This window comes from Mytilus edulis, chromosome 4 (genome assembly GCF_963676685.1).
Source record: "Mytilus edulis chromosome 4, xbMytEdul2.2, whole genome shotgun sequence".
Classification (NCBI taxonomy): domain Eukaryota; kingdom Metazoa; phylum Mollusca; class Bivalvia; order Mytilida; family Mytilidae; genus Mytilus; species Mytilus edulis.
Window position 1 is genome coordinate 44,051,443 of NC_092347.1, and position 144,179 is coordinate 44,195,621.

At 32.0% G+C, this 144,179-nt stretch overlaps 4 protein-coding genes across 9 annotated transcripts in view; 1 reads left to right on the top strand and 3 right to left on the bottom strand.

Moving 5' to 3' along the window:
* LOC139519741 (rRNA-processing protein UTP23 homolog) overlaps positions 1-8,467 on the bottom strand; it is a 61,270-nt gene extending 52,803 nt beyond the window's left edge. The window contains exon 1 of the mRNA XM_071311987.1: positions 8,389-8,467. The gene's annotated coding sequence lies outside the window, so the exon portion shown is untranslated. The remainder of the gene's footprint in view (positions 1-8,388) is intronic.
* A 13,156-nt stretch (positions 8,468-21,623) lies between these two features.
* LOC139519744 (peroxisomal membrane protein 11B-like) lies at positions 21,624-28,005 on the bottom strand. Its single transcript, XM_071311994.1, has 3 exons — positions 27,836-28,005; positions 26,038-26,153; positions 21,624-22,995 (listed from the first exon to the last, which is right to left on the bottom strand). Exons 1-3 carry the CDS (start codon positions 27,910-27,912, stop codon positions 22,433-22,435), a joined length of 756 nt encoding a protein of 251 aa, XP_071168095.1. The 5' UTR covers positions 27,913-28,005; the 3' UTR covers positions 21,624-22,432.
* Positions 28,006-28,063: 58 nt separating this feature from the next.
* Positions 28,064-74,670, top strand: LOC139519743 (WD repeat-containing protein 93-like). Of its 6 annotated transcripts, XM_071311990.1 has the most exons (20): positions 28,064-28,479; positions 31,677-31,878; positions 32,354-32,421; positions 37,059-37,134; positions 39,453-39,562; positions 41,258-41,365; positions 44,002-44,080; positions 44,583-44,597; positions 47,402-47,582; positions 51,065-51,135; positions 52,024-52,104; positions 52,730-52,858; positions 54,994-55,210; positions 57,072-57,132; positions 59,808-59,964; positions 60,815-61,004; positions 62,611-62,737; positions 68,433-68,465; positions 70,509-70,527; positions 74,507-74,670. In XM_071311990.1, the coding sequence occupies exons 1-19, from the start codon at positions 28,222-28,224 to the stop codon at positions 70,512-70,514; spliced, it is 2,169 nt and encodes a 722-aa protein (XP_071168091.1). In that variant the 5' UTR covers positions 28,064-28,221; the 3' UTR covers positions 70,515-70,527; positions 74,507-74,670. The 6 variants fall into 6 exon arrangements, with proteins under 6 accessions (XP_071168091.1, XP_071168093.1, XP_071168089.1 ...); XM_071311992.1 differs by lacking the exon at positions 44,583-44,597; XM_071311988.1 differs by lacking the exon at positions 70,509-70,527 and having other exon boundaries at positions 28,075-28,479.
* A 6,682-nt stretch (positions 74,671-81,352) lies between these two features.
* Positions 81,353-83,041, bottom strand: LOC139521403 (protein wech-like). Its single transcript, XM_071314881.1, has one exon. The coding sequence runs from the start codon at positions 83,039-83,041 to the stop codon at positions 81,353-81,355; it is 1,689 nt and encodes a 562-aa protein (XP_071170982.1).
* Positions 83,042-144,179: the final 61,138 nt, after the last annotated feature.

A 144,179-nucleotide genomic window follows, 5' to 3' on the forward strand; every position in this document is an offset into this window, starting at 1 on the left:
GTGTGAGCTAAGGCTCCGTGTTGAAGGCCGTACTTTAACCTATAATGGTTTACTTTTTAAATTGTTATTTGTATGGAGAGTTGTCTCATTGGCACTCACACCACATCTTCCTATATCTAATTACATGTGGATTTTATTATATTACAGGAACTGTAGGAAGTTTTCTAAGAGTCTGATTGCTAAGTATGCATTACAGGATTTTTATCATTGGAGCAACATCTTAGGAGGATAATTTAAACTTGTGCAAGCAGCAAACGTATGAAGGAATCCTTGAAATATACAAATAGCAATTATATGCAGAAGAGGACTCTTAAACATTATAAACAGACATGAAGTAATAGTAGTGGTGTATTCAAGAAGTGTATAAACCACCTGGAATAGACTATTGTGTATATTTATTCAACCACAAGTACTTTCAGAATATTATGTACAATTCAAATTCAAATTATTGTGTCAACTGAGACAAGTTATGTTAAAAAAATGAAAAAGCATGTTGTTTTAAAATGAAATTTGTATATACATGTATAAAAAAACGAAATAACAAAATTTTGTAGCTTATTGCATATTGTGCATCCAAAATTTGAAATCCTTTATAATGGTATTATGCTTGTTGTTTTGTCAACATTTTCCCTAAATCTTAAGATCAGTGTTAAAATGAGAAAAACTATTTTTGCATATATGAAAGAAGAAGTAAATGGTTGTAAATTACAGAGAGACTTTCAATCTGGTACATTTGTATATCATCTTTATTTCACAGAACTTTCTATTTTAGTGTATTAGTACAATGAGATATGAGGTATACACCAATCAGACAGCAATAAAACAACAAAAACACATGAAAGGCATTTAGGCGCTAACATGCAGTCCTTAACAAAAGACAGGTGTATAAAAGATATGCCATGATCTATTTAATTGATCAGAGGCTATAAACAATTACAATATGAATCAAGAATAGCCATCAACTGAACACTGAATTCTTTGAATATTTTTTTTAATTAAGATGAAATTTTGGACAATCAATGAAAAAGTTTCTGGCTTTAAACGGGACATGAATATGTGGCGAGGTAAACTACTGTAGTTCTTTTCTCCAAAATCTTCTTTAAAAATTAAGAATTAGCATCTTTTGCAAGTAGGTATTTTTCATAATGTGATTGGTTTGTGTTTAAATTGATGACCACACAATATAACTTGTACATACATAATAAAAATCAATTCAGATGAAATATACATCATTGCAAACATCTTCTATAGTTAGTCCATAAATCATTTACAAAAAAGGATTGATACTTGAACTCAATCCAAAAAGTTCTAGGAGTGAACTGAGGTGCCCTGGATATTATTCATAACCTGGGATGGATTTTCTTGCCTTCTTTATTTTAAGACCAAAAAATTTTGGATAGTAAGAAATAGAAATAGAATGGAAGTATGAACACATTTTCATAGAATATTTTTCATGCTTATACAGAATTTGTACTAGATTATGAATAAGCTCAAATCCTGTAAAATTTGTGTGATTGGGGGCTAATTCACTATTATTTCATTTAAAAAAAAGAAGCTTGATTCAACGCAAATTTCACATGCAATCTCATGTGAATTTCTCATCAGATACACGTGAAATTCCCATGAAAATATCATGCGAGTTTTATGTATGAAGCTTGTTTGAGGCGAATCTCACGTGAAATTTACATGAACAAAATTTGCCTGTATAACTCTGTAAAATTAGCTGAACGTTTAAAACACAATCTATTATTAAGGAAATATTAATTATTTAAGCTTCTCAATGATCAAAATTGGTGTTTTCCAAATTGCTATGTATCCAATGAAATTTTTCAGACAAAGTGTGACTGGTTCAAGTTTTTTGAAATATTTATATTTTTGTCAAATGGTCAAAGTAAATATTTTGTCAAAATTGTATTAAATTTTAACAAGCCAAATTAGTTTTAGTCAAGGTACCACCTTAAATTTAAATGTTTAATGTTTGCTACTATAAAAGTTCATCTTCATATTTTCTTCTGTGACCTTAGAAGTAAATCAGATGTTTATATAGACAGTTCAGAATATTTTTAGTCCTTTTCCACTCCTTTCTTTGTATTCAATCTTTCAATTTTTCCCTAATGACCATGTACTGAATCATAAAGTGAAGTATTGTTTTTATGATGATAAGAGTGGTGTTTACTTGGAAAAGGGAGATAACCTCACATTCATTTGGAATGGCAATTTTATCATGTATGTAAAATTTCAAAGTTTTAGCTTTATAGCTTCTACGCTTGTCTGACACTCAATGAATGATAAATGTGATGTCGTTAACACCTTAAAAATCAAAATTAGTATATATCAAGATGGCTTTCTTTTTCATTCAAAAATTTAAATAAAAAACAAGTATTTTCTGCATACACAAATATCTGTCTAATTTAAAAGAAAAAGTGGAACTCAAATATTTAATATAATCTTATTTTTATATTTTTCAACATTACTTAATTACTATGAATAGTTAACAAATAAGGTACATTATTCAATATATTATTTTAGTTCTGTTACATGCAAACCACATATATATTGCTACTTTGTTCAATAAAAACATTCAAAGATAATTCTGTAAGACAAATATTCATATTTTAAATCCTGCTATTTTTTTTCCAATTGCCGTAATTTCACAATTGTTTTTAATGCTGTTATTCATTTTCCATTTACTGTAAATTAACCCCAAAAAAATTATTTGTAAGACCAAACTAGGGGCATTATGTTTTTCTGTCTGTTTGTTCATTTGTCTTTTCATTCATTCGTATGTCCATCCGTCTGTCCCCTTCCAGGTTAAGGTTTTTGGTTGAAATTTTTGGACAGTAGTTTTTGATGACGTTGAAGTCCAATCGTTCTTATTTTGATGTCAAAGTAGCGTTTTGACCCCAATTTTACGGTCCACTGAACAAAGCAAATGATAGTGCAAGTTTGTTGTGTTATCTATTGAAAATCCCCCCCCCCCTCCCTTTTATAAGCTATAAGGCTACATTTTCTTTTTTCCATTTTTACAACAGCAAATTAAGCAGGGCCGTAACTAGGGTACGAATTCAGGGGAGGCAGGGGTTTGAGGGCCCCCGAATGAGGCCCCTAAAAGAGGGGTTGGGGCTGTGCAGATTTTTTCCTCTCATTTAAATGGCTAAAAACATGGAAAACAACACATTTAATAAGTTATTGCGTCCGAAGCGCTTTTCTGGATTTACCTTCATCAGGACCCTTTTTCATTCGATTTCCTTACTTTAATAAACATCAGTATTGGTTGAACCTGGAAGCAATTTTATGCAAAAACAAGCTGAGATTACTGTTCGAGGTGAGCCAATGTTCCGTCTTGAAGGCCGTACTTTGACCTTTAATTATTAACATTAAATACATTGTGACCGTGGATGTTCTTCTCAATAAAATCTGACCCGTTTTGCTTCGATTTCCTTTCTTTAAGAAACATCAGTATTGCTGGATCCTGGAAGCAATTTTTATGCAAACCATTCTTATTTGTATTTAAAAATCTTTTTGTTAGAAATCAAACTGGTAAGTTAAAAAAACATATAAAGCAAGATCATAGAACGCAAGATATATATTTTTCTTATCGAGGACCTTGAATTTCAATATTTTAGAAAGCTGAACAAACATGTATATAACTACAACCAGGGAATTTCTATACTAAGTATATAAAGTATATACAACGAATGGGAGTGTTTAACTACTAAGGCATTGACCATATTCCCGTAAGATCGGGAAACGTTAAAAAAATGATCCAACTGCTGATTCAGCTGGTGACGAATTTCCAATATTATTAAAGATTCACAATACAAAGGGAACTTCCTATGCTTCATTGAGTCCCTTAATAAATGCGAACAGATATGTTTTATTCTAAATTATCGAGAAGCAAAGTTTAATATGTGTTCTCGTACGAATACTGAATAACAGATGGACGGCCAAACGAACAAAAAAAAAAACCCAAACAAATACTGAAACGTTGCACTATCGAACAAAAATCGAAAGTGACATATATCACGTATCATGATAACACTGTTAAAACTGTAAACTTGTGTTGTTTATACTATAAATTCAAATTCTTCATGGACATATTGTCAATATTTTATTACTTCAAAAAAAAAATTGGTGTAGAAAATTTAGGGGAGGCAGTTGCCTCCCCTGCCTCATAGGTAGTTACGGCCCTGTTAAGGGATATCCCTCATTTAGGGGGTGGGGTCCCAAGCTGTTATTTAGTTGTAAATCAAGCCATTACTTTTCTCGATTGAATTATTACATGCTTTTCATGTCAGGGAGCTGTTTTCAGTCAAGAAGGCTTTTCCTCATTTTTGAAGGCTGTATGGTTTCCTAAAACTGCTTACACCCATGTACTTAATTTAATCTTTGTTGAATACTTATTATTTATATAAATAAATCCCATGTCAATTTTACATGTACAACATATTAACAATACTGCTATTGCTTAATGTTTGGCTCAGGTTAGCTGTTAAAAACACAATTTACTATAGAACCCTATGGAGAAAAACAGAACTCCTTTTGTCAGAAAACACTGTCATCCACACTTGTATTGAAAAAAAAAATCATACAGAAATTAACCTTATGTTTTCCTCCCCATGCTATGAAGAATTAAATATGTGGAACATAATTTATCATAATCAAATAAAAGCAATTAATGTCTCCTCCATGACAGTCTTGAAATAAACTAAATATTGAATAAATAATACTGCAATTGCTTATTGTTTGGCTCAGGTTAGCTGTCAAGCAACATAGTTTACTATAGAACCCTATGGAGAAAAACAGAACTCCCTTTGTCAGAAAACACTGACATCCAAACCTACTTTCCACACTGATCTGTGTCCACACAGGTATTGAAAAAAACAAAAATCATGCAGAAATGAACCTTATTTTTTCCTCTGCATGCTATTCAAAATCAAAGATTTGGAATATAATTTATCATAATCAAATAAATGCAATTAATGTCTCCTCCATGACAGTCTTTAAATAAATAAATATTGAATATACAATACTGCTTATGGTTAATTTTTGGCTTAGCTGTTAAGAAACAGTTTAATATAGAACTCTTTGGGGGAAAACAGAACTCCTTTTGTCAGAAAACATGGTCAAACATACTATCCACATTGATCTGTGTCCACACTTTTATTGAAAAAACAAAAATCATGCAAACATGAACTTTTTTATATAGATTAGACCATTGGTTTTCCAGTTTGAATGGTTTTACATTAGTAGTTGTTGGGTCCCTTTATAGTTTGCTTCTCGGTGTGAGCCTAGGATCCTTGTTGAAGGCTGTACATTGACCTTAAATGGTTTACTTTTATAAATTGTGACTTGGATGGAGAGTTGTGTCATTGGCATTCTTACCACATCTTCCTATATCTTGTTATGTTTTCCATGCTATTCAAAATCAAAGATGTGGTACATAATTTATCATAATGAATTGGTTGATTGGTTGATAGTTGCTCAACGTCCAGTGGCAAATATTTCATGCATGTTCAGGACGAGAACAAATTAACAAAACATACAATAGGTAGGTCTTGTCATAACAGAGGCCATTCGTGATTATGGTAGGGGAAATTTGGACTGCCACTGGAAAATGAGGGTATACTGGATAGGAACAGAAATTTTGTCTTGCAACAGGCCGACTACGGACCCCTCAAACAGTTTTTGCAAGGGTTCTTAACGTGCAAAGAGTGTGGCACTCCTTTAACACGGGGCATTGGATTTAACGTCCCCATTCTGACCGGACTTGACTGCGAATTTGATACATCCCACACAGCCAAACGGACGCCCCACTTCGGCAAGCGTTTAACTGCTTGTCGCCGACAATGTCGGGAGAGGCCAAGTGACCATATTTTGTTTCCTTAGTCGACCTTGGGGGTTATCATAATCAAATAAATGCAATTAATGTCTCCTCCATAACAGTTTTGAAAATAAACTAAATATTGAATAAACAATACTGCTTATAGTTAATGTTTGGCTCGGGTTGGCTGTCAAGCAACAAAGTTCAATATAGAATCCTATGGGAAAAACAGAACTCCTTTTATCAGATTACACTGACGAACATCAAAACATACTATCCACACTGATCTGTGTCCACACTTGTATTGAAAAAAACAAAAATCATGCAGAAATGAACCTTATGTTTTCCTCCGCATGAAATTCAAAATAAAAGATGTGGAACATAATTTATCATAATCAAATAAATGCAATTATGTCTCCTCTATGACAATCTTGAAATAAACAAAATATTGAATAAACAATACTGCTTATGGGTAATGTTTGGCTTAGGTTAGCTGTTAAGAAACACAGTTTAATATAGAACCCTTTGGGCAAAAACAGAACTCCTTTGGTCAGAAAACACGGTCAAACATACTATCCACATTGATATGTGTCCACACTTGTATTGAAAAAAACAAAAATCATGCAGAAATGAACTTTTGTCATATAAATTAGACCGTTGGTTTTCCAGTTTGAATGGTTTTACACTAGTAATTTTTGGGGCCCTTTATAGTTTGCTGTTCGGTGTGAGCCTAGGCTAATTGTGTTTTCCTCTCCATGCTATTCAAAATCGAAGATGTGGTACATAATTTATCATAATCAATTGATTGATTAATGGTTACTTAATGTCCAGTGGCAAATATTTCATGCATGTTTAGGACGAGAACAAATTAACAATAGATACAATAGGTATATATGTCTTGTCATAATAGAGGCCATTCAGGATTATGGTCGGGGAGTCTGGACTGCCACTGGAAAATGAGGGTCAGAACAGAAACTTTGCCTTGCAACAGGCCGCCAACGGACCCCTCAAAGAGTTTTTGCAAGGGTTTTTAACGTGCAAAGAGTGTGACACTCTCTTAACACGAGGCATCGGATTTAACGTCCCAAACCTGACCGGACGTGACTGCGAACTTGATACATCCCGCACAGCCAAACGGATGCCCCACTTCGGCAAGCGTTTTACTGCCGGTCGGGAGAAGACCAAGTGACCAAATTTCGTTTCCCCAGTCGCCCTTGGGGATTATATTAATCTAATAAATGCAGTAAATAATTTTTCCCCCATGACACTCTTGAAAAGAAACTAAATATTGAATAAACAACATTGCTAATGGTTAATGTTTGGTTCAGGTTAGATGTCAAGCAACACAGTTTAATATTTAACCCTTTGGGGGAAACAGAACTCCTTTTGTCATTAAACACTGTCAAACATCCAAACATACTATCCACACTGATCTGTGTCCACACTTGTATTGAAAAAACGGACGAAAATTCTTATATTTTCTCGAGGTAGACTTTCAGAAAAATAATAATTTTGTAATAGAGAAATAGAAATTGTCAAAGACAACAAGTATCTTGTTGTATTTTTTGCTACAATTGGGTAGTTTTACCAAAAAAATATTTAAGAGACCAGGGAACAAATAGCAGTGTATAGTTTATTTAAAAAAAATGTTGAATGTCAATTAGATATGTTTGATAAAGCCATTTTACCAGCTAGTGTTACTTTCCAATTCGGAATAGTGGGCTGTCGGAGTAATGGGCTGTCGGAAAAGTGGGCTGTCGGAGTAATGGACTGTCGGAATAGTGGGCTGTCGGAGTAATGGGCTGTCGGAAAAGTGGGCTGTCGGAGTAATGGACTGTCGGAATAGTGGGTTGTCGGAGTAATGGGCTGTCGGAAAAGTGGGCTGTCGGAAAAGTGGGCTGTCGGAGTAATTGGCTGCATGTCGGAATAATGGTTGTCCGACTAATGGGATGTCACCGTCCATGCAGCATATAGGGTTATATAATGACCAGTGTAAAACAATTCAAAAGAGAAAGACTACGACTTGGTATATAAATGAAACAAACAAAAATGTAGTAGGAACTTAGCAATAAATGAAAACCATTGCCTGAAACATATCCCCGTTTCGCCATCGGAAGTTAGCGTGTCATATCCGATGATCGGACTTAAAAAGCATACAACCATCGCACTTTCAGGGGCGGATCAAGCCATTTTAAAAAGAGAGATCCTAACACATGATAAAGGGGGAGGGGTGTTCCAACCACATGTCCCCATTCAAATGCATTGATCGTCCAAAAAAGGGGGGTTCCAACCTCTGGACCCCCTCCTGGATCATCCAATGACTTTAGTGTCCGACACCATCGCACTTTAGCGTAGCCGTAGACCATCTTACTAAGCGAAGCCATCACACTTTAGAGTACTTTCCCACTTTAGAGTCCTACAAATATTTTTTTTTCAAAAGGACATTGAAAAAGTCTCATCTGTCCTTAAGACCTCCGTATCTAATATGGTTCTATTTTTATATTGTATATGATGATGTATATTAGATTATGACACTATAATAAACTATCGATTTACTAACTTACCTTTCTGTAAATATATATATATAATATGGCGCAACACATCCAACGACTGAATACAAATATACAGGTATGAAAATATATTACAGGTAAGCAGGGATTTTTTTGGCGGTAACTAGAAAGCATGCAGGTAAAAAGGTGTGCTTGATTTTGAATTAGTCTGCATCTAGCATCAGTGTGATATGATGATGAATAATAATATAACATATGAAAAATACGTGTAAAGCATAGAAAAACATGAATTACATATATATGACCAATTTACTATTTTCTTTATAACGTCCATAGAGACGTTGGTCTTCAGAAGTGATTTTTTTTTGCACGGCGGGCTTTGGGAAGAATTGGCTTCCTTTTTTCAAGTCAGTCTGGTATTTTAAAAGCTCTTCATTCTTTTATTCTCTGGTTATCAGAGCTTTTTTTTAATAAATTTTAGGTTTCGAGCTTCACTTAAGACACACACACAGGAGACATAAAGTCCAGTGCTAAATATTTCACGCATTATTTGAATTAAGAATGAATACTGTAGATAGGTTATCGATTTTATCGGTTCTGTGTATTTTGGATCTAGTATCGTACCAAGAATGATGGATTGGACCTAATATTTTACGTTTATTAACGGGACTAACACTAGTTGGAGTTTTAATCTAACAAAAATTAAGAGCTCGTAAAGGCCGATTTTTTTTATATGACTTCAGTAAGAACTTCTTCAATCTCCATTTTTTTTATGTAATAGGGCCGTTTTAAATAAAAGTCGTTGAAATTTTAAAAACATGTTGCCTTCCGAAATACAAGGCACCTTGAAGGAGTGAAATGCTACAAATAGCTGAGCTTGACTGCTTACATTAACATCCAGCATAGCCGGAAGGACGCCTCAACACAATTTCTTAATTTGTTGACATATATTCTTCATTCTTTACATGAATTTCTAATTTTTTTTTAATTTGTGAAATGTAGGCTAGTTAATTTGTTTGAGTCGTAAATATAGCTCAACATGCAGACTTCTTATACGTTCAGGTAGTTCACATCCAATTTTTTATGGAAATATTCTTTATAAAGCACAAAGGTGTCAGTATTCACCTCAAAAACTAACAAAACCTTTGAATAGACTTATTTAGAAGGGATATAGTTACGATACTGTTGTCAGGTCATTAAAGATTGCATATTTTGGCGTTAATATTGATTCACTTATAGGGTCTTTGAATCGGGACTAAACACATTTATTCAAAAACCAGTTGTTGGCATGACACGGGTTATGTTCTTCTCATATATGTTATGATGGTATGATACTAAACCCCTAACGGGCAGGACTCCTGATTGATTTGTTTGAGTCACGTATGGTGAGATTGCGTCTGTATAATTGTCATCGATGCCAGTCAATTAGAAGTTCCGTTTCTAAAGAAAAACTACAAGTTAGAACACCCTCTTTTTTAGAAGTGACTGACTGACTCAATGCGGCTTGAAAGCTATACTATAAGATTATTGATTACGCTTTTCTTGTTTTCTCAAGAGGTTTGTCCACTCCAATCAATTTCATGCTAGACATCATGTGGCAAAATTTACAGATGTTTTACTATCAAGCTGCCCCCCCCCCCCCAAAAAAAAAATAGCCTTGCATGACGCCATAAGTACTCACTCCTCACCCTCCTGGATTTTCAGTAAAAAAATGAAATCCAGCCCCTCTATCCAGATGTTCAAAATGCATAACCAATGTCCTTCAGTTAACCCATTCAGGTCGTCACTCTTATTCCCGGGTCTTATTCTAACAACTTTTAGGGAAACAACTGTCCCAGATAAAAAAAAAAAAAAAAAAAAAAAAAAAAAGGATGAAGTTGAGCACTCGCATTTTATAACCGGCCACCCTAATCTTTACGTGCGGCTGTCCCAAGTCAAGATCCTATCTTAATCTTTGATATTAACCTGTTCTTGTCCTGAATATACATATTAAAATTTGTACGTAATAAATGTATTTACACTTTTGGTATTTAGATGAATTTTGTCTCCAAATGACCTGAGATAGAGGGAGGATAGGAGGGGGTTTTGATCCCGAAATCCCGGACTTAAAAAAAACGAAATCCCGAGGTCCCAAATTTAAATTTATAAAGCAAATCCCGACATCCCGAAATCCGAAAAAAAAAGGATTCCCGGATCCCGAAAGGGTCAATCCCGAAATCCCGAGCTTAAAAACACCCGATCCCGGAGTCCCGATAAAGGTCCTATCCCCCCTCTGAGATAGCCATCCATCATCATCATCTGACATCATCCCTTGTGGAAAAAAAAAGAAACGACGCGGTCTCAACTTATTACGATAGGCTATTATAGTAACAACCACTGTTAACAACAATGGGTTAATTTTAAGTCAGACTCACTCAAGGTCATACTATTAGAACCTGGCAGAAAAACATACCCTTTTCAGCTTGCGGCATGCACTTATCCGCTCGACATCATATGTTTCAGGTAAGACTTCTCTCCTTCCGACTGTCTCTGTCGCTGTACGGTCAGTGCCACTAAAGTTTCCGTCGGCAAGTCGCTTGAAATCATTTACCTTTTACGTGTGTTTCAGTGTTTGGCATGTGAGTTTTTTTTTTAGTTAAACAAGGGAGATAACTCGCACATAGGGGCGGATTTAGTATAGGTCACGTGATTTAGCTGATGAATAAAGTACCCGCAATTTTGCCGTATGTGAAGTCATTGCTGTTCATATTAGTTGTATTTCTTTTTCGTAAATTGAATTGTTTTGCTATAATAATAGTTTCTTATTTTTCATGTTGGGTCCCATAGGCGGATCCAGGGGATGCCTGGGCCACCCGGCCTTTTGTGGGAAAAAATTTGGTTGATTATATAATAGGGAATCACTGAATCATGACCCCCTCCCTAAATGAAAAGTTTTTGATCCGCCACTGGACCGTACTTTTATCATCTGACTAGTATACGGTATTGTTTTTTTTCTCATTGTTGAAGTCCGTACAGTTTCCTTTACTTGCTTTTTGTAAAAAAAAAAAAAAAAAAAAAAAAATGCCTACCCACTGTCTCAACCTCGGGTTTGGGCAAACCACAATATTTTTAAGTGTGGCCTAACGGGTCTTTGTTCTGTGTATTTTGGATCTATGTATCCGGGATCTAATTCATTTTGCCCGTTAATATTATTATAGGGAACTAGCTATTACATATTTCACCATATTTATAAGCTCACTACTGTCTATATACTAGTAAAGAAGTCCGTTTAATGTTCACATGTTTAATCAATTTTTATATTTATACATTTTCAGCAAAATATTATACAATCAAGTAAGAAAAAAAAGAAAATAAATAAATAAAGTTTGCCACATCTCTGGAGTAGCAACTCTCAAATACTTTTTTATTTAACAAATAATATCTGTATATAAAAAAGAAGATGTGGTATGATTGCCAATGAGACAACTATCCACAAAAGACCAAAATGACACAGACATTTTATTATTTATAATATTACTGTTGATGTAAATGTCTTTTGGTTTTACGAGTCTTTGTTTACTCCTTGGTTTTGATGGTTATTGTCATTGAACCAATCCATATTGAATTTTATGTTTAAATTTGTATAATTTGTGCTTGTATTGGAGTTTTTTTCTGCTCCTTTGGGGCGCTCATTCTAAATAAAATTATTTGTATTTGTATCTGTGTTTGTATTTGTACAGCTACTGTTTGAATATACATTTTAAAGCGTGACTAGGTTATTCATCACTTGGTAGAGCCGTAACTATAGCCTCTTTTAATAGTGAGGCCAAATATTTGGCGATGGGTCTTTGGGCCGCTCAAGGCCCCCAGAAGCTCTGAGAAAAATAACGCAAAATCGTGCATTCTGAGCGTTCCACAGACTCTTTCTTACATTGAAACGCAAATAATCTTTAGCTTTTTCATTGACAATATTCTGGTCTCAAAGTAAAAATATAGATTCATTGTAATTTAAGACTTTTAAGTTTTAGGGGCAACATTAAAAGACCTATATATTTAGGATAAAATAAAAATCGTACTTCTCATAATCATTAATACCGGGTCTGTCTGTCTGCTCTTGTCTTGTATTGTGCTGACTTTGGTGATTTTTTTTATGACTAGATTTAAATATAGTGACAGTGCAGTATTATACTTTCAGTACTAGTACTGCTTAAGTCGACACTAGGGACCATCTTGACCTTCTTTTACGGTATTAATGAATCTTTATTATTGAAGACCCTCCAGCAACTATCAAGAGGAAGAACAGGAATAAAAACTTTGACCAGTGATCATTTGTATTTTTTCTATGCATTGAATTTGTGTGCGATTAGGTCCTGTGCACATTTACTCCATATTCCTTTATTAGCTCACCTGGCCCAAAAGAGCCAAGTGAGCTTTTCTCATCACTTGGCGTCCGTCGTCCGTCGTCGTTAACTTTTACAAAAATCTTGTCCTCTGAAACTACTGGGCCAAATTTAATTAAACTTGGCCACAATCATTATTGGGGTATCCAGTTTAAAAAATGTGTCCGGCCAACCAACCAAGATGGCCGCCATGGCTAAAAATAGAACATAGGGGTAAAATGAAGTTTTTGGCTTATTTATAACTCAAAAACCAAGGCATTTAAAAGCAAATCTGACATGGGGGTAAAATTGTTTATCAGGTCAAGATCTATCTGCCCTGAAATTTTCAGATGACTCGGACAACCCGTTGTTAGGTTGCTGCCCCTGAATTGGTAACTTTAAGGAAATTTTGCCTTTTTTGTTATTATCTTGAATATTATTATTATAATTAGAGATAAACTGTAAACAGCAATAATGTTCAAGCAAAGGGTTCAAAGTCAATAGACCTTGACTGAGGGGGCAAGGCCAAATACTCTCCATGGAAATGAGATATGCCAATGCTTATACATCTGCATACCAATTATCATCAACCTACGACTTGTGGTTTCCCATAAACTGACCTAATCACAAACTATTACATTGAAACTAAGCAAAAGTTTCAAAGTCAATAGACCATAACTTAGGGGGCGGGGTCAAATAATCTCCATGGTAATGAGATGTGCCAATACTTACACAACTGCATACCAAATATCTTTGACTTACCACTAGTGGTTCACCATAAACTAGACCTTATCACAAACTAAAACATTGTTGACGCCGCCGCCACTGCCGAAAACAGCATACCAATGTCTCGCTTTTTGACTCCGTCAAGCGAGACAAAAACTGTTAAGGTAGACAAGGTACAAGGTAGACACATACTAAATATAGTTATCCTATTACTCATAATATGAAAGGAATAAACATTACAAAAATCTTTACTTTTTTTCAAGTAATCACTGAACCATGAAAATGATGTCAAGGACAAAGAACATATGACGGACAGAAACTTCATAACATAAGGCACCTATATACAAAGTATGAAGCATCCAGGTTTTCCACCTTCTAAAATTTATAGCTTATTTTTTTCAAGTTAGTCAATGCTTCCGCAGGATCACTATCCTTATGCTATGTCAAACGTTCTGTGACAAAAGATGCAGGTTCAACAATAACTCTATGTTTCATATAAAGTATAAACTATAAATATCAGGTCAATTTGTCAATCTATTTTGGAAAAACTGATGAAAACTTTCAAATCCAGATAATTTTAGAAATTGTAAGGTTTTATAACTCTTTAACAACATTAAACCAGATGCTCCGCAGGGCGCAGCTTTATACGACCGCAGAGGTCGAACCCTGAACAGTTGGGGCAAGTATTAAGGACACAACATTTATTTACTGAAAAAGTATTACATCAGGGTTTTCGATATTACAAACTAGTCAAAACATTTACTAAATTTTATCATCGGTATAAGGACATCATTCGTAAATATAGCTCAACATGCAGACTTCTTATACGTTCAGGTATTTCACATCCAATTTTTTATGGAAATATTCTTTATAAAGCACAAAGGTGTCAGTATTCACCTCAAAAACTAACAAAACCTTTGAATAGACTTATTTAGAAGGGATATAGTTACGATACTGTTGTCAGGTCATTAAAGATTGCATATTTTGGCGTTAATATTGATTCACTTATAGGGTCTTTGAATCGGGACTAAACACATTTATTCAAAAACCAGTTGTTGGCATGACACGGGTTATGTTCTTCTCATATATGTTATGATGGTATGATACTAAACCCCTAACGGGCAGGACTCCTGATTGTGCCTGATGTTCATATGATGAAATCATAATCTTTCAGTCAGTTTAATTGAAGTCTGGAGCTGGCATGTCAGTTAACTGCTAGTAGTCTGTTGGTATTTATGTATTATTGTCATTTTCTTTATTTTCTTTGGTTACATCTTCTGACACCAGACTCGGACTTCTCTTGAACTGAATTTTAATGTGCGTATATTTATGCGTTTACTTTTCTACATTGGCTAGAGGTATAGGGGGAGGGTTGAGATCTCACAAACATGTTTAACCCCGCCGCATTTTTGCGCCTGTCCCAAGTTAGGAGCCTTTGGCCTTTGTTAGTCTTGTATTATTTTATTTTTAGTTTCTTGTGTACAATTTGGAAATTAGTATGGCGTTCATTATCACTGGACTAGTATATATTTGTTTAGGGGCCAGCTGAAGGACGCCTCCGGGTGCGGGAATTTCTCGCTACATTGAAGATCATTGAAGACCTGTTGGTGACCTTCTGCTGTTGGTTTTTTTTCTATGGTCGGGTTGTTGTCTCTTTGGCACATTCCCCATTTCCATTCTCAATTTTATTTAAGCTTGATACAGGTCCAGGGCCGTAACTAGGGTACGAATTCAGGGGAGGCAGGGGTTTGAGGGCCCCCGAATGAGGCCCCTAAAAGAGGGGTTGGGGCTGTGCAGATTTTTTCCTCTCATTTAAATGGCTAAAAACATGGAAAACAACACATTTAATAAGTTATTGCGTCCGAAGCGCTTTTCTGGATTTACCTTCATCAGGACCCTTTTTCATTCGATTTCCTTACTTTAATAAACATCAGTATTGGTTGAACCTGGAAGCAATTTTATGCAAAAACAAGCTGAGATTACTGTTCGAGGTGAGCCAATGTTCCGTCTTGAAGGCCGTACTTTGACCTTTAATTATTAACATTAAATACATTGTGACCGTGGATGTTCTTCTCAATAAAATCTGACCCGTTTTGCTTCGATTTCCTTTCTTTAAGAAACATCAGTATTGCTGGATCCTGGAAGCAATTTTTATGCAAACCATTCTTATTTGTATTTAAAAATCTTTTTGTTAGAAATCAAACTGGTAAGTTAAAAAAACATATAAAGCAAGATCATAGAACGCAAGATATATATTTTTCTTATCGAGGACCTTGAATTTCAATATTTTAGAAAGCTGAACAAACATGTATATAACTACAACCAGGGAATTTCTATACTAAGTATATAAAGTATATACAACGAATGGGAGTGTTTAACTACTAAGGCATTGACCATATTCCCGTAAGATCGGGAAACGTTAAAAAAATGATCCAACTGCTGATTCAGCTGGTGACGAATTTCCAATATTATTAAAGATTCACAATACAAAGGGAACTTCCTATGCTTCATTGAGTCCCTTAATAAATGCGAACAGATATGTTTTATTCTAAATTATCGAGAAGCAAAGTTTAATATGTGTTCTCGTACGAATACTGAATAACAGATGGACGGCCAAACGAACAAAAAAAAAAACCCAAACAAATACTGAAACGTTGCACTATCGAACAAAAATCGAAAGTGACATATATCACGTATCATGATAACACTGTTAAAACTGTAAACTTGTGTTGTTTATACTATAAATTCAAATTCTTCATGGACATATTGTCAATATTTTATTACTTCAAAAAAAAAATTGGTGTAGAAAATTTAGGGGAGGCAGTTTGCCTCCCCTGCCTCATAGGTAGTTACGGCCCTGAGGTTTGAATTTGGATTGTGATTAAATAGTTGACATAGCATAGGTTTCTGACACAGAATGAATGTGGTCTAAGAACTTAAACTTAAAACATTTTAAATTGGACATTTACATATTATGGTCCAATATCCAAAATCTAAATACATGGTAGATTCAGCATATCATAGAAACCCAAGAATTCAATTTTTGATGAAATCAAATTATGTTCAATTTTAGACCCTTTAGGCCTCAATGTGGACCAATTCGATAACCGGGCCCAAATATTAAAAATTTAAATACATGGTTAGATTCAGCATATTGAAGAACCCCATATATTCAATTTTTGTTGAAATCAAACAAAGTTTAATTTTTGACCCTTTTGACCTTAATGTAGACCAATTTGAAAACGGGACAATACTGTGCAATTGAATATTTCTTGCTATTGCGCAAAACTGTGCAATTGAAAATTTCTTGCTATTGCGCAATATTGTGCAATTAGACATTTTTTGCTATTGCCCAATACTGTGCAATTGAAGATTTCATGCTATTGCACAATACTGTGCAATTCAAGATTTCTTGCTATTGCACAATACTGTGCAATTGAAAATTTCTTGCTATTGCACAATACTGTGCAATTGAAGATTTCTTGCTATTGCGGAATACTGTGCAATCGAAAATTTCTTGCTATTGCACAATACTAAATATAATAATTTTGTACCCCGATTTAGACCAACTAGAAAACTTGGGCCCATAATCAAAAATCTATAAGTACATGTATAGATTCAGCATATCAAAGAACCACAGGCACTTGTCTCTATTTTTTCCTATATACCTTATTATAACACATGCATAAGAAGAACAGATAGTAGTATTTTCCTTCAAGTTTTAATTTTTAAACGTTACGGTTTATATGTAAAAGACGTACGTTAAAGGGGAAATAACCAAATTATTACTATAACTATGACAATCCCAAACCGCATACAAAACCATTTTTTTGGCAACAAAAGTAGTTTAACAAAATAAGCAGTGTTATAATAAGGTATACAGGAAATTTTTTTCTGAGACAAGTGCCTGTGCAAAGAACCCCAAGAATTCAATTTTTGTTAAAATCAAGCTAAGTTTAATTTTGGACCCTTTGGACCTTAATGTAGACCAATTTAAAAACAGGACCATAAATTAAGAATCTGAATACACGGTTTAGATTTGGTATATCAAAGAACCCCAATACATTTTTGTAATTCATTTTTAGCTCACCTGGCCCGAAGGGCCAAGTGAGCTTTTCCCATCACTTTGCGTCTGTCGTCGTTAACTTTTACAAAAATCTTCTCCTTTAAAACTACTGAGCCAAATTTAACCAAACTTTGCCACAATCATCATTTAGGTATCAAGTTTAATAAATGTGTCCGGTGACGCGGCCAACCAACCAAGATGGCCACCATGTCTAAAAATAGAACATAGGAGTAAAATGCAGTTTTTGGCTTATAACTCAGAAACCAAAGCATTTAGAGCAAATCTGACATGGGGTAAAATTGTTAATCAGGTCAAGATCTATATGCCCTGAATGATGAATCGGACAACCCATTGTTGGGTTGCTGCCCCTGAATTGGTAATTTTAAGGAAATTTTGCTGTTTTTGGTTATTATCTTGAATACTATTATAGATAGAGATAAACTGTGAACAGCAATAATGTTCAGCAAAGTAAGATTTACAAATAAGTCAACATGACCGAAATGGTCAATTGACCCCCTAAGGAGTTATTGTCCTTTATAGCCAATTTTTAACAATTTTTATAAAATTTGTAAATTTTTCATTTTCCACTGAAACTACTGGGCCAAGTTCATTATAGATAAAGATAATTGTAAGCAGCAAGACTGTTTAGTAAAGTAAGATGTACAAACACATCACCATCACCAAAACACAATTTTGTCATGAATCCATCTGCTTCCTTTGTTTAATATGCACATAGACCAAGGTGAGCGACATAGGCTCTTTAGAATTTAATTTTGGACTCTTTTGGCCCATAATTTGTTGGGACCAAAACTCCCAAAATCAATCCAAACCTTCCTTTTGTGGTCAAAAACTTTGTGTTAAAATTTCATAGATTTCTATTAACTTACACTAAAGTTACTGTGCAAAAACCAAGAAAAATGCTTATTTTGGCCCCTTTTTGGCCCCTAATTTCTAAACTGTTGAGACCAAAACACCCCAAATTAATCCCAACCTTCCTTTTATGGTCATAAACCTTGTGTTTAAATTTTATAGATTTCTATTTACTTTTACTAAAGTAAGAGTGCGAAAACCAAATGTCTTCGGACGACGCCAACGTGATACCAATTTACGACCATAATATTTTCAATTTTTGCGGTCGTATAAAAATGTCTTGCCTGTTTCACTGACCACTGATTTTATGTTAACGGTAAAGGTTTCATTACACGTATCTCAAAAACTTATCAGTCTTTGAGATCCATGACAATGGGTCATAGTCAGATAAGTCCTGTCAAACAAACATGTACACCTCACAATTATTCCATACAACAATCATGCATGAACTTATTGTTTATGGTAATTGAAAAAGACAAAAATCCAAAAACTTAACATTGACCAATGAACTATGAAAATGAGGTTAATGTCAGATGATACCCAACAGACAGACATGTACACCTTTCATATATTCCATTCATCAAATATGACTGACCTATTGATATAGGTATATGAAAAGCAGACAATAAACAAAAATATCATAACATTGACATTGAACAAGTAAAAAGAGGTCAAGGTAAGACAGACAGTTACACTAATTTACAACCATTTCATATACCAAATATAATTGACCTATTGCTTCTATATTACATGTAATTGAAAAAACAGACCAAAACACAAAAGCTTAACATTAACCAAATGCAACGAAATGACCAAAATTATTTCTGTTAAAAAATAAAATTTGTCCTAAATCCCAATTCCACGTTTAGGACAAACACTTTCAGTTTAAGACAAAACTGACAAATATGACTGTGCCCAGACCCTTGTCAATGAACCATGAAAACGTGGCTGGAGTCAGATGAAACCTGCCATACTGGCATGTACCCCTACTTCTTATAGTATCTGAATTACATACCCAATCATGTAACTTTAACCTTGATCATTGATCCATGAAATGAAGTCTTGGTCAGGTGAGTTCTGTCTCACACAGAAATGAAGACATTGCAATGAATCGAAATATAAAATTACTAATAATAAAGAGAAATTGGCATGACAAAGGAAACCATAAGGTTTTTTCAAGCAGTCGCTGAACCATAAGAATAAGGTCAAAGACAATAGAAATATGACCGGCGGAAACCTTATAACATATGGTATCTGCATACAATGTATTCTACCTTCAGATATATAAAGCTTTGTACCAATAGTTTACAGTGTTGCCTGATAGAAATCCATATGTCTGGCAACAAAACGACAAAAAGCAAGACAAAAATCACTGAGTTTAAACAAAAGGTTGTCTATCTGAAAATAATCTCTATGATGTATAATTGCTAATCATATCTGTATAAATTTGATAATTAAAAATGTTTCAGTAAAATGTCTAGAAAAATCTTAGTGTGACCTACTTTCTTGTTGTCTAACAAGTTGGCTGACCAATGAATGTATGATGTGCAAACAAGAAAGCCTTGGTGATGGTGCGCACTAAAGAAAGTACCACATTAACCATGGAAACGTGAAAAAAATGTGGAACTATTGGAATTTTCTTAATTTTATTATTAATATGCTGCCATTCGTATAAAATTAAAAACATTCATATAAATTAAAATAATTATGGATAAGCATGAATGTGGCATAGATACATCATCATAAATCTGAATAAATATATTGAACTCAATTTAATAAATGAAAACAAATAATGGTATAGAATGTTTTCAGAGGTGATATATAACTCCAATTAATTTTCTTTTTTCAACCATGAAGGTTTTATTACTACAACAATTTTAACAGCATGCTTAACTTACAACAAAGATTTCAAATTATTTGTGGCCTGACTAAGCATAGTCAATAGTAATAGAAACATAAGTGTCACAAAAAAAATCCACTCAGTGCTGAAATCTTTTGATAAGCAATTAAGCATTTTTTTATTTATCAAAAGGAACTAATACTACTGAGGCCACTTTTTTGCCTTGGGCATACTTGAGGGTGTGTATTCTGTAATTCTAAAGGCCATTTTCTCTATCGTTCATGATTTATACTTATTGGACATTGTATGTTCTCTTCTCTTATATTAGGAACCAATTATTTTTATTCTTTATATTTTTGGTCCATTTTCTCCTTTCTTTATATTTTTTGCCCATAATTCTGTATTTTTAATATTTTTTGCCCATTATTCTCTAATCTGTAGACCACAATCCACAATGACATATATATGTACATCATGTAAAGATCTCATACTGTGGATTTATCCTATTTTTTGGATACCAATTTTGTTGAATTGAGGAAAACTTGTGTTTTCATGGATATTTGATTTCATGGACTTTCCAAAGTCTGTATTAAAGCCTTTAAAAAATGTGTACTTCATGAAAATAGGTATCCCAGAAAAAATAATACATCCATTATACATCATCCAAATGGCTGGTAACTTCATGGATACTGTTTTTAAAGACAGACTCAATTAAAAGGAAGGCTATACTTGGAAATAAACTCATCATAGATACCAGGACTAAATTTTATATATACGCCAGACGCGCGTTTCCGTCCAGAAAAGACTCATCAGTGACGCTCGAATTCCAAAAAGTTAAAAAGGCAAAATAAAGGAAACCATTTGTAGTTATAGATTAACCTCTTATGATATATATTGATTTGATGCAAAACAGAAATATATGACAAAAAAATCTGAGTAATAAAAAGTATATTGCGTGAAAGTGATTTTGTTATCTTATGATTATAAAGCTTAATTAGCTGATGAATGACATGCTTACATATATATATAGCACATGGATATTATGAATCTTGTATTGAACAATTTTGTAAAATATACAAAGCACATTGCATGATCAGGTGAAATAATACATTTGTACTGCAAATCACAAAAAATATCAAAATGGGAAAATGTATTTTTAACACTGTTTTTGACAAGCTTGCAAAAAACATGGTACTATTCTAACTGAATCTTCAAATCAAATTAATATTTCACATTGTAACATTAAAGAAAATTGTTAACAAATTGTGTTAAATATAATTACAAATATGAGATAAAAAAATCTGAAAAAGTGATTTTAAGGAAAGTTAAAACCTGAGGACAGAGAATGTTCAAATACTGTAATACCTAGCAGTTGTATATCTTTTAATTTCAACAAAAACAAAGGAGCAAGAAATGTCAAATGTAGTGGATTTCATTGGACACCATACATTGTATCATCACAATAACAAAATTATAAAAAAATAATCAGATAGTCTCATCTTTTTAACTAAGAATAGTACCCTGCAATTCAAAACAGATCCTCACTGGGAAGTTACATATCTAGTACAAAAAGATTCCCAACGAAATTCTATCAACATGTAAAATTTTACAATAGTCATCACATTAACATTTATGATTTTTAAAAGCAAACATGCTCATTTGTAAGATGGACACCTTTTCATAATTTGAGGAACTATACAATATTGTAATTTTCTAAAGTTTCTGCACCAGAATTGAAATGGGTGTTTTTCATTCTGTTGGGTATCTTTTATTAGGTTGTATTATGAAGAAGAATTTTCATCACAATTTCCACTCAATGAAAAAGTACTTGATTAATAATATTATTAATTATTATATTGATTGTCATTCATACTATGAGAATAAGAAAAAAAATACATCGCAACATTAGTTACTACATATACATGAACTGTCTAAACAATTTTTATACAAAAACATGTACATAAATCATATAAATCTTGATATACCTTGATTTCTTGACTATCATATAAGACAAATAATGTCTGGTTTTGGTAATCTTGGTATCTTTGTTATCCCATATTTACCTATTTTGTAATCATAAGATGACTTTGTGGTAATTTAAGGTTGAAAATATGATCATTAATCATAGTAATGAACAATAAACTTCAATTATTCAATCATTAACAAATAAAATTGACATTTGAAACATTTATATCACAGAAAACTTGAATAATAATATATCAACAATCCTTTAGATCTTTATGGCACCAATTTCAGTATGGGGCTCCAAACTGTGGCAATACCAATAGCTGATGATAGTAACCCTAAGGAGCCTTGAATACCACCTGAAACTTTAATTTTACCTAGAGAATTTAATGGAAGCACCAAATCTGACATATTTTTTACAAAGTCTAAAACAACAGGCTGGTTTTCATAGCAGCACTTCTTCAAAATCTGAACTCTTCCCATTGGTTTTCGAGATGTGACACTATGCTCAATTCCACCATTTACATACTGGCCTCTCCGCTGACGGTTTTCTTGAGCCTTGGCCTCATTCGAAATAATGGACAAAATGTCGTAAGAATTTCTGAGTAAGTTCAAGATTAAGCTAAATAACCAACACTGTGACGAATATCTGGACCACTTTTCTTTATCAGCTTTGATGATTCCTAAGTTGTGAGCAAATATGATGTGATCAAATATGAGGAACACTGATTGTGCAAGCTTTGACATTGTAATTGTTAATTTCAGCACAGGATCTGATAAATGGATTGTCTTTAAAGCTGCCAGAATGAAGTCTAAACTCTTCCCAAATCTCAGCACTGAAATGATATATATCTAATTAAACATTGATCATACATATCTACATGTACATGTATACTTGAAATTATTTTTAAAATAAACTATATCTACATGTATACTTGAAATTATTTTTAAAATAAACTATATCTACATGTATACTTGAAATTATTTTTAAAATAAACGGTAGAAATATGATCATCCAACATGTCCAAGTGAACTGTAAAGGTATTGAATCAGACAAAGTTTCATTTCTGTATCTTTAAAATTGTGTCTGACATTGTTCTCTATTCTTTATACTTTTTCAGTTATCACCCTATTACCCTCTAGATCTATTCACCAATGTCAGACTTTTTTCTCTACTTTGTCAACCCCAACAAAATCATCATTGTGCAACAAAAAAAAGTCATGTCAACACATGTACACAGAACTTCCTAGCTACAAACATGGCACTCGTTTCAATTTTAAAAAATATCTCAAATTGTCAATATGGTCAAGAGGAAACAAATAAATTAGTCTCAAACCACAAAAAATTTCAACCCATTTCAAACACAGCAACTATTGTTGTTTTTTCCATACATGTAATACAAAACAAATACAAAACAATCCACATGTCAGTTGTAAAAATATGGAACCAAAACTCAAAATAGCACATTATAAACATACATGTACAATGTAGTTTTCTCAATTGCCTTTCAGAGCCTTTTATAGCTAGTGATACAGCATGGGTTTTTCTTGTTGTTGGAGGCTGTTTTCAGAGCCTTTTATAGCCAGTGATACAGCGTGGGTTTTTCTTGTTGTTGGAGGCTGTTTTCAGAGCCTTTTATAGCCAGTGATATTGCATGGGTTTTTCTTGTTGTTGGAGGCTGTTTTCAGAGCCTTTTATAGCTAGTGATACAGCATGGGTTTTTCTTGTTGTTGGAGGCTGTTTTCATAGCCTTTTATAGCCAGTGATACAGCATGGGTTTTTCTTGTTGTTGAAGGTTGTATGGTTATCTGTCATTGCTCAGATCCAACTTTATTTGAACTAAGGAGAAATAGTTGTCTTATTGTCAATCATACCAGAATTTTTATCATTTTTATAGGAAAATTGGAAACACACACATGTTGGTTTCAGTGAGGTTTTTTTCAATATGCACATGTAGATGTAGCAAAAGAGAGTATGAAACTTTGTCATTGTGTCCTTTTTAAAATTTTGCTTACAATTGACAAATGTTTTAGCACACATATATACAGGGTTCAACATGATTCTTTTTTGTCTTTTAATTACAAATGAAATGCTTTTATTGTGTATGGGTTTGTTGAGTGTACTTCTACAATGTTACCATGGTTACGTATAGTTAGTTTTCTGGTTGTCATTTGTTGCTTAAATAGTTTAATTAATTCTATGATTGTTTTGTACAGTACAGTATAGTTTAACATCTATGTCATTTGGTCTCTGGTGCATAGCCGTCTTATTAGCAATCATACCACATCTTCTTATTTTGATATTCTATAATGCCTAGGACTGTTTCAGTGGATTAAAATATGGCTGATTTAAATATGTATTAAAACCAGATGCTCGGCAAGGTGCAGCTTTATACGACCTCAGAGTTCAAACCCTGAACAGTTGGGGCAAGTATGGACACAACATTTAAGCTTGATACAGCTCTGAATTTGGATTGTGATTAAATAGTTGACACCACATAGGTTTCTGACACAGAATGAATGTGGTCTAAAATAAGAACTTAAACTTAAAAACTTAAAATTTTTAAATTGGACATTTACCTATTATAGTATCCAAAATCTAAATACATGGTTAGATTCAGCTGCATATCAAAGAACCCCAAGAATTCAATTTTTGAATAAATCAAATAAAGTTCAATTTTGGATCCTTTAGACCTCAATGTGGACCAATTTGATAACCGGGCCCAAATATCAAAAATCTAAATACATTTGTACATGGTTAGATTCAGCATATATCAAATAACCCCATATATTCAATTTTTGTTGAAATCAAACAAGTTTAATTTTGGACCCCTGATTTGGACCAACTTGAAAACTAGGCCTATAATCAAAAATCTAAATACATGTTTAGATTCAGCATATCAAAGAATCTCAAGGATTCAATTTTTGTTGATATCAAACAAAGTTTAATTTTGGACCACGATTTGGATCAACTTGAAAACTGGCCCCATAAGCAAAAATCTTAATACATGTTTAGATTCAGCATATCAAAGAACCCCAACTTGGCCAAGAATTCAATTTTTGTAAAAATCAAACTAAGTTAAATTTTGGACCCTTTGGACCTTAATGTAGACCAATTTGAAAACGGGACCAAAAATAAAGAATCTACATACACAGTTAGATTCGGCATATCAAAGAACCCAAATTATTCAATTTTTGATGAAATCAAACAAAGTTTAATTTTGACCCTTTGGGCCCCTAATTCCTAAACCATTAGGACCAAAACTTCCAAAATCAATCCCAACCTTCCTTTTATGGTCATAAACCTTGTGTTTAAATTTCATAGATCTATATTAACTTATACATGTACTAAAGTTATGGTGCGAAAACCAAGGAAAATGCTTATTTGGGCCCCTTTTTGGCCCCTATTTCCTAAACTGTTATGACCAAAACTCCCAAAATCAATCCGATCCTTCCTTTTGTGTTCATAAACCTTGTGTTTAAATTTCATAGATTTCTATTCACTTATATTAAAGTAATTGTGCGAAAACCAAGAAAAATGCTTATTTAGGCCCTTTTTGGCCCCTTATTCCTAAACTGTTGAGACCAAAACTCCCAAAATCATTCCCAACCTTCTTTTTGTGGTCATAAATCTTGTGTTTAAATTTCATAGTTTTTTATTTACTTACACTAAAGTTATAGTGCGAAAACCAATGTGTCTTCATACGACAACGACGATGCCAACGTCATACCAATATACGACCGCAAAATTTATAAAGTTGTCATAATAGACATGATAGAAGTTATAACAAATTTAATTATTCATACAATTTCAACTTGTTGTTTTGTATTTTTTTTCGTCGTTCATCAAATATTTAACATGTGCATTGTAATCTTACATTTCCTGGTCATACTCATAGATGTTTCTAATTTTTTCAGCTTTTCCAAGAAATCCAGTTTTCCCTGGTCTGTTTGTAAGTACCAGGATATTAATTTACTTCCATACTGTAATAACCTGAAGAATTAAAAGTCAATAAATATACATGTATTAATGATACTGTAGTACTTTGGTAAATGTCTTGACTGCCAAATCACAATAATGACACAGACATGACATTTTTTTTTGGAACCAATTAGGGTGCCTATTTAACAATCATAATATAATATCTGATCATATTTAAGTGATTGATACAATATCATTAAAACAAGCTGAAAGATGTTTTAGTGTTAAAGATACCATGGATGATTGAAGTCAGGTTTTGGTACAGCTGTTTATTGGAGAAGAATCTTTGATTTGTGAAGTGGCATGCAGGAAATTAAAGTGTTTTACTTTTTTTGTCATATTAGTGTATAAATTTTTCACAGGTAGCCATTCTACAAATGTTCTAGTTTATTACTCAAGTTCCACAAAAGTTCAGAAAAGACATGGCTCAAATGATTCTGCAATGCTGTTCAAGTATTATACAAATGTATTATAATTATTGGGGTATCAATCTGAACATTTTTGTAATGTAACAATCCCATGTCAAATTCTACATGTCCTATATCATTGTTATATACAATTTATATGTAAATATATATATTTTTTTATATACATGAATACATGGACCTTTTTAGTGAAATGAATAAATAGGATTAGATTATCTTATATAATAATATGGTTTAAACCTTTCATATATCAACCAAGTCGACTCTAAATCATGCTACATCCATGTAGTATCTATTTATTCATTTATACAGTAAACTGTAGATACACTTGTACATATCTATTATGAAATAATGAGTAATGAATATTTTCATATATTTAAAATAAAACCACACACATTGTAATGCTGTATGTTTCTACATAATGTAAACATCTATATTTATTTTCTTGTTGCTAATTTATTCTTCTTATCGATAGTTTAAACATATTTATTTAGAGTGGATTGGGAAACAAGTTTTGCAACTTATATTAATCCCTTTCCACTTTGCAGGTGCGAGTGCTGCCTTGTAGCAGGATAAGCCTACTCTTTTTCGAAATCTACAAGGGTGTCTTTAACGTGCAAGAGATATGGCTCTCTCTTAACACGGGTCAGCCATTTATCGTCCCCTTCCGACGGACTACATATGTATCATTGCTTCCTCAAGACCATACTCGCAGATGGTGTCAAGGGAGAGCCGAAAATTGAGTTCCTGAAATTTTCATCTCAAACATGAATCGAACCAGGAACCTTTATGTTAGTAGTCAGATGCACTAACCACTACACCACGGCTCTCTTATTTTTCTTGTAGCTTATAATTGAGATCCTCAGCAAAGAGACAACTATCAGACTTCCCTTCAGTGCAATTCTTTTTGGGAAAGTGTACAAAATTTGTACATTTTCATTGTTGTTACACTTTTAACTTTATTCATGTTATTGAAGACTGAACGTATGAAAAGAAAAACAAATAATCAAGCAAAAAAAAAGTAACAACAAATAATTGATATCATTACAATATCTCATGTCTACTCTGGAATAGTATACTTTTGGTAGATTTTGAACAAGGTCAAATGTCCCAGAAAATGATAGTGACTGCAGATCCAGTTTCTAATATTCTACTTATTGAACTTTTCATAAAAATGTTCCACAACGTCCTACATATTGAACTTTAAGTTAAAATTCACTTATTGCCTTATCCCACTTATGTTTTATCCATTGCCATTAAAAAGCTCACCTGAATAACTTGTCCCTTCCATTCGTCTGCGCTCCAAATTTCACAATCTGTGTAGCTAAATCTGAGTGTGAAGACATGGTTAATGAAATTCACAACTACATGTAAATTGAAAGTTGCAGCAGGTTCCCTATATATCCAGCAAAAAGGGTCAAAGGTAACAACATCGGTACTTCTTGAGAGTCATGAATGAATTCTAACTAAAAGTCCGTTGGATTTGATTCCGAATGATGTTTGTTTTTATTTCCGGTAATATGGCCGACTTGGAAACAGAATAATATCCCACAGATTACTCAAATATGCACTGATGATAATTTAACATTACATATGCACATTTAATAACTTTTTTGTTTAAAGTTGGGTCCCAGAACTACAGTTTGTTAAAAAAAATGCCTGTTTACATTAGAAAAAATGTTAATTTTACACCACCATCTTTGGACAGAATTCCACTGGAAGATGAAGACGATTACATTACTGATCCTGACCAACTGAAAGACCCACTTCCACAACCGTATCGTATGATTGATAAGGTTCTTGGACAGTTAGTGGAGGAAGTATGGGATATAGTTGAGTCCAGAGAGAATGAAAGACTCGAGGAGGGCAGAAAAGTTCGACCACCCCGACATGAAAATACAAAAAGTTTAGAGGTAGAAACTAGCATTGACAAGCTTTAGTTAATGCATCTTAAAACAAACAATAATTTGCAGTTGTTACTTGTGAAGTGCATGATATTATAAATGAAATAACGAAAATCATGCACCATAACAGTTATCATGGTTATTGCAGTAAAAGTCTCTTAAATCAATTATGTATATAAAGATACAGTGACACATGACTCAACCAAATCCAGAATAAACCTAAACCTGTATAAACCAAACATGTTCTTAAACACTGTCAGTTCAAATTGTATGCGCTGTGAGCCTGATTAAACCGATCATTGTCCAAAACCAAACAAAATCTCAAGTCCTGAAGAGGTTCGGTTTAAGTACATGTAGGTATCACTGTAGAAAAATTTCAACAAAAGTTCATAAAGCTATAACCTAGAAATATGCAGAATCCATCAAATGATATGTTTTAAAAATTTAGCTTGACATCCATTTTCACTGAAGGAGTAATCATTATTGTTTATGGGCCGGCTGAAGTCCGCCTTAGGGTGTAGAATTTTCTTGCTTTGTTGAAGGTGACCCATGGTGGCCTTTGGCTGTTTTTACTCTTTGATTGGGTTGTTGTCTCTTTGACTCATTCCCCATTTCTATTCTCTATTTTATTTAAGAACTTATTTGTAAGAAACTTACAGAACTGGCAACTTATTTATTGTGAAGCTTTTACCATGAGTACTGAAATTAAATATATATAATAATTTGTACTAAATGCTCAAAGATACAATGCAAACCTACAAAATGTACATGTAGAGGAATCTCAGGATATGCATGTATGAATGCTAGTCAATTCGTTCCAAGTCCGATTCGTTCCAAGCCAGTTCGTTCCAGATTTGGACAATTCGTACAAAGTCAATTCTCAATTCGTTCCAACTGATTTTGTTTATTATTAATCAGACTAAGCAATTTGTTCTAACTGATTTATATCATTATTAATCAGACTGAACAATTTGTTCCAACTTTTTTTTTATAATGTAGACTATATGTCCGTATATCACTGTATTTGTGTGAATCAACCTACAGTACACGTCAAAAATCGACAATTCCTTGTCAATTTTTTTTATATATATTTCATATAAAAGATCGTTTTTCAATAATAACTTTGAAGGGTTTTATGGTTCGATTTTAACAAAAAATTGTGTTGAAAAACGCAGATTTATGTGTACAATATTTGTTTATTTAGTCATAATTTATTTGGCCGGGTTGTCTTTGTTTTGGTTTTTTTTCCTTTTTCCGGTCAACTTGTATCATATTTCGGGATAATCTAAATGTCTTATGCAATGAAAAATAAGTTTAAGGTTTGTATCCTTTAGTATTTATGAACAAAACGATGACACCAAAACACACGAAGATTCCATGATGGAATATAAAAATAATATATGGAATTAGGAATCTTTTAGAACATCTATGTTTCAAACTTGTTTTTCATTGGTTTGAAAGACGTTGACCTATCAAAAATATGTATCATAATTCCACACCTCCAAGCCCATACTTTTGTTTTTTTAGTTTTTTTGAAGTTACTTTTTTTCCTGACATATAATACATATTATATGTCTCTGATATTGTTTAATATTGTTCTTGAATAAGTTGGAACGAACTGACCAGTTTTTGAAATTTGGAACGAATTGACCAAGCAACTTGGCACGAATTTGTTGGGACGAATCGGAGTTGGAATGAATCATCCAGATACCGCATGTATAACTATAGTGTCCTCTGGAATCTGTCTGGTCATTTTCTGTTTCTTTGTTTAATTTAAATTACAAATGTATTCTCATAACATCATTTATCCTTTAGTATACATAATTATTCATACATCATGTATGTTTTATTACTTTTAGAGTAATGCAATTTTTCATGAAATACATGTATGATGAAAATTAAAAAGAAATTTTTATCATAGTGTATAGAGTTTGTGAAAAAACCCTCAAAACCAATTACATTATAAATGCAAGACAAATTAAGTAATCTACAAATGTATACTATTGAACAAGAAGACCTCATTTTGTGTGTCGCTTCTCTTTCTTCTGCAATAAATTAATCATCATGCCTTTGTGTCCTATGGGCAGGATGCATAGTCACATTTGTCATCCATCCTCATGATTATTCAGTTATGGCATGGTTATTTTGGGAATAAAAGGTAAAAAAAGTAGTCCACATATTGTTTCTGTTTTCGGATTGACTTTTAGTCATCGACTTCCTTTCTTTCAACAGGTATGAATTGCCGTTCTATATCGGCGCACTCCTACATAGTAGGTTGGCTAATGCACTATTTACAAATATACACCCGCATCCACTACAAACTCATACAAACAAACAATTAGGAGCGTACCACTAATCCACCAATTCTGCACTATATTCAAATATACACCTGCATCCACTAAAAACTCATACAAACAAACAATTAGGAATGTGCCACTAATCCACCAATTCTGCACTATAAACAAATATACACCCGCATCCACTAAAAACTCATATTAACAAACAAAGGAACGTGCCACTAATCCACCAATTCATGTATATATATATATATTTATGTACATGTATGTAGGCAAGTTTACCGGCTTTTTAAATTTTAATAATTATTTGCATAACTATTCGGGGACAGGACAATTATTTTAATGTTATGATTATACTCCCAATAATACATGTATATAGAGATTATCTATGATATAGCATTGAACGCTGTGGAGAAGCAACTTGAAGTTGATAGTTAATAGCAAATACATTTTATTTATAATATGCATATGTTCATGAAACGTGAAAATCATGGAAATTAATAGAAAACAAAACAACTGACTTTTGAAAAAAGGGGGAGGGCTTAACATAATTGTAGGTGTCTCCAAGTACAATGTACCCATGACTTTTCAATGAAGGATCCAGAATTTTTCATAAATGGGGCCCATTGACTGCCTAAGAGGGGACCAAGCACAAGTCATGCTTCCATGATTCCCTAAAAAATCAACCATTTTCTTTTCAGAAAAGGTGTGGGGCGGGCCCCCTGAAAAACCCTCTGCTGTTTTGTTACCTTTTCTGAAATTCTCCAGAAAATATTTTACAAAAATTCATTGTACAACACTTTGCATACTTTCAGCCATAGTATATTTTAGGTCAACATACATTTGTACATGTACAATGTACATGACATTTACACATTATATCTATTTTTCCTTAATTTTTTTGTACAGTACCTACGTAAATGTGGATGTATGACAGATAGTGGAGATGGTCTTTACATGTTTATAGGTCATTCTAAAGGAATTATTGTGATAGATGCTAATACTCAGGAGAAAGTGACCCTATGGGAAGAAGACAGAGTAGATCTCCAGTATATCAGGGCACATATAATTGCACCCAATGTATATCTTCTTGTATCTATTGATGATATGGGTAAGCTATGATGACTTATATTAATATTTATAAATTAGAATAAATTTCAAATAAAGAAAGAATTAAATAAAATTAAGAATGGAAATGCTTGTTTGCTGGAAGACATGCAAATTCATTTTGACACATTATTCTGACTGTGAGCAAACCACTGTTTGCTCTTGCTCTTACCACTGCCATGTACATGAATATGGTTAGTCAAGAATGCGTTGAACCTTTTAAAATATTTTTTTCTGGTTTTCATCACTCAGAGTTATCTTTCCATTAACCAGGATAACCATTAAAAAATTAAAACATTAAGGATACTTTTGTAAGATATTGTTTAAGACATCCAGATAATTGCTTTCAATGAATTCAGTCTTTTAAAAACTAATATTTTAACATTCACATATTATTGTTATATATCATGTATCAACATATGGAATTGAGTATTCAATTTACTGGTTATTTAAAATATTTAGTTCTTTTTTTTTTTTAGGGTTTTCAAGACTACATGCATTCTCTGGTGATAAACTGTATCTGCTGAAACATTTGAATGAACACCAGGTAATATACATAATAGATTTTATCTTCTTTACAGATTTTCTAGCAAAAAACACTTTTCCAAATTAAAGAGCTCTTTGATTTTATATCATGGAAAGAACACAACTAATTTAAGTACAAAAATTCATAATACTCAGGAAAAATCTACAAAAGATCATTTTTAAAAAGTACATATGCATGCATAAAATGAATTTTTGTGCTTATTTAATCATATGCATTTCTGTTAGTAGTTTATGGTTATTGTAAATTTGTATATTTTAACTAAAATGTAAATATTCTTGTATTCACTTAGATAAATTCAGGTTTCAAATGTATATTAATTCCAGAATGATTGTATTGAAATATTAGATACATCATTTTTAGACCATTCTGATCTCGATACAAGTAATGGGCAAGAAATTTCATGTGTTATTTTTACAGATGCAATGCACAATGGGAGATAACCCCTACTTTTCAAACAAAATAGAAAGTCTCTAAAAAAGCTCTTAAAAGTGTACAAGACGATCTAACACACTCATTTGAAAGATTGTTTAGGGATATATATCTAGATGTTTTATAACATGTTTCTGTCACATAACAAGTCATAGCATTTTTTATACATGCAATCATGATCAACCATTGTACAATCAATATTCTACCTTTTGTTTGAGACAATCTAACAGATAGACACTCAGTTGCCATTGACATAAAGCATATTTTTGTGACTAAACTCAAGGGTACAAGATAAGTTGTAAAATACATTTGATATTTGTAACATTAATGCAGATGCCTTTAAGTACACGTCAATCAAGTAGAACCTCTCTGCAGGTAAGTGTATGATATGACTTTAGGTAGGTCAGGGGGAGTGTATATAAAACTGTCTGTGTATTACTATCAAGGTGTTTATTGATTGATCAGATAAAGGGATAATATTTAATTTTGTATTTAAATAACAAAGTTTTGCCCTTGTAATATAATATTCTATTGAAACCTTCCCTTGCAACAACAAAAATGCACATCAAATCCAGGAGGAAAGATTGATCAGTATAGCTTTTTATAGTAATATAAATTGAAGATGGGGAAAAATTACCCTTATATTTAATCAGTTGGTGCAGCTTTTTTTTCTATTACATATCTTGAAAGTTTAATATAAGGAAATAATCCTTATATATTAATTGTCTGTCTCCCCTTTTAATTTTCTTTTTCATGTGCTGACAATGTTTTATTCTGTTGTATTTTATTGTTTAATTTCCATAAAAGAAAAATCATTGCAATCATTGTATGAAATTTAAAATCAGCAACGGTCTATAATTGGTCAAATAAAGAATTTCTGTTTCTATTTCTATCTCTTTTTAGGAATGGTTTAATGTAATTAAAATTAAAATGTATATCTTTGTTTCAAAGATGGGGCGGGGGGGGGGGGGGGGGGATAAAGTTTTTTCAAGGGTCTTAGCTATTGAAGTGTTTGCTACGGTATATATTCTTTACATTTTTAAGTTAATAGATAAGAATAATGCTGTTGAAATAAAGCCTAAATATGAATTTTTGAATTTTTGTCACTGTAAGGATAAATCTTGTAAAATATATAGTAATATGACATATTTTGGAACATTAATGCAGATGCCTTTAAGTACACGTCAGTCTAGTAGACTGTCTTTGCAGGTAAGTGTATGATGTGACTGTAGGTACGTGAGGAGGAGTGTAGATAAAATGTATTACTGTCAACCTAGATGTATAATATCTACATGTATATAACTAGATTTATTTCACTTGACTGGGTGGAGTTTAAGAAGTTTGCTTATTAAAGACAAGTCCATCTATAGACAGGAGTTTTGAGATAAACTCGTCAATGAAGTGTCCAGTTATTCACCCCAAATTATACATTCAGTTCTTTTGAATGTGCGTTTAGCGACACTGATAGGGGATTAATAATCAATAATAATTATTACGGCAATTATCCTTATCACACACATCTTCACATAGACTGTCCTTATGCAAATTAAAAAATAAGCTCCGCCCTATCAGTTGAAATAACATTGGTAATATTTCCTAAATCAAAAGGAAGGAATATCTTGTATACTGTCTTGTATCTGGAAAAAGGAGGAATTTTATTATTTTAGAAACTGAAAAATATTATTCATTTTACAAAGGTTTCATCATCATATTTATATTTTGTTGTTAGGAAATATAATTTGAGTTATGTGTATTTATAGTTAGAGAAAAAAATATGGCAACAAAATCTTAGCAATAAAGACTTTGGTTTATATATTTTTTCGGGAGAGATCCGTTTGCGCCAAAAATGCGTCCTTTTGCGCCACAACTTTTTTCTCTCCAATGCTACGTTTGCGCCACATGTTTTAAAATTACATGGTATCATTTGCGCCAAAAATAAAACATACGATTGCGCCAATTAGAAGAAAAATGACTTTCCTACTCCTTTATTTGGATTAGAACCGGCAGTTTACATGGCAAATATTTCCTTTTCTGGAACATATCTTCTTCTTACTGCTGATACATTGGTACTTACCAATTTAATGTATGTAGTAGCTTGTAACTTCAATTCATTGTCCAAAAACACAAACATTAAAGGATGATAAATGCATAAAACAATTAATAATAATAAAGCCCATAAGCATGGTGGGAACAAAGCACTAAGTCATCAACATATGTAGCTAAATCATAATCAGCAAAAGTTTCTATTTTCTTCTCTATTGGCATATCTTTACTTATATTCAGCAAAGCAATAAGTTTTATTCTCTCTCTGTACATTGACTGTCTAATGCTTTTTAAGTCATTACTCTACAAATGCTCATCTTCATGGTGAAATATCTCCAAACATATGATACTTTTTAAGACAAAAATAAGACTAAATATATATTAATCATTAATCTTTATAACAGATATGTGTACAGGTAAATTGGCGCAAATGAGTTCCGAATATTGGCGCAATTGATACATTTGGAAAACAAAATTTGGCGCAAATGATACCCCCGAAAAATAGTAATTGGCGCAAAAGGACTGCTGCCATTTTTTCTATGGAATGATTAAAAGCTTCGAATTATGACTTCAATATGTTTTCTGTGTTAAAAAATTGTAATAAAATTTGATGTTAATCTGTTGCACTCATGATGTTGGGTCATTGATGGTAAAATTTAAAAATTATAATAAAGTTTTATTTGATATAACAGGTATCAGGTTTTGCTTTAATAAATGGTCAAACACGAACTAATAGTTTTGTAATAATACTATTCTTTATACCTTAAAGATTGTTTAAAAGTAAAATATTTTACACAATTTGATATTAAAGGGAATTAATCTTGTTAAGAATCACATTAGTAATGCATGGAGTATGAATCTGTTAATCAAAAATAGGTCAAACAACAAAAATAATGTGCTATCATGAACAAAGGAAGATAACTACATCTTTTTTTTCAAAGCTAGTAAATACAATTCAATGTTTCATTTAGAAATTCACCAAATTGCAAATTGAAGACAGCTGAAGGACTCCTCCGTGTGAGGTAGTTTCTCACTGCATTGACGACTAATTGGTGACCTTTGGCTGTTGTCTGCTCTATGGTCGGGTTGTTGTCTCTTTTTAAACACATTCCCCATTTCCATTCTCAATTTTATTTTAACATTTAGCCTTCTGTGCGCACAAGCACTTTGATTACTCTATGTCTTCAGCTGAGCCCTAAAATTCTTTGGTGTAACCTGTGGACATAATATAAATGGTTACTACTGGTATGAACAATAAAAATACATCAAGTGTTGATTCCAAAATTGTTGAGTCAGAACTGAGGAAAATCATAGAAATAACCATTATCAAGGTTCGTCATCTAAAGTCATCTGTGAAATAGTATCTGTCATTTCTGATTTGGATCAAATGCAACTTTTTTTGGGCAATAGAGAACACAAGAATATGCAAAATACAACCACTAAAACATTTCAATGCGTTTTATTTGCATATAATGACATAACAATTCAGATACAAGAAGGAACAAATATACATGTAAAACATAACAACAATCATGTTTATGCTATGAAAATATGTTTCCTTCTGACCAACTGGTTTCTAAAGTCTAAAGAATAGAGTAGTTGTACATATTATCACTCCCCTTTTCAAAAATCTATATCAGGGAAAAACCAGTGTATTATACATATCAAAAGACAGTATAGTATTTTTTATAATGAACTAATTTTTCTCACTAGAAAACTGCAATCTTATCAAAATACTTACAATGATTTTGCTTTTTATACAAATGCTGATGAATTTTGTGCTAAAAGATGAATCATTTGATTATGTCAAATACTTTAGTTATAAAAAGTAGTGGTAGTAAGGTTTTGACCACAAAAATTTTGCAAATTACTGACACAATTTGGGGATTTGTGGATAGTAGCAATAGTGAGTATCAGTTGATTTTCTTCAAGGCCCACTAAGATTATCTTTTTAAATCAACACCCTTCTTAAACCTTATTCAGCTGGATGACATATTATAATTGATAACCTGTCCAATAATATTGCCTTCATCTAACTAGACAATTTCTGACAATGTTTTGTGTTTTATCTTCAAACTGTTGGCAGCATAAATATTTTGTTGTTGTTTAGAATTGTGGTATACTGAAAACTCTTGATAAACTAATTGAATATTGTTTTTTTTTAGGAAGGAACAGATAAAATGATCATCAACAAATGTAAAGCATCAAAGGAAGGAGATTACTTGGGTGTTGTTTTTGAAAGTAAGTTCTTAGTTGTTAAATATAAAATTGAGAATGGAAATGGGAAATGTGCCAAAGAGACAACAACCCGACCATAGAAAAAACAACAGCAGAAGGTCACCAACAGGTCTTCAATGTAGCGAGAAATTCCCACACCCGGAGGCCTCCTTCAGCTGGCCCCTAAACAAATATATACTAGTTCAGTGATAATGAATGCCATACTAATTTCCAAATTGTACACAAGAAACTAAAATTAAAATAATACAAGGCTTACAAAGGCCAGAGGCTCCTGACTTGGGACAGGCGCAAAAATGTGGCGGGGTTAAACATGTTTGTGAGATCTCAACCCTCCCCCTATACCTCTAGCCAATGTAGAAAAGTAAACGCATAACAATACGTCTTAGTTGTTAAAGTATTGTTACGGCCAGAAATCACCTTTAAATTGTAGCCAACAGAAGACACAAATCAATAATAAAATTTAACAATATTTATTATACAAAAGTTTACAAGAAGTATTACACGAATATTACTGTCAACTTCACTGTCAAAATAAGAGTCCAATCTTTTATTTTTATTTGTATCCAGAAATCTTCTCGGGAATCAAATCAGAATATTACGTCCACTACTTAGGTTACAATCTAGCATGATTTTGTTTGTAGGATAAAAGAGTCAATCCAAATGATGTGAATACTAATGTCTATCGATGTCTAAGTCTGAAAGTTTAACTTTAATGTCTGTATACATATAGTTGTCATGGAAATCTCTAGAACACTCTGGAAAAAGAATACCCTAAAAACTAGAATGGAAGATTCTAGAAACTTGTAGAAGTTTGAATAACGCATATTTTATTAAGATCATTCTGGAATCGTTATGTAAGTTAAATGGAAAGTTCCAATCATTCCATCAGTATCTGTGATTGTTCCAGTGATTTCTAAACTGTACACTTATATAAGATTATTTTGAAAACAACTATAAGGCCACACAACACAAATTAGGCCAACATAAATAAATATAATAATTACAATATCATAACAGTATCTTGATATTAAATGTTTAAAATAAGTATCCTGATATTAATATTTATTGAGTACCCAATGTGTAATATATGGTTCATAACAGCCAAAGAGACTCATAAAAACTGTAATAGTCAGTTGGTGATTGTAAGGTGTTATAAAATCCTAAGCATTGAAAACATAGAAAAGAGAAAATGACTAGTGACTCACACAACCAATATCATACAAAAAAGACACACAGCTATTGGGTGAATCGCATAAACAAGTCCTTATAAACAGAGAGACACTAGCAAAAAGGTCACAAAAAAGGTTGACTGATAATTCTTATGAATCAGTCTGTTGCAACTTTTACAAAAGTCTTAGGGCTCTGTTTATTCACAAATTGTCTAGATTCAGAAGAATAAGAACATGTTTATTCACAAATTGTCTATATTCAGAAGAATAAGAACATGATTTATTGCGCAGAAACATCCTCAGTCATGGTCAGTTGACTTTTAAAACAGTTGCTTTTTGTCGAGCCTTCGACTTTAGTCGAAAAAGCGAGACTAAGCAATCCTACATTCCGTCGTCTTCGGTGTCGTCGGCGGCGTCCACAAATATTCACTCTGTGGTTAAAGTTTATGAAATTTTAATAACTTTCTTAAACTATACTGGATTTCTACCAAACTTGGACAGAAGCTTGTTTATGATCATAAGATAGTATCCAGATGTAAATTTTGTAAAAATAAAATTCCATTTTTTCCATATTTTACTTATAAATGGACTTAGTTTTTTCTGCGGTGAAACATTACATTCACTCTGTGGTTAAAGTTTTTAAAGTTTTAATAACTTTCTTAAACTATCCTTGGTTTGTCATAAACTTGGACAGAAGCTTGTTTATGATCATAAGATAGTATCCAGAAGTAAATTTTGTAAAAAAATAAATCCATTTTTTCTGTATTTTACTTTTAAATGGACCAGTTAACATTACATACAGTCTGCAGTTAAAGTTTTCAAAACATTTATTAGATTCATTAACTATCCTAAATTTTTACCAAACTTGGACAGAAGCTTCTTACAATCATAAGATAGTATCAAGAGGAATATTTTTATTGATTTTTTTCCTCATTTTTGTTGAACCTGCGATTTACAGCAAAAGTAGGCGAGACACTGGGTTCCGCGGAACCCTTACAAATTTTTTTAAATGATAAAAAGCTATTTCTAACAATTCTTATATGGTAAGGGAACCAGTTATTTTCTAGTGTGGAAAACTTTTACAAAAATGTTATTTTGTTTCTTGTTAATGAAAGATATAAGTGATTTAATTCAATTTTTGTTCTTCAACAGATCCAGAATCAAGAGACATATGGTTGGAGATACATAAGTTACCAAGAGAAAGCTGGGTTACAGAACTAGATAATATCAAAGCAAAATTACAGAAGAAAGAAGAACCAAAGGTTTTTATCACAATATTTTCTAGTTCAGTCCATTTCCAGACATAAAATGCGATATTTCCTTTGTTTAAATGTTCTATTTGTACATTTCCTAAAGTATCAAGTTTTTGAATATGAGGTTTTTAAACAAAAATATACAAGACTTATAAGCATTAGTGGGCCACCAAACCAACTACATAAAGTTCATTTAATTTACTTCACTGATTGGAAGTGATCTCTTTCACAAATACTAATGAAATATTGTCACCTATTTAAACATTGAAAGAAAGGTAACTGTCTATCAAGGGAGATAAGTCGGTAATAATATTATTCACATAAAGGGCACCATATGATTGGACATGCTGTTTGTTTTATTGTTGCAAAAAATATCCTTAAAGGGGCACTAACTGCCAAATTCATGTTCACCGATTTATCTCAAATTCTCATATTTTATTTTATAACAATGTAAAACATTTTTCCAAACTATCAAAATTATAAAATTAACAATTTACAGGACATGGTCTCAATAAGATGTAGCTTTGTTTTGTGTGAATTTTATCCAAGACGCCATCTAATTTGCGTTATTCTACCTTTTTCTACGGGGTTAGATTGGAGTTCACATGAATACAGATTTAATGAGGTGGAATTATTCACTTGCAAGTGAATAATTCATTATCAATGTTTATTAGCTTAATTTGCCAAAATTGAACCATTTTAGCTTATAAAAGCAAATTATTATTTCACTATTTCACTTTCATTAATGATTGAACAAAAAAAAATCATACTTTTGATTTTTTATATATCTTGTAGCAGTGGCCCTTTAAAAAATAAAACAAAAATTTTTCCTGTTTTCTCATGATAATTTTTATACTCCTGCGGTAGTGAATGGGGCATTGAGTTTTACCGTTGTCCGTCTCTGTACATCCCAAAGGTGGCTTCTGTTCTCTTACTTGAGTTTGCCTCAACCAGATGTTATAAAGCTTGTACACAATGCTTATTTCCAAAAACCACGGATCAAGTTCAAATTGTGGTGGCATCTTTTTAAATGTTCTAGAGTTAGCCCTTCTACAAATGGAATAATTGCTGAATTTTTCGTTTACATACTCTAACTAAAGTTAGCTTCAACCAAAGTTATGCAATTTATACACAACACTTATTACCATAAAACTCAGATCAAGTACAAATTTTGGTATGCCACTTTTACCATTCTTCAGTTATGTCCCTTTATTACTTTAAATGATATGCAGTGGAGGCATCATATGTGTCCATGGTGTCCCATGGACACATTCCCCATTTTTTTAAGTTTACATATAGCAATCTAAAATACAATTACATGACTTTTATCAGCTCTTTACAAAATAAGAAAACTTTCTATACAAATTATACAAACTGTATAAAGCTTAGACTTTAAATGTCTACTATTGTTATGTGTCCCATGTTACTTTTAATGTATTGAGAGCATTTGTTAACTTTCTTTGTCTTTGACTCTTCTATACAAATAAGAAATGTGTGGAAAATTAGATGGCTAATAATAAATTGGCATCATAGAAACTACTTATAACTGTGAATTATTTTAGCCCCACTTTTGAGGTTGGTATATATTATACATTTTATTTAGATAGGTTCAGCTTTTTTAAGTGGAGTTCCCCTTAAAACATGTGATAACATAAATTTTATAAAAATGAAAACCAAATAATGATGAAGTCTTTGAACATATAGCAGGAAGTGAAAGAAGTTAAAGAGGAAGAGAGCACAGAAACAGCAGAACCTGTCGAGGGTACCGATGGAGAGAAAAGTGAAAGCCAATCACAGATTCAACAATCACAGGTATACAAATATTGACAAAACAAACATTGCTTGTTATTTCAAAACTCTATCTATACAGCTGTTTAACAAGAACTATGCTTTATATAAACAAGATCCCACAGCAAACCTTTATATCACTCAGTGACAGTTGATATATTATGTTGTTGGATTATTTTCTTTTTTTTTATTTTCAGCTCTTTTTTTGTACATTAACAACACTCATTTGAGAACTTTCAGAAATGACTATAAAAAAATCATTCTGTATGCCTGGTTTTATATGAAAATTTTACACCAATATATTTCATTCTCAAATATTCAATAATCTGCTTTTGTTTAACATTTTGTATGGCCATGCAACTGACAAGCTTTTTCTTTCTCTCATAACACAAAAATTATGACCTTTATTTCATATTTAACATAATTAAAAAAAAATCGTTGTACCCAAAAATGCACTTTTATATTTAGCACAATGCAAAAATCCTTTCTCCTCAACAATTTGTTTGTGCTTTTAACATGTGCTATTCATTTTGTTTTTAGTTGTCACAAAGTATACCTAATCTACCCACAAAGAGTTTTAAAAGAGTAAGATTGATGTGATGTTTGGAATTAGGTTGCACTTTTCATCACTGTGTTTTCCCTGTGTATAGGATATTGATGTTAACCAGAAACCAGTTGTTATTTTGTAGAATCACAGGGCAAGGATTCAGTTGACTTCTGGATCCGAGCTTAGTAATACTGTTGTTTGTGCTATTGGTCTATTGTGTGCTGGTTAACTGCAATATACTGCAGGCTATACGGGATGCACAGTGTTGATTCTAGAATTGAAACATATATAAATATTGTTTTACATAGTGCTATTGTGTGCTGTGCACAAATATTTATATAAAAAATGTGGTAATTTGTAAATTTTGCTAGTGTTTTGAAGTTTTATAGCCAGTGAACTATGTAGAAAACAAATACATGTAGCTTAATCTACAGTTGAATTTATTCCCAGACTGATGTATAATTTAATATGCACAGTAATTCCTTAATTGCAATATTTTAGACTATGTTTTCAAAAAAAGCCAAAGTTGCATATTCAACAAAAAATTTGCATATATAGAGATTTTTCTGAAATGTAAAATGTTTAATATGTTTAAATCAAAAGGTAAGCAACAGAAAATCTATTTAAATATATCTATTTTTTTTTAAAAGAAAGCTGATTTAATTTTTTTTTCATAAAAATCATGTTTGCTAACATAAAATCACTACTTGGATGCATTTGCATGTTGTAAAAGAAAGTACAAAATATATCTGTACCAGAAAGTACAAAATATATCTGTACCAGAAAGAGAACAGGATTATGTTTTTCCCCTGTTGTTAACAGCAACACATGTTTTTTTACAACCATTTACAGGATTTATGGTATTCTGTTGTCCGTCTGTGTCGGACAATAACGCAAATATCCTTTATGATTTTGCATGAAACTTTGGTGAATTGTTTGCATCTATTGACATGATGAGCTCCCTTTTTCATTTTTTTTTATTTTAGATTTTACGTTTTTTAATTTTTAATTTTTTTTTTAATTACAAAAAGCGGATTTTCCAGTTTTTGGACAATAACTCAAAAACAATCACATATTTGCAAGAACTTTTGGTGAATTTTTTGTATCTTTTAATGTGAACTCCATTTTGATAGTGGAATTAAATTACTGAGAAGCTAGCTAGAAAGGGTTAAATATGAAATTTATTATTCAGAAAATGAAATAGAGAATGACATGGGGAATGGGTCAGAATGAAAATTCGGTGACTGGTATATACCTATTAAAATAACCTCACTATAGGTTTATTTATGCCCCACCTATGATAGTAGAGGCGTATACTGTTTTCTGGTCTGTGCGTACGTTTGTTGGTCCATTAGTTCCTCCTTCTGTCTGTCCCGCTGCAGGTTAAAGTTTTTGGTTAAGTTAGTTTTTAATGAAGTTGAAGTCCAATCAACTTGAAACTTAGTACACATGTTCCCTATGATATCTTTCTAATTTTTATGCCAAATTAGATTTTTGACCCCATTTTCACAGTCCACTGAACATAGAAAATGATAGTGCGATTTTTCCCAATTTTGAAGACAAAATCTGTTTGAAAGGTTATTTTTTTCAAATTTTTCTTTTTTTGTTATTCTGATCTGTCTTTATGATAAAGTTTACAAATAGGTATATAATCCTGATCATTGTTATAATTAGCATAACATTTCTCATTTTACAGTAGTTTAGTTTGCTTATTTGCTAGGTGGAGCATAAAATAAAATTTGTAAAACAACATTTTGAAGGAGTAACAATAGTCATAACTTAGTATTGAAATTTCATATTGCTATAAATAAAAGAAATCAACAATATCTGACAAAAATATCACTGTCCAAAATGAACAAAAAACACTTTTAAAAAATATATGTCATCATATTCCCAAATGAAAAAAAGCATCTTTGTAACAATAGAAACCTCACCTTTTGCCAATTATAAAATTCAGGGAAAGAGCCACTGATATGATAAAAACTACAAAATCATAAAAGTCATACTAAGCATAGATTGTTTTAATATAGATTTGTCTACTATATTTTTGTTTTAATATGAATTTGTCTACTATATTTTTGTTTTAATATGAATTTGTCGACTATATTTTCAGAGTAATGAAGACACTGCAGGGGTCAAATTTTCACAGCCTTCATTAGTGTTTAAATTGAAACAACCCCCACAAGTTTCAGGTGAGAAACAATAACAGGAATAACTTTATTTAAATGATTATAATAGCAGTATTATCCAAGCTTTAAAAGGATCCCTCAAATAGAAAATATGTTTGAAATACAAATTATTTAATTTTAGATTTTCTCCCTTTAGTTATTTTAATTATTTTGTACAAATAGAAGTATTGTTTCCATTTTTTACACAGATTTTAATATAACCACCCTATAATGATTTTGAATAAATGTATTCAGTTATAAAATCAAAGTTATTTAGCAAGATGTTCATCTAAACCTACTACAAGAATTTTTGATTTGATTCCATAAAACCCATCTAGATATCATGACTTCTAAAAGATCCTTTATTTTTTATCCATCACTTTTTTTTGAGGATCTGTGTTTGTTGAACACACTGTCATTTTGTGAGAACATAAAAAACTCTCTAAGGGATAACCCTGGATTGTAATTCTATTTCAATTGTGATTATGTTCTGAAAATGTAAATTATGCAAAATATTTAATTTTAGCTTTGGAATCAAGAGGTAATAGAAGAATTAACAGGTTCCCATATTTAATCTGTATAGGCCTTTATCATATTCTCAGTATTGGTTAAAAGTATAACAATTATCTGGATGAAAAGATTAAAGTGAAAGTAGAACATCATTTTAGCAGCATCAGATAGAAATCGATCTTATGCAAATGAATATAAATTTATCTGTTAACCTATTTCAAATTAAAAAAAAAAACTTTATGCAAAATTAGTTACTAAAAAAATGTTTGAAAATTGAGTTGAGAAAAAGAACCTGAAAAAACTCCTAAATATTTCTCATATATTCGTAATTGAATCTTTCAAAATCAAGAAAAGTCTATTAAATGTACATGTATATGTGCAGTTGCATAAGGTCGATTTCTATCTGAGGTAGCTCCTTTGTTGACATCCAACAGTAGGCTAGGATCAACATACCCTTTAAGCCGCCAACAAAAAAAAAATCAATGTACTTACAGTGACCTATAGTTGTTAATTTCTGTGTCATTTTGGTCTCTTGTGGAGAGTTGTCTCATTGGCAATCATACCACATCTTCATTTTTATATTGTAATAACATAATATCTGGAATCATGTATGAGATATGATAAAGGTTTTCTATAGTTTCTTCCTTTTTACTACAACTGATTCACTCTGAAGTAACAGTGGAAATTTCCTATAATGTGGTTTTGACCTGTAATAACTGATTACCTGTCAGTAACAACCTTAGTTAAAAAGAGTAAAAGTTTCCTAATGTCCTAATTAAAAATGCATATATTAAAGAAAGAAAATCATATATTCCCGCTTTTTAACTTTTAGCTGAAAAATAAAATTTTCAGACAGAGAAATATTTTAAAAAGTTGGCAAAAAGACACTGTATTATTTTGAATAAAGATAAGTAAAAAAAGTCCTATTAAAGGTGATCTCATGACAATTTGAATTATAAGTCTTTTTACTTGCATTAATTGAAAGTTTATGGCAGTGGCGGATCCAGGGGGGGGGGGGGTTCCGGGGGTTGGAACCCCCCTTTTTTTGGCCAATCAATGCATTTGAATGGGAGCATATAGTTGAACCCCCCCTATACTCTGGGTTGGGAACCCCCCCTTTTTAAAATGGCTGGATCCGCCACTGTTATGGTGCAAAGAATCAGTTGTTGTAACATATATTATTAATATTACATATTCTTTCCTTCATTTAGCCACCAGATTCTTATTTAAATTCAGAGCTTATATATACTTATTTGTTTATATTTATGCTAATATGATCACCTGACTAACAACAAGTCTGTTTCCATATATAGAAAATATATTGCATGTACATAATTTGTTTGATATGTGAAATAATTTTTGCATGTTGCCCTTCAATGTGACAACAAAGGGAAATAATTATTGCATGTTGCCCTTCAATGTGACAACTAAGGGAAATAATTATTGTATGTTGCCCTTCAATGTGACAACAAAGGGAAATAATTATTGCATGTTGCCCTTCAATGTGACAACAAAAGGGAATAACACTAGCTCCAGTTACATCAATGGCAAACACCATAGAATGTTTGAAAGTATTTAAGTCAGTAATATCACTAATTGTGTTTCCAGCAAAGCTTAAGCATGGTCAGATAACAGATTTCTGCAACAGTGAATTTACATAATGTTACAACAGTAGCCAAACATGTTACAGTTATTTATATTTTAGTGTTACCCTAGAAATAATAATTGCAAGAATATTATACAATTGCTGTCTTTTAATAAGGTAAATATGTAGTTTTATTGACTTTAAAAAAAAACTGATATTCACTGAGGCCACCGCCTGAAGTGAAAATCAGTTTTCAAAAGTCAATTAAACCACATATTTTCCGGAAAAAAAAAGACAGTCATTGTATTATTCCATTTTCCAAGAGAAATGTATGAAATGGCAATTATTACCAATTTTACATCAAATATTTTTTACAAAATTTATGCACGTAAAACCTCGCGTGGTGAATATACTTTTTCTGCGGGTGAATATCCTTATTCATTCAAAATTCCATTCATTATAAAAAGAAAACCCACTAAAATTTTATCAATATGGAATAAACAAGATTTTTTACCCAGTATGTCACAAATGTTGGATCCAATCTTGAGGTATTGGGCCACTTACTATGTGATGTGTAGTTAAGATGAGCCGACCTGTTCCAAGAGTTGATGAATTTTTAAGAACAAGTACTGGTAATTGTGCCATTTGTCTGGTGAGCCAAATTGATTGTTCTATATATGTTTTCATCAGTTATTGTATAATATGTTTGTCAATCAATATGTGAAACAATAAAACAATTATACATTATTATTATTATTGTTATATGATAAGGTCGAAAAATAAAGATGAAATATATGAAAAGATGGTTGAATGAATGAAAGGTATCTGAAACTGATACATTTTTGTTTATCCTTGTTGAGATTACAACCTCCGTCATAAATGCATCAGATATTTGTCAAATAGAACTATAATCTCACCATTTATAAATAGTAACAGTGATGATAGATAAATATATATTTGTCAACACAAAATTGATCAAACACGACCAACAAACCAATTCATATAATGTATACAAATGTTGAATAATATGTACAGTGCAACCTGCCTAATCAGACACCTGAGTATTCCAACATCCTGCTATAACTGACACATTTCCATGGTTCCAAAATACATTTATCCTTACAGAAAAAAAATGAGTATTCCGACACCCTGCTTAATCAGATATTTTTTCCTGATCCCCCCACTGTGTCAGATTACACAGGTTGCACTGTAAAATAAAGCATCAATCTCTATCTTCCCTAACTTTTCAGGAAATTTGTCCTCATCTGTCTATTCTACCTGTCAGAAAGTTGACTCAGGGGAGGTAATTGGAACAGGACAAAATCATGTCTTATCAACCACTCAGATTGAATTGAGAAAAGAAGTCTTTGACCATCTACATGAAAATTTACTTGAATATGCACCAAAAGATGATACTGTTGATAATATACAGTAAGTTTTTGATTTATACATTTTTTTATGCCCCATTTTTAAGCCCCATTTATGGGCATTATGTTTTCTGGTATGGGCGTCAGTTCGTTCGTTTGTTCTTTCGTCTGTCCTGCTTCAGGTTGAAGTTTTTGATGAAGTTGAAGTCAAATCAACTTGAAACTTAGTACAAATGTTACTTTTAATATGATTTTTGTCGAGCCTGCAACTTTTGTTGCAGAAAGCTCGACATAGGGATAGTGATCCGGCGGCGGCGGCGGCTACGGCGGCTACGGCGGCGGTGTTAGCTAACTTCTTAAAAGGTTTATATTTTAGAAGGTGAAAGACCTGGATGCTTCATACTATGTATATAGATGCCTCATGTTACGAAGTTTCTGTCAGTCACATGTCCAATGTCCTTGACCTCATTTTCATGGTTCAGTGACCACTTGAAAAAAAAGTTCAGAATTTTTGTAATGTTTAATTCTCTCTTATTATAAGTAATAGGATAACTATATTTGGTATGTGCGTACCTTGCAAGGTCCTCATGCCCGTCAGACAGTTTTCACTTGACCTCGACCTCATTTCATGGATCAGTGAACAAGGTTAAGTTTTGGTGGTCAAGTCCATATCTCAGATACTATAACCAATAAGGCTAGTATATTTGGTGTATGGAAGGACTGGAAGGTGTACATGTCCAACTGGCAGGTGTCATCTGACCTTGACCTCATTTTTATGGTTCAGTGGTTATAGTTAAGTTTTTGTGTTTTGGTCTGTTTTTCTAATACTTTATGCAATAGGTCTACTATATTTGTTGTATGGAATGATTGTAAGGTGTACATGTCTAGCGGGCAGATGTCATCTGACCTTGACCTCATTTTCATGGTTCAGTGGTCAAAGTTAAGTTTTTAAGTTTTGGTCTTTTTATCTAATATTATTTGCCAAAGGTCAACTATATTTGGTGTATGGAAATATATTATGATCTATATGTTAGTCCCGCAGGTTTTATTTGACCATGACCTCAATTGCACGGTTCATTGCACAGTGTTAAGTTTTTGTGTCTTGGTCTAATTTTCTTAAACTATAAGTAGTAGATCAACTATATTTGTTGTATGGAAGCTTTGTTAGCTGTACATGTCTGCCTGTCATGGTTCATTGGTCTTGTTTAGCTTTCTTGGTTAATGTTAAGTTTATGTGACAGTTGTAATAAAGCTTTATACTTAGGCCACGTTTTTTTAATTTGTTGGTTTACGGATTTTCTCCATGAAAAAGTCGGGTCGGTCGGTCGGGAAAAAAATAAAATAATATCTTTCAAGACAGAAGACTGATATGCAAAATAAATATATATTTCAACTTTCTAATAATATGTTTGTTATCCTATTTTGTCATCATTTCTTAAATTTTAGTTTAATGAAATATTATTGCTCAGTTGTAATAAAAATTACATGACATTGGCTTATAATTTCCCGTAAAAAGGGGGTGCACGGACAAAGACGTAATTAAATTTCATAAAGGAAGACAAATTCACATAGCTCTTAATCAATTCCAGAAAACTTGGTGAATAATGATCTTCAAGAACGAAAACTGATAAAGAAATAAATGTAAAAGCGTGGTAAGAAAATAATTTTCAACACACGCGTCAAAAACGTAATAGACTCGTCCACTGGAAAAAACGAGAATATCGGGTTAATCTGTTGTCACGCATTCCCGTTTTTATCCAAATGGACGAAATTTTTTTATTATCTATGAAACAAGAAAATTTTAAATGATCTGTTAATATTCAGTACTTTAACTTGATGTCCTGAACTTCCACCTGTCCACATTTGGACAAGTCTATTTCTATGAGAAGATGCATCTTACGGACTGTTGACAAATAAGAGAAACGAACTTATTGTGTAATTGGTTTTAAACACGGGTTTTGTTCCACAAAAATATTTGTCCAAACGACATGTCAAGGTCATTAATAATTGATTTATCTATTTTTAGAAACATAAACTGGAAGTTTCATTTTTTCACAACAGAAAGTGTTATCAATTCTGTTAGTGATTAATGCATTTCATTTTATAAAAAAAGGATAATTTATTTATTTTTCAGGGATATGCATTTGTTAGGGTCGGCGGGAATGAAAAAGCATGAAAAGTCAATTTTATTTTTATTCTGGAAATAGACAAAATCAGGTCGGCGGATCCGTAAACCAACAAATTAAAAAATCCTGGCCTTAGGACTATCAACATAATATCAATGATAAGTAAAGAAGGCGAGACATTTCAGTGTGTGCACTCTTGTTCTAATTTTAATGCCAAATTAGAGTTTTTACACCATTTCTACGGGCCACTGAACATAGAAAATGATAGTGTGGATGAGGCATCAGTGTACTTAGGACACATTTTTGTTTATTTATACATTTTTTTAACAAATTTAAAGCCAAGTATGTCAGAAGCTTTAATATCATCAATTATCTGCTTTAATTTCTAATGAAAAAATCTATGAAGATTGTTACTATTTTATTTTGAAAACCTTAATTAGAGCGATTTGAAAAAGGAATGGTCTCTAACAGCATGAAAACTAGAATGTTGCCTTTATTTAAATTTAGATGAATTTAAGTTTAAATTACCTTAATCAAGCTGTTTATATTGAGTAAAAACTAACATTTTCAGAAAGCTTCTTTCTGGTCTAAAACATTTTAGTAGGAAACATAGCTGAATAATGTTGTCCTTCAAATTTAAATTTAAAGCAATTTTAGGGGATTATTTATTACAATAAAGGTATAGATTTATTAATTATTTAGATTCATGAAGTCGGCAAGTTAAAGACTGCAATTCTTTAAAATAAGTGGCCTTCTATGACTAACAGAAATTTCAATAAATAAATAAAAGTGAGATAATTTATTATTGCTTGACTTCTTAATATCTACTTAACGGGATGACTTTATATTGAGCCAGCAGCTTGACATGGATTAATTGTAAAGTTTAAGCCATTCTAGAGAATGTCAGCAGTTATCTACTCCTTGTTTGGCATTACATTGAATAGAGATTTTAGGTATGCTCAGCATCATTAAACATGCAACTTCTAGTTGAATTTACATGAAATGAAGAAAATATTTAAAAAAAAACTAATGCTGATTCACACGTAATTCAAATTCCATTCACATTAGATAATTGGTATTAGTTTAATTTGCATTCGAAACGTTTTATACCCTAACTCCAATTCTAATTTGAATTGCAATGCGTGTCAAATGTAAAACTTTTAATTTGCTTTAACAAAAGAGTATTTCTAATGTGATTTTGATAATTGGAATTAGCCAATTCGAATCAATTCGAATTAAAAAAGAAGAATGTGTGAACGCAATTAGCGAATTCATTTGCATCTGATTTGAATTCAATTAGAATTAAATGTACGTGTGAACGAGGCATGAAATGAAATGAAAAAGAACGATTTTCCATGTTTTATGTCATTATTGTAGAATAACTGTTAATTATGATGTAGTAAATTTTACTTTTTAACAGGGATGTTAATTTTCATTTCCTGAATGCTGGAAAAATGATTCCCCTTGGACTAGAAAATCCAGCTAATTTAAGTATGTATGGTTTGTTTTCTTACTTATTGCAAGGTTATTTTAAAGCCTGAATTTCAGCCAATATCTTGATCCATTAATTTTCAAATTCATACACAACTTTTGAAAATATCTACTATTTCTTGCATTTTGCTATCCCTATATTAAATATATTTACTGAAGAAATGTAAGTTATTTAAGTATAATATGAATTACATAGCTTTTCTGGGCGGATAGTTGCTGAATAATTGTTTTATATCATATATTTACATATTGATTGATTAGTGGCTGCATGTTTATTACCCAGTGTAAACTGTGGTTGCATGTTTATTATCCAGTGTAAACTGTGGTTGCATGTTTATTATCCAGTGTAAACTGTGGTTGCATGTTTATTACCCAGTGTAAACTGTGGTTGCATGTTTATTACCCAGTGTAAACTGTGGTTGCATGTTTATTATCCAGTGTAAACTGTGGTTGCATGTTTATTATCCAGTGTAAACTGTGGTTGCATGTTTATTATCCAGTGTAAACTATTTCATGAATTTCCACAACAACAAATTAAAAAAAACATTATAGTAACTCGTCGTGGAATTTGAATATTGGTTATATTCTTGAAGAATCAAAATTGTCTGAATATATTGATTAAAATAATTGTTTTTTTTTCAATTGAAAAGATTCATATTTTGTTTTCTATGAAAAATATTTGGTTTTATTTCATTTGATTTCATTATCCTTATCATGCTTATCATTGCTATGTAATATTGAACATTTCAGCTATCCCTACAACTGTATCATTGCTATGTAATATTGAACATTTCAGCTATCCCTACAACTGTATCATTTCTATGTAATATTGAACATTTCAGCTATCCCTACAACTGTATCATTGCTATGTAATATTGAACATTTCAGCTATCCCTACAACTGTAGCAGTGTGGTGGAAAGACAGTACACATGTTATGCATTATTCATTACTTAAAACACCAGGGAAAGGTTAGTGATCATATTCAGTTTTTTTTAAAAAGAAATTTACACAAATCTGGTTTTTTATGACTGAAATATATTTGTCAATTTTTTTCAATATCATGTTGCTATATAGATATAAGAAAATGTGGAATGAGTGCCAATGGGACAAAGCTCCATCCAAGTCACAGTGTAAAAGTAAACCATTATAGTTTTGAAGAAGTATAACTAAGAGATTGTCCTTAGACTTTGTATTTTTTTGTGTGTCTCCTTTCTTGAAAAAATAGTAAAAGAAAAGAAGGGGATACGCTGTATTGTGAACTATGAAACCGAAAGCAAAGGATATCAAAACATCAAAAACTATCATCAAAGCCTCATTTTGAAATCTTGATATTAGTATTTAGATATGAGACTAATTATATGATCTTACCCACATATGTATTTAGAGCTATTTTCCTATTGCTTGTAATTTGAAGGTTTGGTTGGCTTGTTTGCTTTCTTTGTAGTGCTTAAATTACATTTGAGTATAATGTAAACAAGCTTAAGACCCACAATGCATTTATACAAACAAAGCAAGCAAGCCAATCAAACCTTTAAACTACATGCATTAGGAAAATAGCTTTAAAAAGTTGAAAATGTATTTTTTTTCTCTCAGATGAAACCAAACCAGATATGGTCTGGCCTTTTACTGCAAAGATCACATCATCAGCAGTATCAGACGAGACATCATTAATGATTATAGGTCTAGTAGATGGAAACATTGTATTATGGGATAGATATTTAGGTAAGTGTCGAATGTATAATGTTATGATGTTGTCTGCCTCGTCATTGTCTGTGTCGTCGTCTGCGATATCCTCGGATGACACATTGGTTTCCTGACAATAACTTAAGTTTAAGTAAATGGATCTCTATGAAATTTTTTAAGAAGATTCAATACCACAAAAGGAAAGTTTGGATTTATTTTGGGGATGATGGTCCCAACCATTTAGGAATTAGGGGCCCAAAAAGGGCCCAAAACAAGCATTTTTTTAGTTTCAAGATAATAACTTGTGTATAAGTATTTCTATTGATTGAAATTTAATCATAATGTTTGATACCACAAGTAGAAGGTTGGTATTCATATAAGGGGTTATGGGGCCAATAGTATAGGAATTGAGGATCTAAAAGGGGTCAAAAGCAACAGTTTTTGTAGTTTCTGGACAATAACTTATGCGTTAGTGTATGGATCTCTCTGACATTGTACCACATGGTTCCATACTTCAAAGTAAAGAATTGGATGGAGTCGTAGGGTAATTGCTCCCAGGGGGATTCCAAAAGTTGGGGGGAGGGGTGGGGATTTTTTTGTTCCAATTTTTTTAAAAGAATTCATATTTTTTTGCAAAAGGTTTGAAGAAGAAATCTTCAATTGCACAGGGTTGCCCAATAGATTTGTAAGATCTTTGACCACATTTATTTTGTTTCAGAAACCTATATTTTATAAAAAAAAATTGATCACAATCAAAATTTAGACGGTATCAAGCTAAAAAATTGAATCCAAATTTGCCCCAACTGTTCAGGGTTCTATTTTTCTATCATGTCTATAGGATTGTATTTAGACTTGTGCAAAATACAATTAAGGAATAACAGTACTGTAGTTGAAGAGTTGCTACCGTCAATTTTCGATTTTAATGCATTACAAAAAGAAATAATACTTTAGAGCTTGAAAAAATGTATAAAGGAGTAAGTTCGGTAAGGGCCATATTTGGCCCCAATTATAAAGTTCATAGTTACAAGACAATAAATGCTTTAAGTTGGCTTAAAGACATGTGAGAAAGTTAAACAGAACTGTTTTTGTCAAAGTTTAATTCTAACACGTTGATTTTTACATCCCAAAAAGGTCAAGATAAGGGATTTTTGTGAAATTTGACAAAATCACCTGGATTTCAACCAAATAAAGGACCAGGAAACATAGAGCGCAGGCGTCGACAAGCTTAATATTCAAATAAAACATGTGAAATGTCTTCACAAACATTATTTTAAAAGATCTTTGTTGTCGACTTATGCGTTCTATGTTTCCTCTCCAATAATCTATGGAAATTTACCCATTTTCATTGATTTTTACGTGAAAAATCAATATGAGTACAACTTGTGACGTCATAATGAAACGCAGAATTGTGAAATTTTCAATAAAATGGCTTATATCCTATCCAGTCAATGTATTAGCTATAATTTATCATGATATTGGTAAAAAAATCCGAATTTGAAATTTACGCTAAAAAATGTGGCCATTTTAGGACCTTATCGAACATACTCCTTTTACAAACAAACAAAATCGTTGAAACTTCATGAATAATTTTGGCGCAAAGCATCATTGCTAAACGTGACGTCATACAAATGAAAACTTACAAACTGGAGGTTATTACTTTACATATACGGTTGAAATTCGGATAAAATCACATTAAAACTGAATTTCGAGGTAGATGTTGTTTCATTTTGCGAAATATTGTAGTAATCGAACATTTGTTGATCCACTGATTCAAAATGGCCGGTCCTTCCTAGTTAAGCCTGGTCAACTGTGGATTTGACAGTATTAAATGCATCAGAATTTTAAATATACACTTAAGTACATTTTTCTCTTTCAACGAAAAATTGGTAACAATGCAAATTGATAAATCCACAGTAGTTGGGAACATTGCATTATGGGATTTAGTAGGTGCCACTTTAAGATTTTTGGTTAGACAAGATGAAAGTCTTGAATTGAAGAATATATGTTTTTTAAAAGATTTCTTTCAAAATAGTTAATGATTGGTCTGATAGATTAAAAAGTAATTATAGGATAGATCATTTGGTAAGTTTAAACAATTTATGGCCGGAATGGTATATGAGAATGTGACAGACTACAATTCCTGTATAGAAACGTTCTTGTTTTATGTATTACAGGTATACAAAGAGGAGTTATAAATATAGCTGACAATTCCTGTATAGATACGTTGTTGTTTTTGGACCCCAGTATATGTCCACAAGAAATGACAGAATACCCACCATACAGTACTAGAACTACATCCTATCTACTGGTACTCTGTAGGAATGGAGCAATGTATGCTGTTCTTATGGGAGCTGGAGGGACCCAGGCTGAACCAATATGTCTTAGTCCACAGTAAGTTTAATAAAACAGAAGGCCACAGACCACAATTAAATTCTCTATTAGTTCTTTATAACGGTTTGTTGAATTAAAAAAAATGCACCTAATCTCTTTGTCAAATTTTGTGTGTGTGTAAAGTACAGTTCTAGTCCAAAAATATATCCAACATTCAGAAAGATTACTCTGCTGTATTTTACAATTTTAGCCAATACACATCCATACCCCTATGGACAAGTCAAGAGATGTTCCGAAAACTGTAAATATCACCTTTTTGCACCTGGCCTAATCACTCTTTCCATATTAAAATCAGTTAAAATAAAACATCCAAAAGTTTATTTCAGCTCTCTTCTTTCATTTCCACCCCAGAAAAACTAAGAAATGTATGAGAAAGGGAAAGAAAAAAATAAAGAAAAAATACACTGTAATTAAAGGGAACTATATTCGTGGACAATGAAAAGCAGAATCATTAATTGTGGTCTTGGGCCAGAAAATGAACTGACAGAAGCTAATTGTCATATTGTTGATCAGTGTCATTTAGGGTGGGGTTATATACAGTTTTTTGTACTGCAACTAGTTGTGTTTATTTCCTAAGTATAGTATATTTTGTATAATGTCAATTTCATCATGGAACCCTTTCTCCACAATCAGAGGTCCATTAAGGGATGAAAATAAGTTTGACATTTGTGTTACGATTAAAAAAGCTATCATTTAATTAATTTAAGTTGCAGTATAAAAACAATATTAGGTCAATGTCATAAAAATATAAACTTTTTTGTACTCGGCGCAAAACTGGGGAAGGGCTTGGTAGAACCTTGTCCTTCCCCAGTTTCTCAGCCTCATACAAGAAAGTTTATATTTTCCTGACAATGACCTAATATTGTATATATATTGTCATTTGAGAAATTCTTATCAAGGAAAGGAACTGTGATTGAACTGATGTTTCCATCACAGGTTCTATAAAACACATTCTTTGTTTCTACTCTGTATAGTGTAGGTAATTTTTAAATCATGATTACTTAGCATTCAACCCATTTTGCATTCTTCACTGGGATATTTGATTTTTTCATGAATTTCTAATTTATTGATGTATTCATGTGAGAGAATATTGAAATTGACATATTGGCAAAGTTTTACTCATGAAAATAACAAAAAAATCACCCTGGAAAAATAATTTGTTTATATGAATAGATATAGGAAGATGTGGTGTGAGTACCAATGAGACAACTCTCCATCCAAATAACAATTTAAAAAAATTAAACCATTATAGGTCAATGTACGGCCTTCAACTCGGAGCCTTGGCTCACACTGAACAACAAGCTATAAAGGTCCCCAAAATTACTAGTGTAAAACCATTCAAACGGGAAAACCATCGGTCTAATCTATATTAAATACAAAAACGAGAAACGAGAATCACGTATAAATTACATAAACAAACGACAACTATTGTACATCCGATTCCTGACTTAGGACAGGTGTAAACTTTTGCAGCGGGATTAAAGGTTTTAATAGGTCCAAACCTTCTCTCTTTTTCTGAAACAATAGCATAACATCACAACATAGAAAAACACACGGTAAATTATCAATTGGCAGGCTTAACTCAATAAAAAAACATACATTAATACACTATAAATGTCTAATTTGTTTGTAGTAAAACTAAGAAAATGCAAAAAGTTGTTAAAAAGGTAATTTTACCATCAATAAAATGACCTGTCTTCCACAAGTAATTTAGTCATGTCTATATGGTACATTTGTACTACAAGTACATGTATTGTAATTGCCATTTTTAAAAATGTGAAATTGAATACCTGTTTTTAGATATTTGGATCGATATAAGTAAGAATGAAAATAATGAAATGGATTTATTTATTTTTTTTAGAATTGAAGAAAGTGGTGAACAATTTTCTAAAGTAGAGACAGTTCGTGGATTACCTGATCTGGTTAGTATAGTAAAGATGAAATACTGATATATTAGTCAAAGTAAATATTGTAGGTCACCAGAGTAGGGAGAAAACCCGACAATAGGTAATATTCCACTGCTTTAAACTAAAGGGGGGAGGTTTGATGTTAAAGTATTTATTAAATAGTATGTTTATAACAACGGTAATGATGATTTCATTGGTGGAGCAAATCTAACATGACTTACTATGTTTTTTGTTTGATATTGTGAAGGATTAAACACTTCTAGACATGTTTAACCAAACACATTTTGTTTGTGTCTGTCCAAAGTCAGCAGCCTGTTATTCATTGGATGTCTTAGGTTGATGTCGGCCGTATAATTGTTTTTTCCTTTATTGTTCTATACATAGATCAGTCTGGTGTTTTTCATGTTTGAATGGCATTACATTTTGTCATGTCTGAGCCCTTTATATTTTACTTTTAAGTTTAAAGTATGGGTTTTGCTCATTAATGAATGTCAAAATGTAGCTAATATTAGCTTGCATCTACCTCATTTATCTCTGGTCAATAGTTGTATAATTTGCAATTAAATTTTAATTTTTTTTATTCACATATTTCTTCCTGTATCTTTCTCTAAATATTGATGTGCATCGACCAAATTATTAATCAGAAAACTCTTTTAATTATATATCTGATATATAATAAAGATAAGCAGCTGCCAATTTATTAATACCAAAAACTCTTTTAATTATCACATAGTATTTAAGAAACACCTTGCATCTAACACCCTGGTCAATAATTTATCACATACCTACATAAAATGTCAATCTGGGTTATGAGGTTATAAGAAAATGGCACTTTGAGAAATGTAAATGTGTAGAAATTGAAATTAAATAAACTTTGAACAGCATGTAATATGACATTTCAACAGATTTCACCATACTTAAAATAAAAAAAAAGTGTCAATTGATTATAAGTGAAAGCTCTGCACTTTCTCAAGTATGGTGAGTTTCATTGTAAAATATGTCAATTATGGGCTAGAAGAATGTTTTTTTACTTTTGCTTGCTACTAAAAATATCATAATATATAAAAACAATGTTATTTGAAGGCAATTAAAAGAATTGTAACATGAAGAATCTTTAGCTGTATGAATTGTATTAATAGATATTTTACCTTTTTTTCTTGACATCTAAAAAGTCCTAACATTAAACCCAGGCTAATAAAACAATTATTTATAAAAAAAAGTTTCTTAATAAATCCCAAGTGAACAAACTTACTACAAATGAGGTAATTTTGTGATGGAAAATGATATTTCACACTTCATTCTGCATTTAACATTTGCAAGCCAAACTTTTGTGGCAAACCTTATAAATACACTAACCATGATTTACACTTGTTCTTTGATTTGATAACTTCATGAGTTATTTCCCCTTTCATATGGTAGAAGTTTTCAGGAACACAAAAAAATCAAATCACATGTGTTTTTTGCAGAAAGAATAATTGTTTTTATCCTAATAAAAAAGAAAACGCTGTCCTGATAATGGTATGAGATTGTCAATATTGTATTGGGGTTATTGGGAGGAGCCTTGGTGGCTGAGTGGTATAAGTAGTTACTACTGTTATCACTAGCCAGTCAATTCTGAGAGTGTGACTTTGAACCCCGCTTTTGATGGTGCACTGGACTCCAATCTTAATTGACTAGGATTGTCAGGTTTTCTCCGGGCACTCATGCTTCCTCCACCAATGAAAACTGGCCCCCTTTGAAATAGCCCCAAAGCGGTGCTTAAAAGTGGTGTTAAGGTGGTACCTAACACTACAGGGAGATAACTCTGTAAAATCAGCAGAATGTTTTAATGACGTTGTGTTCTGCAGGGAATATTAAGCTTCCCAATGATCAAAATGAGTGTTTGTCAAACTGCTATATAACCAGTGTAATTTTTCTGATTAAACGGTTGGTTCAATGTTTTTGATTTTTTTTATATTTTTGTCAAAAAGTCAAAGTAAATACTTTGTCAAAATTTTAAGAAAATCAAACGAGCCAAATTAATTTTAGTTCAGGTGTTAGGTACCACCTTAAAACAAATAAAAATCAAATTGGGGCTATTGGGAAGCATTTTATAGTATAAGAGTCAATGCAAGGTAGAAAGGTCACATGTCATTAAATGGTTATCATTTTTGTATCACTACACTTTTAGCTGCCATTGCCATTTCTGTGCACAAATATATTAGCATTGCTTTAAATGAGCATTCAAAAATAGTACCTATGGAAGTCTGAAACTATTTAAGGTGGTACCTAACACTTCAGGGAGATAACTCTGTAATATCAGCTAAACGTTTTAATTACGTTGTGTTGTGAAGGCAATATAAAGCTTCTCAATGATCAAAATTAGTGTTTGTCAAACTGCTATATAACAAGTGTAATTTTTCTGATAAAACGCTTGGTTCAAATTTTTTTCAATTTTTTCAATTTTTGTTAAAGGGTCAAAGTAAATACTTTGTAAAAATTTTATGAAAATTAAACGAGTCAAATTAATTTTAGTGAAAGTGTTGGGTACAACCTTAAGTGCTCTCATTGTCTATTTCTGATGAGTCGTTTTTGAAATGATAAGACTTTGGGTTACATGTCTGAATCACTGAGCATTGACTTTCATTCTAAAACTTAATTTGTCTGATTTAAATAGAAATTTAACCAGTTTCTTATTTTTTATCTTTTAGATTCTTACAGTATTACAGAATGGAAACGTACAGATTAGAGATGTACTTCAAGGAAAAGTTTTATGTGAAATGAAAGTTCCTGACACACATGAAATAATGTCTCCCTGGGATCCTGTTGTTGCCATTGGTAACACAGGACAAACATTATACTTGAGAGGTAAATATATTTAGAATTTCATTAAAAACAAAATCACAGTTAACAACTCTTTCTTACATGGATTTTGTTTTTACATACTTGATAAAGGAGTTTTTCAATAAAAAAAAATCATCAATTTTAAAGTATAAATGCATTGCGAAAATATTTCATCAATGAAATTCCAGTTTTATATTCTCATAAATCTCCTCTTTATATTAGATACAAATTTTATTAAGTCTGATATAGATTTTGAGTAGGCAAGACATTTCAACTCAGGCATGACATAGAAGTCAAAAGGGGAAATTATGGAGTAAAGGGGTGGCGTCATAGAGGAAAGGGATAACAGTACACATCAAACTTGACCGTCTGACTCAGGAAAAAAAAAAAACCAACAATGAACATTACATGGTCTTTTGAATGGTTTTACACTAGTAATTTTGGGGCCCTTTATAGCTTGTTGTTCGGTGTGAGCCAAGGCTCCGTGTTTAAGGCCGTACTTTGAATTATAATGGTTTACTTTTTTTAAATTGTTATTTGGATAGAGAATTGTCTCATTGGCACTCACACCACATCTTCTTATATCTATATATAGCCTGCTTCCCCACTGAAATTAATTGTGGTAACTAAATCAATTGTAAATGAATCTGTCTATCTCAAATGTTGTGAGAGTTCATGTCCATGTCCATGTAGGTTTTTACACAGTTTCCAGCTTTATATTTTGTTGTTAGGAAATATAGATGTTTCTTTAACCAAAAAATATACACAACTAAAAGGGAGACATCCTATTTAGAATAAAACAACTGGATAAATTATTTTATTAGTCCTATAAAAGATCTAACTTTAATGTATGCTATAATTTTAATTTTGACAGTGATTGAAAGGGAACCAACAGAAACAGATGAGACAACCACAGATGCCAGTACCCCACAGGGAACAGTATTAGTGTACCCATTGAATACATTTAATACATTGGAGACTTTCTTTAACAGAAAAAGGGATTCTATTCCACTGTCAGTCCACACAACTGTAGATAAAAGAGTTGATGCTCTTATGAAGGAAAGGTAATTATATACATGTATTTATACATATGTTTTACCTGTGCATCAAGATTCCAAATCTCTCTACTTTAGAGTAGACTTCAAATTTCTAAGCGTGAATTATTGGTACTGTGGATTCATTATTTTTTGTTGAATACCAATTTTCGTGGCTTTCGTAGGTACAGGTGAACCATGAAATAAAATGTTCAATGAATAACAATTTTTCTGTAGGCTGGTATGCAAACTTCAGCAAAGCCACGATATTAAATATCCACAAACATGCAAGTTTTCATTAATCCACGAAAATTGGTACCCACAAAAATAAATGAATCCACAGTATATGAAATCAATGTTATATAGATTTATTCTAAGTGAACATATGAATTTTATGGAATAACTGTTTCACAGATGATATCGGATATGTTCCTTACATCGTAACTACAATCTCCTTCCCTTTCCTGAATGTGACCTACCAAATTAGATTATTTACTGGATTTGTTAAAACATGAGCAACACGACAGGTGCCACATGTGGAACAGGATCTGCTTACCATTCTGGAGCAACTGAGATCACCCCTAGTTTTTGGTGGGGTTCGTGTTGCTTATTCTTTAGATTTCTGTGTCAAGTGTGCTATTGTTTGTCTGTTTGTCTTTTTCATTTTTAGCCATGGCGTTGTCAGTTTATTTTCGATTTATGAGTTTGACTGTCCCTCTGGTATCTTTCGTCCCTCTTTTAGTTACATTTGAGTTATGAAGTTCATCTATTAAAAGCTATCACATCAAATACAGTGGTTTAATGATGCCTTATAATGAATTTTGTATTGGGTTTCAAGAGAGAAAATTCTATTTATTAACTATGGGTAGTACTACTTGGCACAGGGCTTGTGAGCAATTTCTCAGCCAAAATTCATATTTGGTCAACTTCTTGACAGTGATGAATTGTAAGGTGTGAACTGCATATGGATCTGTAAGACAGAAACTTCCTGTTTTCTTGCCTTACTATACATGTACTTTAAATTAAGACTTATAACAGGGACACCAATAGTCAGCAATGCCTCAAAGTTTGACCTGTTCTGATAATGTTTGTTTTGATGTTATTATGCAGAACTTACATTAACATAATTTTTATGTCCCACCTACGACCTACGATAGTAGAGGGGCATTATGTTTTCTGGTCTGTGCATCTGTTCGTCCGTCCGTTCGTCCGTCCGTCCGTCCCGCTTCAGGTTAAAGTTTTTGGTCAAGGTAGTTTTTGATGAAGTTGAAGTCCAATCAACTTGAAACTTAGAACGCATGTTCCTTATGATATGATCTTTCTAATTTTAAAGCCAAATTAAACTTTTGACCCCAATTTCACGGTCCACTGAACATAGAAAATGAAAGTGCATGTTTCAGGTTAAAGTTTTTGGTCAAGGTAGTTTTTGATGAAGTTGAAGTCCAATCAACTTGAAACTTAGTACACATGTTTCCTATGATATTATCTTTCTAATTTTAATGCCTAATTATATTTATTATCCAATTTCACGGTCCATTGAACATGGAAAATGATAGTGCGAGTGGGGCATCCGTGTACTTTGGACACATTCTTGTTAGATTCTGTTTAACTAAGTAAACTTTTTATTTGCATAAAGGATTGCAATGCAGGCATTTAGAAAAGATCGAATGCAGGAAAGGTGGAATTGTTTTAAGGAAGAAATCTGGACAATTTTACAGTACAAAGAACAAGCTGCCAGGAAGGCAGAAGAAAGAGAAGTCTATGTAAGTTTAAAGAGATTTATTTATAAGTTACAACTAAGCTTATACAGCTGTTAACTAAGTTTGTACAGCTTTTTACCAATGATTTAAAAGCTGTTGGCCAATTTTGTACATAAGAAAGCTGTTAGCCAATTTTGTGCATATTAACAGCAGTTAGCCAATTTTGCACATATAAACAGCTGTTAGCTAATTTTGTACAGATTAACAGCTCTTAGCCAGTTGGTGCTGATTTACAGCTGTTAACCTTATAGCTGTTTTCTAATCATTTGATAGCTGTGAACCAGTCTTAATACATTTTAACAACTGTTAATCAATTTTGTACAGCTGCTTACCACTGATGACAGTTTGTAACCAATTTTCTTGAAACTGGTCAATTCAATTTGAAATACATTTACAATTATTTAAAGAATTACTGTTAAGGTATATTAACATCAGAATTATAATGGGTTTAACTTCATTAAAGGAGATGTGACATGATTTTTTTTTTAATTTTTCTTTTTTTAAATAAATATTTATTTATACATAATTACCCCCAAAAAACACCGATAACAATATAATTATCGTTTAAATGGATAAAAAAATGAATTTAAATGTATCGATCTGTCGACATACTAATTATGCATATTTCAATCCCGGAAGTCACTCAGAACGAGGCTGTGACGTCAGTGGTTACATCAATCATATTTGACTGACGGGTGTAAAGGCATAATAAGCGCAATTTCATATTCGAATATCTTCCAACAAAACCCATGACAGTGAATAAAAATGGTTCTGTGTTCTGCCAGTAGATGCAACAATAGGCATAAGGACAATTTGATAAAAAAAAAAAATCCGTTTTCTGGGTAATCCGCAGACTAGTCCCAGGAAGAGATAGGACTTCCTACCAAGTACTAGTCATATAGACTTTGTTCCGCCCACTTTACAAACATGTTACGATCGTGACCCAGAAGTTATGAAGAATCTCGAGGGATGTCCTACCATGAAGCCAAAACTTCGTCCAAATGCGGTACCTGACATTCCATTGACACAACCAACAACAGCTGAGCCCCGCCTTAGCGGGGAGCTTGTGAGGAGCGGAGAATGGCTGAGGGAGAAAAAAAAATTTCTTCGCAAATATATTTTGCGTCCCTTATTAATAATTTTTTTAATAGTTTAGTCATATTTGTGTATAATTTTATAGCCAAATATATCTCAATGTTTAAATTTGGTATGGTGTACCTGCGTGTACCTCACTACCTGTTCACGTGTGCAGGTGTGTACACTGAAATTGGACATAATAAATTAAAAGTCATCAACATCGATCAGAAGTTACAGGTATGCGGCACACTTTCTCTGCAGTGCTGTGTTACCTTTGAAGTTGAAAGCTACAGGTGTCATGCCCCCGGGTGGTGATATATATATGACATCGGCAATACGCACTATTGCGTAACATGCGTCGAATCTGTGTACATCCATGATCACCTGCTGGGTGCACAGGTGAGGTTGGAAAATATACTAGAGCAATGGTTACAGATATAAGTTACGTAATGCATATCTGTTTAACCTGTTTGAATAAACAATAGTCAATACCTTACTGTCGGATATGGGGGTTTACAGAATAGAGAAAAGAGGACTGACAGTGCAGCTTAAAAAAGGGGGCGGATACAATATAATGTGTTTGTGAATTTACTTAGTAAAGAATGGAGTATCTATAATAATATTAGATAAGCAAAATAAATAGAGAATTAAGAAGAAATGCTTCTAAAATAAAAAATTAATAAAAAAAACCAAAAAAAAAGCTGTCAGTCCCCATAACTAATACATAACCTGTAGTGGGACATAAATTTCCTTCTGAGTTTTCTAATAAAAATTAGACAGGTATGAAAGGTGTATTGCAATAAGTTATTAGTACTTACCTATTCTATTTATTTATTAAAAATCATTTTATTTCTTAATAAAAAATAAATTGTGAAGAGATATCAAGTGATGCTTTTAAAATGACAGACCATTGATGCAAGGTTATCGTGGTGAAAAATTATATGCAAAAGGTGACTTGAATGAGAAACAAATATTTTGGCTAGTGAATGTATGCAAGTCTTTATATTGCATAAGACATGGAGATGAATAACATAGTTTCAACTTAAATAATGCAGATAAATCCAATTGATACAGACCTGGGAGTAGTAGATAATGTATAGTATAGACTGAGTTAGTTAAAACATATTTTACTTGCTGAATTAAAGCAAAAAGGATTAGACACAAGTAAATCATACTTATGAAGTCTTCTCCATAATACATTATAAAATTACAATAATAGTATGATATAATGGACATGCATATAAGGAAAACAGTTTATAGAATAATACTAGCTTTCATCTGTAAAAAAGAGAAAAAGAAAGTTTAAAAAGTCATATGTTTCTGTGACGGTGACGTGTGTACTGATGATGACAATGATGTTCCGTGCCAGTAACAATAACCTCTATCAAGGCATAAAAAATGTGTTTGACCATTTTATGAAATTTTGAACATGTTTGAAAATTTGAATATTTTGTTCATTCGAAAGTTCCATGTGTCCGCAAATTGTATCTAAAACAATGTTTTCGGATAGCCAGTTGAGATTATTGAATAAGGTTTTTCTACATAGTGTGTATTTTGGACAAACAAAGAAGTAATGGTAGACACCATCAATATCTGACTCACAGTGACAAGAAGGATCATTTATAAATTCATAATATTAGCTCTAAATAGATCATTGTTAAAGAATGAAGGGGGACATCTCAATTGCGTTAGATGATATTCAATTTCCTTGGACCGTACAAATGAAACGTTTCAATTTTACATATTGGCCTATCGTTTTTTTAATTCTTTCTGTTATGCACTACTACTGTCTGTTTTCTGTCGTGTAGATAATCCTGAAACCACTTCAAGAAGTTTACGTCAATACCATAAGCTTTCATTTTACATATGAGGCCCCTATGCCAAACTTTGTCGAAGTTGAAGGGAAGTCACAAAATACAAAATAATTTATAGACTGAGGATATACCACACGGAAAACATATCACAAAAAATAAGCCAGTACTCATAGAACATTTTCAATGGAATTATTATGGAGGAGAAAATGACATATGAATATATATTACTGTTTTAAATCTTAAAATCTTACTTATAATACCCCCCCCCCCCCCTGTTATGTCATACTTATTACACATTTATTTGGGGCAGCTTTAGTAATTCAAATTTTACACCCAACACTCTTGGTAAGGTGATAGGTAATTTATGACGATTGTTCAGAATTGTTTTTAAATTATAAGAGAGTGATCTTGAAATATTTTATTTTATTACATTTATTCATTTTCGAGTTTAGGAAATTATTCATGAAGCTTGATTAATGAAAAAAAATTAAATCTAAATCATGCAAAGGATATAATTCATGCCACAATGAAGCCATTTATGGATACCAAGCCACTTTGACATGTTGTTTTTATAACAATTATTTGATCATTATTGATATCTATTTTGAATAAATTTTAGTAACAAAGTTACTTAATATATAATAGAATAATACATCAAGAATTATGTATTTTTTTAAATTATTTTTTCTGGTTACATGAAAAATAATTTCGAAAATAAATTGTGACTTTTTGTCCTGTGAATTTTTGTCCGTGACTTTTTGTCCTACATTATTTATGACCTGTCTTTTTGTATTATTAAATGTAATTCAATTACCTGTTAAACGTAAACATTTCTAAGAAATATCTCTTTATTTTTGGTGAAATTAATTATTGATCTTTAAAGCAATGCCGATATAATATCGGCATTGCTTGAAAGATCGTCAATGTCGGATGACGAATTTATATCTTCTACTTGATTATTTTCAACAAGTAACGGCTCAAACTGATACGGTTGAATATCTTAAGTTTAAGAATTGCCTTGAAAACTGCTGTCAACACCGTCCATTGTTTAATTTTACAGGAATATGATCGACTTCGTCCTTTTTGAGACATTTTCTCAGATTGTATCCACTGACGTCATCACGATCACGTGACCGGTATCTCATTAAAAATCAAAGATTACGACAAGCGCTGGATTCTTTGACAATTAAAAGGCCGTTAAATGAGGTTTTGACAAGAAAAAATTATTACAATATGTTATTTGACCAATATTTATTAATAAATTAAAAAAAAAAAAAAAAAAAAAAATTGTGTCACGTCTCCTTTAAACTAGTTTTCTCTACAAGGATCCTTAAAAATGTTCTGTTATAAAAATAAGGAGATGTGGTTTGATTGCCTATGAGATTACTACATATAATAATCAACCACAAGCCACAGGAGAGTATAAACTGTTATAGGGCACTGTAATCCCTTCGACAATGAAAAAAACAATTTTAAACTATTAACATTTTCAATGTTCAATGTAAGCAAATGACTTTCTATAAAATTAAAGAAGAACTAACCAGTTTCAAGAAACTTAGACAACACCCGTATAAGTTTAGAAGCAAATATTGTTTCCTTCCCCCAAATGTCACTAATGTGTAGATTTGTGTTTTTCTGTAACCTTCTTTCAAAATGCTGATTAATGCACAAAGTGTTTATACCATTGTCCCATCCCATATTTCTTTAACTCCTTGACTTTTGTTAACAATAGCTTTTGTAGACAATCTAAGGTTTGTATTTAAAATGTTTTTGTTGTTAGCTTTGTCAAAAAAAGTACATTTGATAAAAAAAATGTTTTCATATTGATAAGAGTCAGACAGATTACACAGAGAACATTTATTAATTATGATTGTGTATTAAGCATTATTTTTGGAGAAAAGCTGTTTAGGAAGTAATTTCTGATTTTCATTTCCTTACCGATTTTATTGCATTATTTCATAAATTTTGTAAGTAGCTTGTAATTACTTTATTTCTGTGTTTTATTTTTTTTATACTGCTACATTGTTCTTGGGTTGTACTTTAATGACCATTTAACTTGTGAGGTCCTTTTTCATAAAGTATAATAAGTATATGAGCTTTATGGTATAAACCTGCTTTATATTGTGACAGGTATGAAATCTTTATCATAAGTGAAACAGTTTTGTTATAGGTAATATTTATCTGAACATATTTTTAATGCAATTAATTGAATTTAGAATTAATAAAAGTCATTTTATGGAGTTTATATTTACAGATGTTTAAAGTGGACTTTAAAATTAAAAACTTTATTCTGAAAGTCGGTTGATTTTACACATCAATAAAAACTCTTTCAAAACATCCTTCATAGTTATAATTTTAAAATTAATTTTTCAATTTTAATCATCTTAAAAATTTCATACTACTGAGCATTGGTCTTTTTAAAGTACATTTTAGGGGCTCACAAAAAATTCTTTTTTTCGTATAGAAAGAAAAAAAGAGTTACATGTTCATTAAAGCCATCCCAATCAAGTTAAATGTATTAAAGAAATTCATTATATAATGCATTCTGGGTAATATTTTTAAAAGCATACAATAAAACATTGTGATTGGTTTAAAATGTTCTAAACAATGGAAATTGAGCCAATGATATTATGTTATTTTCATTTTGGTGTATGAACAATGAGATTACCCATAGTCGTCCTTTAGATTCTGAAAAGGAGAATTACAAGAAGCTATTAGAAGAAACAAGTTTACACGACTGTAATATACATATTTATATTCTGTGTTAGTTTTTGTTACTTTTGTTTATCAAAATGTTTTCACTATAGGAATATCAACATGTTCGAGTGTTTGACGTAAAGGTAAATTGATGAAGATTTTTTTCTGCTTATATATATTTATATATTGCATCTTTTCTATGGGTAGTTGTTTTGGTGCTGACATTTATATCTTTAGCTTACAACTTATTAGCATTCATGTACTAGTGAACAACATAGTAAAATTATTTTTTTACAAGACTTACTGGTAGTTTGTTCTTTTAATAATTATCCTTCTGCCAATAAGGGGAGGAATGACCTTTAGCAGGATGTCAGGATGGGGCCTTTTTTTTGAGGAAATTTGGGATTTACTCTTATCAATCAGGACTCTGATTTATTGATGAATTTTTGGGATCATGAAAAACTGCATTATTTTTTCAAGAACTCGATCAGGATTAAACGTTTATTTTTACGGGAATAGTGCAGAAGCAATGAATAATTAAATTATTTCCCTGTCAGGAAAGGTAGTACTGTGCATTCAATATTAATTTTTAAATACCTATTTTGGCATGGGAATAGGTAAACCAAACATTTTTAAGTGTTCAATAAAGTAGATATTTTCTATAGTCTTGCAAGCAGACTTTGGCAAAACCACACAATTATATATCCACTATTATACAATTTTATCTTGATCCTTCAATATTGATATCCACAGTACGTAGTTGAGAGAAAATAAAATCATAAAAGATAAACTAAAATCCACAAAATTTGACTGAGAAAAGTAACTGTCAGTACCTAGTTTATTTTAATGTTACTAATGTTGATTGTTCTGATTTGACAGATAGTTTTAAAATTGATGAAAGCCTAGTGTTTTATTTACAGGTAATTCTGAAACTGATATAGACCGACATCCAAAACCTCTTTCTTTGTAATAAAATGCTTAAATATAAAATATATAACTATAGAGGTTGACATTAGTGAACTGCATTAAAAGGGGGCTTGATGGTGGTGGAGTGGTCTTAGTAGTTCAATTACAGTATCATTAACCTGTCAACTCTGAGATTGTGAGTTCAAACCACACACATGGCAAAATCCTTTATAAAAGTAACATTATCTGAGTTATCTCCCATTAGATGAGAAGTCTTTCAAATTAATTGCATTCCTCTATCAAAATATGCAAACTTCATTGAAAATCGATTGTTTTCTGCTTTTTTTACAATCAAAGGTGGCAAAAGATTTTGGTCTTTTGAAACTTAAATGATTTTTTTTTGGCTTCCTAAAGATGGAGCATTTCAAATGAAAAACTAGTGAAAATTTTATCATTTACTCTTCATACTACTTGATATCCATAAACATTTGAGAATAATATTTTCATACAATTTAAGGTTAGAAAATTGAGAATTATTTATTACACTCATTTAGCTTTGGAAATAAAAAAAAAACAAGGATAAATCCAATTATTGAAAAACAAGGAAATAAAAAAAAAGACTGCCTATTATTTTTCGTGGAATGAAATGTAAGAGATTTAGGAAATGTGCATTTAAGGTACTTAATTATTTAAGCCAGCAAATGCTTTATTTTAGGAACACTTAAATATATATAATGCATGAATCTTACTAGAAATGATTATCTTTTTACACATAGATTGTTGTTTATATAAAATATTAACGTACATATGATATGATAATATTTGTCCAAGTTTTCATATATATTGTCTTAAATTGAATATTTTGGTTTATTCAGTTATTGCTTTTATATTGTTTTTATGAATGTTTTTAAGTGTGAATTCATACGATGAACTATACTTTTTAAAATATTATTTACTCTGTTGAGCTGATAGAGCTGTTATTGAGAAATTTGTTAAATGTTTTGGATCTAAACAGATTATTTTCACATAAATAAATGCTTTATTTCAGTCTTTATTAGTTTAATGTCAGGGTTTTTTCCACTTTGATGATTTATTATATTCTTTATTTAATATTCAGTTTTAGATTGTGTAATACTCTTTTTAAATTTTTTGGTTCCATATTAACAGTTGCATTATGGGTAATAGATATATAATTTCTAAATTAGAATTTATACTAAGATGAATCATGGGGTATTGTTTCTATCTTCATCATGTTCTATTTATCTTGATTGCAATTTCAGTCATAAGAAGAAAATAGTGGTGAGATTTTTTCTTTCAGATGCCGCTAGCTAGAACTCTTAATTGAAAATGCTTATTAAATATTAATGTTTACACATATAATGTGCAAATACAATCAGCAGTAAGAACATTATCTAAAATACACAGGTTACATAGAATTGGATCTCGGTTAATTTATATGATACAAAATGGGTTTTCTTCTAAATTTGTAGTATCCTTATCATTTTGTAGAATAAATGAGAAAAAATATAGTTCCTGGTTTTCTTGACAGTTTAAGTTCTAACTTCTCAATTAAAAGTTGTAAGCAATTCATGTATAAAAAAAATTATATATTATTTATTAGAAATGTTCTTACTGCTTTATTACATTATTCACCTGCTAAATATATTTTGCTTATTTATATATATTTATATGTGCTTATATTTTACATAGTAACATGAGAGCTTTTTGTTATTGTTTATAACATCAGAAGTGTTAATTTTTGGAAATATTTGAAATTTTTTTTTTTTGCCAATAACGTTATGAATAATTATACCTGTATTAAAAGTAGATATGTGTATGTGCAAATGCAAGAACAACCAACACAATCCAAACTTGATCAGTTTGCGCTGCCATCTGCAATTTTGGCAAATTCATTTAATATTGTAGACATGCATCAGATAAAAAATGTATTTTAAAAGATACAAATAAAATAAAAGGGATTGTAAGAGTCAGTTAAATTTGCTCCAACAAAAAGGATCATGCCATAGGAAAAATGATTGTAAAATATACTTGAAACTTAGTAAAGTAGAGAAACAAAATAGATTGTGTTAAAATTCATTGGGAATGCTTGCTCATGAAACATCAGGGGCGGATCCAGCCATTTTAAAAAGGGGGGGTTCCTAACCCAGGACAAAGGGGGGGTTCCAACTACATGTCCCCATTCAAATGCATTGATCGTCCAAAAAAAAAGGGGGGGTTCCAACCCCCGGAACCCCCCCTCTGGATCCGCGCCTGAATATAATTCCAATGTTGACAAATGTACATCTCAGCTATGTAAATACGTCATCTAAAGATTAGATTTAAGAAAACAGTCGTCATTCTTCTTTTATTTTTAAAAGGAAACGTATAAGAGAATTAATGCAATCAGTCAGCAAAGTTTAAATGAAATAAGATACATAATTGCAATAACAACTGTTTGTTTTACCATGGTTGCTACACTGCTGTATGATCATTCAACTACACAAATCCTAAAACTAGGCTCAAACACTTTTTTTTAATTTCTCATAAAAGCTCTTTTGTTTCATTTAATTTGATGTAATCACTTTTCAATTATATATCTTCATGCTTTTTTCTTTGAAAAATATATTTTACACATGCTACTATCCAGAAAATTGTAGAGCAGCTTTACCAAAATGGGTTATTTATACCAACAGTACACCTATAGTTTAACTATATCAAACATACATATATAGAAGTTTTCCAGTTTGCTATGTTTGTCTTTTTGGGCCTTATATAGTTTGCTGTGTGGTATGGGTAATGCTCATTATTGAAGGTGTACAAAGACCTATAGTTGTTTACTTCTATGTCATTTAGTCTGTTGGAGAGCTATTTTATTTGCAATCATACCACATCTCCTTATTTTTATATAAAACTATATTATACCTGCTTTTTCATCAATTTTAAACACAATTGACCAAGTTGATCAGATTACTGCAATACTTTACTGCTGTAGATATTTGAGAATTTTTTGTCTGGTTAAAAACAGTTGTCTTGAAAATTAAGGTTTACACATAGCTTCTCAATGAATGATAACTCTGTTTTAAAACACTTTAGCTTCAAATTATATCTGCATGCCATAATATACCTTTTAGATATTAAATTGTAAACTTTGTGTAAAATTCATAAGAAAAATGATTAATCTTGAATAAGAAGATCTTGTTCCAGAACTTCAATTGAAGTACTAGTTTAGTTAAATAAGAGTTAAGTCATTTAATCATTAATGCTCATGATGTTGCTGTGCTAATCCAGCCACCTTCGTGGTATCACAATAGCAATGACTAAAACAGTTTACCAAATTGCAGTAGGAAGTTGATATTTCTGTGAATGTTAAAATATGGTTTTAGAGGAAGACATTGTTTTTGTACTTAAAAAATGCAACACATTTATATATAACAAGTCTTTCTTCATATACATGAAACCATTCTCTTGCAATTGTTTATGGCATAATAAACATATTTTTTTCAACATCTGTATATTTCTTAAGAGAATAGGAATACCACTTTTCATAAATCAAATTAAATATTGATTTATAATTGAATATATGGAAAAGTGTGAAAAGATTACTTGCACAATGGTTAGAATAAAGATGCTTAATATTTTAACAATGTTTGCATATATAATTATTATTAATGATATCTATTTTCAGGAAGGAAAATCATGACGAATACAGAATTAATTTGTCATAAATTTTGTTGTTGTCAAAAATCATTTTGAATGAAGTAGTTCTAATGAAAAAGCTTTTGTAATATTGTTTTAACTATATTATCTTTGTTTATAGAATTGACTAGATATTTTATATACCCTTATTTTGACGCCTTTGTGCTTGTCATTTAGCCATTTGAAGACCAGAGTAACTGTGATTATAATCTATTTATAAACTTACTTATCAGTTAAATATATATGAGTCAATGAAAATATAGGTTATTTTTTGCTGAAATAATTACCCAAAACAAGATAAGAGGTTAACAGACATATTTTTGAATGTTACTGTTATTCAGTGGTGGTCAGAGATCAGAGATCTCCATAATCTCCAAAATGTTTTTGATAAATGGACAATAAATTTTTGTTTAAATGGCAACCACTGACATTTATCAGGGTCATAACTAGGGACAGATACATTAAGATGTGTCAGGCTTTACCTAGTTCTGGAATCAAGAAGGGTTTACTTGCTTTGTAATATGAGGTTTGGATAGAGCTGCTGGGCTGGTAACTATTCCAGGATTCAACATATATAAGACTGAGAAATTAATAGGTGCAATAATATGACATGGTTGCGTGCTGATGGAGTAATAATTATCTGAAACTATTGGATGTCAATTTTTCACAGTTGTGATTAAAACATCAGTCTCAAATTCTTACTTTTAGATATATTTTTAACATGACTAAGATTTTATTTTTATCCTTATCAGTAGTTTTGTCAATGTCATGACAATTGACATTATTTGATAAAAGTGTTTAGTTTTTAGAGGAGCCAAAGATAATAGCATTATTGTTTAAGGTCAACTATGCTTGAAAGAGTTGCAATCTATTTAAATGCATATCCATTGTGAGGAGTTTGAACAATGAGTTGGATGGAGAGTTATCTTGTTGGCTCTTATTCCACATCGTCTTGTTTCTAGTGATAATGATCAGTAGTTAAATCTTAGTGAATACAGTTGAGTTGACCTTCATCTCATGAAAAAATAGTGAAATATATATTGACTGAAAATTCATCAAAATGATTGTGTAGTAAATTTTCAGCAGCTCTGTAGCATTTGAGTCTTTGATTATAAGGAATGAATAATACCTGTGAACTGAAAGTGAAAAAATCATAATTTCCTGAAGTTAAAAATTCTAATATGAACAAAAAACAAGTTTGAAATTGATGAGGGTTCAATTTTCATCAAATTAATTAAACTTGCACACATTAGTCGTCATTTCTCATTGATTATGTGGTTGCCATTGTAATATATCAAATGAAAGCCAAAATAAGAGATAGCAAAATTGATAAAAATAATGTGCAAAATATGTATGCAGTGCTAGCTGGCAAGATGTCTTAAGATTCATGAAGTCTTGTGACGTAAAAAAATATTATGGAAATCAAATATTCGAGTTGTTTTGTATTTCCAGATACTTATTTAATAATATTATAACCCCTAAATCTGTTTAATACCTTTACATAATCAAAAATCCATATTACTTTTAAGAGCAAAGACATGAAATTTTTGAACTAATTATTTATAATTTAATTTATTTTCAGAGTCCTGGATCTTTAGGATGGACACCACTGTTTAAATGAACAAAGTTAGCCTGTGATGTAAATATCGACATTCCGTCCTGTCCTAAAATTTTACAAACATTTATTGAATTATTTATTTACACATGTATGTATATTGTTTTAATAAATCATTTATAAAAGAAAAATATTTGACTACCATTTAAAATGAAGAGATTATTTGAAGAGAGTTATTTAGTTGTCATTTGCAGTCTTAGCTCCATCCGTCTGAGTGTATAGATAACAAATTCAAAATTTTATTGACATAAATCGTTTTTTTTTTACATTTTGTTCTTATATTTGCGGTTACAACGTTGTTCCAAGTTAGGAAGGTTAAGTATTCACAATGTGTTTAAGCTTGTCAAATAATATGCAATTGCTGTTGCAAGTCGGGAGATTATAATTCAATGGTTGTTGTTTGTTCATATCTGTCATATTTGTATTTAGATAATTGTTTGGTTATTGATCAGACAATTGGTTTTCTTTACCACTGTTTCACATTTTTTTCATGTCCATAGGCGGATATAGGGGATAGGGAATCACTGAAGCATGACTGGAGCCCCCCCCCCCCACCTTAGGTCAGTCAGCGCCCCCTTCTTAGGAAAAGTTCTGGATCCGCCACTGATGTCTGAATCTTTTATAGCTGACAATTAAGTATTGGTCTTGCTCATTGATGAAGTCCATATGGTGATCTATTGTTACATAAATTCACTTCATTTTGACCTTGGTGGACAGTTTCTATTTTGTTATGTCTGTTATCATACCTAATCTCCTTATTTTTATATCAGTATTCAATAACATTTAATGGTTGATAAACTGCATGGAGATTGTCATCAAGTTAATAAAACAAATACTGCATCATATCGGAATGTCTTAATTAATTTGTAAGAACATTGTTCTAAGCACCACTATTTACAATTAAAGTTAAGAATTGATTTGCTTTGATAAAAGTCGATCTCGGATGACATATCATTAAGAAAATTTGAGATTAAAAAGAACAATAAAATTTTTAATACAAATCGCATTACATCTTTCAAATTATATTAATGTGAGGATAACTATTAAAATATCAGAAAAATGGAAAACAAAACATGCAAGCTTTTGTGATAAATTTAGATGAAAATTGAATCTCAGTACTTAATTTCATAAATCCATTTTAAGATAGTAAATAACTATTCAGCAATAATTCGAATAGAAACAAAGAACTGATTGATATTCTGATCAATAATCTGACATTTTTAATAATACTTTTTAAAAACTTTTCAAGAACGAAGTCTTCACTATATAGTTTCATATTTCTCAAACTGAACTAATATACTGATGTCAGTGTTGTAACCTTGACCAAATACCTGGCAAAATCTGACGAAGAAATATTTGGATAATAATACAGTAAAAGTCTAACATCATACAATAAAAAATACACACATAACCAATGAAAAATATGATTCCTCGACAATCCTAATGGCACAACTGCAACTGGCTTAATTGGTTAACAATATTTTGACTGAAGGTGCATTTTAATTCCGAGTACGTATCCAGAACTCAAAGTCCCTGATGATCCGCAACTGCGCATTCAAACAGACACCCATCATGTAATTGACTCTGTGTACTCGGTGACCGAGTTGCATACTTAGTTGAACTATTGGATCACTAGCCTGTGAACAACAACGTTGTGATTTCGAATCCTAAACATGGCGAGTACAATTACTCCACTTGTAATTGACTAGGGTTGTCGGTTTTCCTTCAAAGGTCAGTGGTTCTCTACGGGCACTCCGGCTTCATCCACCATACATACATGACTGCCATGAAAAAGCAATATGGGGTTGAATGCGTTTAACTTCGATCAATCAATCAATTAATATAATTGATCACAGGGAAATTATATTGAAGGCCAGCCGTTTATATTCCAGAACATGTATTTTTATCACCCATATTTGAATCCATATATATATTATGAGATAAATGTAAAAGGAAATTGAGTGTCAAATTATTTCAAAGAAAGTGAATAACTATTTACCAATTATTGAAGGAGAAATAAAGAGCTGTTTGATATTCTGAGCAATGATTTATATATTGATTGATGGTACCTCAGTCTTTTCAAGAATTACTTGTTCACTATACATTTGTATCGTTTAAACTAAAATCATATGATATTCATGTGTCTTCGGAAAATACCTGTACTGCATTTAGAATAAAACAGTTGCAGTTTTTCCATGTGTTCCGTTAGTTGACATAGTCTAACGTGGATTTTGTCCCACTTGTTGAATTTACCTAGGAAAGTCGAGATCCTCGATGCTCCATAGCTGTTTTTTTATGCACACTACTCAAGCAAGCGAAAACAAAAGCTAACTAGCTCCAATGTCATCTGGATAGTCAGGCCAGACCCTGACTGCCATATTAACAAATTCTACTTGAATGTTTTAGACAGTCCTGTTTGATAAGAACGACCTCTTGAGTCTTTTCATCTTTGTAGCTATTATGCCATTGGACTGCCCATCAACTACATAAATCTGAACGGTGGGAAGGCGTAAGCGAACATCCCGTCCCAAGGAACACTTATGTAGTCTACTGCGTAAGCTTTCGGATCTGGTACAGGAGACATGAACACTTGAACTTTGTAATTGAGACTTGTTGCAAACAGGTCTACATGAGGAGACCCCCACTGAAGTGTTATTTCCTGAAATACTGATTGGAGAAGTTCCCACTCTGTATTAACTGGGGTAAGTGTTCTTGGCAGAGCATCTGCTAACACATTGAGTTTCCCTGGGACATGACGAACTACAATCTGCAGATGAAGGTGATTGCAAAGAAGGAGAATTTTTCTTGCTAAAAGATACAGCTCGTAACAAAGAGTTTCCCCTTGGTTTCGCAAATAAGCCACTACAGTGGTGTTGTCCGTTGCTAGAACGAGAGATTTCTTCTGCAGTAGGGATTGAAAATGAGACAGTGCAAGAAGAACTGCCATCATTTCCATTGTTATTGATGTGTTCCTTCAAAAGATCTGGAGTCCACACTCCTGACACTGAAAGACCTTCCAGATAAGCTTCCCAACCGAGGTTGGAGGCATCTGCGAACATAGTCTGATTTGGAACTGGAGAGGACAGAAGTTGGCCTCTCAAAACGTTTGCTTGAGAAGTCCACCAAACCAAATGAGGAAACAATTCCTGATGAATGATTGGAATTGGAAATTCCCAATCCTGTGTAGCTGGGAGCCAATGTTGATGTAGATAAAATTGAAAAGGTCGAATGTGAAGGCGACCAAGTGGAACAACATCCGCTAGTGAATTCAAGAGAACTAGCAGTTGTGAAAACTGGCGAGCAGTAACTGCTTTTTGAGATAGAAAGAGATGAATTTTTGAACAAAGATTCTGAAACTTTTCCTGAGGAGGTCGAACTATGCACTGACGAGTAAGGTAATGTTCGCCTAGGAAAATAAAGTCATGAGACGGAATGAGGTCCGACTTTTTCCAAGAAATGAGAAACCCCAGAGAGAGAGCAGCATTCTGATGACTACGGTATTGAGTTAGAGTTTCTTGGGAGAAAGTCCTTGATCAGTGAGTGGTCCAGGTATGAATGAATCTGGCTAGCCTGTGCATGAAGGTGAGCAATTGCTACCTGCATGAGTTTTGTAAAGGCTAGTGGTGCAGTTGACAGCCCAAAAGAAAGAGCCCTGAATTGGTAAACCCTTTTGTTCCAAACAAACCGAAGGAATTTGCGGTATGAATGGCAAACTGAAACATGAAAGTAAGCGTCCGTCAGATCCAGGGATGTTGTCCACATACCTGGAAGAATAGAAGCTCTTATTGAAGGATTGGTCTCCATTTTGAAATGGAGAATAATCATATAAGAATTGAGGATAGACAAATCGATGACTGGTCTCATTCCTCCGGTCTTCTTCGATCCAAGGAAGAGACGAGAATAGAAACCTGGATCTATTGAAGATACAGGGACTTCCTCACTGCCCCCTTTGTCAAAAGAGTCTCTACATCTGTTGACAGAAGAAGAAACTTCTGTGGATCTTGAGTATTGGGCAGTGGGATAGTGACAGTTGAAAGAGGTGGTTGTTCTTTGAATTGAAGAGTCAATTTCCCTCGAATTACTGACAGAACCCAACAATCTGAGGTAATACTTGTCCATTTTGTTAGAAAATGAATTAACCTCCCCCTATTGGCACTTGAGAAAGAGGAGTTGTGTAGTACATCTCTGGATTAGATTCTGACAGTAACGTACGGGCAACTTCCTAGGAAGAAGGATTGGCCCTCTTGCCACCTCTCTTAAAACTGTTAGGTTTAGACCTAGGGATTGAAGATTTCTTAGGTTTATTACCTCCATCCTTAGTGATTTTCCTCCTCTTCTCTTGAGAATTATAAGATTAGCCTCCAGCGGAAGAATAACTACCTCGTTTAGAATAATTTCCAGAAAGAGATACATTTACTTTCACTGGGGCTGGAGTTTGATTGCGATGCTTCTGTACCTCATCAAGTGGTAACCCGAAAATCTTCTCATCCAATGGAGACTTAATTAAAGCATCCTTAAGATTATCTGACACCTTTGCCTTATCCAAAATTTCAGATCTTTTGGATAAGGTGCAGTTGGCGATGGAACTCATAATCAACAATTTGGAGGCACCAAAAGCCTTGTCTACCTGTAATAGAAAAGGTTTGACCTCTGGAGGAAGAGAAGAGTCTTTTAAGAACTGGAGCAACTGCTGATACAAAGTGTTCAGCAGTGCCTAACGCATGAGATTCTCCGTTTTAGACCAAACAGACTGAGTAAGACGCAGTCCTTCGGCGGGTTTAGAAGCAATAGTAAATGAAAAAACCTTGTCACATTTGGGTACCAGTTTAACCAAGGTAGAGTCAAAAATGTCATAGTCTTTAGATCGGAATTGCTCAGTAAATGAGGCAAGACCAAAACCACTAACTTGGGAAAATTGGGACTCATTAGCCACAATCCCATCATTGATGATCTGCAGAGAGTTAGACATATGGTTAGATTGTGGAAAACTATTATGAGATTTAGTATCGTCTACGGACAGACCACATGGAGTCTCGAAAGTAGAGGTTAATATCTTGGGTCTTGGAGGAGACTGAAATGGCACCATGTTGACATCTCTCATGATTGTATAGACAGAATCTCTGAGATCCTTAAAAGTGGAAGGAGCATCTTCAGCCTCTGGTTCTTCACTGGAATTGATAGAAGACTGACCAATTACAGATGAAGAGATTTACACAGGAACAGAAGGTTGCGAAACATTCTGAGATACCTGAACTGAATTGTCATCGTCATCAGAAGTAAAACCTTCTTCTTGGCTGCCTGGGGCAACTGAAAAACGTTCTTCCTCATCCATGTCCTCCAGGTCACTTCCAATATCATGATATGGACGGAGTGAAATCACTGGAGAATTTGACTTATTGGCAATGTTCTCTAGCGTACCCAGGCGATTGGAGAAAGAAGTCAATTCAGAAGAAATAGATTGACGAAAATCGTCCAAAATACTCTTGAACCCATCTAAGGAGGGACCAGAGTCAGCTACCTGATTAAACTGATGCCTAACAGAAGAGGTAAGCAGAGCAGCAGGTACAGATACACTACTTCAACTAGACACTGCTAAAGGAGGAGCAGGAACTGACAGATTAGGTGTAGTAATCTGAAGAACAATAACTGGTGTCGGTCCACAATAAGGCCAGAAACCTTGAAAGGGCTGATTAGGAACCTGACTAGGAAAAACCTGATTAGGAAAACCTTGACCAGGAAACCCTTGACCATGAAACCCCTGACCAGGAAAGCCCGAATAAGGATAACCCTGAGACCAAGGTGGTCTAGCCCACGACATGGCATTACTAGCCAATGCGGGTAAAGTGAAGCCACAATAGGACGCTAGTGCTCTAGACCCAGGTAAGTTTAAACCCATAGAGGTACCAGGGTAAGATGAAATGGACCCTGTGGTATCAACTGGCCTAAAAAAAAGGTAATGGTAGGAACACCTCCATGATAACCGACATAACCTGCATACAGGGTCTGTTGACCGGTCTTAGAAGTCACCAAAGTAAAACGTCGGTTAGTTGACTACTATTAGGAGGGGTTCCCTGCCTTACCGTTGTTGTGGTCACAGGAAAGGGTAACGAACCGTCTAAAAAAACATCACTACCCGTAATGGCCTCGTAAGGACTGAGAGCATTAAACTCCATAATTAAAGAAGTATGAAGTTAAACACTTATAAACAACAATATTATAACAAAAAAAGTCAAATAAACAATGGTTTGGGGATACCTACAATATTCACTATTGAAAACAACAAAAAACTTAAAGTCTTCTCTGTAAGTTGTAACACGTGTGTCTCGATGCGCAGGCGGAAATTAAATGGATGATATAAAGGCATGGTTATACTGGCACTGCTTGGTCATCCCTATTTATATAGATATTTTTATTTGGGGTTTTCCGCCTGTCAGACTTGCGCAGATGGATGTACTCAGAATTAATGATGGTAACGTTTTTATTGACATAAAATTATAAGGTTATAAATTTTGAAATTGTAAAGAACCTACATGGTCAACTATCTCAGGCAAAGTTTACTGATCTTTACTTTAGATGGATTGGCTATTAATTTTACCGTTTTCATCAGCAAAATTAAACAAATTCCACCTGCGTATTACATAGCTATAAAACTGCTTAAAGATATACAAGTTGAAACTGGTCAATTTTCAACAAATGAAATACAATCGAATAACAAATGCAAATGTAATATTTTTTTATTTTCAATTTTTCACAAGTATTTAACAGTAAATATTGTTCTATTAACGAAACTTTTTAAATTGGAATTTCTTCTGTTTAAAAACGAACGTCATATAAAGATGCGCGTCCATGTATTCTATTGCATATCAATAGTTGTTTGTGTTCTTTATTGTAGTAGATTGCGCTTGGATTCTTTAGACCGTCCCGATCAGTTAGTAGTACATTTTGATTCATTCCATCTTTAGACGACATAGTTATAAGGATATTGGACTGTTCACCTACTATATATACATTGCCTGCATCGTCTGTTGTAATACTTGAAGAAGAATTACTGTTCTGTAGTTTACTACTATAATACTGCCATAGCTGGCTTCCATCTGTCTCTAGGCAGAATACATTTCCTAGTCTGTCAGTGTAAAAAACATTTTCAGAAGTAGTCACAATATTAAATACGTTTTTAACAGCTACTGAATATTTCTTAATACTACATCCATAAAGGTCTAGAACACTTATCCCGTCACCACAGGATACAACATACAACTTCCCATTATCGTGTGATATTCCCCTACACCAATTAACGTTTTCAATGTTTCGTTCAATTTTATTGGAGGGGATGTCGACAATAGAAATCATTTTTTTCAATACAAATGTAACAGCTACTGTACGGTGATCTATGATAGTTGCATCAAAAGGTTTATAAGGAAGTACGATATTACGATCATGGAATCCATTCTTATTGTAAATCATCAGACATTGTTTGGTTTGATCCAAAATTAATATCTGTTTATTTGGTAATATAAAACAGCTACTTATACTACCAGATGTATATTTCAGATTTATCGCTGTTCTTAGTTTTAATTTTATCCCCCCTACGGTATTAACGGATGTGGCTTTGAGTTGGGCTTGTTCTACTTTTGGTTCAACAAACGTTACACAACTATTTGAGATAGTCATAGTAGTTTCGCCATATGTCTCTTTGTTCTCTATAATAGTTTTAAGTTTTAGATTTGGTTCAAATGAGAGGACTAAAGATGACATGTCAGACACCAGCGATTTAACTACTCCTTTCTCTGTGTTCACGCTTCCAGTCATCAGTTTCATTCCAACAAAAGCTTGCACATCAGATAAACATGTCTTCATCTGAAAAATTCTATCCTTGATATTTCGTAGCTGTGTTTGTATTTCGAGTAATGTACTTTTCGAAGACGATATTTCTTGCTGACAATGTCCGTATTTCTCTGTCAACTCGATCAATGTTTTTGTAAGCTGTCTCTCAAAATACTGAATTATCTCTTTATGTTTTGACTCTATTGCAATTTTTATACTTTTTTCGGTTTCCAAAATACTACTTAAATTTTTGTCTTTGAACTTTAGTCCGTTTTCGATATTTTCCATTAAATTGTCAATATTTAGTTCTAAGTCATTCAGCGCAGTAGATGTTTTTGCTCCCTTTGCAGCATCCTGTAGTGACAATAGATCTTGGCATTTACTGTGCTCTGACTGAACACATAAAATACAAATCACGTTGTCATGCCCTGGGCAGAAATATTCATAAGTTTTCTGATGAACTTGACAAATCTGTGGAATTGTCATTTGTCCAACCCTCAGGTATTCTGAAACTGGTACCAAATGATGATGTCTGGACATTTTTGCAGCTTTATGCAATCTCAAACATTCGTCACAATACCCTTCCGCACAGTCAGAGCACCATTTTGCTGCCATCTTAGTAACATTTTCATACTCACATGGTCCACAGTGAATTATATCTCCACCAGAATCCGCCATCTTTTATAAACTACAATAGAAAATGAATTCCTTCATGAATATTTAATAATTCCTTGGTCCATGTGACATACTCTTTTGGTCGGACAATGCAGTAGATACTGTGTGAATATAAGAGCGCGAATATATATTGTGTGTAGTGCAATACTTTTTGTGAAGTTGTCATGAAACGTTTCTGTATTTGTTATGTTATGTTTGTAGGAACTTGTAGCTGTACACTCACTTATTAGAAGGAATTGTAAAATATAGTAAACTTGGTGATATCCTTATCCAAGGAGACTTTAATGCTTACACCAACACTATGCCTGACTTTATTGTAAATGATGAAAAAAGTCATTCTTGTAATGATGATGTTTTTTATAAGTTTGATATTAGTTTGCCAAGAAATAATCTTGACAATAAAAGAGTAAATAATAGTGGTAAACATTTACTTAATATGTGTAAAGAATCAGGACTTAGGATCCTGAATGTTCGAACCACATGTGATTTATTTGGCAGACCAACCTGTATTACTTATAATGGATGTAGTCTTGCAGACTACTCAATTGTATCAAATGAACTTTTTAATTCTGTGGGTTTTTTCCAAGTACATGAATTTACTGCTTTATCAAACCTATTGCATGTGGTATTTTGTCTAACATTGTCAACAACTGTATTTTTTCTTCAAAACTTGATGATGTACCTGGTAAATTCATTTGGTCAGATGAAGCTACAGAGAGAGCTATACAAACAAATATTCAAAGTAAAAATATTAAAGATAAATTTAACAACTTTATACAAAAAGATTTTGGTGATGTCAACGAAATGGTTGGCGAATTCAATTCAATTTTAATAGAAACAGCTAATATGTCCACAAAATTCTTTAAAAGGGGTAAACCTAAAAGAAACAAATCTAATAAAACACAGAAAAAAACATGGTTCTCGGAATCGTGTAAAGATCTGAGGATCTCTGTTAAAAACTACGAAAAATTGGTCAACAAATTTCCCTTCAATGCTGAATATAGAAAATCTTTTTTTTCTTTTCGCTCTCGCTTCAGACGTAGACGTAAATATGAAGAGAAACAGTACAAAGAAAAGATTTGTAATGAGTTGGATAATTGTGTAGAATCAAACCCTAAAGTTTTCTGGAAATTGATTAATAAACTCGATCAGTCATCAACTTGTAAAACAAATGAATCATTACCTTATAATTCTTTTAAGGAACACTTTGAAAAACTAACTCTTGAACACCCCGAAATGAATTGTTTTCAAGAAAATGTCACAAAAATCTTTGAAAGTCTAAAGGCTACATTACCTTTTAATAATGATATAAATGAGCTTAATGTGCACACCAAGTGAAGTCGTAAAGACCATCAAATCACTAAAAAATGGTAAAAGTCCATCCATTGATTTTATATCTAATGAGATGATAAAAAATGGTACCAACTCTACCATGGAATCTCTTGTTAAACTTTTCAATATTGTCTTTAATGAAGGTATCTTTCCAAAAATATGGAATGAGAGTCTTCTTGTTCCACTTCACAAAAAGGGTAATAAGGCCGACCCTGGACATTACCGAGGGATTTCTATCAGTTCGAACCTTGGAAAAGTGTTTAACAAGATTATACATGCCAGATTATGAAAATTTACCCAATGCAACAATTTGATAAGCAAAAACCAAATTGGTTTTATGGAACATAATCGAACAGCTGATCATATTTTTTCATTGAAATCAATTATTGAACAATAAAAGACTAAACATAGGAAAGTCTATGCTGCATTTATTGATTTAAAAAAGCCTTTGATACGGTATGGAGAATTGGATTATTCCATATACTATTAACACATGGTATTCCAAAGAAAATTTTTTACATAATTTTTTCAATGTATACTAAAACAAAGAATAGAATAAAATGTAATGATGGTTTAAGTACATCTTTCATATCTGAAAGAGGTGTCAAAAAAGGCGATGTTCTAAGCCCTTTGCTATTTAATATTTTTATTAAAAATATTGTTGAAAATTAAAAAAAAACAATAGCACAGACCCTGTGCTAATTGGTGATGAGTAGTCCAGAAGGACTACAATGTAGTCTTGACACTCTAGCTCAGTTTTGTACAGATTGGAACCTAGAAGCAAATTCTACAAAATCAAAAGTCCTAATATTCAATTCTAATGGCAAATCATTTCAAAACGTTTTTTACTATCAACAAATATTATATTGAGACAGTTGATAAATATTGTTACCTTGGGATAACTTTAAAATGCAATTGCAAATTTAACCTTGCATCCAATTTATTGATGGAAAAGGCTAGAAAAGCTTTATTCAAAATAAAGAAATCTCTTAGTCTTAACAATTCATGTAGACTTTTAGAAAAACTTTTTGATACAATGGTACTTCCAATTTTATTATATGGAAGTGAAGTTTGGTGGTATTGAATCAATTCAAAAAAATACTGAGAATGAACCATATGAAAAGTTTCATATAAGATTTATGAAAGAAATTCTTGGGGTTCACTGTAAAACTTCCAACCATGCATGTCATAGTGAGCTTGGTAGACTCCCCTTCAAAGCTAAAAGGAGTAGGTTCAGTAAGAAGTAAAATCACAAAAATACTGAACTTAGAGGAAGATCAATTGGTAAAGTCCATAATCACATGGCAAAATCAAATAACAAAACGCATAAAAAACGAATGGACAAAAACTGTCATATTCCTGACTTGGTACAGGCATTTTCAAATGTAGAAAATGGTGGATTAAACCTGGTTCTATAGCGCTAACCCTCTCACTTTAATGACAGTCTCATCAATTTCCGATATTTTTACATTGATGCATTAAATAAACAGACACAATAAATATAATAGTCAAAATATGGGTACATCAGTCATCATCGTTTAACAATTTTAAAAGGAACAATTTAACAGAACACAAAAACATCTACTATCTACGAACACATTTATTGAGTGTCTGACGTCAGAAAATTTTATACGTCACATAAATTTGTCGTTCAATGTGCGTACAAACAATTTAAAAAAAATTTCATGGGAATGTTAGCATACAGGGTTAAAAAATCAAAAGTATGTAAGAATAAATTTAAGAAATAGACCGAGATTTAAACTAGTCAAAAAGTTATATATAGAATTTATAAGAATCCAAAAATAGTTAATACCACTACGCGATTGAATGATTTTGACGTTTGTGGTTCAACGTATATTGTAATTCATAATAGAAATATATCATAATGACATATAATAGAACAATATCATACTGATGGGATCTTTTAAAGTACAGAGTCACGTTATAAGAACAAAAGAAATACAAAAAGTCGCAAATACAAAACAAACCACAAAAAAATGAAAGCCAATACAAACACATTGACGAGATGTATAAGTACCGAGCCACGTGACACGGATATCACATAAAACCATTCAGCAGTAAAAGTAATATTAATAATAGAACAAAGACCCCTTTTTGGCCCCAAAAAATAGCAGTTTTACAAAATTGTTAAAATGTAAACCTTTAGTTATTTATTGGACAGTAGAATGCTTCTGCTACATAAATATAGGCTGTTTTTGACAATACAATGCACATATATCCGGTACTAGCACCATTAAGTCATGCTAAATTACTGAAATCCTCATAATTCTAGCATTTTAGTTAAATTTTAGACGGTTTTCGTGTAAAACGAAAGTGGCCGCATTCGTGTTCATCCTTTATATTGAAATGTAAGTTGTATTTTATGATAATACATAACATATATAAAGGTTGAGGATGAACACGGATGCGGCCACTTTCATTTTTACAAAAAAACATCTGAAAAGTGACATTTTTCGGCATATTAGGTAGATTTTCCTTATTTGAGGTTGAATCGGATCGTTTTTAATAACTAAATCTGTTAAAATCTTTCACATAAACTAATTAATTCAAATAAAATAGACACTTAAGTGTTTAAAAAGTGGTCAAAATCTTTTGTCAGATGAACCTGAAATTTGAGGCCAAAATCGGTCCTTACCGGACCTACTCCTTTTGTTGTCTTCCATGAAATTTTTAGATCATTTAATATCATCTAACAAAATCTTAGCTCATGACATATTTATTAAAACAAGAGAAAACAACCTATGGACAAGTAATATGAAGAAATGTATCCATAATCCATAATCTGGGTTTCTCATATTTAACATCTTTTAATGTACCTATTACACATATGCTTGCTCAAACAAAACAACGAATTCATGACCAAATTTTGCAAGAACAGAATTCATATATTATAGAATCATCCAAATTATCATTTTTTCGACATTTTTGTTTTTCAAATAAACGTGAACACTATGTTGACCAATTGAATATTTTGAAAGATAGGGCACCTTTGGCAAAACTAAGGCTAAGTGCACATAATCTTGAAATTGAAAGAGGTAGATACATGCAAGTTAACAGAGAAGAAAGGTTGTGCAAATTATGTCATTATAAAAATATAGAAGACGAAAAACATTTTATGTTGCACTGCACAAAATATGAATCACAAAGAAATGTTCTTATATCAAAATTGTCCTATTTTAAAAATTATGACAAACAATCCAAAACGGAGGATGAATATATCAAACTATTACTTAAGTTAATAGCAAGTGTAGAAAAACACTTAGATTAATATCATCTTTTATTAATCAATCATTTGAATTAAGGAAAAATGTCCTTATAAATGGGTAATATGAACAATTTGAAGCTATAACATACACTGTACTTATGTCAGTAGTTTATTCTTATAAATTAACCTATATATATTGATATATTTATAACTGCACATTTCATTGTTCGAAATATGCCTATTGATATTCTATGTAGTATTGTTTAATTGCTGCATCATTACTATTTGTATACTAGTTGTATGGGCCGTTGCCAATTATTGTAATTGTGTTTGTGCCAATAAAATACTTGTATTTGTAACAACGTTTTTTAATAGAATTATACATGAACAAAGTACAGAGTATTGATTTGTATTTCAAAATGGCTTTTAATTAAACAAAAGCCATTCTACTAAATTGTCTATTCTTCTTACCAGCACACTTGGTACAATTAAAAACCTGATAATAAATTGTTCAAATAAGGCCATCGAAAATAGTGGAATAAATTACTTTTGGAGTGTCAAGAACTCGTTGGAAGTACTTGATAAATTGCATGCTTATATTGGTGATTTTGAATCTGTTCAAAGTTTTGATTTTTCTACCCTGTATACCACATTGCCTCACATTCTCATTAAGAAAAAATTCACACACCTAATTAAATGGGCATTCAAAAAATCAGATTGTGAATATATATGTTCAAACTCTTTTAGGTCATTTTTTAGTAGCAATAAACAGAAAAACTATGTTAATTGGACATGCTTTGATACTATTTATGCCCTTGAATTTTTACTAGATAACATTTTCGTTCGCTTTGGGGATTCCGTATATCGCCAGATTATCGGAATTCCAATGGGGACTAACTGTGCACCACTTATTGCGGACCTGTTTTTGTATTGTTATGAGTTACAATTTATGACAAAAATAAGCAAAGACCCATCGAAACAAATTTAATAATACTTTTAGATATTTGGATGATATTTTGGCTCTCAATAATGACGACTTCAGTATGTATATTAATGAAATTTATCCTGTTGAACTTACTTTAAATAAAGCTAATACTAAACAATGACCACTGCCCTTTTTTCGATCTTGATATCTATATCACTAATGGAAAGCTGAATACTAAAATTTATGATAAAAGGGATGATTTTTCATTTCCTATCGTTAATTATCCGTTTTTAGATGGTGACGTTCCCTTGTCACCATCTTACGGTGTTTATATATCTCAACTTGTACGATTCGCTCGTGTATGTAACAATGTTTTAGATTTTAACGAGAGAAATTTATGTATTACTGAAAAATTATTACACCAGGGTTTTCGATATCACAAACTAGTCAAAACATTTACTAAATTTTATCATCGGTATAAAGACATCATTCGTAAATATAGCTCAACATGCAGACTTCTAATACGTTCAGGTATTTCACATCCAATTTTTTATGGAAATATTCTTTATAAAGCACAAAGATGTCAGTATTCACCTCAGAAACTTACAAAACCTTTGAATAGACTTATTAAGAAGGGATATAATTACGATACTGTTGTCAAGTCATTAAAAATTGCATATTTTGGCGTTAATATTGAGTCACTGATAAGGTCTTTGCATCGGAACTAAACACATTTATTCTAAAAACAGTTGTTGGCATGACACGGGTTGTGTTCTTCTCATATATGTTATGATGGTATGATACTAAACCCCTAACGGGAAGGATTGTGCCTGATGTTCATATGATGAAATCATAATCTTTCAGTCAGTTTAATTGAAGTCTGGAGCTGGCATGTCAGTTAACTGCTAGTAGTCTGTTGTTATGTATGTATTATTGTCATTTTGTTTATTTTCTTTGGTTACATCTTCTGACATCAGACTCGGACTTCTCTTGAACTGAATTTTAATGTGCGTATTGTTATGCGTTTACTTTTCTACATTGGTTAGAGGTATAGGGGTAGGGTTGAGATCTCACAAACATGTTTAACCCCGCCGCATTTTTGCGCCTGTCCCAAGTCAGGAGCCTCTGGCCTTTGTTAGTCTTGTACTATTTTAATTTTAGTTTCTTGTGTACAATTTGGAAATTAGTTTGGCGTTCATTATCACTGGACTAGTATATATTTATTTAGGGGCCAGCTGAAGGACGCCTCCAGGTGCGGGAATTTCTCGCTACATTGAAGACCTGTTGGTGACCCTCTGCTGTTGTTTTTTATTTGGTCGGGTTGTTGTCTCTTTGACACATTCCCCATTTCCATTCTCAATTTTATTTAGAAGTAGATTGCGGATTGTTACACATGCCATAAACAAACCGTTTTGATTTACAAGAAAATTAAATAGAAAGGGCCCTAAACCGTATTCCGTTTGTCTTTTTAAGAAATACATTATTACCTTTAATAACCAAGATTTCTTGCTATACATGTGAAAGAGAGCGGCCTCCCACCCTAGATTAGCCTATGGTCGCACAATTCAGGAATGTAGAATTCACCTATAAAAACGAGTCGAGACTGATATAAATCGATCCATGACAAAGACCAGGAAGTTGTATCTATTTATATTCTGGTTTTGTTTCAGTTCGAAGTAAAACAAAAAGTAAAATATGTCAAAGCAAACATCAATCTATTTTTCATTATTTTTTTAATTAAATCATTACTTACTGAAATTATTTTATGTAGTATCGGCTACTTCAATCAGTAATCAACTTGTTGCCTTTCATGGGTTATCAAAGTTTTTACAATGGTTGATTAAACGTCATGTGACACAGTCACTTGATATTTTTTTAAAGTTAAACTCCCGCGCTATTTTAATTTAAACTAAGGCTTTAAACTGTCTTTAAATCGTGTATGGAATTCCGAAAGAAACTTTTGATAGAAAATGAACCGAATGAATGCTATTCTACTCCTGTGTACGATTCAATATCTGATGTCGTTAATGCAACATTATGCAAAAAAGTTGATGGTTCACACAATTTACAGTGCCTTAAAAGAAACTGTTCCGATTGTTGAGTTAAAACCTTGAATTTTCTGCCTTGTGAACATTATGTATCTGACACTGCGAAATTTGTAAAGTGGGAACAGTTTGAAAATGTAAGCGTTAATGTTAAAGGGAACAAAACCATAAAGAAACTAATGCTCGTCAAAAAGAAAGTCAAGTTGGTGAATTGTTTTCATATTTCAGAAAACTGATTGAAACTTTTCCAGTTCATCAGCACAGAGCTACATCGCAAAATGAACAATTTCAAAATCTTGTGAGAAATCTCCCAGAAAAGCAATGTGTTTGTGTGCATGACTTTAGTGAAAATTACAGGTGTTCCGAGCTTACTGAGATTCAAAGTGCTTACTTTCAAAAAACCGAAGTGTCGGTCAATGTTACTATTCTACATACACATGCATTGCTAGAATACGATGGTGTTGGTAGTTCAGAAGACTTTCCTGAAATTATCACGGAACAATTTTTCGTTATAAGCCCAGATTTAGTTCATGATAAATACTTTGTTCACCAAGTCCGAAATTATATAGCGGAATATTTACAGTCGATTTCATATTCAGTAGAAACAATGCACGAGATTACTGACGGGTGTGCAGCCCAGTATAAGAGCAGACACTGTTTCGGAGATATTAGTCAAACAAGCGACGACTTTGGATATCTACATTTCACAAGAAATGTCTTCGAATCTTCCTATGCAAAAGGTATTTATAATTATTTAGTTTATTATCCTCGAACTAACTACTATGATTGCCTTTAAATACAGTTGAAGGTCAGTCCGTCTGTCAGTCTCTACGCTAGATATCTTGGACACAGATTTAATGATTTTTCTCACATTTTCGAGTACAAAGGAATACATATTATTTAGCTTTTGATTGAATATTTATGAGTTATTTGTGTAAAATGTAAATATTTAAAAAGCGGTCGGGTATTCACATTATCGGTAAACTGTTTTCCTTCAATCCGTCACATTATGGGTTAATGTTTTTAAACATTATTCTAGAAAGTTTTTTTTTTTACATGTTTTTTTTCATTATATCGAATTTGAAATAAATGTATTTTGATAAAATATCCGCGTCGGACTAAATTACACCTGACACAAAAATAGATACGTTGTATCAAAGAACAGGGCTTTTATTTCTGTTTTTCATCTTGGCAGTCGCTGTAGGGTGTTGAATGTATCTCCTATATTTCTCGTGACTTTCGGTATTGTTACTATTATAAAAATCATAAACCTTGAACGCGGTAAAATGGTAAGGTTCAATGTCATGCAGTTGACATAAAAAACTTATCTGTGCATTTCAGGACCACAAGACGCTGCTTGAGGAATTATTAAGAGACAAGCCTACTGTGCCATTTTACGCGGACAGACTCAGATAAAGACAGCAAAAGGTCTCTACGAATACGCGAATTCATTTCTAACACAACCGAGGTCACATTGTAAGAGAAGAATAATATTCGATCTGCGGAAACGATTCACCATGACAACAGACTGTATTTTAAGCCGGTGCCTAGCATTCGATCTCTTCACCAAGTAAGAGCTAGTCGTTATTCTGCTAAAGGATTGATAAATATATAGGTTTAAAAAAAATGGCCGTTCAGAACGAGTAATAAATCAAAGTGTCTTGAATAACAAAAGAAATATATATGTTCATTTATCGCTCGATTCATTTCGACGGCGATCTATAGCTAAAAGCGAGTGTGAATTCATTAGAATTGAATCATAAATAATGAGCACGTCAATTTTATTGCTTAAATCATAGATGATAATAAGACATAACAAGCAGGAGAGGAACTTCAAGAACTATTGGACAAGACACTAACATGTTAAAGCCTGCATTTCATCTGAATGCTGTATTGTTATCAGCTGGAGGACTGAGATGATAACGACTAATACTACGTATGATATAAAGATACCGTGTAATTATTAAAAAAAATACTGAACGACAGTTTTAATGTAAAACGTGGGTCTAGTAATCCTTTTAAAAGACAAAAAATCAAAACAAAACAAGAGTCGTTCTGGTACAATGTTTGCATTTGTTTAAACGGAACATAGATAATATAATCATGTATAAAGCTTGAATAAAAAAAGCGATACAAATGGACGTCAACATAGTCATTAAGAAGATTTGAAGAAAAAATAAACTATTGAAAGAAAGCAAGATGGAACGAAAGTTAAGAAACTTTCTGAAATGTATACAACAGAAGTTAATTGAACTTTGAAGATGAAACGCGCGTCTGCCATGCACACTGTTGATCCTGGTATCTATGATGAGATATCCTGATGTTCAAATCAGTAGGTTCGCTAAGTTGCTTCAATGAACACGGTTCAGAAATATTATATCGTTCGCTTGGAGCTTTGAAACCTTGAATATAGCTATTATTTTTTTATCGGAGACTATGGGTGCATTTCTTTCTATCACAAACGATGCAAACGGCTAAGCGCGCACATGTTTTGATCATTTCTTTCAAACATACGTTTGCAAACTTGACATGAACTTTGACAAACTATGCAAACGATAAAAATGCGTCTGCAGTTTGTCGTTTGTTAGTACACACGCTACATTTGTTTCTTACTTCAACCTGATTAAACGAAGTATTTGTTTTTACGTTTGTAAAAAGTCTGTTTACCAACAACATGTGCATGCATTATTAAAAGTTCAATCAGGGTCAGTGAAGACTTATTAAACGATGCATTTGTTTCTACTTTTGTAGCGTTTAGAAAACAACAACAAACGCGACACAACGTTTACAAAATTTTGGTTAGAAAGAAATGCGGCCATAATGTGCGTGTATTAATTACGAATGTCTTAGTAGAATATGCAATAAATAAAAGAAACAATAGTATACCGGTGTTCAAAAGTTATAAATCGATTTAGAAAAAAACAATCCGGGTTACTAACCAAAACCTTGGGAAAAGACACCAACTATAAGAGGAAAACAAATGCACATAAGTGCAACAAAAATAAACGCCATCTCAAAATATTCTATATATATATGACCAATGTAAAATATCTAAGAGACAATATCTGAAAAAGTCTAATTTTTGGCAATAAGAAAAAAAAACCAAAAAAATCTTAAGGACCCTGTATTTTAATAACACAAATCGACGAACACACATTCAGGATCTAGGAACTGTTGTCTGTAATTCAAACAATTGTTAAATGTGGTAACAATGGCAATTTTAAAAATGGTATAAAAAAATATCCACTTCTTTCCTGTTACCAAAGTGAATCAATTTTTAAATGTTTCTAGTGAGAATAAGGAATAAGTTTAATTAGTTATCAAAGGTACCAGGTTTATAATTTAGTACGCCAGACGCGCGTTACGTCTACATAAGACTCGTCAGTGAAAGACATTATTTGTGGTTTACTAGTATATCCTGCAATAGTTTGTCAAATGCCAATTATTGATTTTAGCATTTGCAATACAAAAGGTTTAGAAATATCATAAAATATAGTCAGATATGTCGGTAACATGAAAGTATCTTGACTAACAGGACAACGGTAACGGCACAGAGTTGGTAACAGAAAGGATTTTTTTCTAAAAAAAATGCTTTATTTTATAGTTTTAGAAAAATACATCATTTTAGATTGGTCACAATTGGAAGATAACAGCAAACAATGTCATTTATCCTTTGAAACTGTATTTGCAAGATGAAAAATCTGCATAGGTAATGAAAAATTCTAAAATAAATTCCTTTCTGTTACTATCTACTATATTAAAATTGCACAATGTTCTCTGCTGTTATCAAAAGCAAAATACCTATTTTTTCATTCAATATACTGTATATTATTTTGAAATTTATTTAATATGGTGATGATAACTTATATTAAATGAAATAGTTGGCGTATAGTAGAGTAACTTTTTGATTCATCAGTGAAATTGTCTTGAACATCCTTCCTATTACTGATTATGGTTATGCTGTTACTTTCAGTCAGGTAACATGACAGAACGTAACAGAAAGGAATTACGCAGTACTTTTTGTTCATTTACTCGAATTGTGTATAAGTTTACTTCCATCTACATGTCAATTTGATAAGACACTATAAAAACACATGTACTGGTATAGTGCTTACAATGAAATATTCCGAGAAAGTACACAAAAAGGCTGTAACAGGAGAGAAAAACAAAATTATTTTTCTCCAAATTCTGATCTTTGGGGAGTTCAGATTTTTTAAACTGGTTGCTATTCACCTAAACATATGGAGTCATACATTCAGGAAAGTATGCTCTTCACATTGCATTACAAGAAATATATTTTTGGTCTTTCAAACATGTCCACAGGAGGTAAAAAAAAAGCGGTAACTGGAGGGAAATGTATGGTGGCCGGATGCGGCCATTTCGCCTTTTCGCGTTTTTTCCTTTCACTTTGACGCGAAATCGAGAAATCGAGAAATCGGGAAATCGAGAAAGCGAAAACGCGAAAACGCGAAATCGAGAAAGCGAAAACGCGAAATCGAGAAATCGAGAAATCGAGAAATCGAGAAATCTTTCGCGTTTTCGCTTTTCCGATTTCTCGATTTCCCGATTTCCCGATTTCTCGATTTCTCGATTTCTCGATTTCTCGATTTCGCGATTTCGCTTTCGCGCTTTTTCGATTTCTCGATTTCCCGATTTCTCGATTTCTCGATTTCGCATGAAAGTGAAAGGAGAAAACGCGAAAACGCGAAAACGCGAAATGGCCGCATCCGGCCACCATAGAAATTACCCCTGGGGACAACATTTAAAACACCCTTAAAAATGCAAAATTTTCTTACATGCTTTAGTTATAACAAAACCAGACCAGTAATGGAGAAGTGTTTTAATATAATCTATCAGATTTGTGAAAATAGGAAGGCTGTTTACTTAAGTTAGATATTCTTTGAATGATTTAATTTTCAGAAAATAACAGGGGACAACATGATTTTTGGGGGGTTGACCATTTAAATTATAATATTTTATTAAAAGAAATATTAAAAAGAATGTTTAATTGGTTGCAGTTGGTGCATCATATACTCTAGTTAATACTGTAACTTAAAATTTTCCAAAAAGGTGCCTGAATAAAAATAATAATTGCTGGTAAAGTGTGGGACATGGAAATAAGACTTTTTCAGATATTGTCTCATAAAACATCTTCTCAATAATTAGTACGAAAAATGTGTTCATATATTATAAGCAAACGATTATTGCCTCCAAATTAAATGAATGTTCATTTATGTGTAAGCCTGTAATCTTTGAATATGAAAATCTTTGAACAGAAACTATGAAAACACGAATGAAGGTAATGGGTACATTATAATTGGTTTCATTATAAGGACAAACTACTTTTTCATATACTAGTCCTTTGATTTTATGTGTCTTTCTAATTGTTTCAATCAAACAGGTTTACAAAAAAACAACGATTTGTCACTGAAACGAAGTATTGTCGATTCGTATGATGTGATTGAGCTTTTGATGAGGGACTTTCCGTTTTGAATTTTACTCAGAGTTTGGTATTTGTGTGATTTTACTTTTTATTATTTTTAGTAATTCTGTTTCGTGTGAATAATGTGACTTTTATGATTTTTATGATTTAATGTCCAATGTTTGAAGATTATTTGCAGCAGCAAAACTTTTAGAATTTTATCGAAACAAAAAAAGTTAAATAATAAACAAACGAACAACTTCCGGTTATGCTAATGATAAACAAAAGGACAACTTCGTGTCATGCCAATGACAGACACAAGAACAACTTCTGGGTATGTCAATGAAAGACAAAAAACAACTTCTGGTTATGTCAATGATAGACATATTAATAAATTCTGTTAAATCAAATGGTAAACAAAAGAATAATTTGTGGTTATAACAATGGTAGATGAAAGAACAACTTCTGGTTATGTCAATGATAAATAAAATAAGAGCTTCTGGATATACCAATGATAGACAAATGTACAACTTATTTGGTTATACCAATGTTACAAAATATTTCGTCGCGCTTTTCTTTTTATTTAAATAGGCCAGACACTTGATAGTTGGCTCGAAGCTCTATATCAATGTGCTACACTGTGTGTGTGTTGATTTAATTGTTGTTGATCATTCTCTGCCCGTTTTTCAAAAACTTGCAATTTCTCAAATAATGGACATTATACAACATTTTTCATCGCTATTCTCTCTATAAGTAAATATGTCACACTCTTGGTGTTTTGATCAAAGTTTTGTCGAAACGGGTCAAACCGTGACTGCAAATTTTATTGCCTTGCTCTTTCATCTTGTTTATAAAACTCTTGTATAAATCCTTCCTAGTGGACATTATACAAAATTTTCGTCGATTCTTTCTCTTGAAATAAATTGGCAACAAGCTTGATAATTGGCTTAAATCATATCTTTATTTTTTTCCACTTTGTGCTGATTTTATTGCTGTTGCCAATTCACAGTATGACATGTGTTAAAACAATTCAATAATGTAATCTTTTCAAACTGGCGGTTTTATCTATTTCCAACAATACTCCACCATTTTCTACATTTTAAAATGGCTGTACCAAGTCAGGAATATGACAGTTGTTGACCATTCGTTTTTGATGTGTTTTGTCATTTGATTTTGCCATGTGATTAGGGACTTTCCGATTTGATTTTCCTCTGAGTTCAGTTTTTTTTTATTTTACTTTTTAGCGTTCATAAGCTTTAAGGCTTGTTTGTCGTTTACAAAAATTACATAATAATGATAACGAAAGCTCACACGTAATTGATTTTGGGATGACTAACCTTTTTATCGTTGTTTTTTAATTTCAATATATATAAATAAGGCAGGTATATATAAGTGGGTAATTGTATGTGCGTGATATTCAATAAAAGTCTACACTTTCGAGAAAAAACTTCAATCTAAATGATAAGTGTAATGACTAGAATTTTCGACATGGTGTCACTTTAATAAAATTAATAATTTTTATTATTGGTACTAATATTTTGTTTCTTAGCTGTTTCACTTCGTTGTAAATCCTTCATTACAAGGGTTGTATATTCGTCACGTTAGAACTTTTAAACAACATGGAGCTGGGATACTGTGAATATTCGTAAAAGTGAAAGTGATAATTGATTGAAATGGTTCTTGGAAATAAGTCAAACGATAAATAGTCAAAGCTTATGTTTACGTCACGTTAAAAATTATTTTGCTAATACTAAACATCTATCTAAATTTTACAGTTAAATGCCAGATCTAGTTTTTATTTGAATGACAGAATATGCAGCCTAAAAGATATTGGATTTAAGCAATTATGATATGCTTTATAATCTTTAAAAGGTAAATGAATGAAAAAAGAAAACTCAGTTCTTGACAAAACAAAAGTCTGTTAACTTTAAGACTTACGTCCTGTTTCAAGCAGTCAATTGAACTGAAGACGAGGAACTCTTGACTTAACGATTACGATATGATTTGCTAATTAATGAATATATTGCTTTCATACTTTTAAAGGATATGTTTCGGGGTAAGGGGTTTAAGTGAATCACGCTTTGTGGACTCTAAATCTGTTTGATTGATTTAAAATTACAATACAATATTTCTTTACTTGTTTATCCAATACTTAAAGTAATATGAATGAAAGTTAATACTCCGCATATATTTCTACTGTTGTAGAGTTGTCAATGGCTCAGACGTATTTCTACTCATTTATATATATAAAGTATTAATAGTTTTGCACATTTTTCTTCGCCATGTTACCATTTTTTAGCAAAGGCGTAGAAAATTTAAAGAAATGAATTTCGAACCCGGGCTAAAAGAAATAAAATCAACACGAAACTAATAAAAATACAGCCAAATTTCATTAACTTGATTGTTATAGGCAAAATAATGGTCTTGAATGATAATAAAACAAATATTACAGGATTGTTTATGAAAAACAGAAATTAATAATGTTGTCCATTTACACTTTTCAGTTTTGCTTATTTTCAATCCATTTACGTTCAGTTTATAAGCTCCTAGGCTTTTGTGTCGTTTACAAAAAAATGCCCTAACAGTAATACCGAAAGTTCATACGTAATTGATTTCGGGATGACTAACCGTCTGATTTACTTTTAGATTATTGCATATATAAACACGGTTGGTATAAGTGGAGTAAGTGTATGTGCTTGACATTCAAGAATAGCCCATACTTTCGAGGCAAAACTTCATATTTTGAATATCCATACACGTTATCAACTATGGAATTGTTTGGAGTGAATGATACATATATAGTATACATAGATCCTGGTCATATATCATTAGATGTCTTCAATGCCGGTTGCGTCTTGTCGTATATCGCTATTATATTTTTAAAATTTTATTGTTTGTGATTTTGTTTTCTCGTAAAGGATCGAAATCACCATCTTCGGTTTTGATGCAAGGATTAGCAATAGCCGATGGACTAACCGAGTTCTGTTCCTATAGGCTTCAGTCTGTTTTTCCACTAATTATTGACAGGAATGTCGATTTTATTTGGGCTCTCTTAGGGGATCCATACTCTGCAAAATACGCGAATTTGTCTCAATTTGTAGAGAGCTTTCATTTATTGTCTGTAATACTAAAAACAATTCTTGGATTACAAAAAGTGATTGCGATTGAAGTGTCCAATTTGGACGAAAACAAACATGAACTGCAAGCTATTTGCCATTTGCTGCTTTTTGTGTTTTGTTATCACATTATCCTTGGACATTCCCAGACATTTAACCTAACATTTTCCGGAAATTTGGTTATCTTGAGAAATCCGAGTTAACTACGCTACACGGCTGTTGTCTACAACTTTTTGCATACTAGTATTGCAATAACTGTAATTTCCGCATTTCTTATGATGATTTCGACAGTCTATATTGTGTACAAATTGTTCACAAACCGATTCCGCAACCCACAAGCTCAACAGAGGCGAAAAGAACGCAGATCTGATATCATGATAAGTGTAGTTCTTGTTGTATTTCTACTGACCGAAATCCAAAAACTTGGCGTATTTTTAGTATCTTATCCTCGGTTATACGAACGAGTAAAATCTGCTGAATACTTGAGTTTGGGCTTACATTTTCCTGAAATTTATAGGTAGGATTAACCTTTCCTATCGGGGATAGAGTTACATTTCCGTTTGTTTTTAATAGAAGGCATGAAGTTATTCACTTTGATTGGCTGATTGTCAAACTTCATTATCTACATCGCAATGAGCAACAAGCTTTGAACAGCATTAACGGTTTTATTTTATACCAACTTAAATATCAACTATGCAACGAATCAAAATAAAGGATCTGAAAAAAATGAACATGCACAGAGTTATAAACTTGCTTCAAAAGACGAAGATGCAATTGGTGATAGAGATGAATCATCAAACGGAAAAGATACAGGCCAAGGAGATAAATTTGCATATGACGTATATACAGTTTGTAAAAGAGAAGGATATGAAAATGCAACTAATCACGGGAAAGTATCAGGAAACGATGGAGACGCAACAAATTACGAAGATAGCTTTACAAAAGGCAAAGATGCAACAAGTCAAAGATATACATTTGCATATGAAGGTGTTAAAACAATTCATGTAGATAAATCCACATACGATAGAGATGCAGTTGGTCATAGAGAATGATCGGAAAACGACGACGATGCACATGGCCAAGGGGAAAGATCGACAAACGACCGAAATTCATCTAGTCCCCTAAAACTGCACTAATCGTTCACGAATGTATTCAGCCTCACTTTTTACACCTTAAAATTAAACATAATTAAGAAGCACTTATTTTGAAAGATATGGAACTTAACTCAAACAGAGCAAATAAATTCTTTGAAAAGCAAATTAGACAAGATCGTAACCAGAGTCGAGGAACAGGAAAGTATTCTCGAAGAACTATTTTACGATTCCATAGTGTTCCTGTACCAGCTGACATCAAAGGTGATAATATCAAGCCTAAAGACACAGATTCCCTTATCCTTGGTATTTGCCATAAGCATTTAAAATTGCAATTTGACACGAGAGACATAGGCAGATCATATTCCATATGTCAGATCAAAGACGGAAAAAATCCCATCATTGTACGTTTCCTGTCGTTTCGTCAGAGGCAGTTAGTTTTCAGCAATAAACGTAAATTGAAAGGAAACATAAACAATACTTTCATTGCTGAAAACCTTACAAAACACAGATAAAATTTTAATGTTTTGTTATGATTTTGAAAATACTTTGAACTACAAAATTATTTTATATCAATGTTTTGTTGGTAATATCTTTTCTTCTTTGCTGGTGAACTTTGTATGTGCTACTTTTTCTAGTTTCTTTGGTACATATGACGTAGTTTTTTACTTTTAACATCCCATCATGTTCTTGTTTTATTTTAATGTCATTATGTTATTGTTCTATTATAATATTGAAAATATTTTGAACGACAAAATTATTAAATATATCTTCCTGTGTGACGGAACTTTCAATTACATTAAACACGCGGCTCTCTACTACAGTTGATGTTAACCTCGCCATGCAGTCATTTGGGTTGATTTTCAATACATATATAATTAGCAATGCATGTGCATGTGGCTGTTAAATTTTATATTTCCTGTTTTGTGCTTCTTTGTCTGTTTTTGTTCTGATTGAGATTGTGACACGGTGATGATCGCTGTATCCCTATTTTTGTCAAATTTACCAATTATGTCTGTTTTTTTTCACGCATCGTTATAAATATATTAGAATTTAATGCGACTGTCATTCAAGTGAGAGGTTTAGTGCTAAAGACCTAGGTTCAATACCAAGTCAGGAAAGTAGAAATCCATTCGTTTGATGTCTTCGAGCTTTGGATTTTGCCATTTGATTAGGACTTATATCTAAAAATTTACTATGAGAGTCGGCTGAAATAAAAAATTTACGGCAAAATAGTTATCAAAGGTACCAGAAAAAGAGATAATTTTAGCTTCCCAATCGTGACCTTTCATTTTTTAACTAAGAGTTCAAAATAATGAAGTTGAAAACATAACTTCGAACAGTTTACGGATGTCATCACGAGTTTGTTGACCGTAATGGAATATCCGTTATACAGATGCTATCGGATAGGTTCCTTATGTCGTAACTGCAATCCCGTTCCCTTTTCACGAATGTGACCTACCGAATAATCCTATTTACCGGCTTTGTTATAATATGAGCAACACGACCGAATAACCCCAGTTTATGGTGGGGTTCGTGTTTCTGTTATACCACTATTTGTGACACTTTGTGTATGCATCTTTGTCAATATAATGGAATTTGAAGCGACTGTCGTACAAGTGAGAGGTTTGGCGCTGTAAAACCCGGTTTAACCCACCATTTTCTACATTTGAGAATGCCTGTATCAAGTCAGGAATATGACAGTTGTCCATTCGTTTGATGTGTTTTATCATTTGATTTTGCCATTCGATTGGGGACTTTCCGTTTTTAATTTTCCTCGGAGTTCAGTATTTTTTTCTTCTTTTTTTAGGCACAGACTAAACACACTGCGTGAGAAAGGTAAAATACATCTGTACAAATGACGGGTCCATATTGAATAAACAATCTGAGAATTCTAGTCCGAAACTGGTAATTTCAATACAGGACATATAAAGGCTAGGAGGGGAAGTCCTTGAAAGGGATGACCAGAAAGAGGATTAGACATTCCGTTTTCATCACGCCTTTCTTCATTTGACATTACAAAATTCTTAAACTACTTTATCATTCTAATTATACATACATGTATCAATATGCTCGTTTTTTATTTTAAAATACTGTAAATATTTCTTTGATCAATACACGTGTTAAGCAGCACGTATCTATGTTTGTTAACGTGACATTAGCTGATTATGATGTTACAGCTAACACAGAGAATGCATACAATAGAGACTAAAACGTGAAAGACTGTAGACAACAGGATGAAAAGGTTAAACTTTGTTTTTTTTTCATTTAGTATGCATTGCTCTCAAAGTGATTATCTTTTTGGCTTCTTTTACATATCAATTGTTCCCAATAAACTATATAATGACTTAAGCAAACCAAACAAAGCAAAATCTGGTTTTTAATTAATGTATGCAAATTCAGAAGAAGAAAACGTTTTCGTGGCTAGGAAAGAACTTGCCATGTCTATGGTTGTCTTATGCATTATCGTTTCGAGTGTTTTGTCCTTTGAGGACGTTGTTTAAGATGACAGTTTTTTCTTATCTCTTTAACTTATTCAAACTTTTATAGATTTTAAGCTTGCACAAAAACACTTGTTTATTGTTAAAGCTGCTGTTTTAATCTCTTATCGTTCGTTATTTATATAATGTTGAGTTGCTTTTTATTGACGTCTATTTTAATCTTTATTCTATTAAGTATTGCGATGCTCAAGTCCTCAATTGTTTATCCCTAACTCTAAAATTGGTTTCTATCAATAAAATCGTATGGAGCAAACTTTCAGACACACTTTTCGGTTTTATGTCATATGCAAAGATTATTACATTGTAAATCACAATGTAATACAATAAATGGCGACATTATAGACACACATATTATCAAATACAGAAAGTTATAAAAACGGCATGCATGTACTTTCAGTTTATGTTTGATCTATGAGTGTGGCTGTGCCTCTGTTATCTGTATCCCCATTTTCAAGTCATTTCGCTTTTTTAACTTTATCGAGGAGAATGTATTAGTACGCTGCACAAAAAAGTCAAATAGGTGTGTTCTAAAGTATTATTCCATTGATTGGAAGAAAAAACTAGAGAAAAAAACGAGACGTCCAGCGGCAATTGGTTCCTGCGTATTCACAACGACAAGAATAGATTGAATTACAAAACTGGGTAGGTTATGCAAAGTTGATAGACTGGAACTAAGGACAAGAAACCTACATTGCCACTGTCAAACAAGGGCATGTTGGATATTGAAATTTTATCTCGCAAAAAACCACCTACGAACCATTCAAAGATGTGTGGAATAAGGACTAACGTCACTATTAATACCAGAAATGGTTGCATGATATAGAAACAATCGAATTTCTCTTTAGCAGGCATTTATTATCACTTTGGAAATCTCGCAATGATCATACTGCTATATCCTAGTCGAATATGAACACTTTTACTCGGCTTTATAGACATGGTTGCTTGTTGCTTTCGGTGCTATTTATTTAAAATGACCTAGGCCTCTGTTAAACGATTGCCCAAATCTCATATATTCTAGTGAACTTGGTTTTAGCGTCGTTTAGTTAGCCCTCGTACCACATCTTGTTTCTTCTATTGTTACATGAACTACTATCGAAAATAGCAGGTTTGTTCCATATCTTGATCCTTTGTCTTATATTGGGGCGTCAAATGACTTCAAACTAGAATTAATGATGACAAACTGATTTGTCTCTTCATAATCGAGTTAGGAAAAAACAACATTGGTGCATAAGTGTCGACTTAATTAAACGGATATAAGTCTTCCAAATGTGTTTGGTCTGTACGATATAAGTAGATTGATATTTACCCCCGTTACATTGTTTTCTTAGAATTACCAGAAAAACTTTATAATAACGCATAAAACAAACATATATTAATAATGAAGCTATTGGGTAAAGTTTCGCCAAAGAAACAAAAGCCTAATAACATAAATGATAAAAAAAAATGTCAAGAAGACAAGTGTCAGTCTACAATAACACAGGTTTCAATACAGAATGTCAAGCTCTTCAAAGATGAATGTTCAAAAGAATTAAATATTAATAAAAAATGGAAAAAAAAACTATCGAAAACATAACTAACTGTATCGTTGAGATCAAGAAAAGCTAAAAAAGACCTGTTCTGTTGATTTGAGTTTTGTCAAGAGCTGATAGAGTTTTTAGTCACCAATTTCTAACCAAATCTATTAATTAATTAATGGATCGAATAATTCAAACAAATCCGGACTATCAAAAGTATAACCTAACTATATTGCAAGGCAATGCGTCGTAACGGAATCGACAGCCTATCATTGTTTATGTAGGATACGATATTGGCATCCTCTAGTAAAATACTGACCAATAAATATACAATATTAGGTCAATGAAGAAAAAATATAAACTTTTTTATATGAGGCTGAGAAACTAATATTTTACCGAGCCCTTCCCCAGTTTTGAGCCGAGTACAAAAAAAGGTTATACTTTTATGACATTGACCTAATATTGTTTTTATACTGCAACTTAAATAATTCATTGATAGCTTAAAAATCGTAACACAAATGTCAAATTTATTACCATCCCTTACTGGGCCCCTAATTGTGGAGAAAGTGTTCTATGATGAAATTGACATTATACAAAATATAGCTATGTTACTATATTTAGGAACTAAACACAACTAGTTGCAGTATAAATACCATATCGTCACCTTTTGTTATTTTTACATGCACTGACGCTTCACTATCTAAACGAAAAAATGCATATGCAATCAGAAAGTAAAAGTCAATGTGTAATTTCATACAACAAAAACAATCGACTAGTGATAAATTACACTATTACGGTATCCAAAATGAAACTTTAAACTGGGTCTCTGCCTTCTTAAATGATAGAACACAAACAGTTGTCCTGGATGGAGAGTCATCTGACCTAGCCCCAGTCACCTCAGGTGTCCCTCAAGGCACAGTTCAGGGTCCGGTATTATTCTTGGTATACATTAATGACCTACCAGAATACCTATCATCCAGTAAGCTCAGACTGTTTGCCGATGACAGTATCATCTACAAAACCATCAAATCTCAAAGTGACTGTGATGCACTACAGTTAGATTTAGATGCAGCTGCTAGGTGGGAGCAAGACTGGTTGATGGCTTTCCATCCAGACAAATGCACAGTCCTTACAGTCTCACAGAAGAAAAACCCATTTAAACATCACTATATCCTGCACAATCACAAACTGGAACTTGTCTCTTCGGCTAAATATCTGGGCATTACACTTCAAGCAAACCTAAAATGGTCAAAACATACAGACAACATCATAGCTAAAGGCAACAAATCTCTGGGCTTCTTAAAAAGAAACTTAAAAACATCATGTCAGAACATCAAAACTCAGGCATATCTGGCACTAGTCCGTCCTAAACTGGAATATTCATGTTCAGTATGGGACCCTCACACAGTTGAACAAACCTCCAAAATCAAGATGGTCCAAAGGCGAGCTGCCAGATATGTCTGTAACAGATACTATAACATCAGTAGCCCGACAAATATGATAAACACCCTAAACTGGCCAACTCCACAGGAAAGAAGAACACGCACAAGATTAATAATGTTCTACAAAATAGTACATCAAATCGTAGCTATACCATCTGCTATTCTCATACCATCAGACAGTAGAACCCGCAAAAACCATTTTTACACCTTTAGACACATTTCAACCAAAAAAGATACATATAAATACTCATTTTTTCCATATACCATAACTCAGTGGAACTTATTAATTTACCAATGCAAACAGTCGCTGTCGCCACAGTCGACACTTTCAGAGAACAGCTCACCCCAGCTGTTCTCCACAAATTCATCTAACTCATTATTAGCCTATGTACATAGTTTTAATCAGAATTTTAATAAATTAAATTATGCACCTCAAATTTATTTCCAAATATTTTTGTTTTTGTTTTTGTAAATATATATATATAGGCCACGCTGCGCGCGCAAACAGTAAATAATCTTCAGATCATTGAAGGACTACTGAAAACCTAAAGAAGAAGTGCATCCTTGACAGTTAAAGCTTTCATGGTGTGGTGTTTTTTTTTCTTTTTCTACCAAACAAATATTACATACAGAAACTGAAATGTATATTAGTATAAAATAACCTTTGAGACGTAGTAATATTTAAAACCACATGGTTAACAATGAATACATTTCTCAAAGTAAATAAATATTTTATAACATAACAACTAATTTCAACAGTAAAAATAAATACAAAAAACATTTTCAGATTTAAGACAAATAATTTGTCCTACGGTTTAGATTTCGAACTGAACGGTACATACAGTGAACATGCTGACATTGACATTGTTATATATGCTTGATTTTGTGACGTTCTTTTTTTTCTATAAAAAAATATCAAATAAAAAACTTAATTATTTACTAGTATAAGCTTACACGTTTTTGCTTTCCAAAATCAGTGTATTATCATTTATGATCTTGACTTGAAACAATTAAGAAATTCGTGCATATACTGTGTTATTTCAATGCAAAACGGAAGACAATCCTTCTACACGAATTAACGAGAAAACGTCTACCTTATACGAAATAATGAAAAGTGAATCGAGTAAATTTGATAAAATTAGAGTTTGAAGTCTAATTGTAATGGGTTCTCCCTATGAGAGACGAACGAATGACCTAAATACGTGTATGGATGTGTTCTATAGATTGTAGAAATGTTTGAAGTGAATGATAAAAGGTTTATGCACTCTAAGTTTGTCATTTTAAACATTTCAAACAAATCAACCCGATGCAGATCAATTTTTTAAAGAAACAATTGGAAATAACCGTCAAATTGTAGCGATGTAATCATTAATCTTTGTAATCATGTATAAAACAAATTTCGAGTCAATACACAATGTTAACAAATGTCAAATCTTTTCGTGAAATATCTTTCCCGAGCGTTTTATGTATTATTATCGGTTTATTTCCGGTTCAACAGAAGAATAACTGCATTGTACTAATACAGGATCATGGCTGATAATTGTAACAATGTTACACAAGGATTACATCTGGCTTTCTATCTTTTGATGTAAGTATTGCATGCAATTTTGATATCCATCATTAAAACGATAAAGTTCCAATGAAATTGTGAAAAGCAAAATCACAAAAAATACTGATCTCCGAGGATAATTCAAAACGGAAAATCAAACGGCAAAATCAAAAGATAAAACCCATCAAACGAATGGATATCAACTGTCATATTGTGATTTTCCTTTTTGAGTACAAACCTGTCGTTCTTTTCTGATTCTTTAGGGTAAAAAGTAAAATTATTTAAAGAGCACTTTCACGAAAAGGAGAATTAATACAAGTGTCATGCAATAGAAAAAAACCCTAATGAAGATTAAATGAAATACTCATTACCAAAATTAGAATACGGACTTAACAACGGGGTAGACCTTGATTAAGGGAATTAACTCTTTGAATCAGTTATGTGTTTTTTGAAGTCAAGTTTCATCAGTATATTACAAGAAATTTCCTGGAACAGATTGAAAACAATCCAAGTAACCTAGAAGCTTAGAATATATTTATGAAAATTGTTAACACAAACGTACTCAGTCTGATGATTTTAAGAGTGATTTCCATTTACCTAGTTCTACCTCTTTAAAAGATTTGCCAAAGCAAAGCTTATCCATAAAAAAAAGAGTTGTTTATATAAAGGGAACACCTTAGCCGTATTTGGCACAATCTTTTGGAATTTTGGATCGTCAATGCTCTTCAACTTTGTACTTGTTTGGTTTTATAAATATTTTGACCTGTTACAGTACAAACGAAAGAGGCACAACAAAATAATCCCTTTTGTTCTAACATACAATCCAGCCTTTACTAACCTTTCGCGTTTGATCCTTGCCAACTGGCAAATTATTGCCAAACACCCTAAACTATCCAAGATCTTTCCCAATCCTCCTGTCTTAGCTTTTCGGAGACCAGCAAGTCTGAAAGACTTATTTGTAAGAGCTGAAGTCTCCTAAAATAAAAGCTGTTCAATTCCAGGATGGTGCAAGTCATGTGGTAACAGACGATGTCTGACTTGTCAACAAATACTAAATACTCAAACATTTACTTGCCACTCGACTGGGTCTGTGTACACTATATTTTGCAATGTAACTTGCAAAACCCAGAATGTTGTATACCTTCTTCAGTGTCGATGTGGCATGCAGTATGTTGACGAGACAGAACAGCCATTCAACAAACGCATGAATGTAATCGAAGTGACTACACTTGCAAGCCCGACCTACCCGTTAGTCGTCATTTGAGATCACCTGGGCACGCCCAAGCTGATCTCAAAAACCTTACCATCACAATCATAGACCACAACGAGAGTTGGTAGAAGGTTGACAGAGTCGCTCGGGAAAGATTTTGGATAAGAAATTAAGGACAGTTTCCACAGAGGGCATAAATGAAAAAAACATAGAATGAGTCACTCATTTTCCTGTCATCACTTGTTTCCAGTAACTCCGGCTTCCGTACTGGCTTTACAGTTTGAAGATTTTTAAAAAAATACCAGTTTGAATTACAGGGCTCCATTCATTTGGGATAAGTACGCAGCCATGTTCAATTATTTTACCTTATTAGATAAAACTTATTTTTCTAATCATTATTAAATAGCTATTTGTTTGGGTGGCTTAAATATGTAGTTTCTGTTGCAATTGCCCTACCGTTGTCATATTTGAAATATTATACCAACATGGATCGGTTAGGGCATTTTTGATTTTTTTGTTTGTTTGAGGACTGCCCTTCATGCAGTTATAACATCTCAACTGTCACAACCTTTGTAAATTTAGAGTTGTGCCAGTTCACATCGCAAATAACTTTTTTTATTTGGCATATCTTTGTAATCTTTGCTCCGTGTTTGGAAATTTTAAAATTGTACTAGCGTCTGTGGTGTCCGCTTAAATTGTATAAAATTTCAAGATTTTGATAGTGTCTCAATTCAAATATATTGACATGATTCATTTGACATCGTGCTATTACCGAAGAAGGATATCTGTTATCCGAAATATCTAATATTTGTTCATTTTATAGTTATATAATGGTGATGTTGTACCCTCTTTTGACTTGTTATATATTATATTTTGTAGTGTACATAATCATATTACATAATCCATCGCCCTGTAAGATTAATCGTTGACTATTTATTCAGTCATTTTATATATAAATAGAAAGGGGAATTCAAATGGCAAAACAGATCCCAATCAACTAATTACGCTCCATCCGCGAGGAGCAGAGTAATAACAACGATAAAATACCGTTCGTCATTACACATAATCCCGAGCAAACTATAAAAGAGAAAACTACGTATTAGCATAATTTTATTTACAAATATTAACAGCAATGAAGGTGGATAAGAGGGGTTCTGATCCCGAAATCCCGGACTTATAAACACGAAATCCCGAGGTTCCGAATTCAAATAAATTCAAATCCCGACATCCCGAAATTCAAAAAAAGAATACCTGGATTCCGACAGGGTCAATCCCGAAATCCCGAGCTTAAAAACACCCAATCCCGGAGTCCCGATAAAGGTTCTATCCCCTCAGCAATTGACAATGAGACAAATTTCCTCCAGTAAGTGTATGAAATTCCATGAAACATCACGGCGTTAAAAACGACAGAACCCCACACCGTATAGTCGGTAATAAAATGAACAATGTGAAATAAATCAAATATGACAAACATGAACCAACGATAACAACTTAAATAAAAGCGTATGAAAGTGAATTCAGGCAGTTTTTTTTTAGCTTGTTAAACCTCTCCCTTGTATGACTGTCACATAAAATCCCATTATATTGACAATGATGTGTGAATAACAGTCAGACACAATAGGTAAAAATGTCAAAAACAGGGGTACAGCAATCAAATAATTTTATTTAAACCAATATGAAAACAAACAATTATGTAACAAAGAAACAAGTACAGATCTGAGAATACTCGGAGTTACTTATCGCTACTTCAATGCCAATAACAACTTAAATCATGTAAGATTTAATTGCAATCCGTACACATCCATCATCCAGTGGATTAAGTGTAATGACGTCATTAATAGTCCAAGAAAAGCATGACATTGTGCAATACTAAAATAAGAGTGTCGACAGATTGTAGTACCATTAAAGTGCACTAGCTGTCAGAAACTGCGAGTACTCTCAGATCAGTGTTTTTCTTGTTGTTGGGATATACAAGTACCCGGCCACGTACACTCTGTGTTTCTGTTAGATGTATTTCTATATGTATCAATTTGATGAGTAAAACCTTTTTCTATTGATTTTATAGTTTGGTCTTATGTTGTACTGTTACACCACTTTCCCAGGTAAGGGGTGGTATGGGATCCTGTTAACATGTTTAACCCCGCCCATTCTGTATGTATCTGCCTGTCCCAAGTCAGAATCATGTAATTCAGTCGTTGTCGTTTGTTGATGTGTTACATATTTGTTTTTTGTTCATTTGTTGTATATAAATTAGGTCGTAGATTTTCTCATTTGAATTTTTTTACATTTTTAATTTCGCGGCCTTTTGTAGCTGACAATGTGGTATGGGCTTTACTCATTCTTGAAGGCCCTACGATGCCCTATAGTGGTTAATGTCTTTGTCATTTGGTCTCCTGTGGAAAGCTGTCGCGTTGGAAATCATTCCAAATTTTTGTTTTTATATATAATAGGTAAAAATGTCAATAATAGGGGTACACCAGTCAACATTGTGTTATCATCTTAATCACTCTAAGCAGTAAATGATTCTAGACAGTCTGGACATTAGAAATATAACATCAACAACAGATTCAGTAACCACTATCAAAAAGATTCCCGTCTTTGGAGGAACACAATGAGTCACAAAGCTCATTTCATTATTCAAAACAGATGATACACAATAAATGATACATGCGCATCCATTGAAAAACATGTCTGGAAGAATCACACTATTTCATAACATCGATAAGGAAACAGTTGGGGGAAAACAATACTATTAAACCCCTTGTTGTATTTACTTATAGTGAGCGCAAAGCTTTTTTGTGTAATTAAATTGATAGTGAAGCATGTTCTTGTTAATCTTTTGTGTATATACTTTGTCGGTTAATCCTTTTTTAAAGCAACATAAAGCCCTGTCACGTGAAGCTACAGTAATAAACATTTTTTTATTTAATATGAAAAATATGTTGAATGATGGAAACATTTCTGTAGTTGCTTAATCCATTTAAATCTGGCAATCAAACCAACTTTCTGATTTCAATGTTGTCTACGTCATGCATAAATGCAAAGTATTCATAAACGTAGCTCTTTTATAAATGTTAAGATCAATTAATGGTTTGAAATTGGAATTAAATGACAAATACTTGCAATCAATGATATCATTCTTTGAAGTGAACGACGTTGTCTGCACGTATCAGACAGTAATATTCTGTTGATGATGAAATTAAATATATCAGTTAAAACGTCAATGTCATAACAGATCCGATACAAAACAGTGCAAATAAAAGAATAATGAATTAACAATGATTAATGGGTAAACATCAAGTACTCGGTTAAAAATCTTAATTAGTACTTAGAATGTCATAACGAATATAATATTCATCAACACTATAAAATGATACAGTAACGATTGGGCTTATTTTGTGTAAAATTTGTTAACAAATGAAAGTAGCCAACTGCTAAAAATACTTTTACTTGTTATGCCAGCGAGTTACATTCGTCATATATTTGTCTCATCAACTGTCTTTAAAGTTGTTGTGCATGAGGGTTTTTACGTATTCTCAATACGTGCATGGCATCGTCTGCAACAGTTTCGAGTTTGACACGAAACAACGTCGTATCATCTCTATTATGTCTTAATTGTTACTTGGAAATAAATATAATAAAAAGTTCAGATTATTCCTGCTGGAAAATGGAGATAATATTGATTGTAAACAACAACCAATAAATTTATTCAAATGTCATAATTACTTTATGCAATTATTTTGTTGAAATATCTAAATCATACAAATATAACACATAAAACACACAATCATGACAATTATATGTTCTTCGATCTCTAATTGGTAAAATATTCATTAAAGATTAACACAGTTGTTTTCAGTACAATGACCCAATTTCCTATAACGTAATCAATGAAATCCTCTGTGAATTTATAAAGTATTCAAGTATCAAGCAGTAATTTGCTTATGATGAAATAAAATCAACCAGTTCAAAAATATAATGACCTAGCTGGTAAAGTACAAAAAAGGGAGTAGAAAAAAACATTTTTTTTCTTCTTTTAAATATTTAAAGAGTACACTTTAAGCACGTCTAAATTAAATAAGCCATCCGTTCTCTCGATCGCACAAATGAAGTTTTTGAAGTATGTAGATATGGGGAAAATGAGATTAATCCAATAAATGTGACCGTGGATAAAGATCTTTCAAAAATATAGTGGCAATCATGCTTGTTCAAAATAAGAACAGGTTATCATCAATGTCATTTGTTATATTGACAGTTAAATGGGGACTTCAATATGTTCAATATGATAAACAATTTCAAAGGTAGAATGCATACTGATTTATTAAATGGAATATGACATTGAAATCGTAACACATCGTCTTAAAATATAAAGATATTGATAAATCAATATTACACTTGAAAGAACAGTGATGCTGTAAATTGATTATTTATTTACTCTTCTAACAAATCTAAAATTTACATTTTTCTGTAAGCACAGTCGTTTTTGAAAATAATTGAATTTATTAAGCATGATATTAAAAAATATAGAAATGTGGTTGCAAAATTTAAGAATGAGCTTTGCAACATTAGATCTACAACTTCATATAAAAAAGAAGATGTGGTATGATTTTCAATGGGACAAAATGACACAGACATTAACAACAATAGTTCACCGTACGGTCTTCAACAATGAGCAAAGCCCATACCGCATAGTCAGCTATAAAAGGCCCCGATATGACAATGTAAAACAATTCAAACGAGAAAACTAACGACCGTATTTATATAAAAAAATGAACGAAAAACAAATATGTAACACATACAAACGACAACAACTGAATTACAGGCTCCTGACTTGGGACAGGCACATACATAAATAATGTGGCGGGGTTAAACATGTTAGCGGAATCCCAACCCTCCCCTAACCTGGGAGGGTGGTATAACAGTACAACATAAGAACGAACAATAAAAATCAGTTGAAAAAGGCTTAACTCATCAAATGGACAAAAATACAAGTGGACGTGTTCAGGTACTTGTACATCCCGACAACAAAAAGACACTAGGAACAGATCTGAGAGTACTTGCAGTTATCTGACAGCTAGTTCAAAGCCACTAACAAGTAATAAAAAAATCATGCATCTAAAACTAAACATGTTTTCTCACTTTGAAGGATTTGTGTAAAAGTGACTGCTCTTCGTCAAATCTTTAAAAATGAAATTCACAAAAACTGAATAAGAGTTTGTAGAAGAAATTGACAGTATTTTGAGGTGTAAACACAATGAACACTGCTTTCTTTTTTTTGTATCCTTAAATAGGCACTTTGAAATAAGAAAGCTTTGAAATCGTGCAAACAAAATATAACCGATTCAACCGACAACTAAAAATATAAAGACAAAAAGATGCAGGTCGTGTCTTTTATGCGACTGTCATACAAGTGAGAGGTTTAGTTAACTATCAAACCAGGTTTAATCCACCATTTTCGACATTAGAAAATGCAGATACCAAGTCAGGAATATATCTGTTGTTGTCCATTCGTTTAATGTGTTTCAGCTTTTGATTTTGCCATTTGATAAGAAAATTTCCGTTTTGAATTTTCCTTTGGATTTCAGGGTTTTTGTTATTTCACTTTTAACTCAAGAAGCTGATCGGACATGCCTGCAGTACCAATATATTCTCCTCCAGTTAGATGTCTACTGATAAATACCCAATTACCAGTTAATATCAGTTAACCATCGAACTGCGTTCAATACCATATTTGTAGGTTCTTGACCGAGATAGAATGTCCTAGCTGATGTAGAAAAAAGTTTATGTCTATTTGAAGACGTCTGAGGATAAAAGGGTGAGATGGGGATGTACATTGCACATTTTTATGACGTATGAGGTTGAATAGGTCCTGCCAACAATGGTTATTACGAAATAAACTTCTACATGAAAAATCAATCCAAACTGCGTCCAAAATTTGAACAACTTGGAAACGTACACTAAAAGACCTCGAGTCATCGAACAAACTGTGCGAGGTCCTGGTGGTAAGACAAGATCAGTAAACACCTGTTGAAAATTAATACCACCCGTATTAGACTATTTACCGGGTTTATAGTAACATGAGCAACACGACGGGTGCCACAAGTGTAGCAGGATCTGCTTACCCTTCTGGAGTACCTGAGATCATCCCCAGTTTTTGTTTGGGTTGGTGTTGCTTTATATTTAGTTTTCTATGTTGTATATTTTGGTTTATTATTTGTCTTTTTCTTTTTTTAGCCATGGCGTTGTCAGTTTATTTTCGATTTATGAGTCTGACTGTCCCTCTGGTATCTTTCGCCCCTCTTTAAATACCAGACTGAAATATATTTTCTTTTCACCTTTCTCTTTTGACTTTTTAAAAATGTGATAATAAAAACGTGTAGATACGTTCGATCAGTCCGATATTTGTTTGCTCATATGATATTTAAGAACGATATACTTTTTTCAAATGAAAATGTGTCTTGAATACAAATTCGTGAACGGATTTAGATACTCGATTATAATTTTAAAAAACTAAGGCTGTTCTACCTCAGGCATAGATTACCTTAGCTGTATTTGGCAAAACTTTCAGGAATTTTGGTCCTTAATGATCTTCAACTTCGTACCTTATTTGACTTTTTCAACTGTTTTGGGTTCGAGCGTCACTGATGAGTCTTTTGTAGACGAAACGCGCGTCTGGCGTATATACAAAATTTAGTCCTGGTATCTATGATGAGTTTATTTATAATAGTGTACTTTACATCCTTAAATATTACAAACATTTCAATTTCGTATCGATATATCGTTTGACTTCACACATGAATAGAACACTCTTTTCTCCCCACTGACTCATCATAAAGGCAGACTTAGGAGTTCCAATGAATAACAAAAAGTTTGCTTGTCATTTCAAAATCTATGGGTCAAATGTACAGCACACGACTATTAGATACTTGTACTGAATTATCCCTTAATATTTTGTACTGGTAATCCTTTGTTTAATATGTTCTTACAAACTTTATCAATTTGCATTTGAATAGAATAAATGACAATTTAAATGATTGGAGATGACACATAAATTGATTTTATGGTGTTTATCAATAGATAAACTACCATCCTAATGGAATCCAAGTCAATTCTTTATTTTTATCACATCTGAAAACTGACATAAACGCCACTACGGTCATTATTTATTTGTTTGTACATTCTGGACAGAAAACGTTTATTTAAAGATTCAAAACATAGTTTAACACTTTCTTAAAGAGTTATTGGTTCTGTGGAAGATTTAGGTGATTGGGTAAAATTTCCACTGAGTCAAATATCAACCAGGAACCAAAAATCGCAAAAAACTGAACGTGTTCGGCGATCTTACCTGATAAATTTGATAAGATATAAAAGGCCCTCTGATAACAATGAATATGATAAAAATGAAACAAACGGACCGGTTTGTACCCCATGTATTGCCACTGAATATCAGGTTCATGACTTGGAACAGACTAATAAAACATGTAGCATCCTTAAACATGATGTGTATTTGATGTGTTAGTTAGGGCTTTTAACTCCCTTAACCATTGACATTGGTTCATTAGACAACATAAATCACACTATAAAATCAATTTGAATAGTATTGACTTTGTAGAGCAACCCTTAGAAACACAAAAATAAAAAAAAAAACCACGAAAACACAAGGCACCGCTCCAATAATTATCAGATTTTTAATTGTTAAGAAAAAAGTAATTCATAAACCTCTCCAAATGCTCTACTATTAACATCACCCCCATAAACATTATGATATGATAAAACTGAGAATGGAAAAAAGGAATGTGTCAAAGAGACAACAACCCGACCAAAGAGCAGAAAACAAGTCCACCAATGGGTCTCTTCATAGCGTCGAGAAACACTCGCACTTGGAGTCGTGCTTCAGCTGGCCCCTAAACAAAAATGTATAAAAGTTCAATGATAATAGGAAAAAGAAAGTAAAATTAAAAATCGTACTAGACTAACAAAGCTCAGAGGCTCCTGAGTTCGCAAAAATGCGACTGTGTTAAACATGTAATTTTTAGATCTCATGTTTGTAATAAGCTGGCCCTTAAACAAAAATGTATACTAGTTCAATGATAATAGACGTCACACTAAACTCCGACATATACACAAGAAATTAAAATTAAAAAACATGCATGACTATCAAAGGCCAGAGGCTCCTGACTAAGAAAAAAATCAACTTTAAGGAGGGTGTTTGTTGTCCATTCGGTTTTGATGTGTTTTGTCGTTTGATTTTGCCATGTGATTAGGGAATTTCCAATTTGATTTTCCTCGGAGTTCAGTATTTTTGTGATTCACTTTTTTCTTATGAGAAGTCATTGCTCATAGTTTGTGTTGTTCCCAGTGTCCGCTATATATCTCCCCACTACCATACAAAAAATTACATTAGTTTTAACAAGTTTGTTTATCGGCAAGCTGTTTTGTGCTTGATACAGATGTGATGAGTCAATATAGTCTAACTGAGTTTTGAAGTTGACTATTATTTTGTTTTGCATAGTTATCATAAGTCGAGGTGTGTCGGTATTTGTGAATGGTCTTTAGCTTGCACAAGGCTTTTGGTTTTCTCGTTTTCTCGTTTGAATTGAGCTTGGAACGTTTGTTTTTGCAATAATTACAGCGAGATTGAGTTATTTGGTTTAACACATCACTGATATATCGTGAATAATAAGGTCTTGCGAACAATATACATCGTCATCTATTTACAACTTTTTACGACACATCTGAAGGGGGTATGGTTCAAATGTTTTAATCGCGCCCACGTTTTCCCCCTGTAAAATATCATATTACTTTAAACTTGTAAACAACACATAACAAATTGAAACCAATTAATATGAACTGAAAGCATTCCCACAACCATCTGACAAAACTGGCGTTTGATTGACGAATACACGAAGATATCTCCAAATTAATCGGTGTTAGTTCCAGTTTAATCAGAAAGAGATTTTTGATGGAAAGTAAATATTAAGTATTTTGCTGCATGCAATTGTAGAAATGATTTATTAAATTCATAAGAAATACAAAATATTCAAAATTCAAAAAATGGTTACTTCATATTTGTTTTAACTTCCCCTTTATATTTTGAAACTCCTCTGTTATTTTGCTGCTTAATGTTGACTGAAATATTTGCAAAGGATCACACATCGTTTTCAATTCACATTCAAAAGAAAAGCATACATCTCAAATAAACCTTCATCAAATGTTTTATTACATATTTCATACAGTTAAGCATACTTTTGATTCTATTGATTTCATATAGAAATCCAATTTTCCTGTCAAAAACTCTCAAAATCTCTCATTTCAAGACCAAGCATTTGGACCAATAACTTTTATGCATACTTCGGTGTGTTATATATTCTCTATTATAAATGTATGATGTTTTAAATTGTTTTAATTTTGCATCTAATCATCTAACATATAAAAGAGTTGTTCTTATTTACTGAATATATAGCATAATACAAATAAAATGTATGTTATCAGTAGAGGTTCCTACCGAAGGTCGGTGAATTTCTTCTGACACTCCAGCTTCCGCCATCAATTAATACTGTCCGCCACAAAAAAAGTCCAAACACAGTGCTTAAAAGTGGTGTAAAAACACAAAGAAATCAAATCAAATCAAATGTTATAAGTAGAATGAATGAATACGTTATTTAAAACACATTAAATGAATTACATATCAAATTTATTAACAAAAAAAACAAAACATTAAGCAATAATATGTTCTCTGATTGACCATGACTTTTTTAATGTTATATCTTAATAAAACAATCAGACGTTACTGTAACATATATTGTAATCAAATATTGTTTGGGTGAGTGCATTAGAGTTTTAGTAATATGCGAGTTCTAAATGATATACCATATTTGGCGGCTTAACTTTATCGAAGTATTTATTTTAAAAGATGTGATACTAAGACTTATTTTATTTTCAGTACATCTCGGTTTTTTTTCAGATACCGTTTGGTATTGTTGTTCTGCAGCATACATTTACTAATATTGTGGCTAATTATTTATTTTTCACATGTACGATTCAAAATTATTTCAGTCGATTCTACTTATTTTGTAAGCTTACAGCCTTTAGTATTTCAATCACTTCTGACATATTTTTTGTAATTCAATTTGTAATACAACAAATGATATTATGTAGTACCGTTATTGCATCTTTGAATATAAATGTAATATTACCGAGATTATTTTACAATTTCATTCACTTGTACGCAATTATCTTTTTTAAAAGAAAAAAAAATACTGGCTATCCGCAATTGCTGATACACACAGAAAACCATTGTCTTACAAATGAATATTGGGTAAGTTGAGTTAAATTCATTTAAAAAGTATCCAATCGAGTGCAATGCAAACAGATCACTTAACAAAATGTATACCTTATTTACCTTTAGAAATCAGATGTTTACATATTTTGTCAACAACATATAGTTTTACATGTATGTGGTATTTGTTTTTGCCATTCACATAGCTTTAGATTCTTACTTGTAATCTACACTGACCAATATAACTTTTTACACCTGTAAAATAAATTAAGTGCGTTCAACTCCATTATTTTTTATTAATTATATAAAAATGCATGCAGATATTATTAACCAATAAGTGGGAAATAATTATGCAGTTGAATGCAGACATCTCTCGAAATATTGTTAAATCTTAAAATTGAGAATGGAAGTGGTGTCAATGAGACAACAACCCGAACAAAGAGCAGACAACAGCCGAAGTCCAACAAATGTTCTAAGGGTAATTCAAGGACATATTATTTACAAAGAGACAAAGGGAATACATATGATATCAACTTGGTTTCACTGGCAATAAAAAAGGTTTAAAAAGAAAAAAATGCACTCGATAAAAATGTACTCAATAGTTATCAAAGGTACCAGGATTATGATTTAGTACGCCAGACGCGCGTTTCGTCTACATAAGACAATAATGTTTCAATTATTCTGTGCTTGTTCATCTTCTTGAAACCCTTTTATCTTTGCACTGAACAGTATAAAGGCCCCATAAAGGCCCGAGATATTTCAAAACATATGTAACTGATATTTTTTATATCATAGTTTTTCTCTATCATTTACATACCAGAAAAATATCAAAACAAGACTGATCATTACAGAATAGGAGAAAAACATATAAAAGGCCAATATACTGTGAACCAACTATTTTTTCAAGAGCGATTTATTTTCGTGACTTTTGTGAGAAGAACAATAACGCAAATAGAAATCGTCGCGACTATTCAAAACATGAATTATTTTTATTTATCTTCATCAAGCAAAGTTTAGAAATGCGAAATTTAATTGCCGGAAAACGGGTTAAGACAGGAAAAAAACGCTAAATAAAGTATCCGCGAAAATAAGTTAGTTAACAGTATACGGACAACATAGACTCTGTTAGTGCAACCCTGAGCTTGACACCATGCAAATTTAGTAAATTTAATCAAAGGCTAAATCGGTTACAGAAAATGTCAAACACCAATACAAATGTTAAAAGCATTGAATTCAAAAGATGATAAGTGGTATTGATGAATGAACCAGACAAATTCCTTCCCGAGACATATGAAGAATTAATGCTTCTTGTCACTCACAAAAATTTCAATGACATAAACCTCTCTCATGTCCAATTTCTATATAAGACTAGACATTTAGTTCGGAATAAACTCTCATTACGAACGGACAATATATCACATTTAGTGATTCTTAAAATGCCCTCTATTATTGTCAAAATCTTTTTTTTAATGAATTCTAGAATAGATACGAAATAGGTTAGTCATAATAATAATTTGACATTATCATCACCTTAAATTATATGATTTAGGGTTTATGATTTATATTTTCAAAAGTAGTAAATATCAATAATTTTGATTTTAAACTGAAAGTATATTTAAATATAATGAGTTTTATCAGCATTTGATAAACGAATTTAATCAAAATAAATGTTCAAAGGTCATGGCTTTACAACTAATATTGTATGCATGCTTTTATATCGAATTATGCTTTGTATTGTTTTTTTTTGTTTTTTTTTTTTAAATATGACGTATTCAAACAAGCAATAGAAAAGGATTCTATTTTGTTAATTTTGATGTGAATATTCTTAATGCTTTCTCACGAACCACAACATTATTTTATTTTGATGATTCATACAAAGCAACAAAAAAATTGATGGATTTATTGCGTTGAATATATTTATATAGTTTATATAGTAACATTTTATGGAAATATGAATAAGTAAGGCACACAACTATTTCATTTTGCCTATATTGCTGCTATGATGCAACCCACAGGACACTATTGAACTACAAGTGAACGTATTACAAAATATGACTAAATACATTGAATGAATAAAGACAAGAACTTGAACATTCTATAAGAGCTTAAACAAGGCAAGCTTCGTAAAAAGTGAAAATCGCATTCCCGATTAATCATACTTAATATGCAAAGACAACGAAAATATCCAAATATAGTTTCATCTATAATTCTTTATTTGAAACCTTATCCCTTTTACCTAACTCGGAAAACCCAGGTACAGTAATTGTTCTTTGTAATCTTTGTATGTTCTTTATAGATCACTCATTGTAAACGACTCAATGAAAAAAACATAAATTTCTGGAAGTCGATTTTTTGCTTATTTGGTGGCTAGGCTGATATTATTATTTTATAAAGATATGTTTGTTCAAATTATATTCTAATTATTTTTGTATGAATGGTCTATAAAAAGTTTTACAAAGATTACACATCTTTGAATTAAGTATCTCAGATTGGTTACAATGAAAGTACTAACATGTCATCAATACTAAAATCTTCTGTAAAAACTCATGAAAGATTACAGGCTTATAGTTGACATGACGTATAAAGTGTGTTTCGTATAATTAAGACTGATATATGGCTAACCAGACTTCATGAAACGTCACCAGTGTTTTGAGGAGAAAGTTGAGAATACTAAGATCTTGTTTATAAATAATCCGTATCAACTTCAATGGTAGTACATGATGGGCTCGAAGTTTAGATTCTAGGTACTGACGTTGTTTATGGTCTTGGTTAATTGTTAAGGTGTTTTTGTATTTGTCTTTGTAAATTATACACCTTTTTTGTTATTGTCATTTTGGTGGTGTACTGTCGGTGTGGCTTGGTACGTATCCATCCTATCAGTGTGCTGTTGTGCTTGGTCGTTTTTTTTTGTATTCTTGTCTTTCATTTTTTACTTATGTGCTTTGTCTTTGTTCCATTTTGGTTGTGTTTGTTAATCTGTTTGTTTTGTAGTTTTTGTAACACAATGTTAGCTGCAGGGCGTCTGTTTTTGATATATTTTGCCTGCTGTGTCTGATTTTTGGCTCACATATTGTTTTCGATATGAAGGAATTTTATTGGACTGTCAACAGGTTTGATCCACTGTTTTCAACATCATGAAATGCATGAACCAAGTCAGGAATATGACAATTGTTTTCCAAATGTTTGATGTGTTTGAGATTTTAAGTTTTCTATTTGATAAGGGACTTTTCGATTTTAATTTTCCTTGGAGTTTGGAACTTTAGTGTTTTTAATTTTTTTAAAACATTCGGACAGTCAAATGAAATGCGAAGTTTTATAACTTTGAGCACTGAAATCCGGAAAGATGTACCAAATACACACAGACATCTTCATTAGCGTAGAAGATTTTTAGCCTATATTGGAATATTTATTACATGTATTTATAATGACCCTAGACAGTAAACAATGAATGGTTTATATGGGGTTCGTGATGCTTATTCTTTAGTTTTCTATGTTGTGTCATGTGTTTTATTGTTTGTCTGTTTGTCTTCTTTAATTTTTAGCCAGGCGTTGTCGTTTTTTTTTCCATTTATGAGTTTGACTGTCCCTCTGGTTTCTTTCGATCCTCATTTATAAGAATATATGCTTCTTATGGTCAATTTAACTCTTCGATCATTGGAATAACAAAAGATCAATGTACAATAGAAATGAGTCGATCAAAATGAATGAACGAATACACTATCATTGAAAACATTTAAAATGTAACATGTTTAAATTGATCTGCACATCTGCATGATTTGGTAAAATCGACCGAATTTTGAAAAGATTTCAAATGGCACTCGTACTTAAACATTTTCTTGTTTGGGAAGTGATAGTTTACTACATTGAGAACTACATCTCTTATGTTCAAGTATGAGCGTTTCTGATAAATGAAAACACAGAAAGAAAAAAAAACGCCTTTGACGCACGAAATTATATAAAGTGAAATTTTCATTGACTTGATCTTTTTGACGATTTTAGTCTTTTACGCTATTAAGATATTCTCTTATTTCGCATATTTGATGAAAAATCTATAACCAGGTTTAATCCACCATTTTCTACATTTGTAAATGCCTGTAACAAGTCAGGAATATTATAGTTCTTGTCCATTCGTTTTGGATACGTTTTGTTATTTGATTTTGCCATGTGATTATTGACTTTCCGAATTGATTTTCCTCTAAGTTCAGTATTTTTGTGATTTTACTTTTTATCTATATACCTTACAGCATTGAAAATGTAAGGTTACGAAAAAAGTTGTCTATCAAGTAAAATTACAAAAATTCTGAACTCCGAGGAAAAGTTAAAACGGGAAGGTTTTATCAAATGATGAAAATAAACACATCTATTGTTAATTTATATACAGCAAAAGACTGATATTTCTTTCTTTTTTATTTTTTTAGTGTTTATCCATATTTATCAAATAGAATTAATCTGTCAGCTTTCATTAAACTTACGCATTTATAAATGTTCATAACTGACATTTTGTTATAATAATTCTTATTGAAAGACACAAGACTTCTTCATTGATAAGGGTGCAAAGTATACCATAGTCAAATTTGAAGTTATACATAAAAAAAAAATGTTGTATGATTGCCAATAACACAACTCTTCACAAGAGACAAAATGACACAAAAAACCTATTTATCATTGTACGGCCTTCATAGATGGACACAACCCATACCGCATAGTTGGTAATTTTAAGGTCATGAAAAGACAACTGTAAAGCAATTTAAACGAGTAAAGTAACGGTACCTTGTTTTACTTTAACCCAATTTTATTTTGCGAGTAGGAAAATGACAGGAAATAAAATCGTCGCGAATATGATAAACGTGGACCTTCATCTAAAAAGAAAATACAAAATCACTTCAGATAATCAACTCAACAACTACTAGAAAAGATAAAACGCTAAACAGTATCTATCTCGTGTTTATGATAATTTAGATAATTAGTTTGCGTCATGTACGTTATAATTTTTTTTCGGACGAAACCTGTTATGCATAGATATAAGTGTTCTTAAAAGAAATAGTGCATCAATACTAAATCTATTTGTCCCCTCATTTACAGTTGGCATATATAAACGTTTCAAAATGGAATTATATTTATTCCACAGATAATTCATTTACGCATTTTTGGTCACTGACAGTGTCATGGAAAAATTAAAAAAAACCAAAGTATACAAAAAGTTAAGTCACAAAAATACTGAACTCCGAGGAAAATTCAAACCGGAAAGTCACAAATCAAATGGCAAAATCAAACGACAAAACACATCAAACGAATTGACAACAACTGTCATATTTCTGACTTGGTACAGGTATTTTCAAATGTAGAAAATGGTGGATTGAACCTGTTTTTTAGCGTTAAACTTCTCACTTGTATTACAGTCGCATCAAACCCCACTATATTTACAACGACGCGCGAACAAAACAGACACAATAGGTAAAGTAATGGTACAGCAGTCATAACTGAGTCACAATCTCAAAACAAACAAATATTTAACAAAAAAGTACAAAAAGCATCTATCAAATTTAAAAACCACATGCATTGCTTCGCGTGTTTGATGTCATAACATGTAAACCCCACAGAAGAAGGAATTTAAAATAATTTAGCCGTTCAATGTATTTTCAAAAAAAAAATAAAGTTAATGCAATAAACAAACTAAAGACTGAAGAATACAAACCCAACCGAAGTTGTCGTGGCGGTTTCAGTTGCTACAGGTAAAGAAGAGCTGGCGTATCATGATCCACATGTAGCACGCGTCGTGTTTCTCATGTAAGAACAAATATGCTGACAAGTATAATTCGGGTGGTCATATTCGAGAAAAGAAGAATGGATTATGGTTTCAAAAATCGGAAAATCTGGAAAATGCATTTGATATATAATAAAAGCATATAGCTATTAAATAAAATACATTCGAACTTTAAATGTGCAATCAACGATATATTTTCTCGTCAGATATCACGAACTCAAACGTGACTCCTAAGTTATAACCTTTGCAAAGGAAGTAAAATTAATCAAATAATAAAATCGGTTACAAATCATGATAAATTGTAACAAATAGGTTAATAGCATTAATAAGACGATAATTTATATTTCTGAACATAACAGACTACCACTTCCTGATAAAAACTTAGGTAGGACAGACCTTGTCACTACAGAAATGGTAATAATATAAACATCTTGTCTATAATCTATATCAAAACAGACTTTAACGAGGAATACAGTACCAGTACAGACGGAATGGAATTAGTACAACTCAAATAAACATTCCCTAATGCCCATTTTACGCAAAAATTTCCTATATCAAGTCAGGAATGTAATGGTTGATCTCCACTCGACTTATCTGTTGATATGAAAGAGTGTTAAGTTTTGTCAGTCCGTATGTACTCCATCGTGGGGTTTGGTGATTTTGTTTTAATGTTAAACTGCCTAATTATATGAATTGTAGCACAGCAAATCTAAAACATGTGTCCTTAATAACCCAAAAATATTTGGTAAAGTATCTAAGAAATTTTCTCTTTAAGAAAACAATAAAAAAATTAATATCAGACCACAGTGTTATCAGCGTGGTATTTCATTGAGTTTTAGTCACAATATATCATTAAACAGAATGAATAACCGATTGTAAAGACAAGTCTATCAGCGACCGATTGTTTAAGACTCATATGCTTTCATCGTTTAACTGCAAAACGAGTAATGATCTAAATTTCCTCATTTGGTAAATTCCGTAGATTCATTGTTATTTTAGGGTATCAATTTTTGTGGATTCATGAAAACTTACACTTTTTTGGATATTTAATTTCGTGGTTGTAAAAGTCAGCATGCAATTCGTTGAACATTTAAATTCGTTTTAAACCTGTACCTACGAAATCCTAGAAAATTGGTATCCAATGAAAATTAATGAATCCACAGTATAATGTGTTTTTTTTGTAATTGTTGTCAACAAAAAAACTCAACATAGATACCAGGAGTAAAATTTAGTATTTTCGCCAGACAAGCATTTCGTCTACAAATGAATAATAAGTGACGCGCTAATCAAATTAAAGTAAAAATGCATAACAAAGTACGATGTTAAAGAGCATTGAGGACCAAAAACTTCTTCAGCTAAGGTACTCTATTCCTTAGGTAGAAAAGCTTTAGTATTTTAAAATTTTAAAGTTTTGTAAACAGTAAATTGATAATTTTGGCCATATCAATGATAATTCATGTCATCACAGAGGTGCTTACTACTGAACTGGTAATACCCTAAGGGAATAAAAAGTCTACCAGCAGTGGCATCGACCCAGTGGTTGTAAATAATCTCATCATAGATAACAATACTGTTTTGTTATCATTATCGCCCGACGCGCGTTTCGTGTACATAACACTCACAGGGTAAGATCGAATCAAATCAAGTTAAAAATGCCAAATAATTATATAAAGTATGCAGTTGAAGAACATTTAGGACCAAATATTTTAAAGTTTTGCCGAATACAGCTACGATAGCTTAAATAATAATAAAGGAGTAGGTTCAGTAAGACCCCTTTTTGGCCCCAAAATATAGCAGTTTTAGAAAATTAGGAAAATGTAATCTTTAAGCTATATTTTGGAAAGTAAAATGCTTCTGCTACATAAATATGGGCTGTTTTTGACAATATCATGCACAAATATCGCGTTCTAGCATCTTTAAGTCATGCTATATTACTGAAATTTTCAAAATTGTAGCATTTTGGTTAATTTTAAGACGCATTCGTGTTCATTCATATCATTGAAATGTAAGTTGTATTTGATGATAATACAAAACATATATAAAGGTTGAGGATGAACACGGATGGGGCCACTTTCTTTTTTGACAAAAACCATCTGAAAAGTGATGTTTTTGGCATATTTGATAGATTTTTCATATTTAAGCTTAATTCAGAGCATTTTTAATGACTAAATAAGTTAAAATCTTTAACATAAAATAATCGAATCAATTGAAATAGACACTTAAGTGTTTAAATAGTATCAAAAAACTTTTGTTAGATGAACCTGAAATTTGAGGCCAGATTCGGTCCTTACCGGACCTACTCCTTCAGATAAGAGAGGCGGAAGTTACCAATAGGATAATCATACAATTGTACTAATATCTGAAAAAGATACACAGAGACAATATCAATTTGTAGCTTTTATATGTTGTAAAGTACAAGCTTAAGGACAGGCAAGTATTGTAAGTGTCAATAAGTATGAGTGGCATTTCATTGACCTTTTTAGAAACAAATATTGATATATTTATTGAATGAACACGACACCATCATTCTTTCAGAGGACTAGACAACCATCGCTGAAAAACCTAAAAAAACATTTTCTGGTAATTCATTCATCACCTTAATAAATAAATAGTTTAGAATAACATAATTATATTATGACTTCATATTGCAAATGCCTTTTAGAAACAGTTCTTCCTTAAGCAATAACTCTAATTAGTTTTTCTCCCTATATTAATGTACACCACGTATTCGACATTTTCATAAATAAAAGTGCAACGTTTATGCCCTTAACATGAAGTGTTGCACAAGAGACATACATTTAATCAGGTGAACATTTGAATTGGGTCAATTGATTGATTGACTGATTGCGGTTAAACGATTGGTCTCTGCATTGAACATAATGACAATATGAAATGACTGCGTTCAACAGTAGAGTCCTTATAGTAGGTACAAGAAACGTTAGAAGAATTTTCGATAAACGTTTAAAAATGATACAAATTTTAGGAATTTTGGATCCTCAATGCTCTTCAACTTTGTTCTTGTTTGGCTTCATAAATATTTTGATATGAGCGTCACTGATGAGTCTGATGTAGACGAAACGCGCGTTTGGCGTACTAAATTATAATCCTGGTACCTTTGATAAATATTAGTAGTGTTTTAGTCCATACTGTTTAGATGTTCTTTCATATGAGAGATTTAATTTTAGAGACAAAAAATATGCGAAATAAAGACTTTACTGTTCAGTTATTGCCGAAGGCTTCTTACTATGAACCCAGGTTTAATCCACAATTTTCAAAATAAGGAAATGAATATACCAAGTCAAGAATATGACAGTTGTTTTCTATTTGCTAGATAAACTAGAGGCTCTCAAGAGCCTGTGTCGCTTACCTTTGTCTATTGTGGTTTTCGAAATCATGTAAAATAAGGTTAAACTCATTTTGATAACCTAATAATGATTGCGGTCAAATTTTGTTTAAATTAGTGCAGCAGTTAAATTAATAGCAGATAATTTTCGAAAAGATTTAAACAAAAATACCAATAAATTGTGGAAAATAACTTTAAAGGACAATACCTTCATTAAGATGTCAATTGCAAATTGGTCATGCTAATTTATTTGTAGATCTTTCTTTGCTTGACATATTGCTGCTGTTATTGTTACAGTACATATCAACCTATATTGATATTCAAGATAATGAAAAAGAATTAAAAAAAAAAAAACATTTCCACTGCTCAAACATTTATTTTACCCAGGGCCTGTATAATGCTGAAAATGCCTTTAAATGATTTTTTGAAAAAGAACACTTAACAATTTTGAATATGATATTTATCAAGTAGAAATTATAACCTAACCCCTGAATTGCACCGCTGGAAAAAAATCAAGTCATCTCATTGTAGTGATACATTAGTTGATGAAGACCCTTTTTCATTATTCAAATAAGTTTTCAAGCTGTGAGCATTTGAATTTCTCTTTTAAGGTGGTACCCAACACTTTCACTAAAATTAATTTGGCGCGTTTAATTTTCATAAAATTTTGTCACTTTAACAAAAATATAAAAAATTTAAAAATTTTGAACCAACCGTTTTGTCAGAAAAATTACACTGGTTATATAGCAATTTGACAAACACCAATTTTGATCATTGAGAAGCTTAATATTCCTTTTACAACACAACGTAATTAAAACGTTAAGAAGACTTTACAGAGTTATCTCCCTGTAGTGTTAGGTACCACCTTAACATATTCCTAATGGACTTCTATAGAAAACCCCTATGTTAATTTTTTACAAAAGACTGTGTTGGTTGTAATGCAGGTGCATCGGATACATTTTTCAATCGTGTACACTTATAATAATTGTGGTTTAGTTTAATTCCATTTGCCCAAGAAGATTATGAAGATGAAGATTTTCGAAAAGCTAAAAATAATTTACGAAAAAAGTAAAAAATTTACATCAAAGGGCAATAACTTATTGAGAAGCCAATTGTCAATTTTGATTATGTTGACCTGATGATCATTTTACCTTGGGTTTTGTTATAAATGCTTTAGTTTCAGAGATAAAAGACAAAAACTGCATTTTATCCCTATGTTCTATTTCTAACCATGGTGATCATTCTAATTAGGGGGCGGATTCATCAGATACAGTTTTAAAACTATATACACTAAGGATAAATTAGGCCAAGTTTGAATTAATTTGAACTTGTTGTTTCAGAGAAAAAGATATTTGTAGAAGTTAACGACGACGATGACGACAACAAAGACGACGGTCATCGAGTGATGAGAAAAACTCCCTTGATTCTTCGTTTCAGGTGAGCCCCCAAAAAAAGTAAAATAACAAAAATACCGAACTCCCGAAGATATTAACACAGAATAATCAAAATGCTAATTTAAATCTGGATCTTATCATCATAAGAACTGATAATAACATTCAAAAACATTGTTCAATGTCATAAAATTACAAAATACAGTATTTGAATACTAAGCTAGCTATAGAAACATCGTCACCTGAACTGTATATACGTTAAGTCTTCGACAGTGTAGGTGTCATTTCGTACAGTTCCTTAGAAAGACATGTTAATCCATTCATTGAATGTGCTAGACCACAACATCCTTTCAAATCTTTATCAAGACCAGCAGTTAAAGATCCTTAAAACATTTTCCGTTATTCATTTCTCAAATAAGCAGATAAAGAAACGAAATCAACATAATCATATTATGGAAATGTACTACAGATGTTATGAAATATACAGCCACACAGACATGGTTAAAGCAATAACTATAATTAGATATATACTTTTCTTTATTGATACGGTTTTCAGAAATAAATGTGCTATCTCGGTGTCTTTTTTCAAATGTGTACATAAACAAGATAGTTATAAGATTAACGTAAAGAATGACGACGATTTATTAAATGTTGATAATTAATGATATACACTCATGGGTATTGTCGCGGTTATTGTTACACAATGAAATAAGTTGACGCACTAAGCAGAAAGTAATTGAAGAAGGTTAGAATAAGGTAATGAACATGTTAAATTTAAATCAATTCGTTAAAGAAGCAAGATAGACACTTTGATAGCAAGTTATTATTTATTATGAGTTTAGTTCGTCGTGTTGTGTGTGTAAGAGTTGATCACATATATGGCATAAATATACTTAATGCGCCTCAAAATGAGGAACTCAAAAGTTGTGTGTAAACGAAAAATCTCTGTGTAGTGATATCGGACATGTTTCTGTTTTAACAAGTGACTGAGCTTAACCATTTGTGTTGGAAAGTTGAGGAACATAGAATAAATAAAAAACTATTGAGCTATTAAATGTGTTCAAAGTATTAAATTTTCAAAGAACTAAAAAAGGGATTTTTTTTACCACGAGGAGCCGCATCACGAAAGGATTCTTGGGATTTGCTAATTTACGAAAAAAATGTAATCTCACTTCGTACCCCAAAAATTTAACCACATACGTCAAAATGTCTGAGTTTCAAAACGAGCCATCACACCTATCCAAGTTTACGAGATGACCTTAGCTACAGAAGAAAATGTTACCATTACAGCCTAGGGAGAAACAATTTCGAATATTGACCCATATATATCGAACTGAGTAGAAAGGATATCAACGGACGACTCTCACTTAGAATGAGCAACAAGACGACAGGATATTCTTACACTAACAGATAAAAAAAGGTCATCCCCCTGTTTTTGGTGAGGTTGATGTTGCTAAGGTTTTTGTCATGGCGTTTTCAGTTTAAGTCAAATAATGAGTTCTTAAAGTCATCTTAATATCTTGAGTCCCGTTTTATTGATCTGAAAAAAATCCAGAAAGTAAATATGTATGCTTAAAATAAGATATAGGGATAATGTCAATGCGACAGCAACCTAAAGACGCAAAGAAAACCACAAAAGAAATCTACAGTTTAATACGCAGTCTGAAATGATACATATATCTCACAATATGTCAATGTCTAAATTGTCCCGATTCTATAAAAATATTACGAATAAGTAATTAGAAACCAAGTCGTATATACATATGGGTAATATACATATATTGATACACACGTAAAGTACTTCACACCTTGTCCGATTCTATTAGTCCTATAAATACTATAGACCTATACATTCTAGACAGTTAAAGAGGTTTTCGATTTCAAGACATTCTCCTTATTAAATAACGAAATGTTAAACAATATAATTATATGAATTTTGTATCCAAAAATATATAATTTTGTTTAATAAGCAGCTCTAATCTGACACGATTTATACCATATTACACTTTTTCGTTATTTGGTGTTGTGATTGTCGACTATAACAGATTTTTAAATTGATTCCAGTGTCTCGTATCAGCTTAATATTAATATAAAAAAATGGTTTTATGATGTAGATATATCTATAGCCTTTGTTGATGATAAACAACTCTTTATTTATGACTTATATGAACTACGAACGATGCCAATATCACTCCTTATTGATTTAAACGAGTCTTGTGTCGACAGTTATGAATTATGGTAAATTGATTGTACATCAACTTCCTTAACTGTATTTTGAATTCCTGTCGTCATTACGCTGCTTATACCCCATTGTATCTGGTATTTTTTCATTTTACTGTTAGTTGTTGAACCATATCGTATCGAAATCAAATGTTTTACCAAATCTAGGAAAAACAATAACAGTTCCACAGGAGTGAATAAATTCCTTATAGTTATACTATATAGAAGTATATCTAGTTCTCATTACAAGTGCTTTAAAACGGTGATAGAAACACGCTTTCGTGCGGAAAAAAGAGATTTGTTTTATTTTAAGAAAGCTATTGCAGACCTTTAATTATAGAAAAAGGACAAAATACATTTCCTGCTTAGTAATATATTAAACAATGTCATAAGTAACACATATTGTTTAGGATAGTAGCTTTGTTTGTTGAAAATCGGGCAGTTACTTCATTAATTATTTGAAGCGCTTCGCAATAACACAATGGTGTATTGTGTTAAACAATCATGCTCCTTTTGGCTCAAATATGCAAGCATATATTTTAAATGTTCATAATGTATTACATTATTTTTCCGAAGGCAATACCACTTATCTAAAGATATGTTTCGAAGATCTTCAACTAGTTTGATCTTTCTTTCTTTTAATCTCAAAGTTGCAGGATATTGCTTTTCCTCATCTCTATAATCAGAAGATCAAGTCAAAGAATACCACAACTGAAAACGCAATAAAAAGGGCAAAACGATATAGTCTACAAAAGACTACAAAGCAAAAGTAAAGGACGAAAAAAAAATCATTACCAAATGACAGGCGAAAGATACCAGAGGGACATTCAAACTTAAGTCAAAAATAAACTGACAAAGTTATACATTTAATTTGAACATTGAACATGTAAACGTCCTTATTTTAGGATCGCATATGTAACAGAAAAAAAAACACATTTAAGATAGGTAGAGTTAAAATTGGAAATGAAAAAACAAAAGACCGTGTAAAGATAACAAGCAAAGATTTTTTTCTTGATTTGTTATCTTGAACAAAGGCGTTATGTAATTTGTTTTAAACAATTGAGATGTAAATGTGGATACCAGCACTTTACAATCTGATGGAATTTAGCGGATGCTGCAATTGATGTATTTGTAAAACATTATAAATTTTTTCTTCTAAATTGTATGCATGAAAAACAGAATGGTTTGTGAAGATACAATGATGGATGTGTTATAGTCTATGTAAGATTATAAGTGGTACCGATCCAGTGACTGGAATAACAATCTTTCTCAGTAAAACCTATTTTCGATATTATTGCATCACATTTTCCATTCGTTGTATAAGAATGACATCATAGTCTGCAATCCATATTTCTATTTTAAATGCACGGTTACGTGAATAAAATAATATATATTTATTAGGAACATTTGGTCCTCAATGCTCTTCAGTTTCGTACTTTATTTGGCCTTTTTAATTTTTTTGGATTCGAGCGTCACTGATGAGTCTTTTGTAGACGAAACACGCGTCTGGCGTATATACTAAATTTAGTCCTGGTATCTATGATGAGTTTATTTACAAGCAATCTTAGCAAACTTATATGACAAACGTAAAAATGACAAATCAGTGATTGTTATAGGTTGTTGTCGTCATGTTATTCTATTCATGGTGAGATAATACCCTTTTATTATTTCTATTGCTCTATCTTCTGGGACCATTTCCGTTATTTGCAGCATCTAGCAATAAATTTATCTCGACTTCTTAACATGCATGTTAGCCACAGTTTTGCAATCACATAATGGGGCATTGTAGACAGAAATGGATAAGAGTATAATTGCTGGTTTAGTTATGTTTCTTTCATGTTTATAAAATCATTAGTAATATTTAAAGCTACACAAATAGACAAATAACAAAAATAAAAATTTATATTTCATTTTCATATTATGCAATTCGTTTGTACTTGCATGGTTTTATGAGAATAAACTATAAACTATCACATTTGTCTGTGCAAAATATAGTTTTAGTTAAAAGAAAAAAGAATATATCCAACCGATACACTTCCTATACATTATTCCTGCAACAACGCAGACGTAAAATCAAGGATAAAATCAAAGCGATATTGACAAAGAAGATATTCTCTTCTCATCAAGGATGTTCAAGGTTTTCAGTTATCAACGAACATATGCATATACCAGTAAATTTTCAAAATTAGAAAATGAATTGGAATAAGGAGGAAGACAAATAATCGAGAATTAATTAATGGACAACGGCAGTTAACTTAATATACTGTTATGTTTATTTGTGGAGATCGTATAATAGCTTCACGTCATCTGTTTTTCGATTGAGAGATGTTTAATAGGCAATCATACACCTGCTGCATTTGTTTAAACCTATTCAAAGTAAGAAACCTGTTGTTAATTGGTTGTCGTTTGTTGATATTGTTCAATTTTTTTCTCGTTTTTCGTATTTTATATAGAGATTCCCGCTGATTTTACATGTCATTTTTGGGCCCTTTATAGCTTGCTGTTCGATGTGAAACAAGGATCCGTGTTGAAGACCTTTCTATGACCTATGACTGTTTAATTTTACAAATTGAGAATTGGCACTCATACCACATCTTCTTATATCTATATTATAAAAAACAATATAATACAATATTGATAGAGCGCATTGTACATCATCAACAAATACTCTAAGTATTTCACATTTAAAATGAATAAACTTCAAAAATAAATTAAACATGAATACAATATATTCTTTTATTCAAACATCTTAGAAAATTAAGATATATGAAGAGCAAAACAGAGAAAAGACAGAACAATTGATCAAATACTTGGCTCGGTTAGACACAATGTCATAGAAAAACAAATAGGTTAAAAGCAATCATTAGACGACGAGTTGTGTTCCTGAATGAAAAAGACCAGCACTTCATGCTACAGTCTGAGGAAGTGTCATTGATATACATTTTTATCTTATCCTTAATCCATATCATATCACACATTGGATGAGGAATAACTTATCACTTAGTACGATGGAGTGAAATTTGAAGAACACAATTTAGGATTCCCAAATGTCCTTATCTTTAAAAAATGCATAAATTAGGTCGTGAATATAGCAGTTGTTTATTCCAATCTTTTCTTGTTGTTGATCTATTCGAATTTTTCGTAGTTTCTATCAGCGTATACGTCTTTCCCAATTTTATAGTTAAACTTTAAGTTCGTTAATTTTGTTATTGCTTTTTTCATTGTTTAAATCCCTTAGTATATGAACTTAAGCACTGCTAATTGAAAATAAATTGCATCTACAAATAATTTGGTTTAGGTATCTTAGAACTTTTATATTCAAAAGAAGTTAACGCAAGTTTTAATTTCAGACAAACATTGATATCAGCTTAGCATCCTTGATGAGTAATATTGACATTGAATTATAAAACGGAATGTAAAATAATTTTAAAGACAAGACTATCATCGACTATCAAACTCTGAAACGAGAAATAATTATAGATTATCGTTGGTCATCTCAACGTGACTGTTTTTTCTCGCTTGAACCGGTACGGCTAAAATGATAAAAGCAATCGAGTTGAAATGACCAATGATAATCTGTTTATCGCAATTTTGGCGATTTAACGATAAATTTGCGTATAAGTGCTTTGTTTGTCATGGTGGGAGGAAATTTGGTCACATTAAAATATGGAATGTTCAATACCTGTGTAACTTAACAAAAAATGAACAAATCTAATAAATTATTTATCATTTAGGGTATCTAAATTACCTCTTTAAGATGTTAACTAACAGACTATAATCAATGTTATAAAAGAAGAATACTAGTATATATATATAAATCTGTCGAAAACATATTACAATGGTACATACATTAAAGTCATATTATAATTCAACGATGCTCAGTAGATAAGTTATTTGTGTATCATTGGTCACTGAATTAAAAGAAGAATCATTGGATATTGATATAACTCTCTTTTTAACCATTGTTGTCAATCAAAGCAAAAACAAACGTTGTATATTGTCATACAATTACTTAAAATAGAAAAATAACCATTTTATGACAAAGGTTTTCTTTTGTAAGAAAGACCGTGACGAGTTCACTAAACAGGGAATTGCGTTCAGTGTTTGAAAGAGTAGGAGTTATTTCATTAAGCCTATTAACATGCTAAAGCATTCATTCAAAAGACTCGACAAAAACCTCACTCATTTAAGAGCTTAGACAAGACAAACAGTAGAACATCATTAGAACATGTTTCAATCATTTATATCTATCACATTATCAGATAACCAAAATGGGACAACATAATCGTATTATGACTACGTACTTTATATTTTTTATGAGGAAACAGTCTCTCATTTAAAGCATAAATCCTATTATGTGTACTTTCTTTAGCAATCTGATTTTCTGAAATAAAAGTGCAAATTGGTGTCACTTTCTTCCAATGACTTTGTTTACATTCTAATTGTGAATAAGGAAGATATCTTTTATAAGATTATCTTAAAGAGTTAGGAGATCGATTAAAAGGTCAGAATCAATGTAAATATTAAAACGAAGATGTAGTATGTTTTGCCAATGAGACAGGCCTGTGAAGTTAAGCAGAAAAGTAATGAAAGAACGATAGAATAAAATAGAGAGAGAGAGAGAGAGAGAGAGAGAGAGAGAGAGAGAGAGAGAGAGAGAGAGAGAGAGAGAGAGAGAGAGAGAGAGGGAGAGAGAGAGAGAGATGAACACATGTACCCTAGCTACAATGAGCAACACGACGACTGTACCAGCGAACCAAAATGGAGCATCGGATATCAATCTCAGTTATGTTAAGGGTTCTGTTCCATATTTTTGTTTACGATGCCATTGTCAGTTTATCCCGACAATTGGGTTCTACCTTTTTTCTTGCAATCATCAGCCTCGTCTTTATCAAGATTCATAATTATTTATTATGTTTAAAACCTCAAGAGGTAACACTTTCTAAATACTAGTACAATTGTTTCAAAAACCATTCCTCTTTTGGGGAGATATGATATTCATAGATATTTTGTTTTGTTTACTTTCTGGTTTCTAAATATGATCTTTGTGTTTCATCTAGAGACATAACTTGGGGATGTTACCAGTATTAGTACACATCGATACCGGCGGATTTGAATTTTCAGGAACACTTTAAATTTAGGGAGAGGTAGAACATAATTTTAATATAAGCTTAAACTCTAAGATGTTCAAGACATATAAATGTTGAAAATATGCCGAACAGGCCTATGTTTTTACCTTTGAAAAATATAAAAAGGCATATGAACTTTTAATTCTTGGACATTTTTTTTACGAACTTTCATGGTAATAGTGGCACAGTTGTAGCTGTCGAATGAGTTTCTATGAGGATTTACATTGTCCATATTGACAGAAGTTCAACCTAGAAAACACCATAACTATGCATAAGCTAAGAAATGGGGACCAAGACAGCATCGAATGCAATTGACACAAAAAAAAAGACATTTAAAGGGCAATATATACACTATACAATAGATAGTTGTCTCAAAATATGCTGAAGGTCTAAATAGCCCCGATTCTATAAAATGTTTCAAATAAACAGAAATCAAATTTGTGTGAATAAAACTTCTAATAGACTATAATCCAGAAGAGACGTGTAAAAATAATCCGTTTTGTTTGAAAATTTGTATACCATCCCTTATGTTATGTTGACTTACTTACGACGGTTTTTGTTATTTTGTGTAGTTTTTATGGTATAAAAGTTTAATATTGTTTCATTTGAAACTCTAGTGCTCGAGTGTACCTGATTGAGGATAATTCAAGAAATACATGTTTTGTGTATTGAAATAGTGTGTTTAGTGATTAATTGAAATAGTTGGCTGATTGAATGAAAGTATGTATGCGTCCCGAATAAGCATCAAAGATTATGCCTTTTGATTTTCCATTTTACAGAAATGCTTACAGTCAATATTTTCAAAAGCAAACCATTTGTTATTTATCAGTTCTGTGTCTTTTTTGTCTCTTGGGAAGAGTTGTCTCATTTGCAATTATACATCTTCTTTTTAATATATACCAGTAGTAAACAATCCGAAAGGAAAGTAAACATTTGTTCATCGAAAGAAGCATAGTTTAAGTCAACTGATACCAGGATGTATCATAGCTTCGGTAACATCTTTAGTGGTATAGACCATATAGCAGTAATACAATCTCGAAGTAATCTTCATTAGATATCTTTGAATTTATATGTGTATTTAATTGTTTTTCAGTAAGACGTATTTCCATATTAGTGCATCATATTTCTTTTTTTGATTTAAAATAATATCTTGTTCAATTATATTTAAAATGCACTATAACATGTATATCCTAACATAAATGAATTATAACAATTTACCAGTAATCTTTACAAAGTTATACGACATACATCAAAATGACAAAAAAATTATTTTTTAGAGGTTTTTGTCGTCATCTTATTCTATTCATGGCGAGATAATACTATTTTCTCATTTCTATTGCATCATCTTCCGGGACCATTTCCGTTATTTGCATCATCCACATTGATCAATGGAACATTTTATCTCGAATTATTACATTGTAACATGCATGTTAACCACAATTTTGCAATCTTAATCTGGCATGCTTGAAACAAAATGATTTAGAGTTTAATTGATGGTTTTTCTATGGATATTTTATGTTTATAAAACATCGGTTATGTTTTATTCGACAGAAATAGACAGTCATAAATTTAAATGAGTTTTAGATTTTATCTTCATATTCATGTGCCAGCTTTTGTTTTAGTTCAAATCAACATATCAAAATGACACACTTCCTCTTCATTTTTCCTGCAACTTTACATTTGTATAACTAAGGATCAAATCATAGCGATGCTGATATACATTATATTTTTAACACCAAGAATTTAAACTGTAGTATGTAATTTACATACCTGGAAATTCACAAATGAATGAATTGGAAAAAAGGAGGAATATAAACAAATGGGAACTAATGAATGGACAATGATCGTTTTGTCAATTTATTTCCGTCATTATGTCATGTCTCATTGATGGAGGCCGTGTGGTGTCTAATACTTCATTTGTTGTTCGAAAGATTGTTGTCTTTTTGTCAATCATACAGCATCCTCTTATTTTACCATCACAGATAAAAAGATCAATGGGAAAAATAACCAAACTTAAATCCAAGTTATAAACAGTTCAAAGGAAGTAAAATTTATCAAATACTGAACTTCGTTACAAACAATGTCAACGAATAACAATTAGGTTAAAATCATCAATAAGACGATGAGTTATGTTCCTGAATGAAACAGACCAGCACTTCCTGTTACGGAATTAGGAAGGATGATCTTGTCACTGCAGCAAATGTCGTTGACATAAACCTTTATCTTGTCCTTAATTCATATCATATCAGACATTACACGAGGAATATAATATCACTACAGACAAAATGGAATGGAAATTGTAAAACTCAATTAAGTTTTCCCCAATGTCCTTTCTCTAGGGAAAGGCCTAAATTAAGTCGTGAATTTAACTGTTGTTTTTCCAACCGTTCTTTTTGTTGATACAAAAAAACTTTCAGTTTTGTCAGTAATATTTACTCCTCTTTTTGAAATTAAGCTTGTACTTAATTCGGTAGCTTTGTTTTCCATTTTTGTCACTTAAACAAAAGATAACATGATAAGAATGGAAAACAATGATTTTACTAGTATGTGGAATGTAACACTGCTACTTGAAAATAAGTTGGCTCTAAAAGAAGATACATTAACATAGAATCTTTTATTATTTTTCTAAAATTGTTAATTTTAGACTAAACTTTATATAAGCTTAGCATCTTTGGTGGGTTATTATGGAAATTAAAGACTTTTTTTTCAAATTCTTGTTTTCAAAATATCAAAAGACCGGTGTAAGAGACCAAATGAATAATTAAACGCATGAGTCGAAAATAAACTGATAAAGCCAATCCGAATAACGAAATAACGACAAACAATCCACAATACACCACATTTAATACTTATGACTATGCAACCACCACCAGCTGAAGGGGGTTTTCATTAACTGTTCATAGTTTATATCAAAATATAATTCATTATCATCGGTGCGTGTTTTTTTTTGCACTTCTCAATTTGTTCATTGTTAATCAATGTGCTTACGTTTTTGTGTTTTAGATGTTGTATTGACAATATAAAAAGTATTATTCAGCCTTTTTAAAACTATGTATAACGTACAGAAAACTGGTTCATTATTATATACTAAACAAATGTCAACAACAAAATATGAATTTGTTATAAATGGAGCTGTGAGATACTAGGACAGGGAAATATGCATAGCGTCAATAAATGTAAGTGGATTTCATTTGACGCTGTAAGAAACAAATATTGATTAAATAATTGGCCGAACACGACACAAAATCATTTCAGACTTAGATCAGACCACCATTGTTTTAACAAAACAAATCATTAAAAAAAATTCTGAATCTCAATTATCTCATTAACAGATCACTAATTTAGAACAAAATAATCATATTACTACTCCGTATTGCAAATGTCAATAAGAAAACAGTTCCCCATAGATTGCAATACTTTTGATTAGAGTTTCCCCTATTGTAATACTGTATTCTACGTTATGGACAATTTAGAAAATAAAAGTGCAATGTGTATCAGTAACGATTTGTTTATATTCAAAAAACTAATTTGTGGATTTTTTACATTACTTTTTTAACATTTGAAGGAGGTCTGTTAATGTATTGGCCAATTTCAATGAAATTCTTGTAGTTATTTGAATAAAATAAGACAAGACTGGGCGTGGTATACCTGATTATTGAAATAAAAACATTCTGTTAAAATTGTTGTTTTTTTGTTTTAAAATTATGTTTTTAAAGCATGTAGAAGGTTTTCTTTGCAGTTCAGCTTTTTTTGTCGTAAAAGATGAAACTGGTTTTTATGCTAAAATGTATCTCAGAGGAAATGATTTGTTTCAAAACAATTGCTTCACGAAATAAACAAAAGTATGGTTAACTTTCATGTACCACTCGCTTGTCACAATATTAATGCTTTACATTCAATAACGTTGTTTATTGTCATACATAGTTATCTACACTAAGTAAATAATTTCTGTACATTGGTTTTATTAAGCCAGCTGAATTCCCGTGATGAAGTCAATCAAAAAGAATGTTCAGTGGTTTTAAGTGTAGATTCCATTCCATTAAGCGTATAAAAAGAAGTAGTAATTCATTCTTTCAATTGACTATTCAACAGTATTCTGCAAGAATTTAGTCAAGACAAACAGTAACACAATCTTAAAATCATTTTCAGTTATTCATCTATCACATTAACAGATAATAAAAGGAAGAATATAATCATATTATATAATCATATTATGACAACGTACTGCAAGATTTTATGAAGTAAACAGTCTCACATTTAATGCAATAATTCTTATTATGTATCCTTTCTTTAGCGATTTGGCTTTCAGAAATAAAAGTGCAATCTTGAAGCCATTTGTATCAAATGACTGTGTTAACAAACTGGTGGGTGCATAAGAATGAACGATTTTCAGCAGATAAGCGTAAAGAATACATATATAGCATGGGTTCGAATCCCGGCGAGGGAAGAACCAAAAATTTGCGAAAGCAAATTTACAGATCTAACATTGTTGGGTTGATGTTTAGACGAGTTGTATATACATTATGTACACAGCCATGTATCACCATCATTGATGGCGATCCGATGGATACATCTGTTGTAGAGTTGTCACTGACTCAGACGTACTTATAAATATAATTATTTTCTGTGACTGTATATTACATTAAATTGTAGGATCCTTTACTATAGATAATTTAGCTGATCTGTAACAACAACATCTTCATGCCTTATGATGAAAAACCCGCTTACACTGTATCTAGCGCATGTTACCAATCGACCAACCAGGCTACTTGAAAATATAGCTTTTGTTAGTTGAGATAGAGGGACGAAAGATACCAGAAAATAAACTGACAACTTCATGGATATAAAATAAAAATAAAAACAGACAAATAATAGGACACAAAACACAACAAAAAACACTAAAGACTAAGCAACACGAACTCCACCGAAAAATGGGGTTGATTTCAGGTGCTCTTGAAGTGTAAACAGACTCTGATCAATATGTGGCACCCGTCGTGTTGATCATGTTATAACATGCCCGGTACATAGTCTAATTCGTTAGGTCACTTTCAAGAAAAATGTGGATTGTAGTTACGACATGAGGAACATATCCGATATCATATGTGAAACGGTTATTCGATAACGGTCAACCAACTCGTGATGGGTTCCATACAATTTACGAAGGGATGATTTCAACTTCACTATTTGGAACTCTTGGTTTAATATCTTCCTTGTGAGCAGCAACCCATTTATCAAGGAAATCATGATAGGAAATACAAGCCTGGGAATATGGTAGTAATTGGGAGATTTATACTCCGTATGCCGGCGCTTCTGGAATGTTGCTACATAGAAATGAAAGGTCCCAATTGTGCAGCTGAAATGCCAATATACTCGGCTTTATCTAGGGTTGCAACACGGAACAGGTTGAATAATAGCATGTAGATGGTTTACTTTGCAGTTCAGCTTTTTTTGTCGTAAAGAAATATAGTTTTACTTACCATGTCGTCATATTGAATTTTTACATATACGTCAAAATATGTTTGTCTTTTAGACATGGCATTGTCAGTTTATTTTTTTGATCTATGAGTTTGACTATCCATTTGGTATCTTTCGCCCCTCCTTTACAACTAAACGACAGTAAATTTACAGATCTAACAGTGTCATACGTTTTTCTTGTTTCTCGTTTTTATATAGATTAGACTATTGGTTTTCCCGTTTGAATGGTTTTACACTAGTAATTTTTGGGTCCCTTTAAAGCTTGCTGTTCGGTGTGACCCCATGCTCCATGTCGAAGGCCGTACCTTGACCTATAATCGTTTACTTTTATAAATTGTTACTTGGATGGAGAGATGTCTATTTAGCACTCTTACAACATCTTCCTTTATATATTTATAGTAGATTTCAGACAAAAGTTTTTATAAATTATGGTGTTAGCCATGTATACTAATAGATTATCAGATGCAGAATGTTTGTCGTACATTTATAATTATATTATACATTTATAAACATTTGATGTTAAAGGTAAACTACTTTACGCATTGTCTAGCTTAATTTGTCCTGTAAACACAATAGACCCATTTATTTTAGACACTTAAAGAGGTTTTCAATTCCCACAACGTTTTCTTTTTGAATCTATAAAAGTAAAATAAAATACTGATATGAATCTTTGATGAATCTGTAACCAAACATATAAAATTTGTGTTTGATATATACTTCTGATCTGTCATAATTCAAACCATATAACAATTTTTATTGTTTTATTTTTGTCGACTACTACATGATTCCTAATTTTTGTTGAGAATGGTATCTATTATCAGCTTATTTTTATTCTCAGTTAATGACAAAAAGTTCTTCAGGACTGAAGTGCTCAGACTAATTTGTATATTTTATAAATATGTCGTTTGTCTTAAGCCGACAGCTACGTATTTGGTTAAATCGATCATACGTTTGTCTGCATTGCCTTTATTCCAAAGTCCGTTCGTCGTATTGTTTTTTAAGCATTCATAGAATGTTCGCCAAGTGACTCCAAAGATACCAACGTTAAAAAGACTTAAAAATAAAATAATTGTTTGTCAATCATCGTACAATGTATTCGGATCAAAACATATGCACTTGTATTTGTTAACTTTTAGCATTACTATGTTTGTATCTCTCTTTTTGTTTAGTTAATATGAAGGATAAATTACCTGGCAAAAGTTATTCCTTTGTGTACTTTTTTTCAAATGATAGGAAACATTTGCATTATAAATTTTGAAATGCGTCAAAATATTTACTTGAGAATTATTTGAAAAAGCTCATATTTTTTTTTAATATAAATTTGATGTAATTTGAGGGTTGCCAAGTTTTGCACGAATGAAATTTATTCGTTAACAGAAAGTTTCGAAGTTCTATCATAAAAAAGCAAATTTCATTAAAACAAATCATCCATATTTTCAGGTCAGAACAGAGCTACTAAGCTGGCAATTGCACAGTGGATTGACAGGCTTTGATCAGACGCATCAACCATGCACCAGATATGACAAATAATTTCTTTTTAATGATGATTGTGTCCAAAAATATTATTTAAATGTTATTTCAAATTTGTGAAAATATAATATTAAGTTTATATCGTGATAATTAAATCGTGCTTCAAATGGATGACAGAAACACGGGATGCAAAAGAAATGAAAGCGTTTAAGGAAAAAATAATCCAGATATTAAAATACATTTTGTTCGTCATTTTACAACACTTGACTTTGTCATTTATAAAACAAATAAGCTAGAATAGCACCTATGCGTGTTGAAAAATTGAAAAGTATATGTTAGCAATAGTCCATTAGGTATTTGGAGAGCTTTGCTATAAAACAATTGAGTATAGTGTTAAACAATGGTGTTATCTCGCACTTACATATTCAGGCAAAAGTAATAAATCTGCATGATTTATTACAGAATTTCCCAAATGAATACAATTCATCTTTAGGCAAAATCAGAAGATTTATATTATTGTGATCTTTGGTTCTATTCAAGAAATGCATGACATTGCATGCTACTTAAGGTGTCATACCACCAATTAAAAGTCCCTATCTGTTTAACCAAATTTTACAATTTTCATAGCTTTCTAAATATTGTACCTTAAGTTTAACTTCATAGAAACTAGGTATATTCTTAATCGTACATGTATAAT

Bases quoted from the DNA above. Each gene is read 5' to 3' on its own strand.
- LOC139519744 (XM_071311994.1), bottom strand. From the start codon at position 27,912: ATGTCTTCACACTCAGATTTAGCTACACAGATTGTGAAATTTGGAGCG. The intron at 26,154-27,835 runs GTGAGCTTTTTA...TTAATTCTTCAG, and splicing joins GGAAGGGACAAGTTATTCAG to GTTATTACAGTATGGAAGTA. The intron at 22,996-26,037 runs GTAAGATTACAA...ATATCATTTCAG, and splicing joins TATGAGTATGACCAGGAAAT to TGCTGAGATTTGGGAAGAGT.
- LOC139519743 (XM_071311988.1), top strand. From the start codon at position 28,222: ATGCCTGTTTACATTAGAAAAAATGTTAATTTTACACCACCATCTTTG. The intron at 37,135-39,452 runs GTAAGTTCTTAG...GTTCTTCAACAG, and splicing joins CTTGGGTGTTGTTTTTGAAA to ATCCAGAATCAAGAGACATA. The intron at 68,466-74,506 runs GTAAATTGATGA...ATTTATTTTCAG, and splicing joins TTCGAGTGTTTGACGTAAAG to AGTCCTGGATCTTTAGGATG.
- LOC139521403 (XM_071314881.1), bottom strand. From the start codon at position 83,041: ATGGCGGATTCTGGTGGAGATATAATTCACTGTGGACCATGTGAGTAT.